The sequence below is a fragment of the Archocentrus centrarchus genome, unplaced genomic scaffold (genome assembly GCF_007364275.1).
Source record: "Archocentrus centrarchus isolate MPI-CPG fArcCen1 unplaced genomic scaffold, fArcCen1 scaffold_40_ctg1, whole genome shotgun sequence".
Lineage (NCBI taxonomy): Eukaryota > Metazoa > Chordata > Actinopteri > Cichliformes > Cichlidae > Archocentrus > Archocentrus centrarchus.
The window spans coordinates 779,427-919,096 of record NW_022060266.1 but is presented as its reverse complement, the minus strand read 5'-3'; the positions used below and the strand labels follow the sequence as shown (position 1 = coordinate 919,096).

The 139,670-nt window shown below is 43.5% G+C and overlaps 2 protein-coding genes across 2 annotated transcripts in view; one reads left to right on the top strand and one right to left on the bottom strand.

Annotated features, from left to right (window-relative positions):
- Positions 1–38,628: 38,628 nt before the first annotated feature.
- slc6a20 (solute carrier family 6 member 20) lies at positions 38,629–81,269 on the top strand. The gene is made up of 11 exons (XM_030724668.1): positions 38,629–38,752; positions 52,236–52,376; positions 53,503–53,594; positions 53,692–53,919; positions 57,076–57,186; positions 57,308–57,549; positions 66,336–66,504; positions 71,658–71,859; positions 75,346–75,505; positions 75,679–75,844; positions 80,861–81,269. Exons 1-11 carry the CDS (start codon positions 38,629–38,631, stop codon positions 81,029–81,031), a joined length of 1,806 nt encoding a protein of 601 aa, XP_030580528.1. The 3' UTR covers positions 81,032–81,269.
- A 55,691-nt stretch (positions 81,270–136,960) lies between these two features.
- The window catches only part of sacm1lb (SAC1 like phosphatidylinositide phosphatase b), a 32,871-nt gene continuing 30,161 nt past the window's right edge, over positions 136,961–139,670 (bottom strand). The window contains exons 18-22 of the mRNA XM_030724692.1: positions 139,573–139,636; positions 139,437–139,442; positions 138,008–138,134; positions 137,864–137,921; positions 136,961–137,733 (exon numbers count right to left, since the gene is read on the bottom strand). Of these exons, the coding sequence (XP_030580552.1) occupies positions 137,597–137,733; positions 137,864–137,921; positions 138,008–138,134; positions 139,437–139,442; positions 139,573–139,636 (392 nt within the window). The 3' untranslated portion in view covers positions 136,961–137,596. The remainder of the gene's footprint in view (positions 137,734–137,863; positions 137,922–138,007; positions 138,135–139,436; positions 139,443–139,572; positions 139,637–139,670) is intronic.

Below are 139,670 nucleotides of genomic sequence, written 5' to 3'. Positions count from 1 at the left end.
CGCATTCAAAAGAGAAGAGACGTAAGGTGGACAGCAAAAATAGAAAATTTAACGACAACTGGACCGATAAGTATGCACAAGAGTAAGTGTCCCGAGAAATGTGTGGGCCACTGGCAAATATCCTCATGACAATTTGGCCCATAGAAAAATGTAGTTGAATTGGACTCTAACAAAGACTCACCTACAGAAGGACTCAAGAGGAAAAGACGGCAGCACAATCCGAAAACTGCGGTAAGACTTGATCATTTCTAAAACAAAAATACTAAGAGTGGAGGAATGGTCACAGTAAGCTGACAGACGTGTTGGATTGTATTGTTGGTCTGCTGTATTTGTGTAGTTAGCTTGTAAATGCAGTTTTATTTTTGAGAAATATTACTTATTGTTTTTTTTTACTTTATATAAAATCTGGCTTCTTTTGAACAACCCAAAATGTCTATAAAAAGGTGATTCAGTGAAGGTGAAAATAATTAACACTGAATGTTCATAGTTTTAGCAGCTGTAACATTTTGGGACCTAAAGATAAAAAGTGTATAATCAGTTTAAAGGTGCCTCAAGGGTTAATGACCAAAATCACTGAAGTACTTTTATCAATGTTACATTTTTTCAAAGTACTTGTTTGTAACCCACATAAAATGGGGATGCCTCTTTAAGAAGCAGGGGTTAGGGAAGCTAGGTAGTCTACCTGGCCAATAAAAAGTTTAGTTCCGGTGTGTATCAACCAATCAGAATGCAGACCGCCGCTGTAGGTCCCGCCCTCCTTCCCCGTGTCGGTAGCATTGTTTTTGTGAGCGTGAAGATCCGCCATGAGGAGGAGACTGCTAAGCTGTGCAGCGTGAGAGTCTGTGTGTTAAGACGATTATAGTACTGGATACGAACTTGAGACGAGCTCTTTTGCAATTGCAATTGCTGTTTGCCATCTGACTTCTAAGCTGGAAGTCGTGAAGTGAGTAAATAGATTGAGCTTCAGTTTTCTGCCGAGCACTGTTAGAGCTACCTCGTTAGCCTTGTTAGCTCTTATTGGCTACTGGTTTCCTTGAAGTTCATCTCGTTCTCCGTTCAGCTGAAGTGCCCCACGTGTCCGGACTGAGAGCCACCATATCGTTGTCCCAAACGTGTCGCATTGAGATCGGTGAGCATATTATGTGCCTTTCATTCAGGTTTTTTGTTCTGTTTATCACATTGTTGTTAAATAATAGCCTTTATCTGAACTGTTTAATTATTCAAATGTAAACCTTTACTGATTTTGGGTAAAATGTGATATTTTAATGTTGTATTTGAAAAATGCTTGTGTAATCTACAACAAAGTGGGCTGATAATGCAGTGAAATACTGCACTGAAGTGAGAGAGAGTTGTCTTATTGCAAATGTGAGCGCTTTGATGACGGGTTGATGTCAACTATGATGTCTATAGAGATATGATTTAAGGATTAAAGCTAGAACAGCTTAATAAAAACTCTATTATTTTGCTGGTCCTGTCTGTCGACAGGTCAGGTTTTTTTCCCATGCTGGATTGTTCCTGAGGTGGATTCCTCCTGTGACTGTGATGGCGAGCCTTCCCACCTGAACTTAGAGAAAGAACTGGATCCCTTCTTTTCCATTTGGAGTCTTGCTGCACCCTGCGGTGTGGTAGGCCTGTATCACTCATACCTTCACACACAGTTGGTTATGCGCGAGACCACTGACTGACATTTTTTGCTTATTGTTTCATCCTGGAATTTTGGACATTACCCTTCGGACAAGTTTATTTCGGACATTATAACAACCTGCTGTGTAGGAAATCCTCCTCATGTGAATGGTGTTGAGTTGAACCTGAATTGGAACTGAAATTGATTAATCTGTTGTTCTGTTGTCCATTACAATTTAGAATTCAGATTACCAGGGTGCACCCAACAGATTTGATATTGAGAATTAGCACTTGGCCAAGTAGTATTATTATTTTATGTATTTTATTGTGTGTAATTTCATTTTCATAATTGTGAGCCTTGTACAACTGTTCGTCAATTTTATGGTTTATGTCACTAAAGCTAGTTGTCCTTTAAAATTATCCAGCTGCCTTTGTGTGTCACTTAAACACCTCATTGTGCTCCCATAGCCGAACCTATTGGCCCATTCATCTAGAATATATAATACCTTTCTCTACTGTGTTACAGAGAAGCTTTGGCGAGCCAGCCAGGAGCATGAGTGTGTGTGTTTAAGTGTCAGACCTCTTACACATATTGTTAGGACGTGCCAAGTAGTCTTTCAAAAAAAAAAAGGGAAAAATGGATGTAGTGCTCAGGGAGTCCATCAAAATTCCCCTCTCTGTGGTTGTTAGTGGTTTAACAGGGTCTGAAGCAGATGAGGAAGTGTCCACCTTTCTCCAGAAGTATGGTTCCATTAACCGTTACATTCGCTTAGATGATCCTAAATCGTATTACCATAAAAACATGATTATTGAGTTTGCACATGAAACTGGCATGCAGACATTAGAACCATTTCTGCCTCTTCAGCTTCCAAGCACGACTCAAGCAGGCATTGTGTATGAGTTGAAGGCTTTAGGAAGTGTCTACACTGTAGATGCCAGAAGCAAAGCTACTAAGATGTACATGGAACAGCTCTCTGAAATTGCCAGGCTGAGTGGAAATTCATTAGGGGAAATGTTGAAGGAGGAACTTAAAAGTCTGGTTGCATCTGCAGAAGGTGCTTTTGCCCAACCACCTCAGACTGATTTAGAATCCTCAGCTTCACAGAGTCCAACCCCACAAAAAGACTCAACCAGCCAAAGAGATGTCACATCTGAAAACCCTCAACCAGTGACGCTTACAGAATCCACGACTTTGACACCAGCAACTGATCCAAGTAAGTCTCTCACCCCTGCCATTTTCAGTGAAAACCTGATTGATCTCAACCCCCCACAGACTCTTTCAGTCTCCTCTGAATTCACTACTACGCCCCTAATCGATGTCAACCCACCTGCAGTTCAGCGGGTGGTGGTTGAGCATGTGGTGCGCAGCAAGGATAACTCACCCCAGTTTGCTTCACCCGGTAGACTCAGAGCCTTTTCAGGCAAGAGTCCACGTCCAAGCCACGAAGCAGATTACGATACATGGCGTGCAAGTGTTGAAATTCTTATCAGAGATCCATCTGTGTCAGACTTGCATTGCACACATCGTATATTGGACAGTCTTCTTCCTCCTGCTTCTGAAATGATCAAGCATTTGAGCCCACAGTCTAGTCCCTCAACTTACCTTAAGTTGCTTGACTCCACTTACGGGACAGTTGAAGATGGCGACGAGTTTATGCTAGGTTCACGAGCACATTCCAGAATGATGGAGAGTTACCTTCTGTCTTTCTGCAGAGACTGCACACTGCTTTAAGCAAAGCAATGAGACGAGGTGGTGTGTCCACCCATGAGTTTGACCAACAGCTTTTGAAGCAGTTCTGTAGAGGCTGTTGGGAAAATGCTTTAATAGTCGATCTTCAGTTAGAAAAAAGAAAAGAGAAACCACCTGCCTTTGCAGAGTTGTTGCTCCTTTTTAGGACAGAAGAGGATAAACAGGCTGCAAAGATGACTCGCATGCGGCAGCATTTTGGCCATGCCACGTCTGGCCATAACTCCAGTAAGCAGCGTGTCATGTCACAAGTGCATCTCGCACATGACACTAATGATTCGATAAATAAGACTGATCTTGAGATGCTCAAGCAACAAATTGCTGATCTCAGCATTCAGGTGAAGAGCATTGTGTCAGAGGGCCAAAACCCAAAACGACCTAAGCAGCAAAAAGCAAGGTCTGTTCCTCTATGTGTCACACATGAAGCCCATGTTGTGAAACTAAAAACAGCCCGTCAGCATCCCTCCACGTTCAAAGCAGATGGCAGACCGCGTCCCTGGTACTGTTTCCAGTGTGGAGAGGATGGCCATGTTGTTTCAGTCTGTGATAAAGCACCAAATCCTTCCCTTGTAGCAGCTAAGAAAAAACAGCTGAAAGAAAGGCAGGCTGCTTGAGAAGCTTCTAATGTTTCTCAAAGTGAGACACATTTAAACCAACATCTGCTCCCATAGAGGGACATATGGGAGCGAAGTTACAAAACGCCAGTCCCAAAACCATGAAACCTGTTGTCAAGAGTGTTGGGGTAGAAGGGTCAAAATTACCACATGGCCTTGTGGGAACTAAAACCACAGCCCAAGTATCCATTGCAGGGAAAGACATAAACACAGGTTCACAGGTCACAACTGTGCCCCAGTCCTTTTATGAAGAGCACCTTTCTGATCTGACCATCCACTCTTTGAATGACTTGCTTGAAGTGGAGAGTGCTAATGGCCAGTTTGTTCCCTATTTAGGATATGTCGAGCTTACCATCACCTTTCCTAAAGAGTTTGTTGGCTCTGATATTGAAATAAACACACTGGCCTTGGTCATCCCTCACCTCCGCTCTGCAGCCCATGAACAGGTGCTTATAGGCACAAACACACTTGACGTTCTTTATACTGACTATCAGAAACTTTCACCCTTTCAGCCTTTGATGAGTGGCTATCAGGCTGTTCTCAAAATACTTGAGATACGACAAAGAGAGTCTAACCGCAGCAGCCTTGGTTGTGCAAAACTAATAGGCAATTTGGCTAAAGTTGTCCCTGCAAGACAGACCACTGTTGTTGAAGCCTTTGTTCATGTGGATCGTCTGAACATTCAAAGAGACGTCATTCTTGAGCAACCATCAGCTTCTTCTCTACCAAATGGCTTACTGGTTTTAGCGATTGCAGTAACTTTACCAAGCAAACGTTCATGTCATCTTCCTGTCGTACTAAGAAATGACACCAATCATGACATTGTCATTCCCCCCAAAACTATTGTGGCAGATGTTAGTGCTATAGTGCAAGTGCTACACAAAGAACATACTGTCAGAGAACCAGATTGTTCTCAGTCTCCAGCAAAGTCTTCCCAAGAGCTAAGCTTTGATTTTGGAGATTCACCTCTATCCACTGCATGGAAGGAGCGAATAACAAACATGCTAAACAGTATGCCAAACATCTTCTCTCAGAACGACCTGGATTTTGGCCATACTGATAAAGTTAAACACAGAATCAAGCTCAGTGATGAGATGCCTTTTAAGCAAAGGGCCCGTCCGATACACCCCAACGATGTGGATGCTGTGAGACAGCATCTACAGGAGCTCCTAGATTCTGGAGTCATACGGGAATCTGAGTCCCCATTTGCTTCCCCGATCGTTGTGGTTTGCAAAAAGAATGGCTCTGTTCGTCTGTGCGTGGATTACAGAAAGCTGAATATGCAGACCATTAAGGACGCCTACGCTCTTCCAAAATTGGAAGATGCTTTCACTGCACTTGCTGGTTCTAAGTGGTTCTCCGTCCTAGACCTCAAGTCCAGTTACTATCAAGTTGAAATGGAAGAAACAGACAAGCATAAGACCGCATTTGTGTGTCCAGTTGGATTCTGGGAATTTAACAGGATGCCCCAAGGAGTAACAAACGCACCTTCAACCTTCCAAAGACTGATGGAAAAGTGTGTTGGTGATCTGAATCTAAAAGAAGTTTTAGTGTTCATTGATGACCTCATCATTTTCTCATCATCCTTGGAAGAGCATGAACAGCGCTTGCAGCGTGTCCTTGAACGACTGATGACATACGGTTTGAAACTGGCACCGGAGAAGTGCAAATTCTTTCAAACGTCAGTAAAATACCTTGGTCACATTGTTTCTGAGAGAGGTGTTGAAACCGACCCCGAGAAAGTTGAGGCCTTAAAGACCTGGCCGATCCCCACAAACCTTAAAGAGCTTCAATCCTTTTTGGGATTTGCTGGATATTACCGACGGTTCATTCAGGGGTACTCTGCTATTGTAAAACCACTTAATGAACTAACTTCCGGTTATCCACCACTCAGAAAGCTGAACAAGAGACAGAAGGTAAATCCAAGCTCAGAATATCGCAACCCAAAGGAGTCCTTTGGTCAGCGGTGGACATCCCAATGTCAGAAAGCTTTTGATGACATAATAAAGAAGCTAACATCAGCTCCAGTCTTGGGATTTGCAGACCCCCAACTTCCATATGTCCTGCATACAGATGCCAGCACTGTTGTCCTTGGGGCTGCATTGTATCAGGTTCAAGATGGTCAATCTCGAGTCATAGCTTTTGCAAGTCGAGGACTTTCCAAGAGCGAGAGGAAGTACCTGGCTCATAAGCTTGAATTCTTGGCCCTTAAATGGGCAGTCACAGAAAAATTCTCTGGTTACCTATACGGTACAGATTTCACAGTGGTGACTGACAGCAACCCACGTACATATATTTTAACGTCCGCAAAGCTTGATGCGACAGGGTACAGGTGGTTGTCCAGTCTTTCTACCTACTCATTCAGTCTTCAGTACAGAGCAGGAAAGCAAAATCTAGATGCTGATGCACTTTCTCACCGACCTAACAACCCACCAAAGGATGATTATGCATCCAAGAAAGAAAGTGAGAGAATCCGGCAGTTCACACTGTACCATCTGAGCAATCCTAACAGTCCAGAAACTGTTCCCCAGGAGGTGATTAAGGCTATTTGTGAACGTCATATGGTCACTTCACCTGTAGCTGATGTTCAAGCCGCCAATCCTGGGTTGACATTAGTTGAATCCCTCACTCACCAGTCCACAGCCATCCCCGACTGCTTCCAGCAGGAGGAAGTGGATGGGTCCCCTCTTGTCCATTCATTTTCAGAAGAAGAGTTGAGGCAAAAACAAACATCAGATCCTGCTATCAATGCAGTCATTGTACTCTTGGAGACTGGTGAAACTCCATGTCCCAGCCTCAGGTTGGAGTTACCAGAACTACCCTTGTTGCTCAGAGAGTTGGCTAGGTTGGAGATGCAGAATGGAGTGCTCTATCGTAAGCGACAAGATGGTCCAAACATCTCATATCAGCTTGTGCTTCCTGAGGAGCTAAGAGCTACAGCACTTAGGAGTCTTCATCATGATATGGGCCACCTTGGAGTCGAACGAACAGTAGATTTGGCAAGAACCAGATTTTACTGGCCGAAAATGCGCATGACCATTGAAAAAATGGTTAAAGCCTGTGAGAGATGTATTCGCCGAAAAACACATCCAGAAAAAGCTGCTCCACTCATGAACATTAAAACCTGCCGACCGCTTGAACTGGTGTGCATTGACTTTTTGTCAATAGAGCCAGATCGCTCAAATACGAAAGACGTTCTAGTAATAACTGATCATTTCACAAAATATGCAGTGGCTATACCAACTCCAAACCAGCGAGCACAGACCTTAGCGAAGTGCCTCTGGGAAAACTTCATTGTCCATTATGCTCTTCCTGAAAAGCTCCTTAGCGATCAGGGTGCTGATTTTGAACCGAGGACCATAAAGGAACTTTGTGAACTTGTTGGCATGAGGAAAGTGCGCACGACTCCTTACCACCCCAGGGGAAACCCGGTTGAAAGATTTAACCGCACTCTTCTTCAAATGCTTGGAACACTTGATAAGTCAGACAAACTCCGCTGGAAAGATTTTGTCAAACCTCTGGTACATGCTTATAACTGTACAAAGAGTGATGTAACTGGATTCTCCCCCTACGAATTAATGTTCGGGAGACAACCCAGACTACCCATTGACTTGATGTTCAGATTGCCCACCAATGCTAGCAAGCAGACTCATTCCCAGTATGTTGGCAATTTAAAATCTCGGTTGGAAGAAGTTATCGTATTGCTACTAGTAACGCAGGAAAGAATGCAAGTTGCAACAAAGCCAGATTTGATCGGCGAGTGATTGAATCAATCTTGCAGAAAGGAGACAGAGTTCTTGTACAAAATGTGAAGCTGCGTGGAAAACATAAGTTGGCAGACAAGTGGGAGGAGGATGTTTATATTGCTGGAGACATGCCAGTTTACACAGTTAAACCGGAAAGTAAAGACGGACCAGTGCGGACTCTGCACAGAGACCTGCTTCTGCCATGTGGATTCCTGTCAGCAGCTGCAGAACCTGAGAGAGTTAAATCTCGTACAAACAAGAGACCCAGAACGAGACAATGTCCAGTTGTTGAGAGTGAAGAGGAGATAATCTCAGACTCGGATGATGTTCCTGATTGGACGTTTTTTCCTCGTATTACACCTGATGCATTTGTCATAGTGCCTGAAACTCACAAGTCGAGTGAGCCTGCTTGTGCAGTCCGGCACTCAGCAGAAACAGAGGAGTCTGTAGTTTCCCTTTCACCCGATGCTCCAGCGACTCAGTCCGTTGTAGGAAATGGAAATACTGGAGACATTCAAGGTGCATCAAATGTCAACTCACCTGAAAATGACAACCTACCTGAGCATGACAACCTACCTGAACAAGACAGATTATCTGAAGCAAACGTCTTACCTTATCTGAACTCAGTTGACAGATCCCCCCAGTGTTTGGATTTGCAGCAATCTGAGGAAATTCCTCCAGATAATGAGATGAGTTCAGATGCAGTACATGATGATGGGTGTTGTGATGCTAATGCACCTGTTACTGTCCAGCCTGAACCCTTAAAGTTTCAGACTGATGGACTTCAGGATGCTGAAACATCCCTTCGTCGCTCTCAAAGAGTGCACACAAAGCCTAAGAGATTGGATTATGTGAAACTAGGCAATCCTCTGATAATGGTGGTGAATTCTCTTTTCCAGGGTCTTAGTGAAGCACTGACTAGCTCCCTGAATGGTTTTGAGAATGCATCTCATGATTCCGTCAGGCATGTGTAAGCCGTGTGACTCAGTGTCACATTGCAGATGCCCAGGGACGGGCATACCCTTCAGAGGGGAGGGTGTAACCCACATAAAATGGGGATGCCTCTTTAAGAAGCAGGGGTTAGGGAAGCTAGGTAGTCTACCTGGCCAATAAAAAGTTTAGTTCCGGTGTGTATCAACCAATCAGAATGCAGACCGCCGCTGTAGGTCCCGCCCTCCTTCCCCGTGTCGGTAGCATTGTTTTTGTGAGCGTGAAGATCCGCCATGAGGAGGAGACTGCTAAGCTGTGTAGCGTGAGAGTCTGTGTGTTAAGACGATTATAGTACTGGATACGAACTTGAGACGAGCTCTTTTGCAATTGCAATTGCTGTTTGCCATCTGACTTCTAAGCTGGAAGTCGTGACGTGAGTAAATAGATTGAGCTTCAGTTTTCTGCCGAGCACTGTTAGAGCTACCTCGTTAGCCGTTAGAAGTTCATCTCGTTCTCCGTTCAGTGTCCGGACTGAGAGCCACCATATCGTTGTCCCAAACGTGTCGCATTGAGATCGGTGAGCATATTATGTGCCTTTCATTCAGGTTTTTTGTTCTGTTTATCACATTGTTGTTAAATAATAGCCTTTATCTGAACTGTTTAATTATTCAAATGTAAACCTTTACTGATTTTGGGTAAAATGTGATATTTTAATGTTGTATTTGAAAAATGCTTGTGTAATCTACAACAAAGTGGGCTGATAATGCAGTGAAATACTGCACTGAAGTGAGAGAGAGTTGTCTTATTGCAAATGTGAGCGCTTTGATGACGGGTTGATGTCAACTATGATGTCTATAGAGATATGATTTAAGGATTAAAGCTAGAACAGCTTAATAAAAACTCTATTATTTTGCTGGTCCTGTCTGTCGACAGGTCAGGTTTTTTTCCCATGCTGGATTGTTCCTGAGGTGGATTCCTCCTGTGACTGTGATGGCGAGCCTTCCCACCTGAACTTAGAGAAAGAACTGGATCCCTTCTTTTCCATTTGGAGTCTTGCTGCACCCTGCGGTGTGGTAGGCCTGTATCACTCATACCTTCACACACAGTTGGTTATGCGCGAGACCACTGACTGACATTTTTTGCTTATTGTTTCATCCTGGAATTTTGGACATTACCCTTCGGACAAGTTTATTTCGGACATTATAACAACCTGCTGTGTAGGAAATCCTCCTCATGTGAATGGTGTTGAGTTGAACCTGAATTGGAACTGAAATTGATTAATCTGTTGTTCTGTTGTCCATTACAATTTAGAATTCAGATTACCAGGGTGCACCCAACAGATTTGATATTGAGAATTAGCACTTGGCCAAGTAGTATTATTATTTTATGTATTTTATTGTGTGTAATTTCATTTTCATAATTGTGAGCCTTGTACAACTGTTCGTCAATTTTATGGTTTATGCCACTAAAGCTAGTTGTCCTTTAAAATTATCCAGCTGCCTTTGTGTGTCACTTAAACACCTCATTGTGCTCCCATAGCCGAACCTATTGGCCCATTCATCTAGAATATATAATACCTTTCTCTACTGTGTTACATGTTCATTTGTCTTTTATTCACAGGATGCAGGAGTTGGTACTTTGTCACATAACCATTGTTTTTGATGACAAAGATGGGCTGATTAAATTTTTGTGTTTGTTTTTTTGCATTCAGGGTCTTATCTGCTATGTGTGCATTCAGAGTCAAGAGAGTCATACTTTCAGTGTAGTTTCCTGATTTTTCACAATATTTCATACAGTTTCATAATGACTTAATGTGTGCTCTGTGTCAACAGCTGCTGGAGGCGAGGGTGAGTGACCTGGCAGTGAAAGAGGTTGCCTTCTGGGATGGTGTCACCACTGACCTCATGTTGGATGAGGAGGATGGCGTCTCAGAGGGCGTATCGGGCTGGATTCAGACCCCCAAGCTTCCCCAGCCAGGAGCTCAGTGACCTCTGAGCCAAACTGCAAGACAGACTAGAAGCTCACCCTAAATACAACGCCGTGCACCATAAGTGTTTGTATGCTGGACCATGCTCTGAGAGAAAGCCACCACCACATGGCCCAGAAGTAGCAAAGTATTATATGTCATAAGTTTTTTGTTTTCTTTATATATATATATATATATATATATATATATATATATATATATATATATATATCCATCCATCCATCCATTCACTTCCACACATCCTGTTAAGGGTCGCGGGGGGGCTGGAGCCTATCCCAGCTGTCATAGGGCGAGAGGCAGGGTACACCCTGAACAGGTCGCCAGCCTGTTGCAGGGCCAACACAGAGGGACAGACGACCTTTCACACTCACATTCATGCTCTCATTCACACCTATGGGCAATTTAGATTAGCCAATATATATATATTAGCCAATACATATATATTGTCTAATCTAATCCACTCTGCATTTAATCATTAATTGATATTAATCTCTGGCTCTCTTCCACAGCATGTCTTTCTCTCCCCTCAGCCCAACCGGTCGCAGCAGATGACTGCCCCTCCCTGAGCCTGGTTCTGCTGGAGGTTTCTTCCTGTTAAAGGGAGTTTTTTCTTTCCACTGTCGCCAAGTGCTGCTCATAGGGGGTCGTTTTGACTGTTGGGTTTTCTCTGTATTATTGTAGGGTCTTTACCCACAATACAAAGCGCCTTGAGGCGACAGTTTGTTGTGATTTGGCGCTATATAAATAAAATTGAATTGAATTGAATATATATATATATATATATATATATATATATATATATATATATATATATGGATTATATGATATGTGTGTGTGTGTATGTATGTGCATATTGCTTTATATATAATAAAAAGAAATTCAAACTTGTGCCTCACAATTTGTTTCTCTTAATTGAATTCCTTTTAGTTGAGGTTATTAGCATGGCATGAATACAACATAACATACAAGGTATATCACAAAAAAAAAATTAAAAATATTTTTTATTACTGGGTTATTATTTATTAGGGAGGGGCTTACCCAGGCCTGTCTTTATAAAGGCCAATGGGGGACAGATCTACCAACCAATCACATGTGAGTAATGAATTATGATGTCATTTTTTTCATCCAATGACTGAGAAGCCACGTTGGTCTGTTGCCACTGCTTCGGCTTGCAGCGCTGCTATTCATAGTGGAGTCGTTAACACCTCCTGCCTGCCAGCTCCCCCGTACCTCTACCCCCCGCTGCTTCTGGTGGTACATAAACGACCATATCCGTCTCAGGCGAACCCGTAAGCTGTCAAAAGCTGTCGTCTACTAGCGGCGCCCGCGTCAGTATATGGGGACGAAAATCCCTCTTTTCATGCAGTGACATTTGGTCACCCTCAGAGCAATTCTGACATACTGTCAGGCAACTCAGGAGGGAAAAGCAGTGCTCTACTCACACAGTTTATAGTGAGGGAGGGGCGCTGCGGACCTCAACTGAGGATATAGTCAGGCAATGGGAGGAATACTTAAAGGATCTCCCAGATCCCACTGACATGCCTTCCGTAGAGGATGCAGAGTCTGGGGATGAGGGGTACAACTCGCCCATCGCTGGGGTGTGGTCAATGAGGTAGTTAAATAACTCCTTAGTGGCAGGGCCCCTGGGGTGGATGAGATTTACCCTGAGTTCCTGAAGGCCCTGAATGTTGTAGGGCCATACCTCTATAACCTTACATGGAGATCTGGGGAATTGGCTTGGGATTGGCAGACTGGGGTGATGGTTCCTTTGTTTAAGAAGGAGTACCAGAGGGTGTGCTCCAATTATATGAGGATCACATCACTCGGCCTCCTTGGAAAAGTCTAAACAAGGGTACAGGCTGATAGGAGGCCCGTACCACCAGCAGATAGAAGGAGTGGCTGATATTGAAAAATCCTACCAATGGCTGGACAAAGCTGGACTGACAGACAGCACAGAGGCACTAATCATGACAGCACAGGAACAAGCTCTGAGCACAAGATCGATAGAGGCTGGAGTCTACCACACCAGGCAGGACCCCAGGTGCAGGCTGTGCAGAGATGCCCCTAAAACAATCCAGCACATAACAGCAGGGTGCAAGATGCTAGCAGGCAGGGCATACATTGCCAACGACAGCAGTCTGAGAGCGAAGTGCTCTGTTGGGGTGAAATGGGACTATGAGGTCTTTGAGATAAGATGGGACCTGATTATTCAAGACCTTGTAGGTGAGGAGAAGGATTTTAAATTCTATTCTAGATTTAACAGGGAGCCAATGAAGAGAAGCCAATATGGGAGAAATCTACTCTCTCTTTCTAGTCCCTGTCAGTACTCTAGCTGCAGCATTTTGGATCAGCTGAAGGCTTTTCAGGGAGCTTTTAGGACAGCCTGATAATAATGAATTACAATAGTCCAGCCTAGAAGTTATAAATGCATGAATTAGCTTTTCAGCATCAGTCTGAGAAAGGACGTTTCTAATTTTAGAAATATTGTGCAAATGCAAAAATGCGGTCCTACTTAATATGTGCATTGAAGGACATATCCTGGTCAAAAATGACTCCAAGATTTCTCACAGTGTTACTGGAGGCCAAAGTAATGCCATCCAGAGTAAGTATCTGGTTAGACACCATGTTTCTAAGATTTGTGGGGCCGAGAACAAGAATTGAATGAATGAAGTTTATTGCCATGTGGGTGAACAAGTTCACACATTGGAAATTGCAGTTAAAGAACACCATCCAAATACACAAACACAACACACATAGGGGGATATGTGTCCTCGGGTCATGCAGCCGTTTACTTGCGGCGCTACCTTTGGCAGGAGGAGAAAACAACACATCATGGGGAAGTTAGGTTAAAAAAAAGTCATCTGGTACAGTGCACTCAAAAGAGCACTGTACCAGGGTCCAAAAAAAACCACCTTAGCAAAGCATTTGCACATGTAAAGCAAGGACAGCAGCGGTAGGTGAGGTCAGGTCAGGAGGGGATGCAGACGGAGACGAGAGGTGGGGGCATTGTGGAGCCAGATGCCAGGATCCAGCCAAAACAGTTCGCTGATAGTGGTGGAATTTCATCAGCGGCCGTGATACACCAGACCCAGCTTCACAAATCACAACGCGGAGTGGGGGAGAGAGCAGCCGCACACAGAGCCCTGGAGAGAGATATGGTTGCCAACCCAAGGCCGGCAGGGGAGCCGAATTCCTGATAACAAATGTTGTTTTGGAACAGGCTGCTTGTTTTTCCAACAGCCTTCAGTCTTACTGGGAAACCATTCGAAAATTCAATATTCCAAATTCGTTGATTGCCGTCCTCACTGTGCAGAACCGAACAATATCTCCTGATCTAACCCCTCTCGCCTGCGAGCTCGCTAATCTTGCGGCTCAGGTCCACCAGGCTTTGAGTCTGAGTTTGTACGGCTCTGCTCAGCCCCTCCACCTGGGTTGGCAGCCTCTGCAGATGTCGAACCGCCATCCAGATTTTCTTAATTTGCCAGTAAAGCAGGTATCCACCGAGCCCAAACAGAGAAGATACCGCTACCAAAAAGCCGAATATGTAGGCGTCTTCCACGTCTTCCACTCCAAGGGCCGAGAAGCACACAGGTCTCCACGAGCTCCAAGAGTCGATGACGTATCCAACCGGGTCTGTTCCACTCGGACACGCAGGCTCCCCTGTCCCGGATCTCATAGTGGAAAAAATTCGATCAATGATGGAGAATGCCCAGTTTGCCAGATCCATGTTTCAATCTTGTTCTTATTCGGACAGTGTGTAAAAGACGCTCTCACAGCAAGCAGCAAGCGGAGAGATGGGGAGGGCAGGGAGAGAGAGATAGTGCGACCGTCTCCGACAAGAGCAGGAAGAGAATTTCAGTTTGATCTGAATTTAGAAGCAGGAAATTAGAGGTCATCCAGGCCTTAATGTCTTTAAGACATTCCTGCAGTTTAACTAATTGATGTGTGTCATGTGACTTCAAGGATCTCTGTAATAAAATGTTATGGTTTTCTAGCACCTTGTTGAATCTGTGCCATGAAGAATTAATGTCAGGATGCAGGGGTTTTGTTGTGGTGGTTTGTTCTCTCTCTCTCTCTTCCCTTCCAGGGGGCAGGTCTGGCTGTGTTTTGCTATGTTGAGGCGGAGCCTGAGGTCGGAGCTGGATAATCCTGCACACCTGTTGTGCAGTGATTAGCCCTGTATTTAAGGTCCAGGTGTTACTCTCGGTCTCCGCCAGATGGTCATTCTACCACAGTGGTAACGACCTCCAGCCAAATCACAAGGTTCATAGTGTTTACTGCCCGTCAGGTGTTCATGTCTCTGTGTGTCTCTAGGAAGCTTCGATTCGACATACCGGCCACCTTCCACACACACTCCTAATTGCCTGCCCTCCCCACGGACCATCCAAACCCCTGCTGCCCTTACATGCCACCCTGGCAGGGCTTCTCAAATCCCGGAATCAAGTAAGACAGTCTCTTTTGTTTGGAACTTTCAATTCACTTCCCGTTTTCAAAGAATTCACACTCAGTTGTCTCCTCTGCCTAGAGAGAATTCCCTTTTCCCCTGGTGTTCTGTGAAAGCCGCCAGCCACCTGTCACCACACCGGATTCATCTGCAAGCCCCCAGTGCTAAACATATCTCTAACGCTGTTTCCAATAAATCATTTGTAAAGCACTCACGCCACCTCGTCCGCCTCTGTTCTTGGGTCCACTTAGTAATTCAGACCGCTAGTTGTGACAATTAACCCCTTAACTGGCAGCAAAAAAATCACCTGACAAAAACTACATAACGCCTTCTGGTTATTATTGGCTCTGAAAAACCCATTTCATAGCCTATTAATCGGCTGCGTCTGGTCCGCGGGCCGAATGAAGTGCATTTATATGGCAGGCTAGACCCGCCCATTTTGACTGACACCTCATTCGGCCAATAATGTTAAGAAATGGGTTTCCCAGAGCCAATAATACTCAGAGGGCGTCACGTAGCTTTGTCAGGTGATTTGGTGCAGCCAGTTACATGATTGGCCGAATGACGTGTCACTAAAAATGGGAGGGTCTAGCCTGCCATATAAAAGGGACTACAAACGGCCCGTCACCGGGCCCTTGCCAGTTAAGGGGTTAAGACAGTTCTGAAGGGAAATTTGGATCTAATGAGGTTTATCTAATAAACTGGTGAGTGAGTATATTGTAGAATGTAATTGAGTGTTTCTGATGTCTGTTGGTGTTTTGTGGGGTTTCCTCGGTGTGCTTGTCTCCCAATGTCAATGTTTCTGTTTCCCTGTTTACACACTTCCTGTCTTATTTTGATAGTGTCTTGTTTCCTTTGTATTGTGTTCAGTTTTGCTTCCTGTGTGGTTCTCTTCCAGCTGTTTCCATTTGTCTCATTACCTGGTGTGTGTATATATCACCTGGTGTGTTTGTCTGCGTGAAGATTCTGAGTTTTTGGATTATCTGGCCAAGTTCTGTGGAAGATTCTGTTTGAAGCCTGTGAATAGTGATGGTGAGACGAAGCTTCATGGAGCACTGGAGCTTTCCATCCAATTATTGAACTCATGGACCAAAGCTTCATGGTGCTTCATTTGCTCCACTGTGCAAGTGGACAAAAAATGTAGAAGAGAATTACAATCACGCTGTGGCTTTGGTTTGTGGAGCTTTGAACAGAATGAATCAATAAACGATTATGTATGATACCAAAACATAAATTCTGAACTTATTAATATGGTGTCTGTCTTTATGAGCCAATGGTGGGGTCAAAAGGGAAAGTGGAAACAAATTGAGGAGAGGGTTGTGATGTGAATGTGTTACTTAATTATTACTCAATTTGTTACGATGTGCACAACTTATTATGAGAGATCTATAAGGCTCTTCCTCTTTTTTGCTTTTTTTTTGGGGGGGGGGGGTCTACTGGGTTTTACTGCCCCTTATATTGCTGACTCATCCAGATCATACTATTAAATATCACAAATAAAATTATTATTGTTGGCATTTATTACAAAATATGAGAAAATTATTATGATGACTTCTTGACAGATTGTATCTATTCTCCATCTCTATTATTACTACCATCCCTCTCATGGATGGCACTGATTTAGGTAAAGCCATTGTAGGAGAATGAGAATTACATGTGCAGAGGATGCAAAGGAAGGAAGGGCTCCGGATTGTTTCCCTGAGTTTTGGTAATGGGAATACTATCTAAGCACAGCCATGTGGAAAAAAGTGGCTGATACATGAATTTTGTATTACATTTCTGTTGTTGTGGTAGAGAGGATATAAAGGACACTATGACAAAGGTTATTCTGTTATTATCCTAACAAAGGCATTTAGTCCTCTGTCCACAATATTTCATATCATATTTTCAAAAAAAAGTCAAGATAAGATAATAAGATAAGATAAGATAAAACTTTAATGATCCCACGACGGGGAAATTTGCGCATTACAGCAGCCCAATACAGAAAACTAAAAATAGAATAGAATAAAATAAAATAGAAAAACACTATACACATATACATAAACACTATATACAGAAAAATATATAGTCAATACACACATGTACATATACACACATATACACACACATCAAAACACTATATACAGATATCAAAATATTATATACATTTGTAGCCGGTAAGGTACACAGCATACACGGTATGCATTATATGGGTGAGTGTAATAAATAAAATGTATCTGACTGTAAGGATAAAGTGATGGCAGAGGAGGTAAAGTGTCCAAGTGACTCGAGACATTATGAAGTGTTGTACAGTCTAACTGCTGTTGGGATGAATGACCTGCGAAAGCGCTCCAAGTCAACATTTTATTGAAAGTCATCTTTTTCTAGCTGAGAACCTTAACCTTTGTGGCAGACCTGAGTTTTATGTGAGCAGCTTGGTCGAGCATTTCTACTTCTAACAGGTTTGGCTGCATAAATGTTGGAGTTGACCCTGCTGGGCACAGCAAAGTATGACAATGACTTAACCTAGCATTTCATTTTCCCTGGGGTGGCTGTCTATGCCTAAACAGATCTTGGCTACTGACACTTCACCAGTCTATCAAAGGGCTGACAGAGAGAGTTACATGTGTGAAAGGCCCATGAGAGGCAGCATGGTGGCATGGTGGTTAGCACTGTTGCCTTACAGCTAGAAGGTCCACTTTGACCTGGGCCTTTCTGTGTGGAGTTTGCATGTCTGTGTGGGTTTCCTCCCACAGTCCAAAGACATGCAGTTAGTGGGCTTAGGTTAACTGGTGGTTCTAAATTGCCCATAGGTGTGAATAGAGAGTGTGACTTTGGGTCAAAAGAAGGATAGACAGCCGCACGACAGGTTTTTCGCCTCAACCTCATTCAGGGTAGTATGTGCTATGTTCATGATAAACAGGGAGGAAATGTTTAACTGTTTTTCTATGTATCACAATGTGTTCATCATAAACATGCACATGACCATCAGATTGTAAGCACAAAACATACACTCACCCGGACCCTCCAGGTGAGGAAAGCAGGTAACGCCTGTTTCCTGACGTCACACACACATACACACACCCCCACACACCCACGTGACACTAAAATAAAAGAGCCGGCAGGAAGAAGGAGGTCAGACTCTCTTTCGGTCCCACACACGAGTGTTGGCTGACTGAGGCTCTCCCTGCAGGTTAAAAGATCAACTACGGGTTTCTGTGTCTTTCTTTATTCAACGGTGGTCCGAACCTAACAATAGGTATTAAAGGTACTGCACTGCAGTGGTTTGAATCATATTTATCTAATAGACTCCAATTTGTTCATGTAAATGGGGAGTCTTCTTCACACAGTAAGGTTAATTATGGAGTTCCACAGGGTTCTGTGCTAGGACCAATTCTATTTACATTATACATGCTTCCCTTAGGCAGTATTATTAGAAAGTATTGCATCAATTTTCATTGTTATGCAGATGATACTCAGCTTTACCTATCAATGAAGCCAGATGACACACATCAATTAGTTAAACTGCAGGAATGTCTTAAAGACATTAAGGCCTGGATGACCTCTAATTTCCTGCTTCTAAATTCAGATCAAATTGAAGTTCTTGTACTCGGCCCCACAAATCTTAGAAACATGGTGTCTAACCAGATACTTACTCTGGATGGCATTACTTTGGCCTCCAGTAACACTGTGAGAATCTTGGAGTCATTTTTGACCAGGATATGTCCTTCAATGCACATATTAAACAAATATGTAGGACTGCTTTTCTGCATTTGTGCAACATTTCTATCAGGTTGTCCTAAAAGTTCCCTGACAAGCCACTGGTATGGTTCCATAATTATGTTCAGTAATGTTGTCAAGGTGAGGGGGGTGGGGTTGTGAACAATAAAACAATAACTGTGGAAACACTTTGTGTCTCGACAACTATAAAATCAAGGTTGTTCAAAGTACTGTGGTCATTACTCTGATATAAAACATAGTAGTTAACATCACATAGCTAATCAAACCTGATAAAGCTGTCCTGAAATAGACTTCCAGCAATAAATGTGAGTTAATGGAAGACAAAAGCAGACATTTTCCAGCATTCACAAAGTAAATGGACTAGCTCTTATATAGCGCTTTTCTACTCAGTCAGAGCACTCAAAGCGCTTACACAACATGTTTACATTTACCCATGCACTCACATTCATACAAGCACTTCCATGTTTATACTAAGCTAAGTGCTTTTAACACTAGAACTACCAGACTCCTGCCAAATGGCAGTTATACCTTTAAATCCCAAGGTGCTGCCAAATGGCAGCTGTGAATTGTGTCATGCAAATGAGGCCAGCACAACTAGACACTAGACGACCCCCTTTCATTTGTAAATGCAGCCATTACCTGCCAGACCTGGAGGTTCAAGCACAGACCTTAGGGGGAGGGGTATGCTTGAGCAGAGCCTAGAAGTCTGAAATGCCTGAGACATCTCTCCTGAGTAGGGACTAGAAGGGGCTTTCAAAATGCACTGTATTGCTTCACTCATCACATTTACTGTATCATATAAACTTTTGACCATTTCATACATTTTTACATGCCCTTTATTCAGCATTGGTCAACAAGACAAAGTAGGCTTCCTATTGCCATGTACTGTAAGGAAATTCTAACTGTAAATATCTGTAAAACTATTATAAATCATTTGTGTTCCGTAGCCCATACATAAATGCCCTTGTGTAAAGCTGCCATTAACTTTAGAGTGTAAGTTTTTATTTGATAGTGTTTTGGCTTATTTTCAAATAATATTAATTTATTTTTTTATTTTGAAGTGTTGAACTGCCATACTTAGAACTCCATATATGTATATATAAGTTCTATGTGATTGTTGTTATGTTATGTTTTTTAGGAATACTTTATCTCAGTATTGATGGACAGTTGTATACGACTATAAAAGGACTGAAGACGGCCAAAATATTTATCCAGCACATTTTTATTGGTATATTTGTTACAGATTGTCTGAACACATCTGGCACTGCCACAACATCTCCTTTCTGCATTTTCCACATGTCAACTTGTTGCAATAAACACAACGCTTACTGGCATGGTTATTCTTGCAGCAACCCTTCACCTGGCACAATGCCCTTTTCCCTGTGTCAGGTGAGAGTGGTTGCTGCTGAAGGTTTTCCTTATGCACCTCCTTGGCTGCCATATGAGACTGTGCAAGCTCTCTTGCAAGCTTCACCAAGAAGTCCGTCCGTCTCTCTTTGACCCCAGTGCATGCTTGGTAAAGCACATGTGCATTCAGTGCTGCAATGTCAATCAAGTTGTAAAACACAGCGACTGGCCAACGCCGTGTTCCTGAACGCACAGTGTACTTTCGCACCATCTGGTCCATGACATCCACACCACATTTCAGGCTGTTGTAGTCGGTGACTGTGTTTGGTTTTTTTTTCCGGGTATCCCCAGTCTCCACCACACTGTGCATGCTACTGAGGATGCAGACAGTCTTTCTCCGTTTGGGCGCGTAAATGGTCAGTGTGGCACCAGAGGTTGAAAACACCTGTGTGCTGAATTCCTCACGGGCCAAAGTCTTTTTGGCGGAGTCTGGAAGCTCACGGCGAACCTTGTTTACTGTGCCAAGGAGTGTGGTCTTCCGGCTGAGCAGTCGTTGTGCTAGTGACAATGATGTAAAAAAATTGTCTGTGGTAACGGTTCTTCCTTTGTCCATAAATGGTTCCATAAGCTTCATCACCACATTTTCTGATAGTTTTTCCCCCGTGGGACGACTGGGGTCTTTGCCAAGATATGGGATGATGTTGCATACATACTTGGATTTCAGGTCACATGCCACCCAGAACTTTATGCCACACTTGTCAGGATTTGTAGCACTGTACTGCAGGAAACAGCAACGGGTCTTAGCTGGAAAAAGTTGCTCATCTATGGTGATGTGCCTTCCTGGGTTGTAAGAGGTAATGCAATTGGTAACAAAGGACCCCCAAATGTCAGAGACTGCAGCAAACCGATCATTTGCAACTCGTTCATTGCGTGTGTCCTTGTCATCGTAGCGCATGATGTCCTGGAAGCGGTTTCGGGCCATAATCTTGCTGATTGCGGGCACTCCTAGTGTTGCTGACCATACATCATGCACCGCTGGAAGGCGGACAATCCCTCGCAGGATGAGGATTGCAATGAACGCCTTTAGTTCAGGGAGGGCCATGAACCAGTTTCCCTGCTGTGTCTGCCGTGCATGCTGGACAGTCCACTCCTGAATGGTCCGAAGCATTTCCAGAGTGATGAAACAGAGGAAACTCTGTAAGCGACTCGACACCTTTCTTCTGGCCAAAGCAGTTGGCTCTCCATCTGTGGCATAACAATCAATTGGGCTGTGATGCAGAGGACTTCTGATCTGTTCCTCACGCCACAGTGTGCCGTCTTTTGCCATCTCTGTCAGCCACTCATGTGTCTCCATGCGACCTCTCTTTTCTGGAGGTGGCGAAGTTTCCTCATCTACAGGGTGACCATGTTTGAGATTTGATTAGTGAAATGTTGAAATAATGTGCAATCACAAAGATATTCGTCTCTTCCTAAAACACAACAAACGGCAAACGAAAATAGGAAATTTAGGAAATCTTACCAGAAGAATTTTCAGAGTCGGAATTTAGCACAAGGGTTATTTCATCTCCATCGGAGTCACAGGGGTTGACATGGTTGAGGATCATGTCCAAAGCTTGCTGTGTGCCGTAAACCTTTGGCATCTTTGCTAGCATTCACACACATTCATACTCCGACGGGACGGTCGGAGAGCAACTTGGAGTTAAGTATCTTGCCCAAGGATACATTGGCATGTAGCCTGGAGTAGCCAGGAATCGAACCGCTGACCTTCCGATCAGTAGGTGACCTGCTCTACCTACTGAGCTACAGCCACCCCACAAAGGTGAAGAAATACACTATACTGCCAAAAGTATTCACTGATCTGCCTTCACGCACACATGAACCTGAGTAACTTTCCATTCCTAATCCATAGGGTTTAAAATGATGTCGGCCCACCCTTTGCGGCTGTAACAGCTTCAACTTTTCTGGGAAGGCTTTCCGCATGTTTGGGAATTTCTGACCATTCTTCCAGAAGCACATCTGTGAGGTCAGACACTGATGTTGATCTTGGCACAATGCAGTCAGAGCAGCACTTGGCGAGGAGCAGCACTTGGTGACAGTGGGAAGGAAAAACTCCCTTTTAACAGGAAGAAATCTCCAGCAGAACCAGGCTCAGGGAGGGGGCGGTCATCTGCTGTGACCGGTTGGGTTGAGGGGAGAGAAAAGACATGCTGTGGAAGAGAGCCAGAGATTAATAACAATTAATGATTAAATGCAGAGTGGAGTATAAACAGAGTAAATAAGGTGAATGAAAAGAAACAGTGCATTATGGGAACCCCCCAGCAGCCTAGGCCTATAACAGCATAACAAAGGGCTGGTTCAGGGTCACCTGGAAGTGCTTGTATGAATGGGTGTGCATGGGTAAATGTAAAACATGTTGTATAAGCGCTTTGAGTGCTCAGACTGAGTAGAAAAGCGCCATATAAGAACTAGTCCATTAACCATTTAATATTAAAGCATCAATAATTGGAAAGACTTCTTTGAACAGTCTAGTAGGAATGGGATCTAATAAACATGTTGCTGGTTTGGAGGAAGTAACTATTGAAGTTAACTCTGAAAGATCAACTGGAGCAAAAGAGTCTAAACAAATACCAGCAGTGCTGAAAGCAGCCGAACATGAAGATAAGTCTTTGAGATGGTTATGAATAATTTTTTGTCTAATATCTAAAATTTTATTTGTAAAGAAATCCATGAAGTCACTACTAGTTAAGGTGAAAGGAATACTCGGCTCTACAGAGCTCTGACTCTTTGTCAGCCTGGCTACAGTGCTGAAAACAAACCTGGGGTTGTTCTTATTTTCTTCAATTAATGATGAATAGTAAGATGTCCTAGCTTTACGGAGGGCTTTTTTATAGAGCAACAAACTCTTTTTCCAGGCTAAATGAGCATCTTCTAATTTAGTGAGACGCCATTCCCTCTCCAGCTTTCGGGTTATCTGCTTTAAGCTGTGCGTTTGTGAATTATACCACGGAGTCAGGCACTTCTGATTTGAAGCTTTCCTTTTCAGAGGAGCCACAGTATCCAAAGTTATACGCAGTGAGGATGTAAAACTATTGACGAGATAATCGACCTCACTGGGAGCAGAGTTTAGGTAGCTGCTCTGTACTGTGTTGGCACATGGCACTGAAGAGCATAACAATGAAGGAATTAGATCCTTAAACTTAGTTACAGCACTTTCAGAAAGACTTCTACTGTAATAAAACTTATTCCCCACTGCTGTGTAATCCATTAAAGTAAATGTAAATGTTACTAAGAAATGATCAGACAGGAGGGGGCTTTCAGGGAATACTGTTAAGTCTTCAGTTTCTATGCCATATGTTAGGACAAGATCCAGAGTATGATTAAAGTGGTGGGTGGGCTCCTTTACATTTTGAGAGAAGCCAATTGAATCTAACAATAGATTAAATGCAGTGTTGAGGCTGTCATTCTCAGCATCTACATGGATGTTAAAATCACCCACTATAATTATTTTATCTGAACTGAGCACTAAATCAGATAAAAAGTCTGAGAAATCAGACAGAAACTCTGAGTAAGGACCAGGTGGACGATAGATAATAACAAATAAAACAGGTTTTTGATTTTCCCAATTAGGATGGACAAGACTAAGAGTCAGGCTTTCAAAAGAATGAAAACTTTGTCTGGGTCTTTGATTAATTAATAAGCTGGAATTGAAGATTGCAGCTAATCCTCCTCCTCGACCTGTGCTTCGAGCATTCTGACAGTTACTGTGACTCGGGGGTGTTGATTCATTTAAACTAACATATTCATCCTGCTGTAACCAGGTTTCTGTAAGGCAGCATAAATCAATACGTTGATCAATTATTAAATCATTTACTAATAGGGACTTGGAAGAGAGAGACCTAATGTTTAACAATCCACATTTAATTGTTTTATTGTTTGGTGCAGTTGATGAAGCTGTATTATTTATTGTTTTTGAATTTTTATGCTTAAATAGCTTTTTGCTGATTTTAGCTTTGGTTTTTGGTGGTCTGGGAGCAGCACCGACTCTATGGGGATGGGGTTTTGGGGGGATGGCAGGAGGAGAGAAGCTGCAGAGCAGCGTGTAAGACTGCAACTCTGCTTCCTGGTCTCAACCCTGGGTAGTCAGGTTTTAGGAGGGTTAATAAATTTGGCCAGATTTCTAGAAATGAGAGCTGCTCCATCCAAAGTGGGATGGATGCCGTCTCTCCTAACAAGACCAGGTTTTCCCCCCTGGGAAAATGCGTGTGCATGGGGTAAATGTGAACGTGTTGTGTAAGCGCTTTGAGTGCTCATATCTGAGTAGAAAAGCGCTATATAAGAACTAGTCCATTTACCATTTACCCACAAACTTTGCCAATTATCTATGAAGCCCACGTCGTTTTTTGGACACCACTCAGACAGCCAGCGATTCAAGGAGAACATGCGGCTAAACATGTCGCTCCTGGTCTGATTGGGGAGGGGCCCAGAGAAAACTACAGAGTCCGACATTGTTTTTGCAAAGTTACACACCGAGTCAATATTAATTTTAGTGACCTCCGATTGGCGTAACCGGGTGTCATTACTGCTGACGTGAATAACGATCTTACCAAATCTACGATTAGCCTTAGCCAGCAGTTTCAAATTTCCATGAATGTCGCCTGCTCTGGCCCCTGGAAGACATTTGACTATGGTCGCCGGTGTCTCTAGCTTCACGTTTCTCAAAACAGAGTCGCCAATAACCAGAGTTTGTTCCTCGGTGGGTTAGAGACGTGAACAGGTTGGTGGTGTACCCGGGGCTTCTGCTTAGGACTCCTCACCGTCACCCAGCCGGCCTCTTTTCCCTGCTGCTCGGGATCTGCTGGGGGGGAGCTAACGGCGGCTAAGCTACCATGGTCCGCACCCGCTACAGGGGCCTGGCTGGATACAGGATTTTCCAGGGTGCGGAGCTGAGTCTCCAGTTCAGAAAGCCTGGCCTCCAGAGCTACAAACAGACTACATTTATTACAAGTACCGTTACTGCTAAAGGAGGCCGAGGAGTAACTAAACATGTGACACCCAGAGCAGGAAAGTGCAGGAGAGACAGGAGAAGAAGCCATGCTGGTAGTGAGTCGGCTAAGGGCTAAGCTACTAGCTGAGCTAAGCTAGCGAATTTCTAAAAACAAATAAAGTGAATAATGTGAATACAGGCGATTCAGCAACGAGTGTGCTCTAGATAAAGTAGGTGAAGATTACACTAAAATATGTTGTTATCCAGATAGATCGAGCTATATAGATTTAACAGCTAACAGACAGCAAAACACGACTGTGCTCATAAACAGGAACAGGAAGTGATACAATACCGCAGTGAGAGCCAACACCAAGTGACAGTGCCAGATAACTGGGTCTCCCTATCTTTTGGTTTGAGAACTGAAGAAGCCTTTCAGATGAGAGGTGAAACGTCTTCAAGAAACAAAAAAGAAGTCCAGTCGCCTTTTTTCAAGCTCCAGAGACTACTATGACCTGGATGACTGAAAACCTACACAGACATATGACCTAAACCACTGCAGAGCCATCCAAGATATACCAAACCAGTGCTGCAGTCATTTTATCAAAATGTTATAGTCTTCTGTGTCAACACACAAGCCAAATGGTGTTAGACATTGACAGAGTCTGCCATCTGAGAAGGGTAGGGCCAGTTTCACCCATGATTAGCTCTAGCACAACAACAAGCATTTGGTTGAGGGAATGGTTGAACAGCAATTCCTATGGTATCCAAACAGGAAGTCTGCCTGGATCCTCAGGACAACTCTGGGCAAAGGTCCAACACCAAGCTGCTCAAGCCAGGCAGCTTCACAAGCACACAGTTCAGTGAACCATCTTTGGCAATGCACCAGAAGCAAAACACTGTAGGCTCAAAATAATTCAGTTTCAAAATTTTTTTTTTCGAACAAACTTTATGGCCCCAATTTAGCTCCATAGTAGGCTACCAATGTAAGTGAAACACTATAGGTGAAACAATGAAGGCAAACCACAGGAAATCCTTTGCAGGCAAGGCAGCAGCTCTTTTTGGAGAACATGTTAGAATTTCAGGTGGCTAGCACTTGAAATTTCCTTGTGATGGTTCAGGGTAAGAGCTTGTGAAACAAATTGTCAGTTAATGTCTTCACAAAGCTAGCTAAAACAAATATACCTGTGTTTGTGTATATGTGAGTGCTTGTGTGTTTACATGTGTGTGTGTGTGTGTGTGCGCCCATCCCTTACACACAGGGCAAAGTTGGCAGTGCACTTCCTCAAGTCTCCAGCAATACATCTACTGAGGACTAGATCAACAGACACACAAATTTATTTTGGACCATGGTTGGTCCGAATGAGGCTATAGTCTAATGATACTATACAGTGTAACATCAGTTAAATACAGTGCCTTGCGAAAGTATTCGGCCCCCTTGAACTTTTCAACCTTTTGCCACATTTCAGGCTTCAAACATAAAGATATAAAATTGTAATTTTTTGTGAAGAATCAACAACAAGTGGGACACAATCGTGAAGTGGAATGAAATTTATTGGATGTGTCAAACTTTTTTAACAAATAAAAAACTGAAAAGTGGGGCGTGCAATATTATTCGGCCCCCTTGCGTTAATACTTTGTAGCACCACCTTTTGCTGCAATTACAGCTGCAAGTCTCTTGGGGTATGTCTCTATCAGTTTTGCACATAGAGAGGTTGAACTTCTTGCCCATTCTTCCTTGCAAAACAGCTGGAGCTCAGTGAGGTTGGATGGAGAGCGTTTGTGAACAGCAGTCTTCAGCTCTTTCCACAGATTCTCGATTGGATTCAGGTCTGGACTTTGACTTGGCCGTTCCAACACCTGGATACGGTTATTTGTGAATCATTCCATTGTAGATTTGGCTTTATGTTTTGGATCATTGTCTTGTTGGAAGATAAATCTCCGTCCCAGTCTCAGGTCTCTTGCAGACTCCAACAGGTTTTCTTCCAGAATGGTCCTGTATTTGGCCCCATCCATCTTCCCATCAATTCTGACCATCTTTCCTGTCCCTGCTGACGAAAAGCAGGCCCAAACCATGATGCTGCCACCACCATGTTTGACAGTGGGGACGGTGTGTTCAGGGTGATGAGCTTTGTTGCTTTTACGCCAAACATATCGTTTTGCATTGTGGCCAAACAGTTGGATTTTGGTTTCATCTGACCAGAGCATCTTCTTCCACATGTTTGGTGTGTCTCCCAGGTGGCTTGTGGCAAACTTTAAACGAGACTTTTTATGGATATCTTTGAGAAATGGCTTTCTTCTTGCCACTCTTCCATAAAGGCCAGATTTGTGCAGTGTACGACTGATTGTTGTCCTATGGACAGACTCTCCCACCTCAGCTGTAGATCTCTGCAGTTCATCCAGAGTGATCATGGGCCTCTTGGCTGCATCTCTGATCAGTCTTCTCCTTGTTTGAGATGAAAGTTTAGAGGGACGGCCGGGTCTTGGTAGATTTGCAATGGTCTGATACTCCTTCCATTTCAATGTGATTGCTTGCACAGTGCTCCTTGAGATGTTTAAAGCTTGGGAAATCTTTTTGTATCCAAATCCGGCTTTGAACTTCTCCACAACAGTATCTCGGACCTGCCTGGTGTGTTCCTTGGTCTTCATGATGCTCTCTGCGCTTTGAACAGAACCCTGAGACTATCACAGAGCAGGTGCATTTATACGGAGACTTGATTACACACAGGTGGATTCTATTGATCATCATCAGTCATTTGGGACAACATTGGATCATTCAGAGATCCTCACTGAACTTCTGGAGTGAGTTTGCTGCACTGAAAGTAAAGAGGCTGAATAATATTGCACGCCCCACTTTTCAGTTTTTTATTTGTTAAAAAAGTTTGACACATCCAATAAATTTCATTCCACTTCACGATTGTGTCCCACTTGTTGTTGATTCTTCACAAAAAATTAAAATTTTATATCTTTATGTTTGAAGCCTGAAATGTGGCAAAAGGTTGAAAAGTTCAAGGGGGCCAAATACTTTCGCAAGGCACTGTATATTACAATTATAATTGTGAAAAAACTAAATGACTCAGTGACTTAAATGAGAATTTATTAAGGTTCTTGCTTTTATCTTTATTGATGAGTATTTTTAAAGCCTGGTATTAGTGCTTTTACATATAATTTGAATATGGTCTCTCCCCGTGCTTTAAACTCAAAAGCAGTGTGTCTTCTGTGAACTTCTCTCTACTAAAGACACTGTCCCAAAGAAAACAGTGAGTCTCTTCCTTGGAGGCCACCATGACTCTCACATGGTGATGCAGCTGGTTGTGTAATGGCCCACGTGTGGTTTCTCACTGTGTCCCACTTAACTGTTGTTGAGGCCACCCCGCATGCATATCAGTCAGGGACTGTGGGGGTGACAGTGGACTCAACATTTAGGACAGTGGACTGTGACACAACAGGATACCTATTAAAGTGATGAAACCAACTGAATGAACAAGCACAATATGTTCTATACAGTATGAAAAACACTGTTCTTACATAATTTATGAAAAGGAAATCAGGTTGGAGGGGTTAAAGGGCCCTGCAGCCCTGAGACTCCACCAGTGAGTAAGACCATGAGGAGGCAGCTCTGAAACGGTTCAGTCCAGGTTTCAGTACCAACAGCTGACAGACTTTGCTGTGTTCCTCAGGACAAACATGTCAGCCAGATAAAACTATAGATTTGACATTTTACAGACAAACACCAACAGGGCTGCAAATGTAAAGGGCTGTGTGGACTGATAATAGTAATGTGATTATATGTATTCACACAACATTTAACTCCATTTGTGGGATTTTTGAGAGGCAGTATTAACTGAGTTTAAGTTTAATTGGAAAATTGTAAAAACCAAAGGTGGATGAATTAACGGAGCTAAATCAACCACGTTTATTTAAGTCATTCAACATTATGTTTTATATTTTTTTGTCTTTATGTATTTTGATATATCCTGTCAGTTCTACCAAATGCATTGTTGCAATGGTCTTCAATGAGCAGCAGCAGTTTTTTATCTGGGTTTGTCTCAGGATTATTATAAAATACTATAAATAAAATGAAATGTAAACGTTAACACTCAGGAAACTTGGAACTTAATTTTTGCCTGCAGCACACTGGGCTTTGTTTTGTGGCACTGTAAAATATGAAGTCCAACTATAATTTCTAGATTGTTTAAAAGTATGCATTTCAGTTCCAGTGGATGACCTAAAATATTTGTACTTTTTCAGTGACTAATAATTTTACAGTTTTCCTTCACACGTGCAGGGGAAGTGAGTGGAACCTTGAAGGTTCAATGGAAATAATGCCTACAGGTGCCCCAGCTTTTCTTAATGGCATCCAAACCCTCTGTATGAGGACCATTTTGGAACAAATGCCTGTACTACAGCCTCTGAATATTTAAGATAATAATATGATACTGCAGGAAGTCGCTGTCAGACAATACGCTGTGGTTTGAGTTTTCATTGTGGCCCAAGCATTCCTCTTTTGCCCTCCACACTGACACTGTTTACCTGCATGCTGTGAAACCCTGCATGGCGTGTTAATACAAATGGACTACAAACTGAAGCTAGAGTGATTCTAGTACCAAATATCCTGTCCCAAGGCCCCACAGATTCTGCATGTTCATATCAAGAAATCCTTTTAAAGACATGAAGGCAGGAACAAAGCAGGGAATGACCTGATTATTATTTGAAATGTATTTATTTTGAAATAACTGGGCATGACAAGGTTCCCTGAGCCTCTCTGCTCAGACTGCTGGATGGATGATGGTTCCTATAGTTATGAAAAATTCTCAAGAAATACAAAATTAAAATAATGAATAAAGGTCTTAAATTACACAATACCTGTGGGTTTTATTTTAGTGTGTGTGTGTGTGTCATGTCGCGCTGTGCAGCAGGAGCAGGAAGACCCAAAAATGCAGGACTCACAGTCAGAACTGAACTAAAAAGGTGTTTATCGAGGAAAAACACAAGATCAGGACGACACTGGGATGGCCGGGCGCCAGAACTAAATGCATGAAAACACACACACACACACACACACACACACACACACACACACACACACACACACACACACACAGAACAGCGGGAGTCATGGACAACAACACAGAAGAAAACTGAGGGCTTAAATACACATCAGGTAATCAGGGAAAGAGGAAAGAGTGGGTGAAACAAATGAAGTTAATAACAGGGGAAGCAAAACTAAACACAAAGCACAGGGAGCACAAGACTGTCAAAATAAAACAGGAAGTGACTAAACACGGTATACACAGACTAGACACGGGGAACTGGCACACAGACACGGGACAGAGATGCAGACTAGTCACAACACTGGGAATAAAGCTCAACACAGGAGGTCAGGGTCACGACAAAAGGACAAAATAGACACAAGAACACAGATGTGTGTGTGTGTGTGTGTGGGGGGGGGGGGGGGGGGGGACAAAGGAAACAAGGACACCGAAACAAACTGGGAAATAAAACTTCAGGGAAAACAAAACTAAACACAAAACGCTGGGCAGACGGCCCAGGACCATGACACTGTGTGTGTGTGTGTGTGTGTGTGTGTGTGTGTGTGTGTGTGTGTGTGTGTGTGTGTGTGTGTGTGTGTGTTTCTTTTCATTCATCCAGCACCTGTCACAACATCATGTCAGTGCTCAGCTGATATAGGACTGAACAATACAGCCTGCAGTCAATCTAATTTCTCCTGCATGGTATAAATAAATTGCAGTGATCCCTCACCTATCACGGGGGTTACGTTCCAGAGACCCCCGCGATGGGTGAAAATCCACGAAGTAGTGGCGTTATATTTATTATATATTTATTTTATTATTTATATATATTTCAAGGCTTTACAAACCCTTCCCACAGTCTAACCCTTCATACTCTCTATTACTACAACTTGAATATTTTGTGTACATTTCAGAGCCTGTACTTTACTTTTACTGCAGTAAAGAAGTTGAACGAGTACTTCAACTTTTTAACACAAGTACTTGTACTTCTACTTAAGTACAGAATGTCAATACTTTTGCCACCTCTGCACTTCAGCAAGCAACTTGGTGTTCAGTATCTGATACTTTGAAATGCAGACTGAGCAGCAAAGTTTCGAACCACCAACCTGACCTGCTCTGTCTCCTGAGCTACAGCCACCCATACAGCTGTGCTTAAAAATGTTTGTTTGTGTAGCTACAGTTTACACATGACCCCATCCCAACATCACAAGTATGCAATCAGTTGATATAAAGGTTAGCAGATGCACAGAAATAGCATTACTGTTTTGAAAAGAGGACAGCTACTCTGTACTGCCCAATGTACTCACTCACCATCCAAACCACTGAATCCAGGTGTTCCAGTCTCTTCCACAGGTGTATAAACCAGCAGCTAGGCATGCAGACTGCTTCTACAAACATCAGTGAAAGAATGGGTCGCTCTCAGGAGCTCAGTGAGTTCCAGAGTGGATTCCACCTATTTAATAAGTCCAGTTGTGGAATTTCCTCAATATTAAATATTCCAGAGTCAGCTGTTAGTGTGATTATGCTGATGAACACCTGAATCATTCACAGTGTCACAGACAAATACTTGTACCTGCAACTGAATCAAAGCATGCTGTATATTAATGTATGTTGTACATAACTACTGTCAAGTCCTCATGTATATACTGTATAGATAATAACCAGGTATGTGTACATTAATAACCAGTAGACAGAGAGAAAACTTTATTGATCCTGGAGAGGGAATGGCGTCTCACTAAATTAGAAGATGCTCATTTAGCCTGGAAAAAGAGTTTGTTGCTCTATAAAAAAGCCCTCCGTAAAGCTAGGACATCTTACTACTCATCATTAATTGAAGAAAATAAGAACAACCCCAGGTTTGTTTTCAGCACTGTAGCCAGGCTGACAAAGAGTCAGAGCTCTGTAGAGCCGAGTATTCCTTTCACTTTAACTAGTAGTGACTTCATGGATTTCTTTACAAATAAAATTTTAGACATTAGAGAAAAAATTATTACAAACTAAATAATTATAACCATCTCAAAGATTTATCTTCATGTTCTCACTCTCTCTGATTGATCTTTCTGAGTTAACTTCAATTGTTACTTCCTCAAAACCATCAAAATGTCTATTAGACCCATTCCTACTAGACTGCTCCAAGAAGACCTTCCATTAATTAATGCTTTGATCTTAAATATGATCAATATATCTCTTTTAATTGCCTACATACCACATGCCATTAAATTGGCAGGAATTAACCTGTTAATTATATTTAAATGTAGAATGGGAGGCAGAGCCTTCAGCTTTCAGGCCCCTCTTTCAGCTCCCAGTTTGGATTCGGGAGATGGACACCCTCCCTCTCACGGGGGGGCGGGGGGGGGGGGGGGGGGGGCTGTGTGGCAGGCGAGGATGGACCCAGACTGCAGGACTTGTGAGGCAAAAACTTAAACATGGTTCATTAGAAGTAAGACAAGAAATAATAAACACAACTAAACTGGGGACAGGTGCCAGAACTAAACATGAAACTATGGAACATGGTGACACAGAGTTAGGTACACACCGATGACAACACAACAAAGGACCAGGGAAAAACACAGGGCTTAAATCCAAACACAGGATAACGAGAGGATCGGGAACAGGTGGAGACACAGCTGGGAATAATTAAACAGGAAGAAAAACTAAACACAAGGCAGACGAGGCAAAAACTGACAAAGTAAAACAGGAAACAAGTCAGGAAACACAGGAAATAAATAAACACTAGGAAATAAACACACGAAACAAGGGGAATGACACAGAGGGCCTAAACAGACCCTGGAGCTCAGAGATGCAGGGGAGACAGAGGAAACAGGAATACTTACAGTAACTATAACTGAGAACAGAATATAGAAAACTATACAAGCTAAGAATCCAAACAAAAAGCAAACACATCCATGAGCTGTAACTTTGACTGTATAGTTCAGACCAAGCTCAAAATAAAAATCACTGGTCCTCCATCACCTCCATCACCACCCATCAAATCAGAGACATGTTTTAGAAAGGAGTTCCAAAACACAGCTTTCTCATTGAGTGTTTAAAGGAACCATTTAGCATTTCAAAACTCAAACACCCAGACCAACATATTTTTTGGCATCAGGTAAAATATCTTTTTTTACATAATGGCTTTTATTTCTTCATATAAAATCAAATAAAATTGTGTCTGACTCTTTAGATGTGTCTTTGGGCATTTCTAATGATAAAGAAACATAAACTGAGATTCCTTCAGCCGTCCACAATAACACTCTTCCATCTCTCATCAACCACATGTTACATTTTTTGCTTATTTGTTCAATCACAGGAGCAAAATTGGAAGTTATGTAATTTTTTATTCTTTGAATGATCATTCCCAAATATGTTACTTTATTTTTAAGGGGTATTCCAATAATTCCTGACAGACCAGAATCTCTGAGAGGGAAGCAGACAGATTTATTGAGATTCACTTTCAGGCCTTAAAACTGAGTTAAAATCCTGGATAAAAGCAGCAGCCTGACTCACATCATGTCGGTGAGAGATGAAAATTGCAGTGTCCTCAGCCAGTTGTGATAGTTTGAATTCTCTTTCTAGGTCTACGATCCCCTGAAATTGACCTTTTTTAATATGCACTGCCATAGTTTGTGTGACAAGAAGAAACAGGAATGAGCCTAAAGGACAACTCCCAAAACATTTGTGGGATCTCACAAACTTGCATCTTTTTTTTCCTCCCATGTCCTTTGCAGGGTTCTGTAGTCCATCCATCCTCTTCCACTTATGCTGTTCAGGGTCGTGGGAAGGTGGGGGGGGGGGGGGGCTGCAGCCTATCCCAGCTGTCATGGGGTAAGAGGCAGGGTACACCTGTACACAGGGCCAACACAGAGAGATGGACAATCATTCACACCTGTGGGCAATTTCGAGTGACCTATTAACCTAACCCAGTAACTGCATGTCTTTGGACTGTGGGAGGAAACCCACGCAGACATGGGGAGGACATGCAAACTCCACACAGAGAGGCCCGGGCCAAGGTGGGTTCGAACCCAGACCTTCTAGATGTCATTCTAACTGTGAGGCAGCAGTGCTGACCACCACACCACCGTGCTGTAGCCTCTGCAGTATTTACCTCAATTTAACGAGCTGCACAGTGCTGTGTCTTGTTTGTGTTTATTGTCGAGTGAACGGGCATCTAGTGTTGAGCAGGCTACCCTCTGCGGTGGGGGCGGTGGGGGCGGTCTCAGGTGCTGCGGTGCTCTGTGATGCTGTCACCGCGGCCCCAGGCCCACCTCCCCCTGCCCTGTGCTGAGATGTGGGAGGTCAGGGTGCCCACTGAGCCAGTGGACAGCTGACTCTCGCCTTCCAGGTTGCCCTTTTTCCTCCTGGTCATATGTATGTTAAAAATAACTCGAATAAATAAAGTTAAGGGTCAAATATTAACAATAGGGGCCTGCAGAGAACCGATGGAGCTCATCTTGAAAGAGCAGATATGTTTGGCACAACAGTGCATCCAGATCACAGCTCTGCTTGTAAGATCTGCCAGACATGACAGGCTTTAAAAAACCACAGATGTGCACACTGCAGTTTTTCAAGTACTTAGAACAACTCCATTATTAATGGACCAATTCATAATTTTTATAATAGGAGGAATTTGTGTCTCCTCATGAGTTTTAACTAACTAATCTAACTGTATCCATCCCATATACGTCCTTTGTCCTTGAACACTTAAGAGAACATTTACTCTATGAACTTTGGGATTAGTCACTTCTCTGAGAGTCAGAATGGGAGCAGCAGTATTTAGAGCAACAACAGAATAATTTGAGCCTAAAACATTTGAAAACTAACAGAATCAATAAAATAATTATAAAATGTTGTTGTCATTATACTTGTATTGGGAATCATATTTCCCCCTATAGTTTGTTCTGCCATTGGATTTATTACACTGATTTCCCTTTTCATTTCTTTAAATTCTGCCATCTTTCTTCAGCATTTCCCTTTGCTTTGCTAATAATGTAAAAAACAAAAAAACTTTATTTTTCAGTGTAATAAACAAATGTCTGTCATGATGAGCTTTATTCTGGAGCATCACCTTGACAGGATGGTCCCTTTGTTAATGTATGTTTCAGGTTAAGGTACACAGTTTCTTTGGTCTGTCTTCCTTTTCTATGATGCACAGTTCTCTGAAGTACAGTCATGAAAGTATTACAGTTTTTATTCATGCTTTCGCTTAAAAAACAAACCTCATTTCAGTTTATTTCACTGATTGTGTTTTCCAAATTAATTAACTCACTATTAGGAATTTTGAACTGTTCCACTTTCTTATTAGCTGAAACACTAAATCTCTTTTAGTAAATTTTCTTAAAATCATGATCATATAGTGGTCAGATATTCCTGTAACTAAATCAGAAGACGTCTTTATTCTTTCTGGTATATTAGTAAAAGTCAATGAGACTTTCTGAGGAGCTCATTATCCTCGGTGGTCCTTCCTTCAGTGACCTGCTGAAAATCAAAACTCTGTACTTTTTATTTTATCATTCTATCTGTATTAAAATCTAATTAAATGATTACATCACTGGTACTGCACTCTTTAATAAGAGTACACAGCTTAACATGAAACTTTTTTCAAATGTTGTCTATATATTTCAGTTATACTGAATGACATTTGAGCTGACAGCATTAATTTGAGACCTATACGTGACACACTGTAATGCATGTGATTTAATTTTGTAGTATTGTGTAAATTTTCTTTATAATTTTGTTAAATTAAGGTCTTAAATTTCTGATCTTTGTTTAGTGTAGTGCTATCCTAAGTTATGCCACAAGGGGGCACCTTCTGCCTAGTGAGATGGCTTAGTGTGGCATCCTGTCTTCAGTCATGCCAGAAGCAGGAGAGGGAAACACACTGCTGTCTACATTATCTGCCACTGGTAAAGCTGGTGGTGCTATGCTCACTGCTGGAGGGTGTTGTGTGAGACACGCTGTGACAAATCAAGCTGTACCTGAGAGTCATCTGCTGCAAAAGACTGTGGAGGACGTCGGCATAGCAGACCACAAGAGGAAGACCCTGCTCTTGCTTTTTTGCATTTGTGCAATATTTCTAAAATTAGAAACATCCTTTCTCAGAGTGATGCTGAAAAGCTAATTCATGCATTTATTACTTCTAGGGTGGACTATTGTAATTCATTATTATCAGGCTGTCCTAAAAGCTCCCTGAAAAGCCTTCAGCTGATCCAAAATGCTGCAGCTAGAGTACTGACAGGGACTAGAAAGAGAGAGCAGATTTCTCCCATATTGGCTTCTCTTCATTGGCTCCCTGTTAAATCTAGAATAGAATTTAAAATCCTTCTCCTCACATACAAGGTCTTGAATAATCAGGCACCATCTTATCTCAAAGACCTCATAGTCCTATATCACCCCAACAGAGCACTTCGCTCTCAGACTGCTGGCTTACTTGTGGTTCCTAGGATACTTAAGAGTAGAATGGGAGGCAGAGCCTTCAGCTTTCAGGCCCCTCTTCTGTGGAACCAGCTCCCAGCTTGGATTCAGGAGACAGACACCCTCTCTATTTTTAAGATTAGGCTTAAAACTTTCCTTTATGATCAAGCTTATAGTTAGGGCTGGATCAGGTGACCCTGAACCCTCCCTTAGTTATGCTGCTATAGGCCTAGTCTGCTGGGGGGTTCACATAATGCACTGTTTCTCATTCACCTTATTTACTTTGTTTATACTCCACTCTGCATTTAATCATTAATTGATATTAATCTCTGGCTCTCTTCCACAGCATGTCTTTCTCTCCCCTCAGCCCAACCGGTCGCGGCAGATGACCCCCCCTCCCTGAGCCTGGTTCTGCTGGAGGTTTCTTCCTGTTAAAGGGAGTTTTTCCTTTCCACTGTCACCAAGTGCTGCTCATAGGGGGTCGTTTTGACTGTTGGGTTTTCTCTGTATTATTGTAGGGTCTTTACCCACAATACAAAGCACCTTGAGGTGACTGTTTGTTGTGATTTGGTGCTATATAAATAAAGTTGAAATGAATTACTCTGAGCACTCAAAGCGCTTACCCATTCACACAAGCACTTCCATGAGTAACTAAGCTAAGTGCTTTTATTATCTAACATTCACACACTTTCACACTCCAACAGTTGCCTCGGACAGCAACTTGGGGTTGAGTATCTTGTCCAAGGATACATTAGCATGCAGCCTGGAGTAGCCAGGAATCAAGCCGTCGACCTTCCGATCAGTGGGTGACCTGCTCTACCTACTGAGCTACAGCCACCCCCTATCACAGTGCAGTGATATAAAGAGTCTGATGCTCTTGGAACAAATGACTTCTTAAATCTGTCTGTTGAGCAGTTCTGTGAGAGCAGCCTTCCACTGAACACACTCCTCTGTTTACTGGTGTGTAATGGCTGACTGTCACTGTCCATGATAGAGAGCAGTTTGTCCAGTGTCCTTCTCTCTGCCAGTGTAGTCAGAGTCCAGCTCCACTCTGACCTCTGACCCCGCCTGCCTGACCAACTTATCCAGCCCCCGCGCGTCTCTCTTCGTGACGCTGCCTCCTCAGCACACCACTGTATTGTTGTGATTTGGCACTATATAAATGAATCTGAACTGAATGACAGTGAGAGCCTTGATCAAACAGCACCAGTTGTTGGACTAAATTTACAAATGTTTTCAGGAACAATGGAAAGCTCTGAGCTTGGCTGACAAAGCAGCCGGTCCAAGATTAGAGACAAAGGCTGTTGTACAACTTCTGTGACAACATCTGTGTACAAACGGAGGCAAGATTCAGCAGCCAGAAAGAGTCTGATTATTTTCCTGCAGAAACAAACAAACAAAACTGAGGTATAAGTCTACTTTGATGATGCAAAATTGCATAGTCTGGCTAAATAATGAGTTTGGCAGTCTAATGCTGACCCCATGAAACAGTATACTTCACAAATTTCCAGAGGCAACACAATTGCTGACATTGGCTCTGACCGTTTCAGGCACCGCAGCATCAGTGAAAAGGTCTTTTTCTGCCTTGAAGCTATGAAGACCCAGGCCAGTGACAGGATGGTGCAAAGAAGACTTTCATGGCTGGCTCTGATGTCAGCTATCAGAGATTCATCAAAGGGTGGCTGTGGCTCAGGCTAGAGCGGGTCATTTACTACTCAGATTGGTGGTTTGGTCCCTGGCCGCTATGTGATAGACTTTTTTTTTTTCAATGTCCCTTCTCGTGTACATAGAATGAGGAAAGAAGCGCTCATTGTTGATTCTCTGTTGCCCTCTCTCTGCCACCCCTCATATATCAAATCAATGAAACATTCAGCTGGGTTATTTTCCACGTTCCGCCCACTTCACTGTTAGAGTAACAGCAGCTTGTCGGACTCAGTGACCACGCTGCAGTCGCGGAGAGCTCGGGGAGAGCTCAGCTTCATACGCGCTGTAATTGTCCTGCAGGTTCGCTCAGAATAAGCTGAGAACATACACAGGACGCAGTCATGGGAAAAGATGCGAGAGCCAGCTGGGACAACCCCAGGCAATTTGTGCTGGCATGTGTATCATATGCAGTCGGACTGGGAAACGTATGGCGGTTTCCATACCTATGTCAACTGCACGGTGGGGGTAAGTCACTGTGAACCTCTTACACCGAATAACGAGCAGCCTTTTCTGCGTGCCTCTAAATAGCATGGTTAAGTAGATTATTCGTGGTCCACACAGTGTGTTTTGTTTTAAATGAAGAATAACCTATTAATAAAATTGACTAGTTCAAGCAGCGTTGATTCGGATGTACATAACGGTTTTTATTCACTTTTTCACACTAGAAATCATCTTTTTACAGTCCTTTAAACATCTGCTATGTGAACATTTTCTCAATATGGAAACTTGTTTAATAAACTTATGTATTTGGTATAAACAGTTATTCGCAGAGGATCATTGTATGTGCGCTCGGAGTCCAGGTGGCGGGGCGTTCTGGTGGTAAATCTGGAATCTGTGGTAGTGATGAGTCGGTCGCGAACGATCCGGCTCTTTGAAGTGAACAACGGGATATTGAGCCGTTTCTTTTTTTTTTTTTTTTTGGAAGCCGCACGTGATTGGTTAAGGTGAATGGTAGCATATGATCTTCTACACCAGGGGTCTCAAACTCGCGGGCCGCATCCGGACACGCCCCCTACTTAGGGTCCAAGATTTGATGTCAAAAACATGACAATTTCGCCCTTTAAGTTACTTTTTTGACATTTCGCTTTCCCCTCCAATTAAGAGGCCAAATGCGGCCCGCGGATCGCGAGTTTGAGACCCCTGGTCTACACTGAGCGGGAGGGGAGGGTCCACGGACACACTGCGCAGTGAGTAAACAAACACCAGAGAGGGAGGGGCTCCTGCAAAATTCACTCGGAGACAGGAAAGAGCTAAAGGAAGTTGCGCATTACATAGAGGCTACACGTGGAACAATGAGGAAAATGAGTGACAGAAAACGTAGCAAAAACTGGACACATTTTAACCTTATACCTCCAAACATGTCGAAGGAGACACAGGTACTTCAAAAGTGCCGGCGTTTGCGGACTTCTGTCACAAATACTGTAATACCACTACATGAGTGTGAAGTGTAATTTCTGAGCTTTCACGAACCGTTTGAATTTTTTCGATAGCATTAATGGTCGCAGAGTTTTCGGTGAAAAGCCATCTGATCAAGGTCCTTGGACCAGCTGACTCTGTGGTGAGACGCTATGTCTTAATCAGCTGTTGACGGCTTGTAAAGTCAGGAAACCCGCGATTCAGCAGCGATCGACTGGCGTTAAAGAATGTGATAGACAGAGTGTAGACTGCAAATTTAAAATTTAATATTGAGCAGGCTGCACAAACAACCTACATAGGTATACAGTATACGAATAGTTCATCCCTCAGTATAATTAGAAGAACAAAACAGGGAAGGTCATCAGGCAGGAGAAACAGGATCAACTCCTCAAAGGCCCTTGTTTTTTCTGATTTCCAATCTTTTGTTTTATAATTTGTATTTGGAGCACTCTATTATATGTTGAGTATATAAAGAAACATTTGATATAGGCCTAATGTATTAATTTTACACTTTTTTAAAATTAAAATCTAAGGAGCCAATTGGGAGCCGAAAGAGCCGGCTCTCTGAAAAGAGCCGAAATTCCCATCACTAATCTGTGGCCACTCAAGCAGCAAGTTCGTACTTGTTCACGTGCTAATTCGTACTTGGAAAGTTTATCTGACTCAACGAGCTGTTGTTAGTTGTTAGCTGAACACGACAATAAAGGCACTGACCAGTTGGAGCGAAAAGCAAATCAGAAGAGACTTAGAACTTGGATATACGCACTCCTAATCGCTGTTGTACCACCAGTTAAGTGATAAGATGTGCGCAATTTAAAGAACTACACTTTAAAACCTAACAGTGTATCTGAATGAAAGAAGTAAGTTCATTTAACTTAATCTGATGAAAAACTTCCACTAATTCCCATAAATTAAATAGAATTGAAAATGAATGGTTGAAGTTCTAACACAGCTGTTTTGAGTAAATTTGTTGAGTATTTTAAGCTGTGGTAATATATTTCCAGTTAGCTCCACTGACTCATTTTATTGGAGTTTACCTTATATCAGTACAAAAAAATAAACGCCCCTTCATCTTTCATCTTTCAGTTGTTTCTATTTCAGTAAAGTGTAAAGATTTGATGTTGGTCATATCAAAAAGACAGAATAATTAATTAAATCAGTAACTGTTAAATAAGTTGATTCAAAGAAAATTCACTATTTTAACACATGGCAGTGCCGATGGCACAGGTTCACATCCCGTCCTGCGGGACCTTGTCTCTCTTCACTGCTGACTGTCACCCCCCCACCCCCACCCACACACACACACACACACACACACACACACACACACAAACACAAGAAAAACATGAGATGTTATTTTTCTTTTAATCAGAGCATTTTTGGCTTTATTCATCCAAGCTGCTTTAACACAAAATATCTGAGTTACTTTTATTCATAATGAATAATTTTTTGTTTGAGCTAATGAACTTAAATGATTCAAGGCAATCGGTGTCCTCAAATAATTTGAGGTGAACTGACTCATCGGGTTTTACAGTGTTCAAACAAAGGCAATGCAGACATAAAGAGTTAAAAAAAACAAAAAAACAATTAAAAATAAAATGACACAAAAGAATCATTTTTAGTCTCTTCCCTTGAAATGTCTTGCAATATATTCCACTTCATACTGATGGAGTTGTTGTTGTACAGTAGGCAAGTTGACTTTAAGAGTCAGCCGACATTTACTGCATGGATGTGGAATTTTTCAGTGTACTTATAATCCCCTATGACAGAACTGTGCTAGTTGGCAGTATAATTAGGAAGACCACCTGATTTTAAGATTAGGCTTCAAACTTTCCCTTATGAAAATGCTTACTGTTACAGTAGGGCTGACCTTGAACCCTCCCTAAAATAGGCCTAGGATGGGGGGGCATGATGCACTGACTGTTTCTTCTTCGTTCACCTCTTTTCACTCTATTTATACTCCACTCTGTATTTAATCATTAGTTATTACTAATCTCTGGCTCTCTTCCACAGTGTGTCTTTTGCCCTGTCTCTCTCCCCTCAGCCCCAACCGGTCATGGCATGGCAGTGTTGGGTTTTCTCTGTAATTATTGTAGGGTCTTTACCTTACAATACAAAGCACCTTGAGGAGACTTTTGTTGTCATTTGGTGCTATATAAATAAAACTGAATTGAATTGAATCCAGTGAACTTTTCCAAATTGTTTCTACTGTTGGCCCTGTTTCAGGATGCTGGAGAGCTTTCCAGAGGAGATGCAGAAGGGTGCTTTGAGTACATCCACGCCATCCAAAAAAACTTTACCCTAATTTTTTTTTTAACTTGATTTTTTTATTATGTTAAATAAAAACATAATAATAACATAATAAACATAATATGTTAAGAATAAAGAATAAAGCAATCTGAGGCAAATCTGATGCTTTTTGAATTTTTAAAATCAGTCAAGGGATTACAAAGTTATGGACAAAAAAATAATCAAACAATCAAAGCATAATATCTGGTGTTTTTGCAAAATATAAACAAGTGCCAGGTGTTCAGACAAGTCTAAAAATGAGTTACTGATGATGTAGTTCAACCAATAAAACATACTGAAATTATATATATATATATATAACTCTCTTATCATCATAGTAAGATTATTATGTGAACAATTTGAAACATTTAAAATTGTCTGTAGGACTCAAATGAAGACAAAAATGTAAGAAATGTAGAAATGTAAGAAAAAGACAGAGGACAGCCACTACCTTACATTATGCTTCAGGCATACTAACAGAAGATTGATCATTAGATGAGATCTGTTGAACATGTCTGTGAAGTCTGGCCCCACCAACCTCCTTGGCACGAGTACCAACATGGCTTTAATCATCAACACAAGACCTTCAGTAATCATTTGTGGACGTTAACTACACTGCTCAAAAAATAAAGGGAACACTTAAACAACACAATATAACTCGAAATAACAATAAAGGAGTGGTTCTGCAGGTGGGGATCACAGACCACTTCTCAGTACCTATGCTTTCTGGCTGATGTTTTGGTCACTTTTGAATGTTGGTGGTGCTTTCACACTCGTGGCAGCATGAGATGGACTCTACAACCCACACAAGTGGCTCAGGTAGTGCAGCTCATCCAGGATGGCACATCAATGCGAGCTGTGGCAAGAAGGTTTGCTGTGTCTGTCAGCGTAGTGTCCAGAGGCTGGAGGTGCTACCAGGAGACAGGCCAGTACACCAGGAGACGTGGAGGAGGCCATAGGAGGGCAACAACCCAACAGCAGGACCGCTACCTCCGCCTTTGTGCAAGGAGGAACAGGAGGAGCACTGCCAGAGCCCTGCAAAATGACCTCCAGCAGGCCACAAATGTGCATGTGTCTGCACAAACAGTTAGAAACCAACTCCATGAGGATGGTATGAGGGCCCGACGTCCACAGATGGGGGTTGTGCTCACAGCCCAACACCGTGCAGGACACTTGGCATTTGCCAGAGAACACCAGGATTGGCAAATTCACCACTGGCGCCCTGTGCTCTTCGGTTTGGCAGTGGGTCAGTAGTGGTGTGGGGTGGCATTTCTTTGGAGGGCTGCAAAGCCCTCCATGTGCTCGCCAGAGGTAGCATGACTGCCATTAGGTACTGAGATGAGATCCTCAGACCCCTTGTGAGACCATATGCTGGTGCGGTCTGCCCTGGGTTCCTCCTAATGCAGGACAATGCTAGACCTCATGTGGCTGGAGTGTGTCAGCAGTTCCTGCAAGATGAAGGCATTGAAGCTATGGACTGGCCCGCCCGTTCCCCAGACCTGAATCCGATTGAGCACATCTGGGACATCATGTCTCGCTCCATCCACCAACATCATGTTGCACCACAGAGTGTCCAGGAGTTGGTGGATGCTTTAGTCCAGGTCTGGGAGGAGATCCCTCAGGAGACCATCCGCCACCTCATCAGGAGCATGCCCAGGTGTTGTAGGGAGGTCATACAGGCACGTGGAGGCCACACACAATACTGAGCCTCATTTTGACTTGTTTTAAGGACATTACATCAAAGTTGGATCAGCCTGTAGTGTGTTTTTACACTTTAATTCTGTGTGTGACTCCAAATCCAGGCCTCCATTGGTTAATAAATTTGATTTCCATTGATGAAATAAATAACACATCTAGGATGTGTTATTTGAGTGTTCCCTTTATTTTTTTGAGTAGTGTATATCTGTTTTTTAGCTGAGATCTAAATCCCTGCAAGAGGATTGTTTTCAACTTGACACTAATCATTTAAGACCTCCCAGGATAAAAAAATGTAAAAATCCCAGCTCGCCCTGTGGGCAGTCTTTTTATTTATTTTTTTTGTCCTTCAAGCTCGGGTCCTCTACCTGAGGCCTGGGAGCTTGATGGTCCTGCACAGTATCTTAGCTGTTCCCAGTATTGCGCTCTTCTGGACAGAGATCTCGGATGTTGTTCCAGGAATCCGCTGGAGCCACTCTCCCAGTTTGGGGGTCACTGCCCTGAGTGTTCTGATTACCAGGAGCATCTCTGCACAGCCTGCACCTGGGGTCCTGCCTGGTGTGGTACACCCCCAGCCTCTATTGATCTTGTACTCAGAGCTTGTTTTTGTGCTGTCATGATTAGTGCCTCTGTGCTGTTTGTCAGCCATTGGTAGGATTTGTCAATATAAGCCACTTCTTCTATCTGCCGGTGGTACATGCCATGCAGAGGCCTGTCCTTCCATGATGGTTTCTGTTCTTCCTTTTTTCTCTGGTTTCTGCTGCCTGAGGTACTCACTAAGCACATGATCCTTTGTGGCCATCTTCCTGATGTATTCATCGATCTTTGTTGTTTCACTCTCGGGGTGCTGGATTTGGGGTGAAACCCTCCATGAATGGTAAGGAGATTTCTTCTTCCTTTGGCGAGCTTATTAATCCAGCAGGGTAGCTGCCAGGGCGTAGGTGTTGATTGCCCAGATCTTGTTTTTCCCATTCAGCTGACTCTTCATGGCTTGCCTTACTCTTACTTACTTACTTGGCAGTTGAAGTTTTCCTAGGTTCCCATTTGCCTATAGGATTGCATGGTACTTGCAGCTGTTCTCAGTGTCATCAGTGTTGTCTTCTGATAGTACAATCCCCTCAGTTCTGACTACCTTCACTCTCTTTGTTACCATCCGACCACACTTACCCATTCATATGAATGGGAGAGTGTGCAGGAAGTACATCCTCTGCTGGGCCTTTTTGATGATTATGTCTATTTTGGATGGCCAGTTCAGATCCTGGAAAATTGTGGAACCCACTTGAAGGTTTCCACACCAGACATAGTGCTGTTGAGCAAGGTAAGGTGGACAATGGAGAGGGCTTCTCCTGAAGTCCACTGTCATATCTGCAGTTTTCATCATAGTCAATTCTAGGTTGTTTTGACTGCACCACAGGGCCAGTTGTTCAGCCCCATGTCTGCGTGCAGACTCATCACTGCCTTTGATGAATCCGATGACAGTCACGCCATCTGTAAACTTCAAGATTTTAACAGACTTTTGAGGTGCAGTCATTTGTACAGTGGTATGCGGAAGTTTGGGCACCCCTAATAATTTTCATGATTTTCCTTTATATCAGCAATTTCAGTTAAATAGATCATATAGCAGACGAACACAGTGATATTTGAGAAGTGAAATGAAGTTTATAGGATTTACAGAAAGTGTGCAATAATTTTTTAAACAAAATTAGAGAGGATACATTCCTGGGGGATGCCAGTGCTGATTTTCCCGGTGCGGGATGTGATTCTCCCCAGTCTCACTTGCTGCTTCCAGTTTGTCAGAAAGTAAGAGATGCACTGACAGATGGAGGCTGAAACAGTGAGCTGGGTGAATTTGGAGTGGAGGACTTCAGGGATGATGGTGTTGAATGCCAAACTAAAATTCACAAACAGGACCCTAGCATATGTCCCAGGGCAGTCGAGGTGTTGCAGGATGTAGTGCAGTCCTATGTTGCCATTATGGTTTGCTGATCTGTTTGACCTTTAAGCAAACTGCAGGGGGTCAAGCGGGGGGTTTGTAATGTCCTGCAGGTAGGTCAATGTCAGTCTCTCAAAGGATTTCATGAGTACACATGTCAGAGCGACAGGCATGTAGTCGTTTAACCCAGTGATAGAGGCTTCTTGTTACGCAGGATCATTAGCTCATTGTACATCCTGTATAATGACAATAAAGGCATTCTATTCTATTCTATCTAAAAACCTGTTTTTCAGTTTTTCAGTGTAGCACCTCTTTGCTATTGTGATCTCTTGTCAGTGTGTTTCTGGCCTGGTTGTACAAGATTCTGTCCCTGCTCCTGTAGGCCTCGACCTCAGTCTGTGAAGCTGCCTGAGTTTTCTGTAAACCAGATTTTGTTAGTATTGTATGTGTGGAAGGTTTTAGTTGAAACACTCGTCCTCACAAAAATTGATGTAGGATGTCAGTGAGATCGTCCAGGTCTGTAGCTGCAGCCTCAAAGACACTTCAGTCAATACAGTCAAAGCAGGTCTGCAGTTCGAGCTTTCCCGCATTTGTCCGTCTCCTCACTGTTTTGACCACTGGCTTTGCACATCTTACAGTTTGCCTGTAAGTCGGGACATGAACGAGGCAGTTATCAGAGAGTCTCATAGCATCACAGGGGAAAACCAATAGGCATCTTTTAATGTTGTTTCTCTATTGTCCTGTTTCTGTGTGTGTGTGTGTGTGTGTGTGTGTGTGTGTGTGTGTGTGTGTGTGTGTGTGTGTGTGTGTGTGTGTGTGTCCTTACTCTTTTGTGTCAACAGATGTCCTCACAAAGACAGCCATACATCCATGCATGTGTGTGTATCCCCTGTCCTCACAAACACGCAGAAAGAAAAATTAGTTTAAGCAAAAAAGGAGAATTGGAATAGCAGCACACTGACTCATGTCCTTAGCAGTGCACAAACCGGGTTTACCACAAACAGGGGTTCCTGTCTTGATCTTATGACAGGTCCATCCTTTCCCAAGTTTCCTATAAATAATAGCTCCTAAGAGCTATTCAGTTAATCTAAGAGAAAACAGGTGTAAACTTAAATTCATATCCATCCTTTCATTTTCTGTGTATTCTGTCATTAAAATGTATATTTTTTTAAATAAGTAAAAAATAATTCGCATGGAGTTGATTTGGTTTATGTACACTGAACTAAAATACATTAAATACATTTATTTCAGAATTTATTACTGTCTTTGGTGCGCATATTTGACTATATTAAGTGTAGTGTAATGTAAATTTCAAGCTTGCCGACTTGTTTTGGGAGCTCTTACATGGCTTATTATTCTCAGATATAAGGTTAAAATGATAGTTAAAAAATAGTAAATCATCAAGTCAGTTAAACCTCTGGGATATTGATCTGATCAGGTAAGTATCAGAGGGGGTCGTTAATCAGTTTTAGCTGCTTTGGTGTTCATGAAATTAACAATAGGTGCAACTAGAGGGGCAACAATGAGACACCCCCCAAACAGGAATGGTTACAGGTGGAGGACACTCACATTTGTGTAAGGAGGAACAGGACGAGCACTGCAGAGCATGAGAGGGTGGCCTGAGAGGGCCCAATGTTCTCTAGTGGGTGCTGTGCTCATGGCCCAGCAGTGAAATTCACTTTGAATTTCAGGATGGCTTTGAATTCAGCCCTCTGTACGTTGATAATTTTCCATCCGTCTAGCCGTCCATCCATATTCATCTGCTTATCCCTGAAATACTTAAAACTTCTCCACTTGGGGCAGCACCTCGTTCCTAAGCTAGAATGGGCACTACACCTTTTTCCAACTGAGGACCATGGCCTCAGACTTAGAGGTTCTAATTCTCATACCTGCCCCATCACACTCGGCTGCAAACCACTCTTGACCACATGATTTCGGAAAGTAGGCAACATATCAGCTTCTTAGGTTCTTCTGTTCAATCAAGCCTCAGAAATGTAGGTGTCATTTTTTGACAGTTCAATGTCCCTTGAGCATCACTCCAAACAGATGGTTCGGAATTGTTTTTATCATTTAAGAATATCTCAAATCTCAGATTACTGGTGTCAAAGGCTGAGCTTGAGATGGTTAATCATGCTTTTATCTCTTCTCGTTTGGATTATTGTAATGGTCTTTTTACTTGTTTCAACAAATCAGCTTTGGATCATCTTCAAACTGTGCAGAACGCTGCCGCAAGACTTTTAACTGGCACCAATAGAAGATCTCATAACACTCCAGTTTTGGCTTCTCTTCACTGGTTGCCAGTAAATTTTAGATTTCATTTAAAAATTTTTGTTTTAACTTTTAGGGTCTTACATTACCAAGCTCCCCAGTATATCTCTGACCTGCTGAAACCATATTCTTCATCCCGAGCTCTTAGATCACCTGTCATGGTAGGCTGTGTGACTGGAGCGGGTAGACCCCAAAATGCAGGACTCAGGAGGGGGTGAACTTAAAGTGGTTTATTAAGATATAAACAGAAGACAAAAACAAACCTACACTGGGAAGAACGCTAAAACGGAAACCGGGGAGGAGCAGGGAGACACATAGCGAGGGGACACAGTAGGCAGTAACATCAACGACGCGACAACAGGCAGAGAAAACGCAGGACTTAAATACACAGAAGGGCTGATGAGGGAAGAGGAAACAGGTGGGAACACAGGTGACACTGATAACTAAGACGACACCAGAGGGAAGCAAAACTGAATACAACAGACAGGGGCTAGATGGATATCAAAATAAAACAGGAAGTATGACAAGGGAACAGAGACGCTAACCTGACACAGAATACAGAGAGACACAAGGAACTAGAAATAACTGAAGGCAACTATAACAGATAACAAAACAACCTGAGAAAACGGAAACCATATCAAGAAAACATAAAACACTGGGCCACCGGCCCAGGACATGACAGCCCCCCCCCCCCCCCCTCAAAGGCCGGCTCCCGACGGCCAAGACAAGAAACAAAAACCAGACCAGGGCGGGAGGCGGGGGACCAGGAAGGAGGGCCCAAAACAAAAACAAAACCCAGGCAGGGAGCAGCAAGGAAGAAGGCCCAGGAACAAAACCAAAACACTGGGGAAAAAACAAAAACAAAACCGAGCAGGGGGCAACAAAGTCTGGGAACAAACCCAAAACACAAGGAAGCACAGGGGCAAGATCAGAACACGAGGGCAAGACACTGGAGGCCGACCGCGCTCCCAGCGGCGGCGGCGACGACGAGGAGAAGACACTGGAGGCCGACCGCGCTCCCAGCGGCGGCGGCGACGACGAGGAGAAGACACTGGAGGCCGACTGCGCTCCCAGCGGCGGCGGCGACGACGAGGAGAAGACACTGGAGGCCGACTGCGCTCCCAGCGGCAGCGACGAGGAGAAGACACTGGAGGCCGACCGCGCTCCCAGCGGCGGCGGCGACGACGAGGAGAAGACACTGGAGGCCGACTGCGCTCCCAGCAGCAGCGATGAGGAGAAGACACTGGAGGCCGACTGCGCTCCCAGCGGCAGCGACGAGGAGAAGACACTGGAGGCCGACTGCGCTCCCAGCGGCAGCGACGAGGAGAAGACACTGGAGGCCAACCGCGCTCCCAGCGGCGACGGATGACCTCGGGCGGAGTTGGTTGCTCGGGCTGTGGCGCAGGACCCTCGGGCTCTGGCTCGGGGCGCTCAGACTGAGCGGGATCCTCTGGCTCCGGCACGGGACCCTCTGGCTCTGAACGCTCAGACTGAGCGGGAACCCCTGACGGCTCGGACTGAGCGGGACCCTCTAGCTCCGGCGCGGGACCCTCTGTCTCAGGGCGCTCGGACTGAGCGGGAACCCCCGACGGCTCGGACTGAGCGGGACCCTCTGGCTCAGGGCGCTCGGACTGAGCGGGAACCCCCGACGGCTCGGACTGAGCGGGACCCTCTAGCTCCGGCGCGGGACCCTCTGGCTCAGGGCGCTCGGACTGAGCGGGAACCCCCGACGGCTCGGACTGAGCGGGACCCTCTAGCTCCGGCGCGGGACCCTCTGGCTCAGGGCGCTCGGACTGAGCGGGAACCCCCGACAGCTCGGACTGAGCGGGACCCTCTAGCTCCGGCGCGGGACCCTCTGGCTCAGGGCGCTCGGACTGAGCGGGAACCCCCGACGGCTCAGACTGAGCGGGACCCTCTAGCTCCGGCGCAGGACCCTCTGGCTCAGGGCGCTTGGACTGAGCGGGAACCCCCGACACCTCGGACTGAGGTTCAGGTCTCCCCGGCTGCAGTGCAGGGCGCACAGCCGTCTCCTCCGACAACTGGGGCTGACTGTGAGGAGGAAACGTAGTCCTAAACATATATATATATATATATATATATATATATATATATATCACACACACACACAACTTATTCAGCTCCCCCCCACTTACTGGTTTGTACCGGAGTCCAGCTTTGGTTGTTTGGGTGCTGGGGGGCTCCTGCATTAGCCGCAGCTCTGCTTCGCTCCACCTGTTGCGACTCGCTCTGTAAGTTTGACTGCGCCGTGACTCCAGATGTTTCCTCATATTTGACGTAGTGTTTTTGAAGCTAGATAGCACTTTGTCATCAGCACAGAGCGCACAACTAACCTTGATGTTGTCATCTTTAGCTGACACAGACTCCACAATAGTGTCTGTATTTCAGCTAGAAAACGCGCATCTCTCTCCTCCCTCCATTGTTTACGTTTGTGTCGCTGTGTTGTTATTGTGTAAAACATTTACAAATTCTATTTTTATTTTGCAAAAAAGAGCTATAAGAATTATTGCCAACAAACATTATAATCACCCATCAAATATATTATTTGATCAATTGGGATTATTGAAGTTTTATGAGTTGGTTGATTATAGGATTTTGATGATTATGTATAGGGCACACAAAAATGTATTACCTTTGAATATTCAATCTAATTTTATTAAGAGAGAAAGTATTTATAATCTAAAGGGATTTGAAATGTTTGTAAAACCTAAAATCTGAACAAGTTTGAAAGAGAGATGTACCACTGTTAAGGTTGTGGAACAATTTGGCTAGTGACAACAAAAATGCTGATTCGATTAAATTATTTGGTAGAATGTTAAAAGTTAATCTGTTGAAGAGATATAAAACTATATAACATGTATTTATACATGCTATTATCTGAGTGGTTGAAGGTTTTTTTTGTTTGGTTATTAATAAGGGTGTGAAATTTGTATATGTGTGTATGCATATATTTTTTGTTAAATAGGGGCAGAGATTATAAGATTTTATCTTCTATCTGCTTCCTTTCATTTTATGAGATTTGTTTTTTTTCTTTTGTTGTATAGAAATTTGATTTGCTTTTCACTAAAATGAATAAATGATTAACATATAACATATTGTCCTCATGATGAAAACAGGACTTAACTGTCGCATCTGCCAGATGTCACTCCCCGAGACGCAAGAAGAAAGCAAAAATACATCTTTGTACTGAGGAAAATGACAACAATAGTAACGCACAGTGACTTGGATAAGTAACTTTAATCTGATTACTGGACTGCAAATAGTAACGTGTTAGATTACTCGTTACCGAGGAAAAGTAGTCAGATTAGAGTAACGCGTTACTAAGTAGCGCGTTATTGACATCACTGGCAGAGGAAACATAGACGACGAAGCGTCAAGGAACAGTCACAGACTGAGCACTTAAATACACACACTAGGTAATCAGGGAACAAAAACAAAACATGAACGTCCAGACAGGGGCCAAAACCAAACAGAAAGTGGCAGCACAAGGCTCAGAATAAGTCCAAAGAAAAACAGTGACCAGAACAAAAAGTGATGGCACCAGGCCGGAAAAACAGTCCAAACAGGTCGGGAGGCCATCCACGGGGCCAAACCTAAGGGCTGCGGGACAGCATGAAACTGACTCTAGTGCCAGTGGAGGCTATGAGGCTGATTGGGGGGCCGACTGTGCTCCCAGCGGTGGCGGCAAGACGAGACGGGAGGCCCTGATGCTCGGGCTGAGCGGGACCCTCGGGCAGGACCTTCAGCCCCAGCTGTCCATGTCCCCATGGACAGCTGGGGCTGCTCTGGGGATTGCTTGGGTGTGTATGGGGGTGGTGAGGACAAGGACAAGGGCAAGGAAGCTGCTGCAGCTGACAGGGGCTTTGACCCAGGCTCTGACTCAAGCTTGGACCGGGGAACTGTGACCTCTGACTGGGGCTGCGGGGAAGCTGCTGAGGCTGACTAAGAGGGCTCTGACGAGAGGAATATCTCGGACTATCTCGGAGAGGACACAGGACTATCAAAGTAAAACAGGAAACACACAGACACAAGACAGATGTAGGGGAGACAGACAGGAAACTAGGATGAAAAATCAAAACCAAAGCAAACTAGGATATAACAAAACTCATTGAAAACAGAACTAAACACAAAAGGCTGGGCACACGGTCCAGGACCAGGACACTTTTTACCACTTGATCACTGAATATTTTCTCTCCCTTGCCCTTCAGAGCTTCTGTACTAACTAAGCATATAAACACTTAATGATGATTTTGGTGATGTTTTTAATGTTGATATAGCAGATTTGATGATTATATATAATCTGTGTATTTTCACCCTTTTTACTTTCAGGGGGGTTCTTAATTCCATATCTCATTATGTTGTTTTTGGAGGGTTTGCCCTTGTTCTACATGGAGCTTGCCATTGGTCAGAAGATGCGTTTAGGTAGCATCGGGGCATGGACTGCGATCAGCCCTTATTTGGGAGGACTGGGTAAGTGCCGACTTAATTGATTGTAATGAGGTCACAGTGCGTTTACTGTATAGCTATAGCTACATTTTTAGACAACTACATGTATTAAGATAGAGTACCAAGGAGTGCAGTTGCTTTGCTGGTGACAAAACAGTTTAAATGTTGCATTTAAGGAGACTGACAAAGAGTGTGTGCTTTCTGCAATAAGCCCACAAAGGAGATGCAGACAGAACGTAAAAGTGTGACAAGTGCTACAGCACCATCAATGGAACGCTCCAATACTTAGTTAGGTTGGGGTTTCTCTCTAAAAATAACATTTTGATCTTTCAAATTAACACAGTTTAACTTTATGCAGACTTCCAAGTTTAAAATCAAATCAGGATCAACCTCATCACAGAAGCAGGAAATGCCAGAGGTGTACTAGTGTGGATGATGGAGACCTCTGTGGGGTCATTAGGTTGATCCAGTGTTTCTAAGTGGATTCGTGTGATTCCTGACCCCAAAACTTCACAGTTTTCCAGATATTTTGAAGAAATTCTTCTGAGTGAAATCTAAAAAAAAATTTTTATTTGGCTGATAACTTTATGACATTTGTTTCTTTTTGGAGCTGAACTCTGTGACGACAGGCCACTGAATTAGCAAACTGGCAAAAATCACCAAAATTGCTTCAAAGACAGCTAGTATAACTAGACTCTGCCAGTAAATCAGTTATACCAGTTGCCCAACCATAATTCAGACACAGAGGACTTTACAGGAAAAATTTGAATCACATAGCAATATATAATTATGTGCACAAGCTTACATGTTTGTTTTTCTTTGTTTGGTTGATGATCACATGATCATGATTAGATGTGGGCGTGTATATACAGTACCAGTCAAAAGTTTGGACACACTCACTTTGACTGGTACTATATAGCTTGTTTCCTGTAATGTCCTCCATGTCTGAAGAAGGGCAACATCACATTGTGGTAATTGTATTAAAAATCATTCAGGAGCATTCTGTGGTGTGCAGACTCTACTTTTCTTTTTCAACCACAGTTTTGACCCACATGGATAAAGAGATAACAGGTGTATATGCAGTAAGGACAATGGTGAGTGAAATGTGAGATTGTTGATTTTTATTTTTTTATATTATTTTCTGCTTCAGGTCTTGCTAGTGTTGTGACATCCATGTATCTCTGTCTCTATTACAACATCATCAATGCATGGAGTTTCTGGTACATCTTTCATTCATTTCAAGTAAGCTGCTAATTATCAAACTGCTGCAGTTTTTTTCAAAGGCAGATTCTGCTACAGTAAAACACCTGTGCCACTCTTGTGCTTATCTCAATCCCAGTCAGTCCTGCCCTGGGCAGTATGCCCCATAAATTCCAACCAAACGGGACCTACAGAGGAGTGTGAAAGAGCTACACCCACCCAGTACTTCTTCTACAGGGAAACACTGAACATCTCTTCTTCTATTGAAGAGAACGGAGGCATTCATAAAGGACAGGCACTATGTCTTGTGCTTGCCTGGGCAATAACCTACCTGTTCATTGTTCGAGGAGTAAAGTCAACTGGAAAGGTAAGAAGGCTTCAGAGGCTCTTTCAAAAACAACAGTTTGTGCGATCCATACAAAAAGTGAAAACATCCGCAGTGTTGTATTCAAAAATCACAGTCCATCTGACAGTAGACTCACAGTAATTAGGCTTGTATTTTGCTCCTTAATGGTCAGTGCAAAGCACCTCATACATGTTGATGCCAAGTCAGATCAAAGGCTATTGATCAGCGGTTTGTCCAGTAACATTTTCCTGTTGCTGTGACAGATGCTCCATCATGCACACTTACAAACAAGTGTCAGTGCATCATTTATATGTTTCCACTCAGTCACACTGATCAAATGTGACTGAGTGGAAACAATTTATTTTTATGTGAGATTTATTATGATGAACCTGCCTTTGTTAGGAGTCATAATGAGTGAAATCAGTGAAAGAACAATCACTGGCTACATTACCAGTCAACAAATTACACATCCATTTGTGCACATGTGTAGCAGCAATCGCTATTTTGAAGGTCGTTACACAAGAAGGTAATATATTACACATTACTCATGACTTTTTTAAGTAATTCAATATGCTACTTAATTACTCCCCAGAGAAAGTAATTTGTTACACTACTTGTTATGCATTGTAATTACCAGTTATCAATATAAATCTTTGGATGCAGCCCCACACGCTAACACAAATTCTGATCCTAATGAGGGCATACACACATACATACACACATACATACATACATACATACATACAATGTTTTTTAGGTATCAACAGAAAACAACATTGAAAACCAAAGAGGCTTCAGAGCAATCACCACTGCAATTTTACTATAGAAACCTGCACAGTTAGAAATGGAGGCTGCACTGTTACAAGCCTGACTGCTCATCACTCCCTTTGTTAGGCTGGGCTTGGGTCTTGGATACACTATGACAGCATCTCACTATACATGAAACTGTATAGCTGGTAAACTGTACATAAAGTATCAAAAGTACTTATTCTGCAGAAAATGTTCTCCATCAGTGTTGAATAGATCAGTATTAATTTTAATATCAGCCAAAAATAACGTGAGTAAATACAAAGTGCAGCTTTTAAATTATGGTTTAATTTATTAGGGGGAAAAAGCTATCCAATCCTAATGGCGCAGTGTGAAAAAAAATCATGAATTAACTGTGATTAACCACATTTTATGGAAAGTTCACTAGCCACACCCACAGCTACCAGAGCTGCTGAATCTGAATCTGAATTTCTTAAAAAGAACCTGTCTGACAAAAAGCAACACATTATGCCATGATCTAAGGAAAGTCAAGGACAGATGAGAAATGAAGTCACTGATGTCTTTCTGGAAAGGGTCAGGCTGTGGGACTGCAGCGACCCACGATGAGAGCTATTATCCACAAATGAAGAAAACCTGGAACAGCAGTGAACCTTCCCAGGAGTGTCGGACCTACCAAAATTACTGCAAGAGCGCAAAAAAGTGGTCCTACAGCGCGGTCTGCAAAAGTATTGAGCCCCCCTGAGTCAATACTTTGTGGAACCACCTTTTGCTGCAGTTACAGCTGCAGGTCTTTTAGGGTATGTCTCCACCAGCTTTGAACATCTAGTGACTGAAATGTTGGCCCATTCTTCTTTGCAAAACAGCTCAAGCTCAGTCAGATTAGATGGAGAGCGTTTGTGAACAGCAGATTGGGTTTAGGTCTGGACTTTGACTGGGCCGTTCTAACACATGAATATGTTTGGTTAGAAACCGTTCCATTGTAGCCCTGCTTTATGTTTAGGGTCGTTGTCCTGCTGGAAGGTGAACCTCCGCCCCAGTCTCAAGTCTTTTGCAGACTCCAACAGGTTTTCCTCCAAGATTGTCCTGTATTTGGCTCCATCCATCTTCCCATCAACTCTGACCACCTTCCCTGTCCCTGCTGAAGAGAAGCAGCCCCAGAGCATGATGCTGCCACCACCATATTTGACAGTGGGGATGGTGTGTTCAGAGTGATGTACAGTGTTAATTCTACGCCACACACAGCGTTTTGCATTTTGGCCAAAATGTTCCATTTTGGTCTCCTCTGACCAAAGCACCTTGTTCCACATGTTTGCTGTGTCTCCAACATGGCTTCTGACAAACTGCAGACGGGACTTTTTATGGTTTTCTTTTAACAATGGCTTTCTTCTTGCCACTCTTCCATAAAGACCACATTTGTGCAGTGCACGACTAATGGTTGTCCTGTGGACAGATTCCCCCACCTGAGCTGTGGATCTCTGCATTTGGTCCAGAGTCACTGTGGGCCTCTTGGCTGCATCTCTGATCAGTGCTCTCCTTGTTGGGCCTGTAAGTTTAGGTGGACGGCCTTGTCTTGGTAGGTTTACAGTTGTGCCGTACTCTTTCCATTTCTGGATAATGGATTGAACAGTGCAAGAAACTGAGTCTACAAATTTTTACTCATCAAAACTAGTTGAGAGAAGGTTGGAAACATTTTGCCTGATTGGATCAGTAATGATTTCTGTCTTGATTTAACTGTTTGAATGGTTGGGTCAAAATTTGGCATAAACAGCATGAAAGTATGGATTAATCCTGCCTTGTTCAGGCTGGTGGTGTTGATATAATGGTACAGGATATTTTCTTGGCACATTTTGCGGCCCTTAGTTCCAGTTGAATTATAAACATTTAAATGCCATGGCCTATGTCAATACTGTTGATGATCATTTCCATCCCTTTATGACCACAGTGTACCCATTATCTCATGGCTGCTTCCAGTAGGATAGCGTATCATTTCACAAAGCTCAAACTGGTTTCTTGAACATAACAGTGAGTTAACTGTGCTCAGATGTCCTCCACAATCACTAAATGCCAATCCAGTGCAGGCTCATTAAGGTGTGGTTGAACCAGAAATGGTGGAATCATAAGTTATCATGTCAGTATGTACCAAAGTCTCTGAGGAACCTTTCCAGCACTTTGTTGAATTTATGCCTCGAAGAATTAAGGCAGTTCTGAAAGCAAACGGGTGTATAACCAATTACTAGCAATGTGTAGCTAAAGGGTTCAATGAATGTAATTTACACATTTTTAAACCAGCAGACCAAATGCCTAACTGGAAATGTTCATTAAAATCGTGTAGCACAAAGTTATGAAGTTATAAAATTAATTCATATTCCATTTTCACATTTCTATAATTGTGCTGTTTGGCTTATACAGGTGGTGTACTTCACAGCCACATTTCCTTATCTGGTCCTCTTTATCTACTTGATTCGGGGTATCACTCTTCATGGTGCCATTAATGGTATCAAATACATGGTTACACCCAAGGTAAAATCTTCTGTGAAGTGTGCCAGTTGACACATAGCCATGGTTCTTCAGGTTTTATGGTTGTGTGGTGTATCTGAACAGTGACTCATTTTTATGTGCATGTATGTTTGTCTGCTTTTAGATGGCTGCACTTGCCAATCCTACAACATGGATCAATGCAGCCACTCAGATATTCTTCTCTCTCGGTTTGGGTTTTGGCTCACTAATAGCATTTGCTAGCTACAACCAGTACAACAACAACTTTCAACAGCAGGCCATCGTTATCGCCCTTATCAACAGTGGAACCTCCATCTTTGCCAGCATTGTCACCTTTGCCATCTATGGGTTCAAGGCTACAGTCAACTATGAAAACTGCCTGAACAGGTATGTCTGTCTTATGCTAATACTGGGTGCCCTTACACATGCATGATAGCCTGTAAACAGGTGTGTCCCTCAGTCGGGAATATACCCTTCAACAATTTTTACCCTTCCCAAATTTTTTTTCAATTTCCAGTGCAGAATATCACACATACTTTCTACCATACCTTTATACCACTGTGCCTTTTTAAAAATAAATGTATTTACATTAATATGTGCAACAATGTATGCACTGTCACATCTCAGGTCTTAATAACAGCCATTGCCCAGTTTAAAGCTCTTTTTTAAAGAGGCTCTTTCAGTGTCTGTGGCTTTAAATCCAACTGAGTGGGAGAAAAGTGAAGCACAAGGTGCAAGATGTCATTTTACATGTAAAAAAAATAACCTAAATCAAAGCAGAGGGCAGATGATGTTAGTTATAAAATAGGGATTTTAACAGTACAGAGCAGTGGCATGGAAAAATGACTTGTACAGTAAATGACTTTCAGTTAACAATACAGGCTGCAGCAGGCAACATTTGAGTCAATGTGAGGATATTATTGGCCTTGATTGGCATCACAATGTCTTAAATGAATCTTTTATCAATCTTGGAAAAAAAATAAGAAATGGGGATTTAATTTTTTTCTGACATAATTTAGAATCTCAAAGTAACTGATGACAGCTGTTATTTTTAAAACATTCATCAATCTACTACAATATCAATATTGTCCACATCAGCATAGTACAGTCAGCAACACTCATATTTTGAGCAGGAAAAGGTTAAATATCAGGACAATTCAATAATGGTGGAATACACTGCTGGAATATAGCACAAGTTTTCAGACCATGAAACTGCCCGCGTATGTGCACGGAGGTCAGACGAGGCGGTCTACACCAGCTTTTTGGGCTCTTACATCAGCTTGTTGCAGATTACATCAAGGATTACGTTGTTTTAAGGTTATGAAAATCAAAACAGTGGGTGCCCCTAACTCCAAATAATGGATGGTTTTGGTTTTTTCTTGTTTTTTTTTTTTTAGTTATTGTAAAGTTGGTGTTACATGACATTCAGAATGGTATTAAATAAGTCAAAAGATATAAGAAACCTGCATCAGCTTTATGTAGTTCTATTAAAAAAAACAGTATAAGTGAGCATAGAGAGATTTAAATTCAATGCGTGAACCACACACTACCTTTTAAATGCAGCTCTGGCCTGTGGGCATATACCATACCATACCATCTTTATTTATAAAGCACTTTAAAACAACCACAGCTGACACAAAGTGCTGTACATTAAAACACAAATAAATAACCATTTAATAACTCTTTCAGGTTAAAAAAAAAAAAAAAAAAAACAGTTTAAAACTAGATCCCGCTGGAGTTAAAAGCCAAGGAAAAAAGATGGGTTTTAAGACGAACTTTAAAAGTGGACAGTGAAGGGGCCGCTCTAACCTGCAAAGGCAAGTCATTCCATAACTTAGGACCAACAACAGAGAAAGCCCTGTCCCCTCTGAGCTTCCTTCTTGATCTTGGTACCTCCAAGAGCAGCTGGTCTGCTGACCTGAGAGACCGGCAAGGTATGTAGGGGTGAAGAAGCTCAGAGAGGTAAGGCGGGGCAAGATTGTGCAAAGATTTAAAAACAAACATAAGAATCTTAAAATGAATCCTAAAATGTACAGGCAACCAGTGAAGTGAGGCCAGGACAGAGGTCATGTGCTCTCTCTTTTGAGTTCCCATCAAAAGTCGTGCAGCAGCATTTTGAACCAGCTGCAGACGTGAGAGTAGCGACTGACTGACTCCAAAATAAAGTGAATTACAGTAATCCAGTCGAGATAAAATAAAAGCATGGATCACTGTTTCAAAATGCTGCCTAGATAGAAATGCTTTTACTGATACCAATTGCTTCAAATGATAAAAACTGGACTTAACCACAGCTCTGATTTGGCTGTCCAATTTAAAATCACTGTCCACCTTAAAACCAAGATCAGTAATAATGGGTTTAAAATATACCTCCAAGGGTCCCAGGTCAACAGAGGAGGACTCACAGGAGCCACTGGGTCCAAACACCATTACCTCTGTTTTCTTTTCATTAAAATTTAAAAAGTTCAAGGCCAACCAAGCTTTAATATCACCTAGACATGCCAGGAGATGTTTTATGGAATGGATATCCTTCTTCTTCAAGGGCAAATAAATTTGACAATCGTCAGCATAACAATGAAATGAGATTCCATGTTTTCTGAGGATAGAACCCAGAGGCAGTAAATACAGTGAGAAAAGCAGTGGGCCCAGAATTGAGCCCTGCGGTACACCACATGGCAGAGAAGCAGCAGATGATTCAGCATCAAGAATGCTCACAGAAAAAGTTCTCTCTGCCAGGTAAGAACTGAACCATTTAAGAACAGTGCCACCAATGCCTACTAAGTGGTGTAAACGAGATATTAAAATGTTGTGATCTACTGTATCAAAGGCAGCAGTTAGGTCAAGTAAAACCAGAACAACATGGTTCCCAGAATCACATGCAAGAAGGATGTCGTTAAAAACCCTTAATAAAGCAGATTCTGTGCTATGAAGGGTTTTAAAACCTGACTGAAAAACCTCCAGGGTGCTATTCTCATCTAAAAACTGTTTCAGCTGACAGTACACAATTTTTTCTAAAACCTTAGAAAGAAAAGGCAGCTTGGAAATAGGCCGATAATTAGCCAGCACAGCAGGATCAAGACCAGGTTTCTTAAGCAGTGGCTGGACTACTGCATGTTTAAAAATAGCAGGGACCACACCTGAGGACAGACTGCTATTTATAATGGTAAGAACAGGCTGCCCTATACTAGATAAAATTTCTTTAAAAAATCGTGGAGGGACAGGATCACGGGGGGAACCTGATGGCTTAATATGGCCGACCACATCCTCTAAAAGTGAGAGAGTCACAGACTCAAACTGAGTGAAAACAGCAGAGCAAGGGACTGAAACAGAGGGGTCAGAACCAGGAGCTGTGATGAGAGCCCTGGTACTAGCAACCTTTTCAATAAAAAAACGCAGAAAATTATTGCACGTATCAGGAGAAGCTTCCAAACAGGCATTCTGGGGAGCATTAAGCACAGAGTTAATAGTGTTAAACAAAAGACGTGGGTTATGGCTGTTGGAGGAAATAATTTTTGCAAAGTATTCCCTTTTTGCCTCTTTAACCGTGCTCTGGTAGTGACGCCAGCAGTCTTTTAAAATTTGAAGAGTCACCTGCAGTTTATCTTTTTTCCACCTTCGTTCAGCTCGGCGACATTCCCTCCTCACAGCACGAGTTCTGTCATTAAACCACGGCTCAGGTTTAGTCTTTGGCTGCCTGGTTTTTAATGGAGCCACCGAGTCCAGGATGGTTTGACAGGAAGAGTAGAACCAAGAAATAAGCTCTTCTGTATCAGAGGAGAGAAAGTCAAACGAACCACAGAGGTGAAAAAAAGCAGTAGAAAACTGAGCGGCAGTGGACGGGTTAATAACCCGACAGCGCCGAACAGGAGCACGAGTTTTAACTGCAGTACGCGTCAAACTAGCAGTGAATAACACAGGCAGATGATCCGAGAATACAGAGTCACAGATTTCCAGGTTAGTCACAGGCAGACCGCAGGAAAGAACCAGGTCCAGTGTGTGTCCGTGCTCATGTGTAGGGCCGGGTACGGCCTGTACCAGGTTAAAAGAGTCAAGAAGGCTTAAAAAGTCCTTATCCTTATCAGGACAACACACATGTATATTAAAATCTCCAACAATAAGAACATATTCATAATTAGGTATAATCCCTGCTAGAAAATCAGAGAAGTCATTTATGAAGTTTTTGTTGTATTTGGGGGGCCGGTAAACCACAGCGCAGAAAACCGGGTTAATGTGCCTCATCTCAAACGAGGTAAACTCAAAGCTGGAGAATGACGACTGTAGAAAGCACTGCTTACATTTGTAGTCCTGTTTGTGAACAGTCGCTGTGCCTCCGCCTCTCCCTGTAGCCCGCGGTGAGTTAAAATAACAACAATCCTCTGGTAAAAGCTCAGACAGAGCACTGGACTCGCCAACACTCAGCCACGTCTCAGTCACAAACAGAAGATCCAGGTTACGGGAACTAAAAAAGTCCCGAAGAATAAAAGTTTTATTCGCCAGCGACCTGGCATTTACCAGGCCAATCCTGACAGGAACTGGAGCATGGGCTCCAACAAGTCGGGAAACCCGGCACAGCGGTCTCAGGTTTCGGAGACATTGTCGGCGCATGTTGAGCCGGAGAGGGTATGGGCGGCGGGGCCGAAGGGCTTCAAAGCCGACAATGGGCACCAAACAGGCATCAACGGGATCCAGGAAACGCCGAGGCACACGAGATCCTAGAAACGATCCATGCACCGATCGGGTAGAAGCAGAAGAGTGCGTCAGGTAAAATTTCAGCTTCACCAGCCGGCCGCTTCTTCTTCCGCGACGACGATGACGTCTCCGCCGGGAAGGCAGCGCAGGAACCCGCCACAGATGACTCGGAATCTCCGACAGAAACGGGGGCAAGGATTGCTGTCCACCAACACCAAATATCACCATGTCCTGGACCGAAGGTTGGAGGTCCAGTAGTGTTCGGCGATCATACACCAGCAGAGACTCAGTTCCATAAATGACATAGGTTAAAAACAATATAAACACAAACAAACATGAGAATGACAGACGAGCAGCCACACACACCGGCGCCATCTTACGTATCATATAATCAATGCTAATGGTAACATTAACTAACACTATACAATTCAGTTTAATTCAATTCAGTTTTATTTATATAGCACCAAATCACAACAAACAGTCGCCTCAAGGTGCTTTGTATTGTGGGTAAAGACCCTACAATAATACAGAAAAAACCCAACAGTCTAAACGACCCCCTATGAGCAAGCACTTGGCGACAGTGGAAAGGAAAAACTCCCTTTAACAGGAAGAAACCTCCAGCAGAACCAGGCTCAGGGAGGGGGGGTCATCTGCTGTGAGGGGCTGAGGGGAGAGAAAGACATGCTGTGGAAGAGAGCCAGAGATTAATATCAATTAATGATTAAATGCAGAGTGGAGTATAAACAAAGTAAATAAGGTGAATGAAAAGAAACAGTCTATTGTGGGAACCCCCCAGCAGACTAGGCCTATAGCAGCATAACTAAGGGAGGGTTCAGGGTCACCTGATCCAGCCCTAACTATAAGCTTGATCATAAAGGAAAGTTTTAAGCCTAATCCTAAAAATAGAGAGGGTGTCTGTCTCCTGAATCCAAGCTGGAAGCTGGTTCCACAGAAGAGGGGCCTGAAAGCTGAAGGCTCTGCCTCCCATTCTACTCTTAAGTATCCGAGGAACCACAAGTAAGCCAGCAGTCTGAGAGTGAAGTGCTCTGTTGGGGTGATATGGTACTATGAGGTCTTTGAGATAAGATGGTGCCTGATTATTCAAGACCTTGTAGGTGAGGAGAAGTATTTTAAATTCTCTTCTAGATTTAACAGGGAGCCAATGAAGAGAAGCCAATATGGGAGAAATCTGCTCTCTCTTTCTAGTCCCTGTCAGTACTCTAGCTGCAGCATTTTGGATCAGCTGAAGGCTTTTCAGGGAGTGCATGAAGACGTCTGTGTTTGCGCTCGCAGCCAACAACAGAACATTTGGTGAGTTTTATTTGTCGCTGAGACATTTTAGTGTTAGTTAGCTGTAGGGTCTCTAGCAAGAAGTTAACAGTAGCAGACTGTGACGGAGCTGCTCAGAGTTGGAGAGTGGGTCCTGGTAGGCCAATGCTAGCGGCATAGCTGAGGTCAGTGGCTGTATAGCTGTGACATCACAAGCTTTCAGATGTTTTTTAAAGTCTAACAAGTCCTCCAAATAAACATTACTAGCACCAGAAAATGTTCACGAAAGCGCCTCTGAAATTATATGTATGAGTGGTTCTACATTAAAATATTTTTAAAAGTCTGCGTTGGGACTTAGTAGGATGGCGCAACACATCCATTGTTCAACAAGGCGTTTGAGGATGATCTGGACCAGGTGTCTGGGACCATTTGTTAAGCTGTGGTTTATTTTTACTCATTGTTTGATTAGAATAGACTAGACTAGACTAGAATAGAATAGAATAGAATAGAATAGAATAGAATAGAATGCCTAGTCATTATACAGAATGTACAATGAGATTGGAGGGCCACTCTTGTTCAGGGCCATGTAGTAGAAAGTCACGCTTTCTAAAATTATAAAATTAAACTTCTAAGAAATATACAGAAAATAAAACAGAATTTATAAAATATATACATTGTAAAAAATAAAACAAGAGATATATATAATGCTTAATAATGAAGATGGTGAGTATTGCAGTAGTGAATGAATACTGGATATTACACAATAGAGGAATGTTAGATACTGTTCAGTATGAATAATATAATATTGCACAGAGATGTGGGTGTTGCACAGTTACGGTGGGTGAGTGTGTGAGTTCAGGGTGGTGATTGCTCTGGTGAAGAAACTGTTCTGGAGTCTGTCTGTTCTGGCTTTGATGCTCCTGTAGCTCCTGCCAGAGGGCAGGAGGTCAAACAGGTCAAAGCCAGGGTGTGAGCTGTCCTTGATGATGTTCCTGCTCTGCTGATGCAGCGGGAGGTATAGATGTCCATCAGGGAGGGGAGAGGGCAGCCAATGATTCTCTGTGCTGTCTTGACTACCCTCTGAAGCCTGACCCTGTCTGCCTCAGTGCAGCTGCCGTACCATACTGTGATACAGTACGTCAGCAGGCTCTCAATGGATGAGTGGTAGAAGGTCAGCAGCAGGTTTGAGTCCAAGTTTCATCGGACTCATCTGAGACGGGGACGAGTCAGCCTACAGGATGGACGTCAAACGTCTGGTGTCCTGGTGCAGCCACAATAACCTGGTACTGAACGCCCAGAAGACAGTGGAGATTATAGTCGACTTTAGGAAGCACACAGCCCCTCTACCCTCCATCATCCTGACTGACACCCCCATCACCACAGTGGACTCTTCTCGCTTCCTGGGAACTACCATCACCCAGGACCTCAAGTGGGAGCCCACCATCACCTCTGTCATCAAAAAGGCCCAGCAGAGGATGTACTTCCTGCGGCAGTTGAAGAAATTCAACTTGCCAGCAAGGACCATGGTGCAGTTCTATACTGCCATCATTGAGTCCATCCTTACCTCCTCCATCACTGTGTGGTACGCTGGAGCCACCACTAGGGACAAACAGAGACTACAGCGCGTTGTGCACTCTGCTGAGAAGGTGATTGGCTGTAACCTCCCATCTCTCCAGGACCTGTACACCTCCAGGACACTGGGGCGTGCAGGTCGGATCACAGCCGACCACTCTCACCCTGGGCACAGACTTTTTGACCCTCTCCCCTCAGGCAGGAGGCTACGGTCCATACGGACCAGAACCTCCCGCCATAAGAACAGTTTCTTCCCCTCTGCTGTTGGACTCATGAACAATTACCCTAAGACTGTTACCACCACCCTCCACAAACGCTGATGACCCTATGTCTATGCACCTGTCTGACTGCACTGATGTACATATTAGTGGAATATTAGTCTCTGCACTGTATATTTTGTAATTTTGTAATATTGTGTTATAGTTATAGCTCTAATATCTCTGTATATTTGCAATTTGTATACTTGTATATTGTCTTATAGTTTTTATACTTATTTGTTTTTTTTCTGTAAGCACGAAGTACCGCAGCAATTTCCTAATGCTGTGAACCTGTTCACCCATATGGCAATAAAAACCTTCTGATTCTGATTCTGATTCTGAAGTTGTTCTTCCTGAGGACCCTCAGGAAGTGAAGTCGCTGCTGAGCCTTCTTGATAACAGCTGTGATGTTATCTGACCAAGAGAGATCAGCAGAGATGAGGACACCAAGAAACCTGAAGGTGTGGACCCTCTCCACACGCTCACCGTTGATGTAGAGGGGAGCTGTGTCAGTCCTGTGTTTCCTGAAGTCGATGATGATCTCTTTGGATTTCATGGTGTTCAGTGCAGGTTGTTCTCTGAACACCAGGCTGTCAGCTTCAGGACCTCCTCTCTGTAGGCTGCCTCATCTCCCCTTGAGATGAGTCTGACCACTGTGGTGTCGTCAGCAAATTTGATGATGAGGTTGTTATTGTGGGCCGGACTGCAGTCAGGAGGGGGCTCAGCACACAGCCCTGTGGGGAACCAGTGCACAGTGTGCGGGTGGATGAGAGATGGGGGTTAAGTTAACAGTTAACAAGTTTAGATTTAGGGATTAGCACTAGGCCTGTAGAACAAAAAATACCTGATCAGGGTCAGGAAAACATATGGTTTCAGTTCAATTACCTTTTTTCTTTGTTACAGACACATCACAAAGTACAATACAAAGTTCCAGCTCATCTAAACTTGACAACACTAGTGCACATTTTGTGGGGTGATTGGGTAAGTGGTGGAGGTCAAAGTAGCATTCACATGAATGTTAAGACCCAAGGTTTCCTAGCATTGTATTCCATTGACATGATAACTGTCATTCACTAAACCTGCCAGTGGTTTCAATGTTGTGGCTTATCGGGGTCATGGAATAGCAAACAATAAAGTGACAGAGATGCAATAATATTACAAAAAAGTAATACAGAAAAAGGAAGAACAAAGTGGCAGTTTTGCAGTTGAAACAAACGAGGAAAAACTGTCCAGAAAAAGGAAGAGGACTTTGAGTTCAGACTTATTTGGCAGTGTTTACTTTTGTTAGGTTGGAAAGTGATGTGACACTGAACCAAATTCAGCAGGCAATTATTGCAATTGTTGTTAAAGGTCAGGATTAATTTGTGTGCCTTTTTCTTCCTTTTCCAGAATGCGCATTCTGCTGCTAAACACCTTTGATCTAGCAGAAGATACCATTAGCATGGACAATATCCTTGAGTCGATTGAGAAGCTGAACACAACATATCCAGTGCAGTTTGCCCAAATTGCTGACAAAGTAAGAGAGGGAGAGTGTAACCTGGTAAAGGAGCTAGACACAGTAAGTTGCACTCATCTTACAGTGATCCACACAGCAAACCCTTTTTAAAAAATAATGGAAATCAAGTTATTTAACATGGAAACAGAAAAAAGATAAAGTTTTGACATCTTTCACCCAGAGTTTGAATATACATTTAGGTCCAAAGGTTTTTGGATCATGATACAAGTTTTGTAATTTTGTCTCTGTACACCACCACAGTAGATTTTAAATGCAACAGTCAAGATGTGATCAAAGTGCGGACTTTCCACTTTAATTCAAGTCGTGTAACAAAAGTATTGCATCCATCCGTCCATCCATCCATCCATCCATCCATCTTCTTCCGCTGGGTCACAGGGGCAGAAGCCCAAGCAGAAAAACTCAGACCTCTCTCTCCCCAGCTGCCTTCTCCAGCTCATCCAGGGGGACACTGAGGCGTTTCCAGGCCAACTGAAATATATAATCTCTCCAGCATGTCCTGGGTCTTCCCCAGGGCCTCGTCCCGGCAGGACATGCCCGGAATACCTCACCCAAGAGGCACCCAGGACGCATCCTAGTCAGATGCCCGAACCACCTCAACTGGCTCCTTTTGATGTGGAGGAGTAGCAGCTCTACTCTGAGCCCCTCCCGAATGACTGCGCTTCTCACCCTATCTCTAAGGGAGAGGTCAGCCACCCTTCAGAGGAAGCTCATTTCCACCGCTTGTATCCGTGTCCCTGAGTCAGAGTGGGCATCCACCCTTTTCTGGCTGAGGACCATTCTCATTCCAGCCACTTGCACTTGCAAGCTGGAGGCAACCACCTGATAAAGCCAACAGGACCGCATCATCTGCAAAAAGCAGAAATGAGATTCTGAGGCCACCAATTTCTATACCTAGAAATTCTGTCCATAAAAATTATGAACAGAATCGGTGACAACGGGCAGCCCTAGCAGAGTCGAACACCCACAGGGAACAGTTTACCCAACTTATTGCTAGCAATGTGGACCAAGTTCTTGCTGTGGTTGTACAGGGACTGTACACAGCATACTCCTGGAGCACCCCCCCACAGGATACTCCAAGGGACGTGGTCAAATGTCTTCTCCAAGTCCAGAAAACACATGTAGACTGGATGGGCAAACTCCCACGCACACTAGAATATCCTTGAGAGGAAAAAGAGCTGGTCCAGCGTTCCTTGACCGGGATGAAAACCGCATTGTTCCTTTTAGATCTGAGGCTTGACTAATGGATGGACCTTTCTTTCCAGCACATTGGCTCAGACCTTTCCAGGAAGGCTGAGGAGTGTGATTCCCCCAATAGTTGGAGCACACCCTCTAGTCCCCCTTCTTAAAGATGGGGACCACCACCCCAGTTTGGGGTGGCTGTAGCTCAGTAGGTAGAGCAGGTCACCTACTGATCGGAAGGTCAGCGGTTCGAATCCTGGCTACTCCAGGCTACATGCCAATGTATCCTTGGGCAAGATACTTAACCCCAAGTTGCTCTCCGACCGTTCTGTCGGAGTAAGAATGCATGTGAATGTTAGTTAATTAAAGCACTTAGCTTAGTAAAAAATGGAAGTGCTTGTATGAATGGGAGTGCATGGGTGAATGCACAGGTTGTATAAGCGCTTTGAGTGCTCATACTGAGTAGAAAAGCGCTATATAAGAACTAGTCCATTTACCAGTCTGCCAATCCAGTGGCACACCCCAGATCTCCATCCAATGTTGCAGAGACATGTCAACCAAGACAGTCCTACAACATCTAGAGCCTTCAGGAACTTGGGAAAAATTTCCTCCACCCCAGGTTGCCCTGCCACCAAGGAGTTGTTTAACTGCCTCAGTGACCTCTTTGTCCCCAGACTCTTGTTCCACTATAGAAGGCATGTCAGTGGAATTAAGGAGGCCTTGAACTATTCCTTCCACCACCAGACTTTAGCTTCAGTTGAAGTCAGCAGCGCCCCGCCCGCACAATACTCTATGTGAGTAGAGCACCACTTTCCCCTCCTGAGTCACCTGACAGTTCGCCAGAATCACTTCGAGGCTATCCGAATGTATTTTTCCATGGCCACACCAAACTCCTCCCACACCTGAGTTTTTCCTCAATTGCCACAGGCTAACAAGGCTCGGTAGGACTTGTTCTTCAGCTTGATGGCTCTCTTTGCCTCCGGTTACCACCATCTGCTTTAGGGATTACCACCACCACAGGTACCAACCCCCTTGCAACCACAGCTCTGACCAGCATCCTCAATAATGGAGGTGTGAAACATGGTCCGTTTGGACTTCTTGTCCTCAGCCTCCCTCAGAATGCTGTTGAAGTTCTGAGGTGGAAGTTGAAGATCTTGTGGACTGGGGCCTCTACCAAGTGTTCCCTGCATACCCTCACTATACATTTAGGCATGCCAGGTCTGTCCAGCATCCTTCCTCACCACCTGATCCAACTCATCACCAAGTGGTGATCAGTTGACGGCTCAGCTCCTCTCTTCACCCGAGTGTTCAGAACATACAGCCACAGATCTGATCATATGATTACAAAATCAATCATCAACCTGCAACCCAGGGCATCCTGGTACCACATGCACCTATGGACATCCTTATGTTCTACCATGATGTTCATTATGGACAAACTGTGGTTTGCACAAAAGTCCAATAACAAAACACGACTTGGATTCAGATCCTCCCAATCCCAATCACACCCCTCCTGGTTTCACTGTCAATTCAAACATGAGTGTTGAAGTCTCTCAGTAGGACAATTGACTCACTGGATGGAGCACCCTCAAGCACCCCACCCAGCGACTCCATGAAGGGTGGGCACTCTATAAACTGTCATTTGGCGCATAATCCCAGACAACAGTCAGGACCCATTCCCCAGCCTGGAGGCTCAGGGAAGCAACCCTCTTGTCCATTAGTAAAAACTCCAACATACAGACAGTAAGCCAAGAAGATACAAGGATACCCACCCAGCTCACCAACTCCAGCCCCTCTCCAGGAGAGTGGTTCCAGAGCCCAGGCAGTGCGTTGAGGTGAGCCAGACTATATCTAGCTGGTATCTCTCAACCTCATGCACTAGCCCATGCTCCTTCCCCACCAGAGAGGTGACTTTCATGTCCCAATAGAAAGTCTCGATAGCCAGGGATCGATCTGCCAGTGTCATCTTACATAGGGGTTGTCTATTGCATTTACTCTTTAGGAATTACAAACATTTTTATACATAATATCTGAGTTTCTGAACCTATGGGTATTACCATATTAGAAATTTACAGAAACTATTTAAGCCCGTTTGAGGAGGCTTGCCTAACTCTACTGCCTACTAATCCCAGATACTGACCCTGCTATCCTTTGCAGTTGCAACCAACTAGCAACCCCAATAGTTAAGTGCAATCAACAGTCATGTCTGTTACTGGAAGTCCTCCTCTAATGGTGTGGTGCACTTGGCATGACAGCTAGGTAATACTTTACTGACCGGGAAAATAGGTCCAAGGGATCAATTGCTTTTAATAACTAGAACAACCTATAAGAACCATTAAGAGACCTAATTTTATACCTTTGCTATTCTACAAAGAGTTAAAAAGGGAATGTATGCAATTTAGACTTTAAATGCAACTAGAATACTTTATTAATTAATTTAACAGGAGCAAGCAAGCAGCTCAAATAAATTAGTAAAAAATATCAGATCACATATTTCTTAGTATAACTAACTAATCAATCCTAAGCTAAATGATGATTTCTAAATGCTGATTTTGAAATATTGTTCTGAAATGAGAGAGCAGAGAGGTTACGCCTTGGCCCGCAGCGTAGTTCCCTTCTAGCCGCATCCAAAATAGGGAAGCCACGATCCAGTATGAGATCCTTCAACTCCTTTCAGATTAAATCCAACATGGCAAAAATGAGTAGAGAAAAAGACAAAAATCTTAAACCCACTTCACAAGTTCAGTTTTTTGTCAATGCTTATTCCTCTTGCATTTCTTGCAATGAACCATAAAATCCAATTTTCCTCTACACATTTGCAACATCTAGAGAAAATAACCACTTGGTTCTCTTCACATTGCATTTTTATATTGTCTTTTAGAGCATTCACCTCCTCTCCCAAATTTCTCTCTCTGGTGCAAGAATAGACTGCTAGTGATGGGAATTCCGGCTCTTTTCAGAAAGCCGGCTCTTTAGGTTCAGCTCCCAAAGAAGAGCCGGCTCTTTCAGCTCCCAAGTGGCTCCTCAGATTTTACTTATAAAAAAATGTGTAAAACGAATCACTAATGTAAAAATATACATTCTTTATATGCTCAACATAGAATAAAGTGCTCCAAATACAAATTATAAAACAAAAGATTGACACTCAGAAAAACCCAGGGCCTTTGAAGGACTGATCCTGTTTCTCCTGACTTGATATGACCTACCCTGTTTTGTTCTTTGTTCTAATTGCACTGATGGATGAACAGTTCATATATGTCTGTGCAGGTTGTTTGTGTAGCCTGCTTGATATGAAATGTTAACTTTGCAGTCTACATTCTGCCTGTCTATCACATTAAAATGTGTCCAATATTTACTATGTTTTCTGTCACTCATTTTCCTCACCAAAGCTAAACTTCCTCTGGCTTTTTCCTGTCTCCAAGTGAAATTTGAAAGAACCCCTCCCTCTCTGGTGTTTCTGAAATCACTGTGCGGTGTGTCCGTGGCCCCTCCCCTCCCGCTCAGTGTATACACACAGATGCTGCCACCCATCTTAACCAATCACCTGCAGCTTCCACAAAAAAGAAATGGCTCATAATGAGGAGCCGGCTCCCGTTGTTCACTTCAAAGAGCCGGCTCTTCCTTCCCCCACTTGTACACATCAGGTCAAGAAACCCAGCATTTTCAGAGTTTTCAAGGTCCTAGTTTACAAGCTTTGTCCTTCAATCTTCAACCTGAACCTGAATCTGGAGACACTACAAATTCCATTGAAAACCTCATTGAAACCCACCCTCAGGAGTTTGACTAGAGCAGGTTAAATATCTGGTGAAAACAGGAGAATCTAGTTTTACATCGAGGTACAAAAGTATGTTGATGCCTTTTTATTGCTGCTCTTAGATAGTGAGAGAGAGATGGGGCACGTCTGCTTTCCTAGAGTTTAAAGGTGACATTGTTTGACAAATGTAATATGAATGCAGGAAAACCAAAGCCAAATTCAATTTCTGTTCTAACTTTGAACTCGCTTTCATCTTTTTCAGGCAGTAGAGGGGTCAGGCCTGGCCTTCATAGTGTACAGTGAGGCCATTAAAAACATGCCATTGCCACAGCTGTGGTCAGTACTGTACTTCTTCATGCTCCTGCTGTTAGGAATGGGCAGCATGCTGGGCAACGTCACAGCCATCATCACCCCACTACGTGATTTCAAGATTATATCCTGCATGAGGACCGAGCTGTTCAATGGTAAGATCCAAGCTAATGTTGATGGAAAAGATGTTTAAGGCATTTGTTGACATTATTCTGTGCTGGTAGTTTATATTCTCACTATTGCCTTACTTTTTCTATTTGGCTGGTTGTGTTAGAAACACAGTTACTGTAGTAAAGATCAGCATTAATCATTTTTGCAGCTTATAGAACTACTTTTCATCTGAGTGCATAAAAAATATGGATCCTGGTACTCTGTTCACTCTTGCCGACATATTGAGAATGTTTTTTGTAAGCTCATATTTTACAGTATTTCACAATCGCTAAAACACCAAACCCCGTTCCCTAAATCAAATCCACAGAAGCCGAAATGAACTTCTCGAATCACACACTCTTCTGGCCAAACCGCGAACACCGTTCAGGCACTCAGACACATCAGTTCAATCGCTCTCTTTCCTGTAACAGCAAACACATTCTCAGTCATAAACACACTTCACACGTGTGTTGCTGAACCTCAAACACAGTCACTGAAAACATTGTTGCAAAACCATAAACACTGTCAGCAGAATGTGAACACAACTCCAACACCGCTCTCAGCTGTTACACACAACAATTCACCTGTGTTAATTTTGACAGCAAATTTTGATTTAGTTTTAGTCTTTTGACAAAAATGTAATTTAGTTTTAGTCATAATTTAGTCATCTGAATAGTTTTAGTTTTAGTCGAGGAATTATGGTAAGAATATAGTCGACTAAATCTACAGTCGATTCAGTCGACTAAAATATAAAGGGTGTAAAATGTAAATGCTTTTTCTTCACTTCCCTTGAATTAGTCATTATACACACTTACGAGAAATTAAACATTTATTAAAAGTTATGGAATATTATTAGTAATATTAACATTAGCGTTTCACCTGCTTCCCACACGCCTGATCATTAACACCACCTTACTGAGATAATCGGAGCGTTTTACAGCAGGACGCTCTGAAAGGTACAGGGCAGTGTTCAGGACTAAGATTATAAAGGCTAATCCACCGCGGTGTGGAGATTTTCTCTAAACACAAACTGGGAAAAACACTTTACCCTGCATGACATTAAAATGCTGACCTTTGCATGGAGATCTGGGTGACTGGTTTGCAGATGTCGTTTAAGATTTGTCGTGTTTTTACCCAAGATAGTCGCCCCACATGGTTTACACATCGTTTTGTTTGTCACAGCGTCAAAGGACAAATGTGTCCATACATTGGCTCTTCTCTTTCTCCCTGCTGACATTGTTTACATCACTTAGTTCTATCGGAAGGAACGACCAATCACAGGCTAGTTCAGGGGTGGGCAACTCCAGGCCTCGAGGGCCGGTATCCTGCAGGTTTTAGTTGTGTCCCTGATCCAACACACCTGAATTACATATAGAAATCATTAGCAGGACTCTGGAGAACTTGACTGCATACTGAGGAGGTAATTCAGCCATTTGAGTCAGGTGTGTTGGATCAGGGACACATCTAAAACCTGCAGGACACGGCCCTCAAGGCCTGGAGTTGCCCACCCCTGGTCTAGTTTGTCCTTCCCGGGTTTAGAGCAAATTTGCGCAATTTTGCGTTTGATTGGATGCTTTCCTAACTTGTCCCGTCCTGTCACAAAATCAAATCAGTTCTGATTGGATGTTGTCCCCGCCAACCATTTTCGTCTCGTTTTCATTCATTGAGAAAGTGTCAATTTAGTCATCGTTTTTATCCTTTTAGGTAGTTTTTATTTAGTTATCATCTCGTTATTGTAATGAAAAAAAGGGTCGTTGACGAAAACTATGACGAAAATATTTCATCAACGAAATTAACACAGCAACTCACAATTGGACACACACGTGTCTAATGATGTGAGCAGACCAACTGGGCAGGATGAAAGTCAGATCAGTGTGCAGGTGGCATGTGTATCTACAATGGACAGACACATACAGAGAGGCACAGGAGGAAGAGGACGAGGAGGACCGAGAAAACAAATCATGTCCTCGTCTGCGGGATGACCATGAGGGAAGCAGGACGAAGGGTCCAACCCAATCTGAGCAGATTCTCTGTGGCAGCATCATCAGGACATTCACTGTTCCATGCTGTACAGCATCTAACACACAGTATGCCACACTGCAAGTACTGTGATGTTCATTACAGTGTAATGTCCACTGGAAATATACATTCATAAGTGTACTCCCCCTTTCCCATGATTGAACAATGACCACATGCGGGTGGCAGGAGTGCCCTTTTCATGCAACATGTGGGAGTCCCTGGCCAGCGGGGTGGCATTGTCACCCACTGTGCAGCCATTGGTAACTGGGGGTCCTCCACCATCATGCTAACCTGGGGCCATATAACACTGGACATCTGTGTGAAGTGTGTTTAGTGACTGAGACTGTGTCTGTCTTCTGTCCTGTCTCTCTCCCCTCAGCAGATGACCCCCCCTCCCTGAGCCTGGTTCTGCTGGAGGTTTCTTCCTGTTAAAGGGAGTTTTTCCTTTCCACTGTCACCAAGTGCTGCTCATAGGGGGTCTTTTGACTGTTGGGTTTTCTCTGTATTATTGTAGGGTCTTTACCCACAATACAAAGCCCCTTGAGGCGACTGTTTGTTGTGATTTGGTGCTATATAAATAAAATTGAATTGAATTGAATTGTTTGTGGTTGCACAAAAGCGAGTGATTGAGTTGATGTGTCTGAACTGTGTTTGCAGTTTGGCCAGAAGAGTGTGTGATTCGAGAAGTTCATTTAGGCTTCTGTGGATCTGGTTTAGGGAATGTGGTTTAGTGTTTTAGTGATTCAGAAATACTGTAACAGAGCACAGCTCAAACTGCACCGAGTGCAATGACACTGAGTTTATAGGAAGCAAAGGTCTACCACTATAGTCGATTCTGAACACATAAAAAGTATTAAGCAACGTTAAGTCCTCTAGATTCTTATTGTAGGGTCTTTACCTTACAACATGGTAAATGGTAAATGGACTAGTTCTTATATAGCGCTTTTCTACTCAGTATGAGCACTCAAAGCGCTTATACAACACGTTTTACATTCACCCATGCACTCCCATTCATACAAGCACTTCCATGTTTACTAAGCTAAGTGCTTTTTAATTAGCTAACATTCACACACATTCATACTCCGACAGGACGGTCGGAGAGCAACTTGGGGTTAAGTATCTTGCCCAAGGATACATTGGCATGTAGCCTGGAGTAGCCAGGAATCGAACCACTGACCTTCCAATCAGTAGGTGACCTGCTCTACCTACTGAGCTACAGCCACCCCACGACATAAAACACCTTGAGGTGACTTCTTGTTGCAATTTAGTGCTATGTAAATAAAACTGAATTGAATCTTTTTTTGGTTTACTCATTAATTTTCTCACAATTCAAGCCATTTTGATATTTGTTTGTATGTATAGAATATCCATTTACAGTATGCATGTCAGCTGCTTACTGCAGTATAGTATTGTTAAAAGTCATAATTTAAAGTAAAGGATAGCAGTGACTAAGGTTTGAGGTTTTCTTGCAGGTTTAGTGTGTTTGTTCTGTCTGCTGCTGGGCCTGGGATTCACCACCACATCGGGGAATTACTGGTTTACCATATTCAATGACTATGCAGCCACTTTCTCTCTGCTGTTCATCGTCCTCATCGAGGTCATAGCTGTTAGTTACATCTATGGAATTAAAAGGTTTGTGTAGTCATCTGTGGTAGTGTCCACATTTGTTAATGTAGATCTCCTGTTACTACAAAAATGTTTGTTTTGCCTGCAAATAGTGACCACTGCTGCATCATTAGAAATGCTTTAAACTACTACTGCAAAAGTGAATAATATTAGACATGAATATTCTCTCCTCTCTTTAGGTTTGAAAAAGACATAGAAGACATGCTCGGTCATCGTCCCAACTGGTACTGGAAAATCATGTGGGCACTAACCAGTCCCCTGCTCCTTATTGCCCTCTTTATATTCTACATCATTAACTACATCCAGGGAGGGACACCCACCTACCAAGCATGGAACAAAGAGCTGGTGAGTTTTGGTTTAGTTAATCCCCATGTGTCTCCATTTATGTCCCACGCCAGGTCCAGGCATTTTGTTAAAGCCATGTTCAAAGTGGTCAGTCCTTCAATTACTCTTGTATTTATTCCTGTGGCATTCTAAATGCTCCTCTACAAACAGTGTGGACTGAAACCATTGAAGACAGGATATGTTTAAGTCAGTCTCAGGTAATACCATGCACCCCAAAGAAATGTGACTGCCAGAAATCTGGATAGGTCACCTGATCCAGCCCTAACTATAAGCTTTATCAATAAGGAAAGTTTTAAGCCTAATCTTAAAAATAGAGAGGGTGTCTGTCTCCTGAATCCAAGCTGGGAGCTGGTTCCACAGAAGAGGGGCCTGAAAGCTGAAGGCTCTGCCTCCCATTCTACTCTTAAGTATCCTAGGAGAGATAATTCCCCCACAACTGATTAGATTAGATTAGATTAGATTAGATAAAACTTTATTAATCCCTTTAGGAAGATTCCATCAGGGAAATTAAAGTTCCAGTAGCAGCTTTTACAGGTAACATAGGTACACAAACACAGCAGAAATCACAATAAACAAACAAGTATTTCTTTAAGTTGTGTTTGGTCGTGCTGAGCAAGTAGAGCCTGCTCTGTCACTTCCTGTACAGATGTTCTGTGTTGTATGTCCAGTCCAGCTGTCTAACCACAGTTCAAGGTACTTGTAAGCATCTACAGTCTCTACCTCAACTCCCTCAATAAGAACTGGTTGTAACCTCTGTCTGGACTTCCTAATGTCAATGACCAGCTCCTTGGTCTTTGAGGTGTTGAGCTGTAGGTGGTTCCTGTGGCACCAGACAGCAAAGTGCCTGACCAGGCTCCTGTATTCCTCCTCTCTGGCTGCATTCCCACCACGTTTCTGTGAACTGCTCCTTTACGTATGAGTGTGGGCGGGGCCTCGTCTGGACACGGAAGCCGAAGCGCACAAACGTGGGAGAACACGCTCTCCTTTCTCGTGCTGCAAATACGTTTTAGGGTCCAAACCAAACTACTGCAGCATCTGTGTGCAGCACAGAGGGAAACACAGACAGCGATTAGAGCAAGACGACAAGTACGCACTTTGTGTCCTTTTATCTGTGATATGAACTGATACAAAGCAGCAAGTTCAGCTTTAGAGCCCAACCTAATTCACAGCCGTGAAAATCACTTCCCTTTTCTCCTGTAATACACACCATGCAGTGAAAGAGTGGTAGAAAACTTTACGTTGAGATGGCAGAGTCACACCCTTCTGCCGCTTTTGTCACCAGCTAGCTTGGGGGGCCCAAGTTGAACCAGTTTTTCAGCTGAGCACCGAGTGCGTTCGCAGTGGAAAAACCACTGAATGGTTCAAATACTGGCACCGGCACCCTGTCGGTGGAAAAAGGGCCTCTGTCATCCCTGATACACCCCACAACGACTGTGTCATCAGCAAACATCTGAATGTGACACAGCTCAGAGTTGTATCAGAAGTCTGCAGTGTACAGGGTGAAAAGAAGAGGGGAAGCACCATCCCCTGAGGTGCTCCGGTGTTGCTGATCACAGTATCAGACATGGTGTCCTTCAGCCTGACATACTGCGGCCTGTTGGTGAGATAACTGGAGATCCAGGTGACCAGGCAGGGGTCCACTCTCATCCTGTTCAGTTTATCCTGAAGTATAAGGGGCTGGATGGTGTTAAAGGCAGTTGAGAAATCCAGGAAGAGGATCCTCGCCATGCCACTTCCCTTATCCAGATGAGAGTGTGCTTGGTTGCAGCAGGTAGAGGATGGCGTCCTCCACACCAACACCTGCCTGGTATGCAAACTGCAGATGGTCGTGGGGATGTTGCACCTGGGGTCTGAGGAGACTGAGGAAAAGCCGCTCCAACAACTTCATTAAATGTGAGGTGAGTGCCACCGGTCAGAAGTCATTCAGCTCACTCGGCCGGTCCTTTTTCTGTACTGGAATGATGCAGGATGTCTTCCAGAGAGTAGGCACTCTCCCCAGCTGCAGCCTGAGGTTGAAGATGCGTTGAAGTGGTTCACCCAGTTCACCAGCACAGGTCTTCAGCAGTCAGGGGCACACATTTTCCAGGCCCGCTGCTTTCCTGGGATGAAGCTTCCTCAGTTGACCCCTGACCTGGTCCGCCGTGATGCTTGGAGACGTCTGTGTTGTAGTGGTGGTGGTGGTAGAGGAGGAGGGGAGGGGTGCTGTGTTGACTGGAGGGAGGTGTTTTGAGGGAAGAAGGAGAGATGGCTGCAGTGAGGGGGAGTGTGGGGGGGACAGGGGCTGATTGAACACACACACACAGCTCTGGTCTTTGTTTGGTGGCCTGTGATGGTTTTCACACCTCCCTCATGTTGTTCTCCTTCAGCTTCTGCTCCACCTTCCTCCTGTAACTGTCCTTTGCTTCCCTCACATATTGTTTTACCTCCTGCTGTGCTGCTTTCATCACCTCTCTGTCCCTGCTCCTGAAGGCGGCGTTCTTCCTGTTGAGGACGGCTTTGACTTCCTGTGTTACCCGTGGTTTTTTATTATTTTTAGGATAACACCGTACAGTCACCATACAGAACATGTCTGCACAGAAGTTGAGATAATCTGTCAGACAGTGTGTTATTCCCTCTATGTCCTCACAATGTGGGCTCAGCAGCACATCCCCGTCTGTGGTGTTATAACAATCTCTGAGGGCACTTTCCATTTCAGGGGACCACCTCCTGATGGAGCACATTGTTGCAGCCTGCCTTTGAACCATGGGGGTGTACTGTGCTGTAGGTAAACCAGGTTGTGGTCAGACTTCCCTAATGGGGGTGGTGACTCTGTATGCATCCCTCGCATTAGCGTACAACAAGTCCAGTCCACAACCTGGTAGAAAGCAGCCAAAGCAGAGTCCAAAGTAGCAAATCCCCAGAGATGATCATAAATGCCTCAGGATGCTGTGTCTGCAGCCTTGCTGTGACAGAGTGAATCCTGTCACATGCAGTGGCTGTGTCTGCCATTGGGGGGATGTAAACACAGGCCCTATGACACTGTTTCAGAATGAAAGCAGCATTTCAGCCTCCCGTTTACATGAGAATGGAGTGAAAACAATACTTTTTGGAAACGGGGGCTCTCGCACATGCGCACTATGGTTGCGGCTCCTATATCCACACCACCAATTTGTGGCCTGGCTATAGGAACTGCAGCATTTTCAGTGTTTTGCGTTTCCGTGTAAAGGGAGATCGTTTCTGAAATGTCTCTGTTTCCACTGGAAACGTTGTCGTGTAAATGGGGCCCCAGACGTCTCCGTAAAGATAAAAAAGCTGCACTCACAGTAAATCCACTGGTTGTTCAGTGTGGACAGCTCATCAGTCTTGGTTGGCATTATGCTTCATTTTCACTAAAAAATTAGTGGTTAGCATAATTGACAAGCATGTGTTACCTACAGGTAACATGAGTGTAATAAAAAAGATTTGTCAGTGTATTTTGCAGATTGGGAACTTGTGCCACACTAGAAGCAGCTGTGAAAAACCATAGTGACCTTTCTTAACATTCGGACAAAAGCTCAGTTATGAGAGCTATAATATGAAATAACAAGGTAAACCGGTGCAGAAAGGATTACTTCACACAGAGTTACTTTTAGGCTATATTAGATTATCTAAATATTTTCCATAGTTTGAGCATCCCCACAGTGGCCTCACTGTGAAATGGAAGAAATTTTTAAAATTTGAGATTTTGTATATTTTTGCATAAAAACATTATGACATTCTCATTACTATAACAATACATATAAAAAAATAAAAGAAAATGGTCAAGTTGGTATTTTCTTTATTGAGGAAGATAATGAGGGCAGCACTGTGGTGTGGTGGTTAGCACTGCTGCCTCACAGCTAGAAGAACAGCTAGAAGGTCTGGGATCAATCTCGTCTTGGCCCGGGCCTCTCTGTGGCGTTTGCATTTTCTCCCCGTGTCTGTGTGGGTTTCCTCCCACAGTCCAAAGACACACAGTTACTGGGGTTAGGTTAGGTGGTGATTCTAAATTGCCCATAGGTGTGAATGGTTGTCTGTCTCTCTGTGTTGGCCCTGCGAGAGGCTAGTGACCTGTACAGGTGTACCCTGCCTCAGCTGGGATAGCCCCCCCAACCCTAAACAGGATAAGTGGAAGAGAATGGATGGATGGAGGAAAATTATCCAATATGCATATGTTTCAAGTGTGAATCTCAAAGATTAACAGTAAATTTAAAGAACAGTTATTCAGTCAAAGGCATCCCAAGATTCAGTTGGGAATGGATGCCCTGTTTTCAAACGCAGAACAAGGATTTGTTGAAGTAAATGGTAAACGGACTGGTTCTTATATAGTGCTTTTCTACTCTACTTGAGCACTCAAAGCACTTTATACAACATGCTTCAATTACACACATTCACACAAGCTCTTTTTTCTACACCTAAGTGCTTTCTATCTAACATTCACACACATTCACACCCCCATGAACACACCAGAGCGCAGCTTGGGGTTCAGTATCTTGCCCAAGGATACTTTGGCATGCAGACTGGAGCAGCCAGGGATCAAACCACCAACCTTCCAATTAGACGGTGACTTGCACCTATTGTAATTGGCCAGTTTAGCATTGTTTCCTCCTGTGCCTTTCTGGCTACTTTTTCAACACACGTTTGAATTTATCAGTGAGAGAATATCCATCATCTCCTCAATATGAGACATAATATTCATAGCATCAAAATAGGACTCACAAATATTAGCAAATTCCTGGAGGGCGATTGCTGAAACTATGGGAATGAATGTGAGGGAAGGGCACTCTTACCGGCCATATCCATGGAAAATTTAACCAGAGATTATGTGTAGTTATTTATGTGTCCTTATTGACCTAAGGATATGGTACATCTGCATTTGTATAGCATGACAGGATATGAAGCCATTATAATCAGAGATTCAAATTAAACAGAAAGTAAATAATGCAAGTTAATAACAAAGTTGCTCCTGGTCATCTGAGTTGTCCTGCTAATGGTTAACTGCCCCTGCTGTTTCTGCAGGGTGAATCAGTGGTGATGGAGTACCCTGTCTTTGGTCAAGTTTTCATTGGACTGCTGCTGGTGTCGTCAGTCTGCTGTGTTCCCCTCACAGCTCTGTATGCCTTCTGCAGGAAGAGAAAAGCTGGAGCCTGTGAAAAGTGTCCATCTTCTGTGAGTACAGTATCAGTTTAGGTACCAGACCTCCAGACATCTCCTGCTTCCTGGACCTCTTTATATCTCCCCTGCAGCTGAACAGCAGGAGTACAGCATTTCTCACCTGATACACAGTAGTACGTGATGAGGAGTCATTTGAGGTTTCCATCATCACATCATTACAGTTCACATTAGTGAATGCACTTTTGAGCTGTTCTATCTGCAAGAGGATGCCCCTAAAGTCTTTCTGGTGTAACAGTGTTGGAAACATGAGGACAGATAAAAACCAGGCATCAAACATAGGTGTTCTTTTTTTTTCTTTGAATCTATTATTGGATTATATCTCTCAAAATTAAAGTCAGACTTCAGATTCAAGTCAATGCATAATTCAAGTTTATAACACCTTACATACAGAATAAGAATATCCTGCTCAGTTTCAGCTAGTAGTGTCCAAATCTTAACTGTGGAACATATTATTGGTTAATAGATGTAGGTTGTCTGATTGACAGACATTTATAGCAAATACACTGGTCAACAACAAGAAACCGTTTTTGTCTGCTACCTGAGGAAAAACAACTGATTGTTACTAATGTGGGTATGCTGACTCCAAATATGCTGACTCCAAATATGCAAACAGAATTTCTCGAGCACGTCAGGATCTTGAGTTACGTAACTACACCAATAAATGCCAATCGCCAAACTCGACGTCAATGATTTTATTAGAATAGTGCAAACACACAACTGGTGAAAAAAAGACACAGACGGTGTGCCAGGATAGCTCAGGGCATGAGCAGGTGACCATGTATGCCGCTTGGCTGTGCGGCTGGCGCAGGTTCGAGTCCCAGCCCATTGCCATTTGCTGCATGCCTTCCCCTGTTTTTCCTCCCAGCTTTCCTGTCCATCTCCACTGGAAAACTCTCAAATTAAGCTGAAAAGGCCAAAAAAACAAAAAGACACAGATCCCAGAATCAATCATATGAGGAATCTCAAAATAATATAGTCCAGTCAGTCTGCCTAAACAGTGTGACAACGTGCTCTTGTGCTTCAATTCAATTTCAATTCAATTCAATTTTATTTATATAGCGCCAAATCACAACAAACAGTCGCCTCAAGGTGCTTTGTATTGTGGGTAAAGACCCTACAATAATACAGAGAAAACAAAACAGTCAAAACGACCCCCTATGAGCAGCACTTGGTGACAGTGGGAAGGAAAAACTCCCTTTTAACAGGAAGAAACCTCCAGCAGAACCAGGCTCAGGGAGGGGGGGTCATCTGCTGAGGGGGGGCTGAGGGGAGAGAAAAGACATGCTGTGGAAGAGAGACAGAGATTAATATCAATTAATGATTAAATGCAGAGTGGAGTATAAACAAAGTAAATAAGGTGAATGAGAAACAGTGCATTATGGGAACCCCCCAGCAGACTAGGCCTATAGCAGCATAACTAAGGGATGGTTCAGGGTCACCTGATCCAGCCCTAACTATAAGCTTGATCAAAAAGTAAAGTTTTAAGCCTAATCTTAAAAATAGAGAGGGTGTCTGTCTCCTGAATCCAAGCTGGAAGCTGGTTCCACAGAAGAGGGGCCTGAAAGCTGAAGGCTCTGCCTCCCATTCTACTCTTAAGTATCCGAGGAACCACAAGTAAGCCAGCAGTCTGAGAGAGAAGTGCTCTATTGGGGTGATATGGGACTGTAAGAGCCACTTTATAAGAAGTTTGATATAAGGTTTAGTCAAAGTTTATTACTCACTTCTAGTTCCTGAATAATTAAAACATGATGCATAAAGATTTGTAAATGTGCAATTGACTGTTGTTAATGTTGCTCCTTTTAATTTAATGAGTGACGTCAGATGGGGAAGGTTTGGAGGGCTGCATTAGGGACGGGAGCAAAACAGTTTTTCTACCATGTGACTATGGTGTGATAATTACAAAATAAATGTTTGAAAACTAAAACAAAGTCCACTGTCATACACGTCAGGATCAAGTTTCTGTGCTAGCAGCCCAGAGGCGGCATGGATAAGACAGAAGAAACGCCGCTACAGGTACTATGAGGTCTTCAAGATAAGATGGGGCCTGATTATTCAAGACCTTGTAGGTGAGGAGAAGGATTTTAAATTCTATTCTAGATTTAACAGGGAGCCAATGAAGAGAAGCCAATATGGGAGAAATCTGCTCTCTCTTTCTAGTCCCTGTCAGTACTCTAGCTGCAGCATTTTGGATCAGCTGAAGGCTTTTCAGGGAGCTTTTAGGACAGCCTGATAATAATGAATTACAATAGTTTAGTACATAGTAGTACAATAGCTTCATGAAGTTTGACGCTGTAGAAACCAGCAGTAGTCACCATCATGTCTGCATTATAGTGCCCCTGGTACCTGATCTCCATCTCAGAGATATCCTGGTGGAACCTTTCTCCATGCTCATCGCTCACATCACCCAAACTGGGAGGAAAGAAGTCAAGATGAGAGTGAAGGAAGTGAATCTTAGGTGATGTTCTGCAGCCCATGTTTGAATGAGACGAGCATGTCGGCAACCAGTTCTTCATAGTTTGTGGTTGTCCAAGAAATTCTGTCCCACCTGAACTAATGATTCCTGTGCTCTTAGTTCAAGGGTCTGAGCTTAGAGAGAAAGTCTTTGTCTCTAATAAGCTCACAGACTTGGGGTCCATCAGAGATCCAGCTTTAAGCTTAGCATCACTTTGGACCACCCCAGAAATTCTATTCATCACTGGATGTAGCACTAACACTTTGTTTTTATCTACTGATAGATCAATGCAGTCACTGTAAGAAACTGAAAGTTTCTGTCATCATTGATCCTCAATATTGGCAGTTAAACTTTAGCTGATTGAATTTCAATGAACATATTTGGATTCAGCCCCAGAATCACCCAAATTATTAATAAATTCTGTTCAGTTTCACAATTAGAAAAATCTTAGCACTCTATATTTGTGTGAGAAGCACCAGAACAGCAATACATGAGCTAAATATTGACATGTGTAAACTCAAGAACCTGACGTGCTAGAGAAATTCTGATTATAGATTTGGAATCAGCACATCTGAAATACCTTAAATCAGGTATTTTTCTCCAGGTAGCAAAATCATCATTGACCAGTGTTATACTTGTAATCTGGTATTTTATTTGACATTAGTTTCCTAAAGGGTTTTATGGTATTATGATGAATTTGTACACATATGTAACTTACTCAGTAAGTTATAAGCTGTATTGTTTGAGTAATTTTTTTCCCACTATCTTAAATGCTGTAAACATGTTTTAAAGCAGCAGTGCACAGAAGTGTGCACTAAAAATATAAAATGAAGTCAGTGCTGACTTCTGGCAGAGTTCAAACCCCACTTTCCCAAATGGAATTCCTATCCTTTAGCTGTCCCACCATAACATCATACTTCAGTGGACTTTGTGCTTTCTAAATTAATTCTTCTCAACTATTTGTGTCTAGAAAGAACTGTGATTGGCCAAAGTCTCAATCACAGGTTAGAGCCTGTGACAACCAAATCTTAGAGGTGCAGGGGTGTGGTTTCCCCGATCACTGAATGCTGAACACTTTTTTTTTTGTCTTATAATTACCCTTAAAAATGAACTTGTCTTCACATTGAGGTGAGTCCAATCAGGGTCAAACCATGTTTGTTAGCAGAAATGCAAAATACCACAGTGGGATTTTAGTCTAGTAATAGGATTATAGAGGTTCTAGTTTCTGAAACTAGGTTTTGCAGTTGCTCTTGTTGTGCATCAGTATTTCTGAATCATGATCAAAGGGCGGTTTTGTATCACTACTACCAAAAATTACACTTGATTCTTGAAGATTCAAGCTGGAACTGTTGTAATGTACTACCAAATGCTGGTAAGACACATCACACCATTATTTAAAGTAAATATCATGGACATCAGTCATTAGGTATTCCTGTCATCTAATTATAGCTTGTATTGATGTGTCTTTGTAACATGGTATGCAAATTATCTACATACTGAGTATTGTTGATAATTATTTTTGATAACTAATTTTTCTTATCCACGTTAAAAGGGCTGGAATCTAGTATCATATCTTCATTGTGACCATGAAAACATAAACATAAAATACCTGTATGAGCCAATATGCAAATAAACATGATTGTGATACAGACATATTTGCTTTGTAGATTCCCAAATATGTATATACAGTATATATCTGATGACCTAATAATTGGACTACTCAAAAAATGTGATTTTTGCTTTGTTGTGCCATTGTTGGTAATCACTGTACTCAATGAACTGTCAGTAAAAGCTAGTTTGATGTCAGTTTTCTTGAACAGAAAGCATCCTGTAAGTTGCCATTTTGTTGTCTTTCAGCTTCATGTGGATCAGTTTTGGTTTTTTAATTAAAGAAGTATGATGTTCATGTTGTGTGTGGCATGTGTAATTCTTTTAAGACATAAGAAGACAGAGAGATCTCTTTTTTTCTTTATGGGTTGTTTCCCAGCAGCCTTGTAAACACTTTCCAGTGTTTTTTAGTAACATGGACACCTTTTTGACATAGTGTGGCCTGCAATCAAACTGAATGCAAAAGTAAATTCTGTAATCAACTCATGGCTGGCACCACATAAAAAACATATAAATCAGACCTGCTTTAGACTTCTGTGTGGAATCTTTGTAGAGCCTACAGCATACCCTACATAAGTAACTGACATCATTGCTGGCATTTGTACTTGTGCTTTTTCATATTTCTCTCTCTAGTTTTTCCGTTTCTTTGTACAGTCCGTTCCGACAGTTTCAGCAATCTCCCTCCAGGAATTTGCTGACATTTGTGAGACCTTATATTGAGATGATGATTGCTATTCTCTCACTAATAAATTCAAAAACTGCTGTGAAAACATGGCTGGAAATGAACACAAGGAGTCGACAGTACTGAACAGGCCAATCACAATAGTTGTGGGCTGCTTCAATGCGATGTGTAGTTACATTTCTAGCGAGGTGTACATCAGGTTATGCCATAAGTTGTAGCATAGGCTTCAGAGAGGTTTGCTGTTACAAAATAGCTACAGCATACATTTCCCACTCAGGCTCAGCTCTTCTACCAATTGGAAGGTTGATTCTTTGCTGCCTGACTACTCCAGTCTGCACATTGAAGTATCCTTCCACAAGACACAGAACCCTGAGTTGCCCCCAATGCATGGGCTAGTTCTTATATAGTGCTCTTCTTCTCCTAGTTGAGCACTCAAAGCATTTTGTACAACATCCATTCACACAAACACTTTTTTCTACACCTATCTAGCATTCCAGGGTTTGAACCACTAACCTTTTGATGAGTAGTGGACCTGCGCTACTCCCTGAGCTACAGCAACCCCTATCAGAGTCTGAGAGTGTGCCAATGTTAGACAAGATGCTTAGTGATAGAAAAAAGCATGTGTATACCTTCAGTACTCCTCGTCATTTACTTGGGGTGGCTGTAGCTCAGTAGGTAGAGTGGATCACCTACTGATCGGTTTAATTCCTGGCTACTCCAGGCTACATGCCAATGTATCCTTGGGCAAGATACTTAACCACAAGTTGCTCTCCGACGCAACCGTCGGAGTATGTATGTGTGCGAATGATAGATAATAAAAGCACTTAGCTTAATAATCATGGAAGTGCTTGTATGAATGGGTGTGCATGGGTAAATGCAAATGTGTTGTATAAGCGCTTTGAGTGCTCAGACTGAGTAGAAAAGCGCTATATAAGAGCTAGTCCATTTACCATTCTTTTTCTCCAATTACATTAAACGACTTAACTATTATAATGGATACTACTAATGGATATAATGGTACTCAGCTAGAGTAGTAAAGTGCTACATAAGTACCTGACCATTTGACTTCATAACATGCCTTGCAATATTACAGAATCACTGGACTGTCATACCAACAACATACCATGATAGTATTAACATGAGTTTACTCCTACACTGTAGGAGATCTGATAAAGGTAAGCTGTACAAAGTGTAAATGTGGTCTGGGTCATTTGATTGAATCCTTTTCCCAATGTGTTCTGTCTTGGATTCCACTTCTAAGCATGTTAGATTTCAAATTAAAAATTCAAATATGAAAGAGGGATACATTTTTATTTTCTGCACTATTTTTAGTCTATTGAAACTATTTACCAGCTACCACTAGGCAGCCAGTTTCCCCACAGTGAAAAAGAATTTAAGAATCTGTTCCTGCTGGAAGCACTGCTTTATTAAGCAGAATGTAGGTACTTGGTGTTTTTGCAGGTTTGACCTGTAGGAGGTCACTCAGCATGTTTTCCACTGAGATTAATCTGATTTGGCATTTTAAGCTTCTTGTTTCCTCATCAACTGATCCCCGTCACAGCAAATTAATCTTTAAGTGCACTGAGGCAAATGTTGTTGTAAAATGGCTCTATATAAATAAAACGTAATTTAATTGAAACTAATTAAAACATTATGGTATTGCCATAAACACTAAAATTCCTTGGGTGCAAGAATTAACTCTTTGGTTAATTAATATTACACTTGCACACAGAACCTTTCATAAATACCATTATTCCAGATCAAATATGGCAAAATTTGTTGCAAGGGTTGATTCAATGTTATTCATGTATTGGATCAAATTAGTAATGGGCAAAATACTGATGCAGTACATGATGAACCCCTTGACATCACATTTTAAAGCATTCTGTGTCAGATGATTCAACTCATTGTCATTGTGCGCACAAGGCACACAACGAAATGAGTGTTCTAGATCACTCATCCAGAGACGAGCATCTGCGGTCATGCAGCTAGAGACCGGCGTTACCGTTAGGCAATGTGGTTTAAGTGTCTTGCCCAAGGACACAATGCAGCGTAGGGACAAGGGCTCGAACCAGCAACCCTCCGGCTGCAAGGCGAATGCCTACCCACTGCACCACTGCCACTGTCATTTGTAGCGTCTCAGCTGAGGGAGTCTGCATGAGGGCAAAGGTGGGATGAGATAAGCCACAGGACCTCCACCCAAAGGGTGTTAGTTTGTGTCCTGTCTATGGCCACTGCTGTTTGACTTTGTTTTACTTTTATTTTCATTTTCTGTTTGATTCTGTTTAGGCAATCAAACTTATTGGTTTAGTTCAGGAAAGCTAGTCGTTTGAGTTAAAATATGCCAGGAAACATTTAGCTCCAGCTCAGGTAGTCTGACATACTACAGAAGTCAACTGATGCAATAAAATGTGACACCAAAGCATGTAATGTAATGCAATGAACTTGCATTTATGTAGCGCTTTTCAAGTCTTACTGACCACTCAATGTACTTTAGAATACAAGTCACATTTTATCCAAGCCAAACCATAACATGCTGTATGTCATGTACTGTATTGCATAGAGGAAACCAGTCTGCTTTAATCTATCCTTTAAGCCAGCACTTGGCAACCATGGGAAGGAAAAACTAACTTATAGCAAACAGAGCACAAGGACCAGAGTAAGAGTGAACAAAACATCTGCTGTGACTGGTTGGGGTGAGAGAGCTGAAGCACAGGTACAAAGCAGGAACATACACTCAGTATAACACACAGGACTATTTGTAGACAGGGAACTAACCAACGAAGGATACAGAAGGGTAACAAGAAAGACGTGCTCACAGTCAAGACAACAGGGAGGAGGCAAAGCTCAAAGAAAGAGACTAAAGAACAGTAGAAAAAACTCCACCCTGTTCTGCCTGGGGACCTCAGACTTAGACGTTTCTCATACCCACTGCTTCACACTCAGCTGCAAAGTGAGTGGCTTTTTGCCATCTTGTGACTGTCCTGTGAGGCTTGGTGGTGCTGTCACTTGGTGTTGGCGCTCATTGTGGTATTGTATCACTTCCTGTTTCAGAGCACAGTCGTGTTTTGCTGTCTGTTAGCTGTTAAATCTGTATAGCTCGATCTATCTGGATAACAACATATTTTAGTGTAATCTTCACCTCCTTTATCTAGAGCACACTCTTTGCTGAATCACCTGTATTCACATTATTCACATTATTTATTTTTAGAAATTCGCTAGCTTAGCGCAGCTAGTAGCTTAGCTCTTAGCCGACTCACTAGCAGCATGGCTTCTTCTCCTGTCTCTCCTGCACTTTCCTGCTCTGGGTGTCACATGTTTAGTTACTCCTCGGCCTCCTTTAGCAGTAACGGTACTTGTAATAAATGTAGTCTGTTTGTAGCTCTGGAGGCCAGGCTTTCTGAATTGGAGACTCGGCTCCGCACCCTGGAAAATCCTGTATCTTGCCAGGCCCCCAGCAGATCTCGAGCAGCAGGGAAAACAGGCCGGCTGGGTGACTGTGAGGAGGAAGCATAGTCCTAAGCAGAAGCCCTGGGTACACCACCAACCTGTTCACATCTCTAACCGTTTTTCTCCACTCGGCGACACACCCGCCGAGGAACAAACTCTGGTTATTGGCGACTCTGTTATCAGAAACGTGAAGCTAGAGACACCGGCGACCATAGTCAAATGTCTTCCAGGGGCCAGAGCAGGCGACATTCATGGAAATTTGAAACTGCTGGCTAAGGCTAATCGTAGATTTGTTAAGATCATTATTCACGTCGGCAGTAATGACACCAGGTTACGCCAATCGGAGGTCACTAAAATTAATATTGACTCGGTGTGTAACTTTGCAAAAACAATGTCGGACTCTGTAGTTTTCTCTGGGCCCCTCCCCAATCAGACCAGGAGCGACATGTTTAGCCGCATGTTCTCCTTGAATCGCTGGCTGTCTGAGTGGTGTCCAAAAAATGACGTGGGCTTCATAGATAATTGGCAAAGTTTCTGGGGAAAACCTGGTCTTGTTAGGAGAGACGGCATCCATCCCACTTTGGATGGAGCAGCTCTCATTTCTAGAAATCTGGCCAAATTTATTAACCCTCCTAAAAACTGACTACCCAGGGTTGAGACCAGGAAGCAGAGTTGCAGTCTTACACGCCTCTCTGCAGCTTCTCTCCTCCTGCCATCCCCCCAAAACCCCAGCCCCACAGAGTCGGTGCCTGCTCCCAGACCACCAAAAAACAAAGCTAAAATCAGCAAAAAGCTATTTAAGCATAAAAATTCAAAAACAATAAATAATACAGCTTCATCAACTGCACCAAAAAATAAAACAATTAAATGTGGATTATTAAACATTAGGTCTCTCTCTTCCAAGTCCCTATTAGTAAATGATTTAATAATTGATCAACATATTGATTTATTCTGCCTTACAGAAACCTGGTTACTACAGGATGAATATGTTAGTTTAAATGAATCAACACGTCCGAATCACAGTAACTGTCAGACTGCTCGAAGCACAGGTTGAGGAGGAGGAGTAGCAGCAATCTTGAATTCCAGCTTATTAATTCATCAAAGACCCAGACAAAGTTTTCATTCTTTTGAAAGCCTGACTCTTAGTCTTGTCCATCCTAAATGGGAAATTCAAAAACCTGTTTTATTTGTTATTATCTATCGTCCACCTGGTCCTTACTCAGAGTTTCTGTCTGATTTCCAGGGCTGGACTGGGGCAAAATATCGGCCTCTTCATGGTTCCCATTTGCCTGTGGGATTCCAAGGTACTTGTAGCTGTCCTCAATGTCTGCAATGTTGCCTTCTGGTAGTGTAATCCCTTCAGTTCTGACTACTTTTCCTCTCTTAGTTACCATCCGACTACACTTCTCCAGTCCGAATGGCATGCCGATATCATTGCTGTAGATCCTGGTGGTGTGGATCAGCGAATCAATATCTCTTTCACTCTTAGCATACAGCTTGATGTCATCCATGTACAGGAGGTGGCTGATGTTTGCTCCATTCCGTAGTCGGTATCCGTAGCCAGTCTTGTTGATGATCTGGCTGAGGGGATTCAGGCCTATGCAGAAAAGCAGTGGGGACAAAGCATCTCCTTGGTAAATCCCACACTTGATGTTGACTTGTGCAATGGGCTTGAAGTTGGCCTCTAGTGTTGTTCTCCACATACCCATTGAGTTCTTGATGAAGGCTCTTGGTTCCTGTTGATCTTATACAGTTCTAGGCATTCCAGGATCCATATCTGCAGCATCGAGTCATAGGCTTTCTTGTAGTCAATCCAGGCAGTGCACATGTTGGTCAGCCGGGTCTTACAGTCTCGAGTGACTGCGCTATCTACCAGTAGCTGGTGTTTTGCTCCCCTAGTCTCTCTGCCTATCCCTTTCTGGGCCTCGCTCATGTATTGAGCCACATGCCTACTCATCTTAGTTGCTATGATGCCTGACAGGAGTTTCCACGTTGTACTAACGCAGGTTATGGGCCGGTAGCTGGATGGGACTGGTCCCTTCTGTCAGCCATTCTGGGTGTGTCTTAGCCGCTAGCAGCTGGTTCATTTGTGCTGCCAGGCACTTGTGGAGTGCAGTTAGCTTCTTTAGCCAGTAGTTGTGTATCATGTCAGGGCCTGGTGCTGTCCAGCTCTTCATGTGTGGGACTCTTTCCTGGATGTCTGCCGCTGTGATGTTACTCGAGCCCGTTCAGAGAGGTTGCTGTGGTCTGCTCATAGATCCACTAGCCACTGAGCATTGGTGTTGTGTGTTGTACCCCTCTCCCATATGCTCTTCCAGTATTGTTCCATCTCCAGTCTTAGTGGGGGTGCTGTTCCCCTATTGTTCCACTGCCACTGAGAGTACACCTTGGATGGTTCAGTGGAGAACAGCCAGTTTACTCTCCTGGCTTCTATTTGTCTGGTATACCTCTTCAGGTGGTTAGCCAATGCTGTGAGTCTTTGCTTGGCAGTCTCTAAGGCCTCAGGTATGGACAGTTTGTTGTACTTAGGCACCCCTTTCTTCATCACACCTGTCTGGAACTCTGATAATTGGCTAGCTTCAATCCGTGCCGCTTTGATATTAGCCTCTACCCGCCTTTTCCATGGAGGGTATTGCTCTTTGTGGCTTTTCATCTTATAGCCAAGCATCTCAAGGATCACTGTTGCCGTGGTATACATCAACTGATTGGTTTCAGTGATAGTCGTGGTAGGGATTGACTGTAGTGCTGCAGTCGCATCTTCTAGTAGACTTCTGGGGTACTTAGCGTAGTCTTGGTAGTCGGTGTCGAGGGGTCCCGTTTTCCTTCTTAACATGAGCTTATCTTTCAGATCAGCTGATTTGGTATTCAGCATACTAGTTGTTATTATTGGGGCTTGGTACCCAATCTTGGAGTATGACAGAGCCAGCAGTGGCCCCCAGGTCATTTGAGTTTGAGACTCATGTAGGCTCCTTCGCTCCAGTTGATCTTTCAGAGTTAACTTCAATAGTTACTTCGTTTCTTCTGATACTGTTGACCAGAACATTTTATTACAGAGATTAGAGCATACTATAGGTATTAAAGGTATTGCACTGCAGTGGTTTGAATCATATTTATCTAATAGACTCCAATTTGTTCATGTAAATGGGGAGTCTTCTTCACACACTAAGGTTAATTATGGAGTTCCACAGGGTTCTGTGCTAGGACAAATTCTATTTACATTATACATGCTTCCCTTAGGCAGTATTATTAGAAAGCATTGCATCAATTTTCATTGTTATGCAGATGATACTCAGCTTTACCTATCAATGAAGCCAGATGACACACATCAATTAGTTAAACTGCAGGAATGTCTTAAAAACATTAAGGCCTGGATGACCTCTAATTTACTGCTTCTAAATTCAGATCAAATTGAAGTTCTTGTACTCGGCCCCACAAATCTTAGAAACATGGTGTCTAACCAGATACTTACTCTGGATGGCATTACTTTGGCCTCCAGTAACACTGTGAGAAATCTTGGAGTCATTTTTGACCAGGATATGTCCTTCAATGCACATATTAAACAAATATGTTGCACTGCTTTTCTGCATTTGCGCAATATTTCTATCAGGTTGTCCTAAAAGTTCCCTGACAAGCCACTGGTATGGTTCCATGATTATGTTCAGTAATGTTGTCAAGGTGAGGGGGGTGGGGTTGTGAACAATAAAACAATAACTGTGGAAACACTTTGTGTCTCGACAACTATAAAATCAAGGTTGTTCAAAGTACTGTGGTCATTACTCTGATATAAAACATAGTAGTTAACATCACATAGCTAATCAAACCTGATAAAGCTGTCCTGAAATAGACTTCCAGCAATAAATGTGAGTTAATGGAAGACAAAAGCAGACATTTTCCAGCATTCACAAAGGTGAAGAAATACACTATACTGCCAAAAGTATTCACTCATCTGCCTTCACGCACACATGAACCTGAGTAACTTTCCATTCCTAATCCATAGGGTTTAAAATGATGTCGGCCCACCCTTTGCAGCTGTAACAGCTTCAACTTTTCTGGGAAGGCTTTCCACATGTTTGGGAATTTCTGACCATTCTTCCAGAAGCACATGTGTGAGGTCTATATCTATCATGGGGAGAGTTGCCACAGTAAAAATGATGATTTTGCCTAAAATCAATTATTTGTTTTCACTGATCCCTAATAAACCTTCTGTTGCCTGGTTTAAATCTCTGGACTCAAACATTTCAAAATTTTTGTGGAAAAATAAAACCTCAAGAATAAGTTTAAAAACTTTACAAAAGCTAAAATGCAGTGGTGGTCTAGAACTCCCAAACTTTTATCACTATTTCTTAGCCAATAGATTACAGTATATTTCAAGATGGATCAAATCAAGCCCTTTAGACAGCCCATGGCTGGATTTAGAACAAACACTCTGTGGAAAAGTGAAAATCTCTGATTTACCTTTCATTAGCGTCAGTATTAAACATCATAGCGGTTTTAAAAGTCTTAACATAAACACCTCTCTGACAGCCTGGTGGGAATTCTTAAAGATAACAAAGTCTTCACTTATCCCATGTGAACTGACACCCATTTGGAACAATCCAGATATATGTCAGAAAAAGACAGTACTGAACTTCTCAACATGGCAAGAGAAAGGAATAAAGAATTTAGAACATGTTATTCACGATGGGACCTTTATTTCATTTGAAGAACTTATTTCCAAATATGAAATTAGCAATAGCAAATTTCTCGAATACCAGCAGTTGAGGTCTATCATACAGGCAAGGTTTAATTTAAATAATTTAAAATTAGAAACCCCTGTACTGGTAACAGAATTTCTAAATCTTTATACCCCTAAATTATTATCAAAAATATATAAGTTATTATTAAAAATTAATGATTCAATATCCCTCCCAACTACAAAATGGGAGCGAGATCTTTCCATTAACCCAGAGGAAAACTTCTGGACACAGATATGTTTAAACACTTTCAAAATGACTAAAAGTCCGAATTTACAACTTATACAATACAAAATTCTCCATAGAATACATTATACAGGACACAGGATGTTCCAAATGGGCCTCAGAGACACAAATATATGCACCCACTGTTCAGGCAACCATACTGAAAACTATATGCATGCAGTTTGGTCTTGTACACCTGTTCAGAGGTTTTGGCAGAGGATATGTGAGGAATTATCCACATGTTTTAATTGCGATATCCCAACATCACCAAAACTGTGCATTCTAGGTGATTTAAGTGAATTAAACATGGAAACAAATATATCACACATAGTTCTTACTACCTTATGCATCGCTAAGAAAACTATCCTCATGAATTGGAAATCAAAAAATGATTCATGCGTTACTCACTATAAGAATCTACTTTTAGACCACATTAGTCTGGAAAGAATGTCTGCCACCTCTAAAAATCAACTGGCAAAATTTGAATCTCTCTGGTCCCCACTGATCAGCTCCATCGCATGATGGGGGTGACGAGCTGTGGTCTAGTTTCATGGCGCACCCGGTAGGTGGCTGGGGGTGGGCCGGGGGGGCCTGGGTGTCTGATGGCTCTGGCCTGGAGGCGGTGGCTACCGTTTTGTGGTTTCTGTGTCCGGGCCCTGGTTGTTGGTGGTGGGGACTTGGATGGTGCTCTTATGGTCGTGGGGTGTGGGGCTCGGGGTCCCGTGGTGGCGGTGCTGGCCCCGTCCGGGTGGCCGGCTTCCTCTGTGGGGGCCGGGGTGCGGGGGTCGGGGCCCTGGTGCCCGGGGTTGCCCGTTTCCTGGCTGGGCCCCTCCCTGCGCTGGAGGGGCCTGTGCCCCCTTGGGCGCGCCGCCGTGTGGGGTGGGTTGGCTGTGTCGGGGTGTCTGGCTGGCATTCCGGGATTCTGGGTGCCCTCCCCCATGGGGTGGTGGGGCGCTCAGGTGAGGGAGCAGCAGTTGCCCCACACGGGGCCGGTTGGTTCTGACTCAGGACCACTGTGTGCGTGTGTGTGTATGTGTGAGTATGTATGTGGGGGTGTGTGTCTGTGTGTGTGTGCGTGTGTGTACGTGCGTGTGTATGTGTGCGTACGTGCGTGTGTGTGTGTGTGCGATATTTGTTGTCCTTTGTATGCATGTGGGGTGTGTGTTGTGTCCTGTTTGCAGTGGGGGCAGTGGGTGCCGGCCTGGAGTACGGTGGCGTCCTGGGGGTGCGGTCACTTCAGGCCCTGGACCTGCCTTCCCTGGGCTGCGGGGGGGTGTAGGGAACTGGGGTGCCTAGTGAGCCAGTAGCTAGCTGGCTCTCTTCCTCCGGGGGGTAGTCCTCTGCCTCCCGGTCATATTTATCCTGGCCCCTCCCCTCCTCCCACTCAGTTTAACATCACATTATGCACACATAGGTTCTCGGGGGTGGGGGGCTCGTGCTGCAGTGAGTAGGGCCATCACCTCGGCTCTGCTCGCTGTGCTGCGTGATGTCCCACTCCACCTTTTTTAATTGCATTATACAGCTCACAACACATCATAGTACATATAGGGCCTTGGGGGGCAGGTGTGTCACACAGTGGTTAGTGGGTGGCACTGCTGAGGTGGCCCCACTTGTCTGTTCACTGCTGCCTGCACCTCAATTTTATTTACATTTTAGACATTGAGGGCCTTGGGGGGACAGTGTGGATGGGCGCTGTTATTCAGTGCTCATATTACATCTGTCCCTCCAATTTTAAAAGCACTGTAGTTTTCACACAGCCATACACATTCTTCTCAGTACATACATTCACATCACCCCCCCAACACGCTGAGTGGGAGGAGGGGGCGGGCGGGTCTTCTCACACCCCAGTTCCATGCACCCCGCCTGGGATGGGGACTGGCTCATTGTTCGGGGCTGGGTTGGCTGCTTCCCTGGGTTGCCGCTGGCTTGGTGCTGGTACCCGCTCTCCCACATTAGGTGTCCATGTATGTTACATGTGCGTATGCATGAGTGTGTGACTGGTGCATGCGAATGTGCGTGCGTGTGTATGTGCGTGTGTGTACATGAGGGAACGACTGGTACGTGTGTGTGTGTGTGTGTACGTGCGTGCTTGTGAGAGTGTGTGTGTGTGGACAGCTGGGCCTGGGTTGGTGGCTTGCCAAGCCTTGGCACCTGTGGGACACGGAGGGTGGGAGTTACCCCTCCCTACCGCTCCACGCTGCTCCCCACTGGTCGTCACTGCCGCCCCTGGGGTGTGGGTGCCCGTGGGTCCCGGGGTGTGTGGCCGGATGTCTCGGCATGGTTTTTGGCCTGCTCCCTTGGCGGCCTTGACCTGGGGGTGGCTTGGGCCTCTTTGGCGCGTGGGGGGCTCTGCCGGGTGTCGGGCTGCTCTCGGGCGCTTGGGGCCTCGGGGGCCGCATGCCTGGCTCGTGCTGGGGGTGCCGGCCTGCCGGGGGGGGTGGGCTGCCCGTCGTCTCTGGCTCTCTGGACTCTAGCCCCTGGATTGTGGGGGTTCCGTCTGTAGCCTCCCTCCTTCCTCTTCTGGGGAGTGTACGCGGTTGCCATCGGGATGTGTGGCCCCAAGTCTTCTGAGCTCCTGTGCTGTGGATGGCCTGGGTCCCCTGGGTCCTTCCCTATCTGCCTCTGGATCGCGGGGGGCATGGCTGCAGTTTCTCGCCCTCATTATCGAATACATTGCATGACAAAGGCGCATACACACACATTACTACAAACAATAAACTTGTGTGTGTGTGTGTGTGTGTGTGTGTGTGTATGTAGGTGCATATGGGTGTGTGTATGGATGTGTGTGTGTGTGTGTGTGTGTGTGTGAGTATATCAACCCCTTTTAATTTTTTTTTTTTTTTTTTTTTTTTCTATCTCCTTTCTTCCTTTTCTCCCCCCCCCCTTTTCTCCCCCCCACCTCTTGTTCTTGCCCCTTCCTTGTTGCCTGTCAGACTTGGCATGAATAACTAAATAAAAAGATAAATAAATAAAAATAAAATTGCAAACATTAACAAGAAGAGCCTATAGGAAACATATAGAGCTGTTCTTGTCAAAGCAAATATGTTTGGTACATCAGTGCATTCGGATCATCATTCCGATTGTGAAAGATGCCAGACATGACAGGCTAAAAAAAAAAAAAAAAAAAAAAAAAAAAAAAAAAAAAAAAAAACTTTTCTGGGAAGGCTTTCCACATGTTTGGGAATTTCTGACCATTCTTCCAGAAGCACATCTGTGAGGTCAGACACTGATGTTGTCTTGGTATACTGAAGCATTAAGAGTTCCTTTCACTGGAACTAAGGGGTCGAGCCCAACTCCTGAAAAACACCCCCACACCATAACCCCCCCCCACCAAACTTTACACTTGGCACAATGCAGTCAGAGCAGCACTTGGCGAGGAGCAGCACTTGGTGACAGTGGGAAGGAAAAACTCCCTTTTAACAGGAAGAAATCTCCAGCAGAACCAGGCTCAGGGAGGGGCAGTCATCTGCTGTGACCGGTTGGGTTGAGGGGAGAGAAAAGACATGCTTTGGAAGAGAGCCAGAGATTAATAACAATTAATGATTAAATGCAGAGTGGAGTATAAACAGAGTAAATAAGGTGAACGAAAAGAAACAGTGCATTATGGGAACCCCCCCAGCAGCCTAGGCCTATAGCAGCATAACTAAGGGAGGGTTCAGGGTCATCTGAAAGTGCTTGTATGAATGGGTGTGCATGGGTAAATGTAAAACATGTTGTATAAGCGCTTTGAGTGCTCAGACTGAGTAGAAAAGCACCATATAAGAACTAGTCCATTAACCATTTAATATTAAAGCATCAATAATTGGAAAGACTTCTTTGAACAGTCTAGTAGGAATGGGATCTAATAAACATGTTGCTGGTTTGGAGGAAGTAACTATTGAAGTTAACTCCGAAAGATCAGCTGGAGTGAAAGTGTCTAAACAAATACCAGCAGTGCTGAAAGCAGCCGAACATGAAGAATAATCTTTGAGATGGGTATGAATAATTTTTTCTCTAATATCTAAAATGTTATTTGTAAAGAAATCCATGAAGTCACTACTAGTTAGAGTGAAAGGAATACTCGGCTCTACAGAGCTCTGACTCTTTGTCAGCCTGGCTACAGTGCTGAAAACAAACCTGGGGTTGTTCTTATTTTCTTCAATTAATGATTCAATTCAATTCAATTCAATTTTATTTATATAGCACCAAATCACAACAAACTGTCGCCTCAAGGCGCTTTGTATTGCGGGTAAAGACCCTACAATAATACAGAGAAAACCCAACAGTCAAAACGACCCCCTATGAGCAGCACTTGGTGACAGTGGGAAGGAAAAACTCCCTTTAACAGGAAGAAACCTCCAGCAGAACCAGGCTCAGGGAGGGGGGGTCATCTGCCGCCACCGTTTGGGCTGAGGGGAGAGAAAGACATGCTGTGGAAGAGAGACAGAGATTAATATCAATTAATGATTAAATGCAGAGTGGAGTATAAACAAAGTAAATAAGGTGAATGAAAAGAAACAGTGCATTATGGGAACCCCCCTAGCAACCTAGGCCTATAGCAGCATAACTAAGGGATGGTTCAGGGTCACCTGATCCAGCCCTAACTATAAGCTTTATCATAAAGGAAAGTTTTAAGCCTAATCTTAAAAATAGAGAGGGTGTTTGTCTCCTGAATCCAAGCTGGAAGCTGGTTCCACAGAAGAGGGGCCTGAAAGCTGAAGGCTCTGCCTCCCATTCTACTCTTAAGTATCCTAGGAACCACAAGTAAGCCAGCACTCTGAGAGCGAAGTGCTCTGTTGGGGTGATATGGTACTATGAGGTCTTTGAGATAAGATGGGGCCTGATTATTCAAGACCTTGTAGGTGAGGAGAAGGATTTTAAATTCTCTTCTAGATTTAACAGGGAGCCAATGAAGAGAAGCCAATATGGGAGAAATCTGCTCTCTCTTTCTAGTCCCTGTCAGTACTCTAGCTGCAGCATTTTGGATCAGCTGAAGGCTTTTCAGGGAGCTTTTAGGTCAGACTGATAATAATGAATTACAATAGTCCAGCCTAGAAGTAATAAATGCATGAATTAGCTTTTCAGCATCACTCTGAGAAAGGATGTTTCTAATTTTAGAAATATTGCGCAAATGCAAAAAAGTGGTCCTACATATTTGTTTAATATGTGCATTGAAGGACATATCCTGGTCAAAAATGACTCCAAGATTTCTCACAGTGTTACTGGAGGCCAAAGTAATGCCATCCAGAGTAAGTATCTGGTTAGACACCATGTTTCTAAGATTTGTGGGGCCGAGAACAAGAATTTCAGTTTTATCTGAATTTAGAAGCAGGAAATTAGAGGTCATCCAGGCCTTAATATCTTTAAGACATTCCTGCAGTTTAACTAATTGATGTGCATCATCTGGCTTCATTGATAATGATGACTAGTAAGATGTCCTAGCTTTACGGAGGGCTTTTTTATAGAGCAACAAACTCTTTTTCCAGGCTAAATGAGCATCTTCTAATTTAGTGAGACACCATTCCCTCTCCAGCTTTCGGGTTATCTGCTTTAAGCTGTGCGTTTGTGAATTATACCACGGAGTCAGGCACTTCTGATTTGAAGCTTTCCTTTTCAGAGGAGCCACAGTATCCAAAGTCGTACACAGTGAGGATGTAAAACTATTGACGAGATAATCGACCTTACTGGGAGCAGAGTTTAGGTAGCTGCTCTGCACTGTGTTGGCACTGAAGAGCATAACAATGAAGGAATTAGATCCTTAAACTTAGTTACAGCACTTTCACATAGACTTCTGCTGCTACTCCTCCTCCTCGACCTGTGCTTCGAGCAGTCTGACAGTTACTGTGACTCGGGTGTGTTGATTCATTTAAACTAACATATTCATCCTGCTGTAACCAGGTTTCTGTGAGACAGAATGAATCAATATGTTTATCAATTATTAAATCATTTAGTAATAGGGACTTGGAAGAGAGATACCTAACGTTTAATAATTCAAATTTATTTGTTTTATCCTTTGGTGCAGTTGATGAAGCTATATATATATATATATTAGGGCTGGGACTTTAACGTGTTAATTTCGATTAATTAATTACGGGGAAATTAACGAATTAAAAATTTTAACGCATTTTAATCGCACTTTGCACCGTGGAACGTTTCTCAGTGCACGAGTTTCCGGCATACAAATTATATCGATGCACAATGTCCAAATTCAGGGGCCGCATCCTTCGAAGGACCCGGCCCACGTCCTTTGCAGCCCAGGAAGACCGCAAAGGGAGGAAGTGAGCGGCTAGCCTTCATATCAGCATCACCTGCTCTCACCTCTGCGTAGCTCATGTCGCCTACCAACCGTGAGTGTGAAGCAAAGCTGTGTAAAAGCAGCTGGTTAAACAGAGAACGAACTTTTTCTCCTTTTTGTGGTTTAATTTTAAGTCTTTATTCAAAATTAGCTGTTAAAACAAGCATAACAACATCAAGGAATACAGCTGAGCGAATGATTAATTTCCAACTATATTAAGTGAGACATTAATGTTGAATAAAACTATCCAGTTATGATGCTTAACTTTAATTTCAGGAGTTTGCTTATCACAGGAGCACTTCCACCTTTCGTTGGTCTGTGTAAAATTTTGAAGTTTAAGCTTATGTATATTGATTCATTCATCAACCAAACTTAAATTAATATTTATCGTGTTAAATATTTAAATGTGATTAAAATGCGATTAATATATATATATATATATATATATATATATATATATATATATATATATATATATATATATATATGCTTAAATAGCTTTTTGCTGATTTTAGCTTTGGTTTTTGGTGGTCTGGGAGCAGGCACCGACTCTATGGGGATGGGGTTTTGGGGGGATGGCAGGAGGAGAGAGGCTGCAGAGAGGCGTGTAAGACTGCAACTCTGCTTCCTGGTCTCAACCCTGGGTAGTCAGGTTTTAGGAGGGTTAATAAATTTGGCCAGATTTCTAGAAATGAGAGCTGCTCCATCCAAAGTGGGATGATGTCGTCTCTCCTAACAAGACCAGGTTTTCCCCACAAACTTTGCCAATTATCTATGAAGCCCACATCGTTTTTTGGACACCACACTGACAGCCAGCGATTCAAGGAGAACATGCGGCTAAACATGTGGCTCCTGGTCTGATTGGGGAGGGGCCCAGAGAAAACTACAGAGTCCGACATTGTTTTTGCAAAGTTACACACCGAGTCAATATTTACCAGGATCCATGTGTAGCATCAAGTCATAGGTTTTCTTGTAGTCAATCCAGGCAGTGCACAGGTTGGTCAGTTGGGTACCAGTAGCTGGTGTTTTGCTCCCCTGTTATCTCTGCCAATTCCTTTCTGGGCCTCGCTCATGTATTGAGCCACATGCCTACTCATCTTAGTTGCTATGATGCCTGACAGGAGTTTCCACGTTGTACTAACGCAGGTTATGGGCCGGTAGCTGGATGGGACTGGTCCCTTCTGTCAGCCATTCTGGGTGTGTCTTAGCCGCTAGCAGCTGGTTCATTTGTGCTGCCAGGCACTTGTGGAGTGCAGTTAGCTTCTTTTGCCAGTAGTTGTGTATCATGTCAGGGCCTGGTGCTGTCCAGCTCTTCATGTGTGGGACTCTTTCCTGGATGTCTGCCGCTGTGATGTTACTCGAGCCCGTTCAGAGAGGTTGCTGTGGTCTGCTCATAGATCCACTAGCCACTGAGCATTGGTGTTGTGTGTTGTACCCCTCTCCCATATGCTCTTCCAGTATTGTTCCATCTCCAGTCTTAGTGGGGGTGCTGTTCTCATATTGTTCCACTGCCACTGAGAGTATACCTTGGATGGTTCAGTGGAGAACAGCCAGTTTACTCTCCTGGCTTCTATTTGTCTGGTATACCTCTTCAGGTGGTTAGCCAATGCTGTGAGTCTTTGCTTGGCAGTCTCTAAGGCCTCAGGTATGGACAGTTTGTTGTACTTAGGCACCCCTTTCTTCATCACACCTGTCTGATAATTGGCTAGCTTCAATCCGTGCCGCTTTGATATTAGCCTCTACCCGCCTTTTCCATGGAGGGTATTGCTCTTTGTGGCTTTTCATCTTATAGCCAAGCATCTCAAGGATCACTGTTGCCGTGGTATACATCAACTGATTGGTTTCAGTGATAGTCATGGTAGGGATTGTCTGTAGTGCTGCAGTCGCATCTTCTAGTAGACTTCTGGGGTACTTCAGGTAGTCTTGGTAGTCGGTGTCGAGGGGTCCAGTTTTCCTTCTTAACCATGAGCTTATCTTTCAGGTCAGCTAATTTTGGTATTCAGCATACTAGTTGTTATTATTGGGGCTTGGTACCCAATCTTGGAGTATGACAGAGCCAGCAGTGGCCCCCAGGTCATTTGAGTTTGAGACTCATGTAGGCTCCTTCGCTCCAGTTGATCTTTCAGAGTTAACTTCAATAGTTACTTCGTTTCTTCTTCGTTTCTGTCTGTCTTGGTCCTTCTGTGTTTAGCTATCTTCCCATTGTTTTCTTGTACATGGTATTTAGGTTCCCTCCATGTTAAGTTTTCTTACGCATCATGTTTAGGTCACTTCCTGTTTTATTTTGACAATGTTGTGTCCTTGTGCCTTGTGTTTAGGTTTACTTCCCCTGGTCTTGTTAGTGTATTTCGTTCACCTGTGCTGTCACCTGTTTCCTTTTTCCCTTGTTATCCCTTTGTGTATTTAAGGTCTCTGTGTTGTTTAGTTCCTTGTCGCGTCGTCAGTCTTACATCAGTAGCTTGTTGGTTTTTTCTGCTGTGTGCTCCATGCCTCATCCATGTTAATGCCACGTTCAAGTCCATGTTAATGTTACGTTCAAGTCTCTGTTAATGCCACATTCAAGTCATTTGATTAAAGCCTTAAGTTCAAACCTCCTCGTCTGAGTCCTGCACTGGGGTCCTCTGCCGTGCCTGCACCAGCCAGAATCCTGACAGTACGACGCGACCACACAACGGACCCTGCGGACTATGATCTCCAGGAGCGCACAAGGGTAATTGAATATTACCATAATGAGAAGATGAGGTGGAAGCCTTGGCTCGCCCCGGAGCGTAGGTCTGAGTTTTATGGCACTCGCCTGGCCCTGGGCGGGCCAGCTGGCTGGCAAAGGTCCCAGCAACGTCGCGCTCCACCTCAGCATCAAGCCCAAGCCTCACCACGGCAGCTGATCGCTCCACCAGCTGCAACCCCTCCGCCCGTTCCGACGGCGATCACGTTGGGTGGCTATTTTTCTTCGCCGCCACCACGGATTATGCCGTCTCCGACAAGGGAATCGGCAGCCCTCGCCTGCCGAACATGTAAGCACTGCACAGCCCCAGCTTGGTTTCACTGCGCGGCCGGTGCAGCCTCTGGACAATACTGCTCACTCGCCCGTGTGTGGCGGTACTGGGCATTTTCCTAATGATAAAGACATTTTGTACACAGAGACTGATAATGTGGACAATGACATGAAGCAGGACATCACTGATTATGTGCTGGAGGTTTGTGAAAAATGGCTTAAACAGCCAAGTGCTAAGAATAAAGAGGCCGCTGCACGCAGTTTAAATGGACTAACTCGTAGTTTTCCCTGGGTTTTGGATTCCTTATCTGCTGTGATCAAAGACTTTGTTGCCGACCTAATGCAGTCAGTGGGTGCTCCTATTTCTTCTGGTGAAACTCGAGGCATAACGACTGTGGCTGACACTATTTCCAATGATCTTGCCAGTGAATTGACTGTGAGCAAGGTTCCTACGAGACTTTCTGCACCTGCACCAGTTTTGTTTCCGCGGGGGGAAGAGGCCATGGACAGCCCCGCTCCTGCACCCGTTCATGTTCCTCGGGTGGGGGCAGTTATGGGTCAGCAGCCACAGCCACCAGCCTCAGAGCCTCCACGTCAGCAGCCACAGCTACCAGCCTCTCGCCGCCAGCCTCCACGTCAGCCGCCTGCAGCAGCCCCTCGCCACCAGCCTCCACGTCAGCCTGCCTGCAGCAGCCCCTCGCCGCCAGCCTCCACAGCAGCCTGCAGCAGCCCCACGTCAGCACCCAGAGCCACTAGCTTCAGAGCCTCCTCTTCAGCCATCACAGCTGCTAGCTGCAGCAGCCCCCAAGCCACGACCACGCTCCATGGCGCCCACACCGCCTGCAGTAGCAGCCCCCAAGCCACAACCACACTCCATGAAGCCCACGCCAGCCTTAGCAGCTCCTGTTCCCCCAGCTCCAGTTCTCCCAGCTCCTTTAGTCTCTGCTCCCTTAGCTTTAGCTTCAGCACCCACAGGTCCTGCTCCCTCAGCCTGCCCTTTAGCCTCAGTCCCCGTTCAGGTCCATTTCACTCCCTTAGCTCCAGCTCCCCCTGCTCGCCCAGCTCCCCCTGCTCGCCCAGCTCCCTCAGCTCCAGCCCCTGTAGCTCTCCCTCGCTCTCCCATAGCTCCAGCCCCTGTGGCTCTCCCTCGCTCTCCCGTAGCTCCAGCCCCTGTAGCTCTTGGTTCCCTCTGTAGCTTCAGTCCCCTCAGTTTCAGGCCCCTCGGTTTTGCCGGTCCCCTCATCAGCTCCTTTGGTCCCTTATGCTCCCTCTTCTTTGGTCCCCTCAATTCCTCAGGTCCCCTCAATCCCTCAGGTCCCCTCCTCAGCTCCTTTGGTCCCCTCAATCCCTCAGGTTCCCTCCTCAGGTCCCTCGGCCCCCTCAGCTTCAGCTTCGGTCCCCGCAGTTTTAGTCCCTACACCTTCAGCTTTTGTTCCTCAGGTCCCCTCAGCCTTTTTAGTGCCTCAGGTCCCCTTAGCTCCCTCCTTAGCTCTGGTCCCCTTCGCTTTGGTCCCCTCTGTCCCTCAGGTCCCCTTAGCTCCCTCCTCAGCTCAGGTCCCCTCGCTTTTTCCGGTCCCCTCATCTGCTACTTTGGTCCCCTCAGTCCCTTTAGTTTCACTCCCGCCAGTCCCCTCTGGTCCCTCCTCAGCTCCTTTGGTCCCCTCAGATCCCTCCGCTTTGGTCACCTCTGTGTCTTCGGTCCCCCCAGGTCCCTCAGTCCCCTCAGCTTTAGTCCCTACACCTTTAGCTTTAGCCGCTCAGGTCCCCTTAGTCCCTCAGGCTCCCCCCGCTCAGGTCCCCTTAGTCCCTCAGGCTCCCCCTGCTCAGGTCCCCTTTATCCCTCAGGTCTCCTCTGCTCAGGTTCCCTCTGCTCAGGTTCCTTCAGCCCCTGTAGTACCTTCAATCTTCCCAGTCTCCCCAGTTCCTCTAATATTGGCCCCCTTGGCTAGTGCTGCAGCCCCTCTTGCCACGCCATATCCTCGTCACCGCCGCCGCTGGGAGCGCGGTCGGCCTCTAGCCACGCCACGTCTTCACCGCCGCCGCTGCTGGGAGCACGGTCGGCCTCAAGCCTCTTCACGTCCTCGTCTTCGCCGCCGGGAGTGCGGTTGGCCTCAAGTCTCGTCTCCACGTCCTCGTCGCCGCTGCCGCTGGGAGAGCGGTCAGCCTCAAGCCTCTCCACGTCCTCGTCTTCGCCGCCGCCGCTGGAAGCGCGGTCGGCCTCAAGTCTCGTCTCCACGTCTGCGCCGCCGCCGCAGCTGTAAGCGCAGCCGGCCTCCTGCTCTTCGTTTTCGTCGCCGCCGCCGCTGGAAGCGTGGTCGGCCTCAAGCCACGCCATGTCCTCGTCTTCGCCGCCGCCGCTGGAAGCACGGTCGGCCCCCAGAACTGAGTTGCCACTCTTGTGGTTTCCTTGGCAGTTTGCCTTTGTTTAGTTTTTCATGTTAGTCCTGGTCTTCCCTGTGCTGTCTGTCTTGGTCCTTCTGTGTTTAGTTATCTTCCCATTGTTTTCTTGTACATGGTATTTAGGTTCCCTCCATGTTAAGTTTTCTTACGCATCATGTTTAGGTCACTTCCTGTTTTATTTTGACAATGTTGTGTCCTTGTGCCTTGTGTTTAGGTTTACTTCCTCTGGTCTTGTTAGTGTATTTTGTTCACCTGTGTTGTCACCTGTTTCCTTTTTCCCTTGTTATCCCTTTGTGTATTTAAGGTCTCTGTGTTGTTTAGTTCCTTGTCGCGTCGTCAGTCTTACGTCAGTAGTTTGTTGGTTTTTTCTGCTGTGTGCTCCATGCCTCATCCATGTTAATGCTACATTCAAGTCTCTGTTAATGCCACGTTCAAGTCATTTGATTAAAGCCTTAATTTCAAACCTCCTCGTCTGAGTCCTGCACTGGGGTCCTCTGCCGTGCCTGCACCAGCCAGAATCCTGACAACATGCTTCCCTTAGGCAGTATTATTAGAAAGCATTGGATCAATTTTCATTGTTATGCAGATGATACTCAGCTTTATCTATCAATGAAGCCAGATGATGCACATCAATTAGTTAAACTGCAGGAATGTCTTAAAGATATTAAGGCCTGGATGACCTCTAATTTCCTGCTTCTAAATTCAGATAAAACTGAAGTTCTTGTTCTCGGCCCCACAAATCTAAGAAACATGGTGTCAAACCAGATACTTACTCTGGATGGCATTACTTTGGCCTCCAGTAACACTGTGAGAAATCTAGGAGTCATTTTTGACCAGGATATGTCCTTCAATGCACATAAGGGGAACTATGTGAGAGTGCTGTTTGTAGATTACAGCTCAGCATTCAACACCATAGTTCCCTCCAGGCTGGTCTCTAAGCTGCTGGACCTGGGCCTGGGCCCATCCCTGTGCAGGTGGGTTCACAGCTTCCTGACCAGCAGACCACAGGTTGTACGAGTGGGTCACCTCACCTCATCCTCCCTCACCCTCAACACTGGATCCCCCCAAGGCTGTGTGCTCAGCCCTCTGCTGTACTCACTGTACACCCATGACTGCGAGGCCACGTCAGAGTCCAACGTCATCATCAAGTTTGCTGACGACACTGCTGTTGTGGGACTAATCTCTCACAATGAGGAGACAGCCTACAGGAGAGAGGTCTCCCGCCTGGAGAACTGGTGCCAGGAGAACCACCTCCTGCTCAACGTCAGCAAAACAAAGGAACTGATCGTGGACTTCAGCAGGAAGCAGCAGAGGGACTACCATCCACTTGTCATCAGTGGTGCTGAGGTGGAAAGAGTGGACACTTTCAAATACCTGGGAGTGACCATCTCACAGGACCTGTCCTGGACTCATCACATAAACATCACTGTGAAGAAGGCCAGACAGCGTCTCTACCTCCTCAGGCGGCTGAGAGACTTCAAGCTCCCACTCAAGGTGCTCAGGAACTTTTACACCTGCACCATCGAGAGCATCATGCGTGGGAGCATCACCACCTGGATGGGAAACTGCACCAAGCAGGACTTCATGGCCCTAAAAAGGGTGGTCCGTTCAGCTGAACGGACCATCAGAACCACCCTCCCCAACCTGCAGGACATTTACACCAAGCAGTGCAGGCTGAGGGCCATGAAGATCCTAAAACAGCCCAGCCACCCCGGACACTCTCTCTTCTCCCTGCTCCCATCAGGCCGGCGTTACCGCTGCCTGAGGGCTAAGACTGAAAGGTTGAAGAAGAGTTTTTACCCACAAGCCATCCGTCTGCTCAACTCTGAGCCCTAACTGGACCATTATTGCACAATGTAAATATTATAATTTATAAAAGTGTGTATAGTGTATAGTGGTTAGCACTGCTGCCTCACAGATAGAATACCATCTGGAAGGCCTGGGTTCGATTCCACCTTGGCCCAGGCCTCTCCCTCTCTCTGTGTGGAGTTTGCATGTTCTCCCCGTGCTTGCGTGGGTTTCCTCCGGGTACTCCGGTTTCCTCCCACATTCCAAAGACATGCACTTACTGGGGTTAGGTTAATTGGCTACTCTAAATTGCCCATAGGTGTGAATGTGAGTGTGAAAGGTTGTTCGTCTTTCTGTGTTGGCCCTGTGACAGGCCGGCAACCTGTTCAGGGTGTACCCTGCCTCTCGCCCTATGACAGCTGGGATAGGCTCCAGCCCCCCCGCGACCCTGACCAGGATAAGCGGAAGCGAATGGATGGATGGATGGATGGATGGATAGTGTATAGTATATAGAGTATAGTGTATAGTGTGAATTACTTTTTTTTAATTTTTATTCTTCTTATTTATATGTGTGTGTATATATGGTTGCAGGTACAAAATACATTTCACTGTGCATTGTACTGTGTATAACTGTGCATGTGACAAATAAACACTATCTTAAATCTTAAATCTTAAATCTCTTAAATCTTAAACAAATATGTAGGACTGATTTTTTGCATTTGCGCAATATTTCTAAAATTAGAAACATCCTTTCTCAGAGTGATGCTGAAAAGCTAATTCATGCATTTATTACTTCTAGGGTGGACTATTGTAATTCATTATTATCAGGCTGTCCTAAAAGCTCCCTGACAAGCCACTGGTATGGTTCCATGATTATGTTCAGTCATATTGTCAAGGTGAGGGGGGTGGGGTTGTGAACAATAAAACAATAAAACAATAACTGTGGAAACACTTTATGTATCAACAACTATATAAGGTTGTTCAAAGTACTGTGGTCATTACTCTGATATAAAACATAGTAGTTAACATCACATAGCTAATCAAACCTGATAAAGCTGTCCTGAAATAGACTTCCAGCAATAAATGTGAGACAAAAGCAGACATTTTCCAGCATTCACAAAGGTGAAGAAATACACTATACTGCCAAAAGTATTCACTCATCTGCCTTCACGCACACATGAACCTGAGTAACTTTCCATTTCTAATCCATAGGGTTTAAAATGATGTCGGCCCACCCTTTGCAGCTGTAACAGCTTCAACTTTTCTGGGAAGGCTTTCCACATGTTTGGGAATTTCTGACCATTCTTCCAGAAGCACATGTGTGAGGTCAGACACTGATGTTGGAGAGAAGGCCTGGCTCACAGTCTCTGCTCTAATCCATCCCAAAGGTGTTCTGTCAGGCTGAGGTCAGGACTCTGTGCAGGCCAGTCAAGTTCTTCCACACCAAACTGGCTCATCCGTGTCTTTATGGAGCTGCTTTGTACACTGGTGTGCAGTCATGGTGGAACAGGAAGGAGCCATCCCCAAACTGTTCCCACAGAGTTGGAGCATCAAATTGTCCCAAATATCTTCGTCTGCTGAAGCATTAAGAGTTCCTTTCACTGGAACTAAGGGGCCGAGCCCAACTCCTGAAAAACACCCCCACACCATAACCCCCCCTCCACCAAACTTTACACTTGGCGCGATGCAGTCAGACAGGTACCGTTCCCCTGGAAACCACCAAACCCAGACTCGTCCCTCAGGTTGGCAGATGGAGAAGTGATTCATCCCTCCAGAGAACACGTCTCCACTGCTCTAGAGTCCAGTGGTGGCGTGCTTTACACCACTGCATCAACACTTTACACCACTGCATCAACACTTTACACCACTGCATCAACACTCTGCATTGAGCTTGGTGATGGAAGACTTGGATGCAGCTGCCATGGAAACCCATCCATGAAGCTCTCTACACACTGTTCTTGAGCTGATCTGAAGGTCACATGAAGGTTGGAGGTCTGTAGTGATGACTCTGCAGAAAGTTGGTGACCTCTGTGCACTATGACCCTCAGCATCCTCTGACCCCACTCCATGATTTTGTGTGGCCTCCCACTTCATGGCTGAGTTGCTGTTATTCCCAATCATTTGCACTTTTTTATAATTCAATTCAATTCAATTCAATTTTATTTATATAGCACCAAATCACAACAAACAGTCACCTCAAGGTGCTTTGTACTGTGGTTAAAGACCCTACAATAATACAGAGAACACCCAACAGTCAAAACGACCCCTTATGAGCAGCACTTGGTGACAGTGGGAAGGAAAAACTCCCTTTTAACAGGAAGAAACCTCCAGCAGAACCAGGCTCAGGGAGGGGGGGTCATCTGCTGAGAGGGGAGAGCCAGAGATTAATAACAATTAATGATTAAATGCAGAGTGGAGTATAAATGGAGTAAATAAGGTGAATGAAAAGAAACAGTGCAATATGGGAACCCCCCAGCAGCCTAGGCCTATAGCAGCATAACAAAGGGCTGGCTCAGGGTCACCTGATCCAGCCCGTTTTTACTGATTGGAAGGTCAGTGGTTTGATTCCTGGCTACTCCAGGCTGTATGCCATTGTATCCTTGGGCAAGATACTTAACCCCAAGTTGCTCTCTGATGCAAGCGTTGGAGTGTGAATGTTAGATAATAAAAAAGCACTTAGCTTAGTTAATCATGGAAGTGCTTGTGTGAATGGTGTAAATGTAAACATGTTGTATGAGTGCTAGGATAGAGTAGAACAGCGCTATATAAGAACTAATCCATTTACTTTAAATCTACAAATCTTTTGCACTTCATATTACATCAAACACGATATTCCGCAAACCAAATTCCAATCCGCTCTGAGATCCTACCCTTCATGAAAGCAGTACTTTAGTACTGTACTGGAATTCCTGACATTCAAATCAAATTGGTGTTCTTTTTCATATCTGAATAGACTTTTTCACTATGGTATTGAACATGATAACAAAGCACAAGAAAGAACCACTCTACAAGAATAATCATCTGCCTTCTTTATTACTGCAAGTCTACAGTAGATGTGAAGGAAGCAGTCTGGAGTTATTAGTAATAAAAACATCAGACAAGATGACAGTCACACCTATAATTACATAACTGATTCATACTTTCTCAGTTCAGCTTCATATTGACAATAAAGAGGAGATAAACAGTTAATGACTATATACAGTTATACAAACAGGCTACCATTAAACATTAGATTAGATTAGATTCAACTTTATTGTCATTACATATGTACAGTACAAGGGAACGAAATGTAGTTCAGCATTTAACCAGTAGTGCAATAAACAGTAGTTAAACAGTAATGGAATATAGTGAATATGCATGTGAGTATATTAATGTGAATATATTAGAGGTATTATAGACATAATGTACAGATAGAATTATTATGGGCATAATATACAGTTGAAATATAAAAAGATAAAGTGCTATAGCTATATGGAATAATTTACAATTTAAATCTCAATATGAGATAGATGTATTTATGTGTACATGTACATACAAAATGTGCTGAATGAGTAAAAACTATGATAATATACAATATACACTTATACAGTGATGTGCCATGTAACAAGTGATGTTAATGAATGTAGTGCAGTCAGGGATGTAAGTGAATGTTAATGGTGGACAGAGTTCAGTAGGGAGACAGCTCTGGGGAAAAAGCTGTTCCTCAGTCTGGTTGTCCTGGTCCGGAGGCTCCTAAAGCGCCTGCCAGAGGGCAGAGTGACAAAAAGTCTATGAGCAGGGTGATAGGGGTCTTTAAGAATACTGCGAGCACGCCGCAGACAACGCTTCGTCTGGATGTCCTCAACTGATGGAAGTGAAGTCTCTGTGATCTTCTGGGCCGTTTTCACTACTCGCTGTAGAGTCTTACGGTCTGCGACAGTGCAGTTTCCATACCAGACTGTAATACAGCTGGTCAGGATACTTTCTATCGCACAGCGATAAAAGTTCACAAGGATGGTCGAAGACAAGTGTTGTCTCCTTAGTGTCCTCAAGAAAAAGAAGCGCTGGTGAGCCTTCTTGACCAGGCTAGAAGTGTTCAGATCTTCTGTTATGTGTATTCTCAGGAACTTGAAACTGGCGACACGTTCAACAGCCATCCCCGTGATGTAGATGGGGTCAGGTTTGTCACTTTTCTCCTTCCTGAAATCTACAATGAGTTCCTTTGTTTTTCTGGTGTTAAGGAGCAGGTTATTGTCAGCACACCACATGGCCAGGTGCTCTACTTCCTCCCTGTAGGCTGTCTCATCGTTGTTTCTGATGAGGCCGATCACTGTGATGTCATCAGCAAACTTGATCATGGAGTTAGATTCATGAACAGTTTTGCAGTCGTGAGTAAAGAGGGAGTAGAAAAATGGATTCAATACACAGCCCTGTGGTACACCTGTGTTTAGTGAGATGGTGGTAGAATGGGTGTGGCCTGACCTAACATGCTGAGGCCTGTTGGTTAGAAAGTCCTTAATCCAAAGGCAGAGGGAGGGGTCAATGTCCAGATCTCCAAGTTTTGTGACTAACTTGGCAGGGATTATGGTATTAAATGCTGAGCTGAAATCAACAAATAGCATTCGTGCATATGTGTTATTGTTGTCCAAGTGTGAGAGCACAGAATGCAGCACAATGGAGACTCCATCCTCAGTGCTCCTATTGCTTCGGTAAGCAAACTGATGTGATTCTAGTGTGGATGGGAGGCAGTCCTTCAGTCGTGCCAGGACCAGTCACTCAAAGCACTTCATGATGATGGGTGTGAGTGCTATGGGATGATAGTCATTTAGACACATTGGGTTGGAGTGTTTCAGCACTGGTATGATCGATGTGGATTTGAAGCATGTTGGTACAGCTGACTGGGTGAGGGACAGGTTGAAGATGTCCGTAAAAACTTCAGTGAGCTGCTCCGCACATGCTCTCAGTACACGCCCAGGAATACCATCAGGGCCAGTAGCCTTGTGTGTGTTGATCCGGTTCAGTGCAGCATAGACGTCTGTAGACGTGAGTGTGAAGGGCTGAACATCTGCAGAAAGTCTGATGTTGATGGCTGCCTCCCTGCTGTCTTTGTCAAAGCGAGCGTGGAAGTCATTTAGCTCATTCAGGAAGGAGACATCTGCAGTAACCAGAGTGGAATTGCTGGGCTTATACTCACAGATGGCCTGAATGCCATGCCACATGCATCGGGGATGAGAGTTGGAGAAGTGATCTTCCACTTTAAGCTTGTAACGGAGCTTGGCCTTTTTGATGCCCCTCCTTAGTTTTGCCCTGGATATACTATAGGCCTGTGCATAACCTGATTTAAAGGTGATGTCGTGGTCCTTCAGCAGAAGACGTACTTCCTTGTCCATCTGTGGTTTCTGATTTGGGTATGTGATGATCTGTTTCTGTCAAGTGACACTGTCAGTGTCAATATAATCCAGCACAGAGGACGTGTATGTATTAATATCTATACTGTATGAGAGCCACAAGTAGCCTGCAAAGCAAACATACTCCAGTCAGTGTGATGAAACCTGTCCTGAAATACAGTCTGTCTCCTCTGGCCAGACCTTGATAGTTGTTACTGTTGGCTTCACCCGTTTGATTAATGGAGAGTACTTTGGAATGAGAAACAAAGAAAGGTGATCTGACTTTCCCAGGTGGGGGGGGGGGGGGGGGGGGGGGTCACAGTGTAGGCTCCGGAAATGTTTGTATAAACATGATCCAAGGTTTTGTTTCCTCTTGTGTTGCAGGAAACATGCTGGTAAAATTTTAGGAGTGCTGTCTTTAAGTTTGAGTGATTAAAATCTCCAGCAACTATAAATGCAGCCTTTGGATGGGCAGTCTGTTGTTTGCTAATGGCTGAATAAAGTTCGTTTACAGCCAGTTTGGCATTAGCATCCAGTGGCATGTAATTTCCCCATTGTGGGATCAATAAAGTATCATCATCATATAGACTGCAGTTATAATAGTGGAAGTGAACTCCCTTGGCAGATAAAAAGGTCTACACTTGATCATGAGAAATTCAAGATTAGCTGAACAGTGTCTTTCAACAATAGTAAAGTTTGTGCACCAGCCTTGTTGATATAAATACACAGTGCACCACCCCTGGTCTTACCGGAGTCGTCAGCTGTTCTAGCTCCCCGGAGTGTGTAGCATCCAGCAAGCTCGATAGCCTTGTCGGGTATGTTGCCATTTAACCATGTTTCTGTGAAGATCATGGCATTGCAGTTCATAAGTCTCTTACTGTAGGTGATGCGGAGTCGTATCTCGTCCATTTTATTCACCAGAGACTGCACATTAGCGAGAAAAATGCTGGGTAGTGGAAGCCGGTGCTGTGTTAGCTTTAGCCTAGCTTTCACTCCTCCCAACTTCTCTCGCCTTTGTTTATGGACTCAATGCCAAGTCCATAAGCAAAACTTCTGCCCAGCTGGGTAGAGTGTGTAGCCTCCAATATTCTGTGAAGCTCTGTAGGGACATGTTGAAGATTGGTGGTAATCCTGTCTGAGTAAAGTAGACCAATGTCCAAAAGTTCATGTCGGGTGTAGGATGTTAGAGCAAAGCTGTTTTGTACAAACAGACTTGACATGAGCAGGAAAGTACTGCAGAATTGCAAAAGCTGGTAGAGACACAAGGTCCCGCAAGATGGTAAGTCACACCTTACCATCTTGCTTGTAAGGTGTGACTTGATGAAAGGTTAAAATAAAAGCTGAAGAGGCAGTGAGTAAGGACATGAAGACCTGAAGTGTTTGCATTAAAAAACAGGCAGCTGCACAGTTTGATTTCAATGGTGCCTCACTGGAATCAAACTGATTCAGCTTTCTACATTTAAAGTCTAGTCTCCTGCACATCTAAATAATGTAGTATCAAAATTAACCAAACATTAAGGTGTTCATGATACTGTCTTTTTTTTTTATTATTATTAATTTTTAGCTATTATGGTGTTTACTGTCTTTGTTATGTTCTGCATTTACCATGTACAGCGCTTTGTGAGTACTATCTGTGAATAGCACTAAATAAATAAATTTTACTTATATACTTATCTGTCCCCTGAACTCAGATCCACATCTTGCAACTTGCATGACCAAGGTATTTGGTTTGCAGGGTCTGGATAAGCCATAGCAGGTGCAAATGGTTATTGGACAGGATTACAAATAGTGGAAGTTCATTTGGAAGTCCATTTAGACTGAAACAGGATTTCTGGCTCTCTATAGGAAAGGCCAGAGATCTCTTTCTCTACAGAGACTCTAATGTTTCAAAGATTTTAAATTCTAGTCTAGATTTATGTGGGGTGGCTGTAGCTCAGTAGGTAGAGCAGTTCACCTACTGATCGGAAGGTCAGGGGTTCAATTCCTGGCTACTCCAGGCTACATGCCAATGTATCCTTGGGCAAGATACTTAACCCCAAGTTGCTCTCCGACCGTTCCGTCGGAGTGTGAATGTGTGTGGATGGTATATAATTAAAAAGCACTTAGCTTAGTAAACATGGAAGTGCTTGTATGAATGGGTGTGCATGGGTAAATGTAAAAAACGTGTTGTATAAGCGCTTTGAGTGCTCTGACTGAGTAGAAAAGCACTATATAAGAACTAGTCCATTTACCATTTAACAGGGAGCCAATGAAGAGAAGCCAACATGGGAGAAATCTGCTCTCTCTTTCTAGTCCCTGCCAGTACTCTAGCTGCAGCTGAAGGCAAAAAAAAAAAAAAACAGGAGGAATTATATCCTTAAACTAAATTACAGCACTTTTACACAGACTTCTACTGTAATAAAACTTATTCCCCACAGCCGTGTAATCCATTAAAGTAAATGTAAATGTTACTAAGAAATAATCAGACAGGAGGGGGCTTTCAGGGAATACTGTTAAGTCTTCAGTTTCTATGCCATATGTCAGGACAAGAGCCAGAGTATGATTAAAGTGGTGGGTGGGCTCCTTTGCATTTCAAAAGAAGCCAATTGACTCCAATAATAGATTAAATGCAGTGTTGATGCTGTCATTTTCAGCATCTACATGGATGTTAAAATCATCCACTATAATTATTTTATATGAACTGAGCACTAAATCAGATAAAAAGTCTGAGAAATCAGACAGAAACTCTAAATAAATGTACTGCCAGTGTCAGTAATCAATGTGGATGATACACCAGCAGTGTCAAAAGGAACAACTTACTGTTCAGCCAACGCCAGATTAGCTGAAGCCAGCGTGGGCCCCGAGGCCAAATTAAGTGGGCAGCAGTGTTAATTTCGTTGATGAAATATTTTCGTCATCGTTTTTGTCAACGACCCTTTTTTTTCATGACGATAACGAGATGATAACTAAATAAAAACTACCTAAAAGGATAAAAACGATGACTAAATTGACACTTTCTCAATGAATAAAAACAAGACGAAAATGCTTGGTGGGGACAATATCCAATCAGAACTGATCTAATTTTGTGACAGGGCAGGACAAGTTAGGAAAACATCCAATCAAACGCACAGTTGCACAAATTTGCTCTAAACCTGGGAAGACCAAACTAGCCTGTGATTGGTCGTTACTTCCGATAGAACTAAGTGATGTAAACAATGTCAGCAGGGAGAAAGAGAAGAGCCGATGTATCGACACAATTGTCCTTTGACTGTGACAAACAAAATGATGTGTAAACCATGTGGGGCGACTATCTGGGGTAAAAACAGACAAATCTTAAACGACATCTGCAAACCAGTCACCCAGATCTCCATGCAAAGGTCAGCATTTTAATGTCATGCAGGGTAAAGTGTTTTTCCCAGTTTGTGTTTAGAGAAAATCTCCACACCGCGGTGGATTAGCCTTTATAATCTTAGTCCTGAACACTGCCCTGTACCTTTCAGAGCGTCCTGCTGTAAAACGCTCCGATTATCTCAGTAAGGTGTTAATGATCAGGTGTGTGGGAAGCAGGTGAAACACTAATGTTAATATTATTAATAATATTCCTTAACTTTTAATAAATGTTTAATTTCTTGTAAGTGTGTATAATGACTAATTCAAGGGAACTGAAGAAAAAGCATTTACATTTTACACCCTTTATATTTTAGTCGACTAACCTGGGGTGGCTGTAGCTTAGGAGGTAGAGCAGGTCACCTACTGATGGGAAGGTTCGATTCCTACTCCAGGCTGCATGTCAATGTATCCTTGGGCAAGATACTTAACCCCAAGTTGCTCTCTGACGCAACCGTTGGAGTGTGAATGTTAGATAATTATAGCAGATAATCATGGAAGTGCTTGTATTAATGAGTGTGCATGGGTAAATGTAAAACATGTTGTATAAGAGCTTTGAGTGCTCACACTGAGTAGAAAAGCGCTATATAAGAACTAGTCCATTTTAAATCGACTGTAGATTTAGTCGACTATATTCTTACAATAATTTTGTCGCCTAAAACTAAAACTATTCAGATGACTAAATTCTGACTAAAACTAAATTACATTTTCATCAAAAGACTATGACTAAAACTAAATCAAAATTTGCTGTCAAAATTAACACTGGTGGGTAGAACCTAGCAAATGTGCAGGGCAATGCCCAGGATCCTGCTGCACAGATTTTCCCTAGTGGAACACCTCTCCATGCCACCCATGATGTGGTCATACCCCTGACAGAATGACAACTAACATGTGGGGAGTTTTACTGTGTCAATAACCCAATGGAAAAGTGGCTGTTTAGACAGAGCTTTTCCTCTGTTCTTCCTATTATAACATATAAAGAGCTGCTCTGAGCATCTGAAGCTCTGTATTGTTTCAATGTACATACAGCAAATTAGCCTGCTCCTCCTGCTCTGATCAAAAGGGGGAGGGTAGTATGCCTGAAGTTTTATGGTCTCATTAATATGGCTGGGTGACAAGACCTTGGGTAGAAAGGCCATATTTGGCTACAGCATTAATCCCACTTCATCGGCCTACTACTGCAAACACATACAGCTGATAGAAAGTGCATAGAGCTCACTCATCCACTTGGCTACCAAAGGAAAAGCAGTTTCTCTCTCTTCCCACCATGGGCTCAAAGGGTGACCTGCCCAGGGCCTGCAAGACCAGTGGCAGGCCCCATGTGCAATCCATTTCACCCTGGCAGGCTCTAGCCTCCTGACACTGTGTAGTTTCTGCACAGTGTCAGGACTGGACTAACTGGACTGCCTTTGATATGGTCATATAGGTCAGTAAATAATGGCTGCCACAAGAGGTTCAACCTCCTCTCAAAGCGTCTCAAGTCCCTGTTCACCAGACTGAGTGTGGAGGACGAGATCCTTGACGGCCACCTGGGTGCCACCAAGAGGACACTATAGTCCAACTATTTCACACTGTTAAAGAAATCAGAGGCAAAGGGTAAAGGAGACCCTTGAGCCAGGTGTTGGTGAGAACATCCACCCTGATTGGGGAACTGGTCTCTGCCAAAGAAAACCATAGTGCTCTGTGTTCCATAAGGTCCACCTGGGCCACCCCATACTGACTCCAAATCATTTGCACCACCTGTGAGTACCTCCTCTCACCTGGGGCAGCTTCTGGTGCAAGAGACACTGCAACAGAATTAGCCCTGGGACATGTATTGCTTTCAGGGTGGTAAACTGAGAATAAGCACATGTTATGTTTCTATTGACCCAGTTTCTACAAAACTTCTCAAAGAACTCCTACCACTAATTAATACTTTGATCTTAAATACACTGCTCAAAAAAATAAAGGGAACACTCAAATAACACATCCTAGATCTGAATGAATGAAATATTTTCATTGAATACTTTGTTCTGTACAAAGTTGAATGTGCTGACAACAAAATCACACAAAAATCATCAATGGAAATCAAATTTATTAACCAATGGAGGCCTGGATTTGGAGTCACACACAAAATTAAAGTGGAAAAACACACTACAGGCTGATCCAACTTTGATGTAATGTCCTTAAAACAAGTCAAAATGAGGCTCAGTATTGTGTGTGGCCTCCACGTGCCTGTATGACCTCCCTACAACACCTGGGCATGCTCCTGATGAGGTGGTGGATGGTCTCCTGAGGGATCTCCTCCCAGACCTGGACTAAAGCATCCACCAACTCCTGGACACTCTGTGGTGCAACGTGACGTTGGTGGTTGGAGCGAGACATGATGTCCCAGATGTGCTCAATCAGATTCAGGTCTGGGGAACGGGCGGGCCAGTCCATAGCTTCAATGCCTTCATCTTGCAGGAACTGCTGACACACTCCAGCCACATGAGGTCTAGCATTGTCCTGCGTTAGGAGGAACCCAGGGCCAACCACACCAGCATATGGTCTCACAAGGGGTCTGAGGATCTCATCTCAGTACATAATGGCAGTCATGCTACCTCTGGTGAGCACATGGAGGGCTGTGCGGCCCTCCAAAGAAATGCCACCCCACACCATTACTGACCCACTGCCAAACCGGTCATGCTGAAGGATGTTGCAGGCAGCAGATCGCTCTCCACGGCGTCTCCAGACTCTGTCACGTCTGTCACATGTGCTCAGTGTGAACCTGCTTTCATCTGTGAAGAGCACAAGGCGCCAGTGGCGAATTTGCCAATCCTGGTGTTCTCTGGCAAATGCCAAGTGTCCTGCACGGTGTTGGGCTGTGAGCACAACCCCCATCTGTGGACGTCGGGCCCTCATACCATCCTCATGGAGTCGGTTTCTAACGGTTTGTGCAGACACATGCACATTTGTGGCCTGCTGGAGGTCATTTTGCAGGGCTCTGGCAGTGCTCCTCCTGTTCCTCCTTGCACAAAGGCGGAGGTAGCGGTCCTGCTGCTGGGTTGTTGCCCTCCTACGGCCTCCTCCACGTCTCCTGGTGTACTGGCTTGTCTCCTGGTAGCACCTCCAGCCTCTGGACACTACGCTGACAGACACAGCAAACCTTCTTGCCACAGCTCGCATTGATGTGCCATCCTGGATGAGCTGCACTACCTGAGCCACTTGTGTGGGTTGTAGAGTCCGTCTCATGCTGCCACGAGTGTGAAAGCACCACCAACATTCAAAAGTGACCAAAACATCAGCCAGAAAGCATAGGTACTGAGAAGTGGTCTGTGGTCCCCACCTGCAGAACCACTTTTATTGAGTGTGAGGGATGTGACAAAAAGCAGAGGAAACACTGGACCTAAATACACAAGAGGGTTGGTGAGGGGAGTGGAAACAGCTGGGAACACAGGTGAACCAAATTACGCAATGAGAGACCGAGACACCGACTGGACACTAAACACCGGGGAACACTGGGAAACTAGAAATCAAAACATAACCTAAAACCACAATCATGAACAGAAACAAAAGAAGTTCAAAGGAAAACTTGATTCAAAAACAAATCATAAACCAAAACGCTGGGTCAAAGGACCCAGGATCATGAGAAGAAGACAGTATATATTTTCATTTTTATGCAGATGATACCCAGCTTCATCTATCCATGAAGCCAAATGACACACATTAATTAGTTAAACTGCAGGAATATCTTAAAGACATAGAGGCCTGGATGACCTCTAATTCCCTGCTCCTGAAGTCAGATAAAACTGAAGTTATTGTACTTGTAAACCTTAGAAACATGGTGTCTAAACAGATTCTTACTCTAGATGGCCTTACCTTGTCTCTAGTAACACTGTGAGGAATCTTGGAGTAATTTTTGACCAGGATTTCTCCTTCAATGTACATATTAAGCAAATATGTAGGACTACTTTTTTGCATTTGCGCAATATCTCTAAAATTAGAAGCATCCTGTCTCAGACTGATGTTCCCTCTGAGGCAGAAGGGAAACAAAAGGAACACACACATATTAAGAAAGCCCTCAAAACATCATCAAATCAGCCAAGATGCAAAGGAATGAAGACCAAACACAAACTAGGGAGAATAAGAAGGACAAGAGGAACAACATTGTCATCCCTTATGTGGCAGGTTTGTCAGAGAAGAATTTTCTCCAAGCATGACATCCCAGCATACTTCAAACCAAGTCACACCATAAGGCACAAACTGGTTCATCCCAAGGACAACCCCCCCCAAACACAAGATCAGCAATGTAGTGTCTGCTGTCCAGTGCAGTGAAGAGTGCTTGTACCTCTACATTGGCTGTAGCTTAGGAGGTAGGAGGCAGGTCACCTACTGATCGGAAGGTCAGCGGTTCGATTCCTACTCCAGGCTGCATGCCAATGTATCCTTGGGCAAGATACTTAACCCCAAGTTGCTCTCTGACCCAACCGTTGGAGTGTGAATGTTAGATAATAAAAGCACTTAGCTTAGTTAATCATAGAAGTGCTCAGACAGAGTAGAAAAGTGCTATATAAGAACTAGTCCATTTACATTGGAGAAAACAAACAGCCTCTTCACAAGTGAACAACATAGAAGAGCCACCTCAACAGGACAAGACTCAGCTGTACATCTGCATCTGAAGGTCAAAGGTCACTCTTTGAGGATGCCAATGTTCACATTTTGGACCGGGAAGACAGATGGTTTGAAAGAGGAGCAAAAGAAGCATCCATGTCCACTGTGAACAACCATCATTGAACAGAGGAGGTGGATTACATCACCAACTTTCCCCCGCTTACAGTGCTGTCCTGAGCTCCCTCCACAGGCACCTCAACCCCCATTCACACCTTTGTTCAGGTGACCTCAATAGGTCACTTGATAGAATGGGGCGAAGTCCCAAATTGGTTTCACCTGAAACCACTGATTGTAATGACCCACGCTTCCTTTCACAGCTTGGCAAATGTGATTATACACATGATCAATAGAGGGTCATAACCACCTCCAGGGGACTACGCCCACTGGGGTTTAAATACCTGGGTCTCTCCACCTTTTGGTTTGAGAACTGAAGAAGCCTTTCAGATGAGAGGTGAAACATCTTTAAGAAAGTCCAAGATCAATTAGACTTTATTTGTCATTATATGTACATATAATTAAATTTGCATTCCAGAACACCCATCCAAGAGAAATACAAACAACAGAAACAAACAGGGGGGCAGGTGTCTGAGGTCATGCAGCCGTTTTACCGGTGCTACCTTTAGCAGGAAAACAGAAAGAGATACACTGGGATAGGTAGGTTCAAAAAAATCATCTGGTACTGTGTTCATTATGAACACCTTATGAGGTTCCAAAAACACCTCAGCAAAGCAGCAGCACATTTAAAGCCTGGAGAGCACTAGGGTGGGTAGGGGAGGGGCTGCCAGCGGAGACGAGCAGGATGCTGTGATGGCCACACAGCTTCCAGACCAGCAGTTCATGATGATGTTCATGATAAGATGGTACAGTCAGCCTCGGTTGCCAGGATACCAGTTCATACAGGTCACAACACGGGGTGGGGGGGCGGGGGTGAAGAGCATCTGTTTACAAACATCTCCAGGAGATGATTTAGACAGACAGCATCCAAGGCCGTCTGGGAGCCAAATTCCAAATAGTGCAATTGTTTTGGTTCAGGCCGTCATAACTATTTGCTGACAGACCTTACAGTTTTCTGGTTACCTCTCAGAAATCCAATCATCCAAATTTGGTTCTACTCCGCCATGCAGAACAGAGACTCCAACACTCCTCCAGATGTAATCCACTTCGATTCAGCTCTACTGAGTCTGATTGAGTTTGTACTGTTTCTGCATCCTTCATAGGCAGCCTTACTAGGGCCCAAACAGCTGCCCAGAAACCAGGTATCCCCAGGTCCAATTCAGGAAAAAATCCTGATATCAATGTATATGCCGCGTCCACACAGTGCAGCCAGGAGCGTTATCTTCCATCCCCACTGGAATCCATAACATAGCCAGCTGAGTATGTAGTCGGACCGGAGGAAAGAGGGTTCCCCTTCTCCCAATCTCCTCGTGATGAGAATTTGATCATCAATAGTGTTGAGAGACCAGCTGACCAGATCCATAATTTAAATTCCAGTTCGGGGATGTGTAAAGGGATGCTCTAAGCAGTGAAGCAGCAAAAAGCAGGGGTAGATAGGGAAGGCTGGGGAGAAGAGAAAAATGTGTCCGTCTCCACTGAGAGCAGGAAGAAAAAAATGTCACCCCGTTTTCAAGCTCCAGAGACTACTATGACCTGGATGACTGAGAACCTACACCCACATGTAGTTTTAGTCTTATAAACAGAATATTCTATGTTCAAATCTAGGAATAAAAAAAATGAAGGAATAAAGCCAACCAAACAAGATCAATGCTCCAACAAATTTTTTCAAATTTCAAATTTTATTTATTTGGGACAATGCACATTAATAAAACAATCAATACTTTGTACAGATTGTAAATGAGCCAGATTATAGCATATTTGCTAATTTGCATCTGTAGTCCCTAGGCAGAAGGACAAACAACAGAAGACGTCATGAGTTTACAATAACAGTGAAAAGACAACACATTGACAAACATTCAAACAATATACAAGTGAAAGTGCGAACATGTCTGGGAACTTTTAATAAACTGCTTAAGGTGCTTTTTAAAAGTACTGTAAGTGGAGCATTCTCTGATGTTAGTTGGTACAGTATTCCAGAAATGACCCCCTCTGACTGACAGAACCGTTTGTCCAAAGGTTGTTTTTCTACGGGGGATCTCAAGGTCTCCTCTGGAAGAGGCTCTGGTGCCAAAACCTCGGTCAGTTCTTAATTTAATGTATGTAGAAAGTGGAAGTGGAGCTAGTCCATGAAGAACTTTATAGATTAAGCAGCTATTTTTAAATTTAATAAAATTTTCAAAATTGAGCATGTTGTATTTTTCCAAAATATTACACTGATGATATGATAAGGGCTTTTGATCAAGGATTTTTATAGCCTTTTTAAATAATATTTCTATTGGTTTTAAGAACGTATCTCCAGTGAGTGACCAAGATGTAATGCAATAATCTATATGTGAAAATATCATTGAATGTAGAAAAATCTTAGCTGAATTAATTGTCATTGATGGTCTAATTTGTTTGAAGTTATTTAAATTAAATTTAATTATGCTTGCTGTAAGTTTTATATGTTTTTTAAAAGACAGTGTGGGATCCAGTGTGACCCCAAGGTACCTGAAATCCTGCACAAGATCAAGCTCTTCGCCCCCCAGGAACACACTAGACTGCTCCAGTTTTATAGGTTTTTTGTAAACATCATTGTAACTGTTTTTTTCTTATTCAGCAGTAAGGAGGACTGAAGGAGCCAGTGTTGTATATTCTCCAAGGCTAATGTGAGGACTGAAGATGCTTCCTGTGGACTTTTTGCAGGTGTAAAAATAACAGCATCATCAGCATACATTTGGAAGTGACACTTTGACACACATTTGGCAAATCATTTATATCCAAAGAAAACAGAACTGGTCCCAGAATAGAGCCCTGGGGAACCCCTGCTGGACAGTCAAGGTATGACGACATTGTGCCCCTGACAGACACAGACTGTCTCCTGTTGGATAAGTAAGATTGAAACCAAGCTAGTGCATCTTCGGCAAAGTTAAAATAAGTCAGTTTGGACAGAAGGACCTGATGATCTACTGTATCAAATGCCTTCTTTAAATCCAGAAAGACTGCACCAACACAGGTGGTTTTATCGAGCAGGGATTTCACTGTTTCTATAAAGACGCAATTTGCCGTCTCTGTGGAATGATACTGGCGAAACCCGAACTGCATGGGGTGCAGAAGAGAATGGTGGCTGAGATGTTTTTTTCAGCAACCTTAGATACAACAGGGAGGATGCTAATGGGACGATAGTTAGAAATATTTCATTTGTCTCCTGATTTAAAAATTGGTGAGACTATGGCAGCCTTCCAACTTGCTGGAACTGCTGCCATTCTAATGGATAGATTTATCAGATGTGTTATTGGACAGACCAGTGCATCTTTGTGTGTTTTTAAAAAGTGTGTGTCAAGCCCGTATGCATCTTTAGTTTTTGAAGCCTTCATTGATTGAATTATACTAGCGACTTCAATATCTGTAATTTGATCTAATCTAAAAAGAGGCTGTCCAGAGTCATTAGAATTGAAAGCTATCTCTGACTGACTAAACATTTGTCTTATTTCATCAATAGACTTAATGAAAAAATGATTGAACTCAGTTGCTATTTCTTTTGGATTAATCAACAGCTTATTATTAAGTTTTATTTCCAATCAATCATTGATCATTTTATGTTCCTTACCTATCAATTTATTTATATTTTGCCATATGATTTTGACATTTCCATTAGCACCTTTGATTATATCCAAAAAGAAATTTGCTTTGGCTTTATGTAGTGCATTAGTAGTTTTATTCCTCATGGAAGTAAATCTTTGCCTATCAACAGTAAACCAGTTTTCAAAGAGGTTTTGAGCAAAATGTCTCTTTCTTTCATAAGTTTTTTACAGTAGTTATTTAGCCATGTGAGTTGTTTTTCCTTATATTTTCTTTTCCTCTTTTAAGAAAAGGTTCCATAAGTTCTGTGATTTTTGAATTAAATATTTGAGAGTTGAGTTCAATATTATCTTCCAAAAACAATTTGGGACAATTTACTTCGTTTATAATATCTTTAAGATTTGAATGTGAATGTTTTGGAATAAATTTATGATGATTATTAAAATTAGCAGTATTGAATCGTTTTTTACTTAATTTGCGGGAGAAAAGTACAATATTATGATCAGAAAGACCTGTAATGAGATTATATGTTTTAAGAATCCTCTCAGCATGATTTGTAAATAAAAGGTCTATGAGAGTTTCAGAATGATTTGTTAATCTAGTCGGGTTTTCAAGCACTACTGCAGTGCCATTAACTGCAGCAACCACAGTGCAGCGATCACGATCCAAGAACGGGCTTAATTGTCACTTTCCTCACCCAAAGAAATTACACACATTTTTTTTTTCCAAATACAACTGAAACCTGTGCAGATAGAAAGAGTATGGTACAAGATCATTGTTGATACCTAAGCCAATCAATAGTCCAAAAAATAATGAAGTTACAGCCAATTTACCAGCACACAGCCAGCGATAACCCAGGGAAGCAGCCGACCCAGCCCCAAACCACGAGCCAGCCCCCACCCGAGGCAGGGTGCAGGAAACAGGGGTGTGGGAAGACCCGCCCACCCCGTCTTCCCACTCGACGTGTTGGGGTGATGCGTTGGGTGTATGTGTTGGTGTATGTGAGTGTATGTAATGGAAAGAATGTGTATGACTGTGTGAAAGCTACGGTGCTATTAAAATTGGAGGGACAGATGTAACATGAGCACTGATCAACAGCACTCATCCACACCACCCTCAATGCTCTCAGTGTCTAAGGCGTAAATAAAATTGAGGAGCAGGCAACAGCAAAGAGGCAAATGGGGCCACCTCAGCAGCTCCGCCCACTAACCATTGTGTGACACACCTGCCCCCTAAGGCCCTATGTGTATTGTGACGTGTCATGAACAGGGGTGAAAGTAAGCTGGTACAGTCCGGTACTGCGTACCACTAAAAGATTCTGCGCCGGTACGCAGTACCTGGAAGATGGGAGCGGCTGTCTGCTGTAAAGCCTCATTCAGAACCAGTCACGGCTGCGCTTTGTGTCAGAATAGATCTGCCAGCAATAAGCAGTCTAAAACACAACTTAATCAGTTAATAAATAGCTTTGTTTTTTCTCATTTCAAATTGTTTCTGAACTGTTTCTGAAATTGTTTCGCGTTATGTTGGAGCCTCACTTCTCTGTCTTCTCTCCCCTCGGAGTTCGAGGCTTTCGTCAGTGGCCAGCCTTTAAAACATTCACCGATACGTTTAATGTCGGTCTGCTCCTTACAAAATATCCCAGTTAAAAGCAAATCAACAAAGCAACAACACAGCACAGCTCAGAAACACTGCTTATGACCGGAGATTTCATTTACGCTACATGAGAGTGCATTTACCTCCAAAAGACAGTGGTTGCCAAGGGGATTGAGGTTTGCGAAAGTTTGGTGATTGCTTCTATCCAGAAGTTTTGTATTGGTGGACAGAGCCAGAATGTGTGGAGGTGGTCATCAGTTGTGTTAGTGTGCAGTGTGTGCAAATATCCCAGTTCCTTAACAATTGAAAAAAATATATTCCACATTGTCAAATGCTTCTAATTTCTGCCTTATACAGGTAGGCAACAGTAAAGTAAAACACACACACACACACACACACACACACACACACGGTTTAAGAATTTAACACTACTTTCACCCCTGGTCATGAGCCATAATGACTGTGATGTAATCAAAAAGAATGGGCAGGACACGATGCAGCACAGCAAGCAGAGCCAAGGGAATGGCCCAGCTCATTGCAGCATGAGTCCTCCCACAGCCCTGAGACCCTACATGTGTGAGTGATGTGTTGTTTAATTGAGTGGGAGGTGGGGAAGGGTCAGGATACATTTGACCAGGAGGTAGAAGACTACTCCTGTAGGCAGAAAGCCAGCTCGTTTACTGGCTCGGTAAGCACCTGCTGCTCCCTCATCTAACCTCATCTAAGGCTACAGCGCTTTAGAAATTCTGTTACCCATATAGGCATTTCTAAATTCAGTTGATTTAAATGAAATTTTGCCTTAATGATGGACCTCAATTGCTGATATTCAAGAAATTTACTGTTGCTGATTCCATATTTTGAAATAAGTTCTTGAAATGAAATGAAGATTCTATCTTTATTAACATGTTATAGATTTTTTATCCCTTTATGGTCAAGAAAACTTGATGAAACCAAGTGAGTTTTAAGTTCAAACATAAAAGTATACATCCACATATCTTACATTGGTGTCCAAATATGCAATCAGCAGTCAGCAACATTCAGTGTGCAGAAAAGCAAAAACGTGAGCTCGGACAACGTCGCTGGTGATTGTAACATACTCAATTCAATTTAGTTCAATTCAATTCAATTCAAATAGCACCAAATCACAACAAACAGTCGCCTCAAGGCGCTTTGTATTGTAGGTAAAGACCCTACAATAATACAGAGAAAACCCAACAGTCAGAATGACCCCCTATGACCCCCTTGGTGACAGTGGGAAGGAAAAACTCCCTTTAACAGGAAGAAACCTCCAGCAGAACCAGGCTCAGGGAGGGGGGGGTCATGTATCTCATTCAAAGCCACTGAGTACAATTTGCGAACCAGCTCCCAGCTTGGATTCAGGAGACAGACACCCTCTCTATTTTTAAGATTAGGCTTAAAACTTTCCTTTATGATCAAGCTTATAGTTAGGGCTGGATCAGGTGACCCTGAACCCTCCCTTAGTTATGCTGCTATAGGCCTAGGCTGCTGGGGGGTTCCCATAATGCACTGTTTCTTTTTATTCACCTCTTTTACTCTGTTTATACCCCACTTTGCATTCATTCATTAGTTATTATTAATCTCTGTCTCTCTCCCCCCTCAGCAAATGACCCCCCCTCCCTGAGCCTCAGGGGTGACTGTTTGTTGTGATTTGGCGCTATATAAATAAAATTGAATTGAAAATATGCTGTAGTTTCTGTCTAATATGCTTTACATAATTCAACAAATGCTGTATACAGCCTTGTGTTTAAATAAAAAATTTGACATGCTGTTTTTTCTTCATAGTTAAGGTGCCTCAAGTGGATTGTTAATGTCTGCAGAGCTGATCTGTCACTGAAAAATGTGCTGCGCAAGAACATCTGCTCAGTGCACTTTGAGCCCCATGAGTTAATGGGTGATTTTTTTTTCCAGCCAGCCAGCCTCTCTCTTTCTCTGTCTCAACATGCTGAAGTTTATAATAAAACATAATCATTTGTATATACTACTGTATGTAACAAACTCACATATCTTTTATTTACTGCCTTTACTTGCTGGAATTTATAAGAATTACATGTAAGTAAGTATTGTCCTTTGTATATAATAAATACTCAAATAAAATGCTTGACATTTCTCTTTTCTGGTCCTATCATATTTGCTGATTGAAAATCATGAAAATTTTCAGACATTTTCTTCCACTTATTCGTTTTCGGGGGAGCTGGAGCCTATCCCAGCTATCATAGGGCGAGAGGCAGGGTACACCTGTACAGGTCACCAGCCTGTCGCAGGGCCAACACAGAGAGACAGAAACCATTCGCACTCACATTCACACCTATGGACAATTTAGAATCACTTATTAACCTAACCCCAGTAACTGCATCTCTTTGGACTGTGGGAGGAAACCGGATTTCTCCGGATGTTAGAAACTCAACACAGATGTAATCTGTACATGTACATGTAAAAATGTAATCATAATCCATGTCATAACAGCATCCTCATTTTGTATTTGATTTGAGAAATAAGTTTAAGCCACTGAGGATTTGGTTTAGAGAATGGTAAATGGACTGGACTTATCTAGCGCTTTTCTACTCCATGTTGAGCACTCAAAGCACTTTACACAACATGCCTCATTCACATAAACACTTCTTTCTAAACTTAAGTGCTTTCAATCTAACATTCACACTCCAACGGTTGCATTGGAGACCAACTTGGGGTTCAGTATCTTGCCCAAGGATACCATGGCATGCAGACTGAAGCAGCCGGGATTTAACCACCAACCTTCCCATTAGTAGAGCTATAGCTACCCCAGTTTAGTGTTTTAGAAGTTCAGAAAAACTGTACGTTTATGTCTGTATCTTCCTTTGTTTAGTTATCACTCTTCCTGGTCTATTATCCTTGTGTGTTGCCTTGAGTTTTGCTTTTGTGTTTCTGTTCACCCGTGTCTCATCCTCCCCAGCTTTTTCCACTTCCCCTAATCACCCTCCTGTGTATATATTACCTCAGCCTCCCTTTGTTAGAGTGTTTGCTTATGTTCCTATTTATGTCCCTGTGGCCATCTGCCTTCCCAGTGTTCCCTAACTCCAGTATTTCTGTCATGTAATGCTGTGGCAGGCAGGATAGAGGACCCCAACACAGGATACACAAGGCAGAAAGCTTAATGTAAATTAAAGCTTTATTTGCTGAGTGCAGAAACTGACATCAACACTGACATAACACAGACAAGAATACTGATGAAACAACAATGAGGATGCAACAACAAGCAGAGGAAACACAGGACTTAAATACACAAGAGGGCTGATGAGGGGAGTGGAAGCAGCTGGGAACACAGATGAATCAAATAACACTAATGACAAGGGGGAAGCAAAACAGAACACAACACACAGGCACCAGAAGACTATCAAAATAATACGTGAAGTCAGATGAGGGAAAAAAGACACAGACTAGACACTGAAAACTGGGGAACACCAGGAACTAGAGATCAAAACATAACAAAAGAAACCCAGAAACAATAAATACAATACAAAACAAAGCATAAACAAAACACACTGAGTCAAAAGGACCCAGGACCATGACAGTACACCCTCACCCCCACCCCCCAAGGGACAGCCCCAGACGTCCCAAGCAAAACAAAAGAAACCAAAACAGACCAGGGTGGGCAAGAGTCCAAACAGAGGTCAAAAACAGTTCAGGGGGTCTGCCAGTGAAGTGACACAGACCAGGAGGCCATCAAGGCCAAAGAACAGAACAAAACAAAAACACTGGGCCCAAACAAAAATGGTAAATGGACTAGTTCTTATATAGTGCTTTTCTACACAGGTGCCGTTTACACGACACCGTTTTCATTTTGAAACAGTGTCGTTTTCATCTGTTTCGCCCTGCCGTTTACACGACAATGGAGTGAAAACCATGTGTTTCAGAAACGGGGTCCAGAGTGGAGCGTTTCAGAAACGCACCAGCTTGCGTTCTCGTGTAAACACTTGAAACCGGGGTGATTTGAAAACGGGTGACTCGCACATGCGCACTATGGTTTGCGACGGCCACAGTTTTTCGCGCATGCACAAATTGATAAACAGTACTCGCGGATTCACAAGTGCTTCTTATGCTTTTCTTGTGTTTTTACCATTTTGTAATTCCGCGTTGTGTGCACAGCGATCCAACCTCATCGTCAGTCCACACAAAACCTCTTACATTGGCCGTTTTGTAAGTAATGAACAACTTGCCGTGCTACCTACTGTGTCACTCCACGCATGCGCGTCTTGCGTAAACAAACTTTGCAAAGAGAAAACCAACGTCAACTTGTGGCCTGGCATGGGAACTACATCGTTTTCATCGTTTCACGTGTCATCGAGTAAACGCAGATCGTTTCTGAAACGCTATCGTGTAAACGGAAGGCTGAAACACATCAAAACGACACCGTTTCCAGTGGAAATGGCATCGTGTGAACGGGGCCTCAGTCTGAGCACTCAAAGTGCTTATACAGCATGTTTACATTTACCCATGCACACCCATTCATACAAGCACTTCCATGATTAACTAAGCAAAGTGCTTCATTTATCTAACATTCACACTCCAACGGTTGCATTGGAGACCAACTTGGGGTTAAGTATCTTGCCCAAGGATACATTGGCATGCAGCCTGGAGTAGCCAGGAATCAAACCGCTGACCTTCCGATCAGTAGGTGACCTGCTCTACCTCCTGAGCTACAACAATGCCACCAAGCCAGAAAAACAGTCCACAAAGTTCAGGGGGTCGCCCAGGCCAAGGGGCTAGACTTAAGGGCCAGGGAGCACCATGGAGGCTGATCAAGGGGCAGACCATAGTCCCATTGGCGGTGGCGAGACGAGACAGGAGGCTGACTGCAAACCCAGCGGCGAGATGAAACTGGAGGCCAACCGCGATCCCAGCGGTGGTATTAAGATAAGACAGGAAGTCAACCGCAATCCCAGCAGCGCCAGCGAGACGACACAAGACGGGGGGTCTGCCGCATGGCCAGCAGCGCAGACAGAGGATCTCTGGAGGATGGCTGTGATCCCAGCGGCGAAGATGGAGAATGTCTGGTTGTCTGCGCTGTTGGTGAAGACTCTTGGGCTGCATGGCTGGTAGCCAGCGTTGATGAAGACAACGGGACCCCTCGGGCAGCTTGGCAGGGAGCACCAGCGGCGAGATGAGATGAGATAGGAGGCCAACCGCGATCCCAGCAGCAGCGGGATCACAGAGATGCAGCTGACACTAACACTGACACTGGCAGAGGCTGCGGAGCTGCTGCAGGTGACGCTGAAGACTGTGCAGGAGACAGAAGAGACGCTGGGGCCACTCTGCAGGGCACACAGTTGTCTCCTTAGACGACCCGGGCTGCTTATGGGTCCTCTGCTTCACCTTGAGGCTGGACTGCCCCCACCTGAGAGACAGATACGGATGCAGGAGTGGGCCTGTCCTTGGCCACTCCCACCCAAGAAACAGGACGGGTGCAGAGGCAGGCAAGTCCATTGCATTATGGTATGAAATTGTTTCAAGGGTAACCATATGAGCCTCACTGACCACAGTTTTACTAAACTTAGTCTGTGATTTAATAGTTCCTTCAGAGGAAAAAGCTGTCATGGCTCAACCTGATAGACCCAAAACAAACAACCAGGATCAAATGCTCAAGGTTTATTTATACAAATCTGAAAACGGATGAATTTGCTAAGGGCGGAGGAAACTCAGTCTGAACAACGCTGGAAACAGGAGCAATGTCTGTAAAAAAGGGGAAAAAACGTCTGTGACTGCGGATCCAGGTGAAATAACAGAGATAGTGATGAAAACGTAGATCTTTACATTACGTGCAGATGAGTAACGTAGTGAGACAAGTCCAAATGCAGAGAGCAGATCCAGAATGCGCTGCTGGGTATAGGTGGAGAGTGGGCAGGCAGGAGACCGCAGCAGCAAAACAAGCAGGTTGGCCAATAAGTAAAGATGGTATCTCCCCAAACGGTGAGCCGGGCTCCTCTAACGAACTCCTGGAAGGGACAAAAAACTCATGTCAGAGACACAGAGAAGAGACGTGAGCACAGAATTAAACGAGCCCGTGCTTCACCGTGGAGGACGGAACGAACTGGCGGAGAATGACTGCCCCAGCTGGTCCTTAAATACCTTGCAGTTAATAAGCCGATCACCCCCAGGTGTGAACTCCAGCAACCTAGAAGGTGAACAGACTGATGAAACAAAACCCCTCCTACCAGCCCGGCACCATGACAAAAGCAGAATTCCCAGGGCTCATCCGCGATATTTAAACCCATTCGCAAGATTAAAGGTTGTGTCAGTGTTGATGGCTAACTTAACTTGTGGTTTGCTAAATGCTCAACTAAGTTTAATTGTTTTTGAGTATAACAAAAAGAAAAAATAGTTTTGATCAACATTTTAGGGAGTTCCACGCAAGTTGGTATTAAGCAAATTTTGAGTTACACTGTGATTAATGTTAGAAGACAGCAGCACTTAACATTAGTCTCAATTTTTGCTTGGCCTTTAAATCCATGTATCCAGGGTTTCACATGCCTTTTTGGGTGAGTATAGCCAGAAGTGTTTATGTGCGCATCCTTCTAATAGACTTAAGTGGTTGCTCTCAATAGTGTGCGAGAGAATGTCATTGAAGACAATGACTTGGGAACATTTTGCTGGTTTCCAGTAAGTTTCCAGTTTCTGGTTTCTTTTTAGTGCCAGTGGAATTGTTCAATAAATGCCCACAATATCAAGTATCTGTACGAGGACTAGGGTTTAGACGAGTTTGTAATGATTAACTGGGACTAGGGAGCATGGGCTCTGTGGCTAGTGCTTCGTCATTGTATTTATTTTATGGTTTTATGGCCTTACAGAACACACGGCTGGACTTCTCAAAAAAAAAAAAAAAAGGAAAAAGAAAAACCTGTTATAACTTTACAAAGACATAACTGGTAAATGTATGACGGGTAAGAACTGCAAAGAGTTTAACATGAATAGTGTTAAGCATTTACCTTGGTAGTTTGGTCTTGTAGCTTTGATGTAGACAACCGTGCTTTAAAATGGTTTGGTTTTTGTAGCTTGACTCCATCTTTGTTGGTATCTTGGACATTGTGCTGGACAGAGAATCATTTTTGGGAGGAACCTTTTAGTCTGTTGCTTTGGTTGGTGTTTAGTTTATTTAGTTGCTGGAATTTTGGCAAAGTAGTGTGGTCTTTGTTTGTAGCTGCAAGCTATGTGGTGTTGGACGCTGTTGGTCATTCAGGGAGGAACATTTTGACTTCTATTAGCTGTTTTGAGTGGAGCACACCTTTTGGTCCACTTTCTTAAAGATGGGAACCACTACCTCAGTCTGCCAAACCAGAGGTACTGTCGCTGATCTCCACGTAATGTTGCAGAGGCGTGTCAACCAAGACAGAGCCACAAAATCCAGAGCTTTGAGGGACTCTCATCAACTCCAGGGACCCTGCCACCAAGGAGTTGTTTAATTCAGTGACTTCACCCCCAGTGATGAGTGAGTAATACCCCTTGTTCCCAGACTCTACGTTCTGTATGGAAGGCATGTCAGTGGGATTGAGGAGATCCTCAAAGTATTCCTTCCACTGCACAACTATATCCTCAGTTGAAGACAGCAGAATCGCACTCCCATTGCACACAGTGTGAGTAGAGCCCCACTTTCCCCTCCTGACTCCCCTGGCAGTTTGCTGACCAAACATCTTATTTCATGGCCTTGCCAAATTCCACCCACACCTGAGTTCTAGCTTCAGGCACTCTGCTTGGCGTGACAGTACCTGTCAGCTGCCTCCTGAGTCCCACAGTATAATCAACCCAATATGATGGCTAAATGGTAAATGGACTGGTTCTTCCATAGTGCTTTTCTACTGTATATGGGCCCTCACAGCACATGTCTCAGTCACACACACACACACACACACACACAAGCAGTTTTTGCATCAAAGTGCTTTCTATCTAACATTCACATACACAGTCACACTCCAATGAACCACAATGATCGAACCACCAGCCTTTCTGATTAGTAGATGACCTGCTCTACCTCCTGAGCCACAGCCATCTCAATAACCAGTTCCCTTCACTGTCACCTCCGGTATCCACCATCTGGTTCAGGAATTGCTACCACAACAGACAAACCACCTTGCGACTGCAGGACCATACAACACCTCAAAATTGGAGGTGTGATCCAGGTACAGTGGTATGTAAATGTTTGGGCACCCCTGCTAATGTTCATGATTTTCCTTTATAAATCATTGGTTGTTCGGATCAGCAATTTCAGTTAAATATATCATATAGCAGACGAACACAGTGATATTTGAGAAGTGAAATGAAGTTTATAGGATTTACAGAAAGTGTGCAATAATTATTTAAACAAAATTAGGCAGGTGCCGCTCTTGAACAGAGACGGCGTCAGAAGCGTCTCGCCTGGACTAAAGACAAAAAGGACTGGACTGCTGCTGAGTGCTCCAAAGTTATGTTCTCTGATCAAAGTCAATGTTGCATTTCCTTTGGAAATCAAGGTCCCAGAGTCTGGAGGAAGAGAGGAGAGGCACAGAGTCCATGCTGGCTGAGGTCCAGTGTAAAGTTTCCACAGTCAGTGATGGTTTGGGGTGCCGTGTCATCTGCTGATGTTGGTCCACTGTGTTTTCTGAGGTCAAAGGTCAACGCGGCCATCTACCAGGAAGTTCATGCTTCCTGCTGCTGACCAACTTTATGGAGATGCAGATTTCATTTTCCAACAGGACTTGGCTCCTGCACACAGTGCCAAAGCTACCAGTACCTGCTTTAAGGACCATGGTATCCCTGTTCTTTATTGGCCAGCAAACTGGCCTGACCTTTAACCCCATAGAAAATCTATGGGCTATTGTGAAGAGGAAGATGTGATACGCCAGACCCAACGATTCAGAAGAGCTGAAGGCCACTATCAGAGCAACCTGGGCTCTCATAACACCTGAGCAGTGCCACAGACTGATGGACTCCATGCCACGCTGCATTACTGCAGTAATCCAGGCAAAAGGAGCCCAACTAAGTACTGAGTGCAGTACATGCTCATACTTTTCATGTTCATACTTTTCAGCTGGTAAACATTTATAAAAATCCTTTTTTTGTATTGGTCTTAATATTCTAATTTTCTGAGATACTGAATTTGGGGTTTTCATAGTTGTCAGTTATAATCATCAAAATTAAAAGAAACAAACATTTGAAATATTTCAGTCTGTGTGTAATGAATGAATATAATATACAAGTTTGACTTTTTGAATGGAAATACTGAAATAATTCAACTTTTTCATGACATTCTAATTTTATGACCAGCACCTGTATGCTATGCATCGGGGCGTCGCACGGGTCGGGTCGGGGGGGCAAAGTTATGTGGGAAAATTATTTCTCTAGTCGGCAATTTCTGTATTTAACAGCTGTGCATATATGATCAATAATAGAGGGATGGCACTGATTAGGCACCCCTGTGCTTGCTCACGGGGGACCATCTGATTGTTGGGCTAATATTGCTAATGCAGTGGGGTGGCTGGAGCTCGGGAGGTAGAGCAGGTTACCTACTAATTGGCAGGTTGGTGGTTGGGTAAGATACTGAACCCCAGTCGCTCTCTGATGCGCTCACTGGAGTGTGAATGTTAGAAAGTACTTAGAATGTATACATGAGGCATGTTGTATAAAGTGCTTTGAGGGTTTGTGTAGAAAAGTACTATACAAGTGCATTTACCATTTAAAGTGCCTTGAGACAAATGTTGTGAATTGGCACACTATAAATACATTTGAACTGTAATCTGCACACCTGACAGACCTCATGTAAGAACATTTTGATAATCTTCTGTTTAATTTGGAACAGAATACAATTAACGCTGCAGTCAGAGATCTTTACGCTAAGCTGCGGTGCCAAAATATGCCCCCAAAAAATATCAAATTCAATTAACTTCAGACTGTCACCCAAGATGACGTTCCTCTGACTAAAATAGTTTCGCATAAACTTTGTAGTTACCCTTTAGTACCATAGTAAAACAGATTTATTCAGATTAGGATTTCAAGTCAAATGAGTATTTTTTTCCCTGGTAAAGTGACAGGCAAACATATTTCACTCAATATAATTCATGAAAATTAGTGAATACCACAACTTAACTCACTATAACTGTTTCTTTCTCGAGGTTTGGAGTTTCCAGAAGAGGTGGCATAAATCCACTTCTTAAAAGATGTATTTGGGCGATCTTCATCAACAGAACATTTTTAACACCACCACAGGGCTGAAACAAAAAGGAGCCGGTGCTTATGTTCTAGCTGATGGTATTATGAAGGAATGAGCACACTTGGATATCTCTTTGCAAAAAACATCTGCTAGCCTCCCAGGTATGCAACACAAAAACCTTATAACTGCTTTGGTTGTTAGCAGGGTAGTTTTCATGGAAGACCCCCACATATTTGTGAGGGATTTCAGCCAGCAACCTCCAACAACCACTTGCCAATCGGTTGGGGACACACATTTCCCCTAGAGACCAAAGGCTCCCAGGAGGTCGCCGAGCTGACTGAGGCCTTAGTTATTTTAGTACCTAAAAGCAAAGCCTTCCTCACAGCTTACACAGAGCTGAGCAGCTGCTACAGCATTATTTTCAGTTTGGAAAGTTTTCTCTTTTTTCCATTTGTGACTGATGGCCTCATCACAAACACCTGCTGAATATAACATGAAGTGATAATGACCACACAAATGCACCATTTAACATGTTGTCAGTGGATATATAACAAAATAAAGGATTTCCAATGAAACACTAACCGAGTAAATCCAAGCAGCAAAGGCAACATTTCTTTGAACTGTCAACCTGGTTCTGATCTTAAAATGCAGACGGTGTAGCAGGCAGCGTTTAACCTAGGACACGCCTACTCTGCATTTACAATGTGGATAAACATGTATATCTGCAAAACTAAAAGCAGGAAAATGAAGAGTACAGTCATTTCTTTACAGCTGTGCTGTGACATTATACACAAGTCTGATCCCAGTGCTTCCATAAAGGGAATGAGGTGGGGAACAACATGAAATACAGTTACATAGGTCCACAGCATTCCATTTAAATCAGGAACAATGACATGCAGTCAGAACAAACTCCTGAGGTTCAGCGTTGAGTTCAACCTGCGGACAGACCGTCCCATCTGCTACAGTGTGGAGAGCAGCAGGCCTGTGCACTCGCAGTCTCTGTCCTGTTCTCGTACACAAAGCCAGCCTCGCTGCCCACCACCCTCCTCGCTCCAGCTTACATTAGTAAAGGCTCCAGGCCTTCTGATGCTGCGGATAAAGTGATGAAGAACTAGAGGATGGGGTGGTGAGTTCGCTAGGGCCTAGCTGCTTTCCACACACACACATTCAGTCCAGCTTCTCCTTCTGGATCAACGTAGGAGCGTCTACAAAGTCGCGTCCATTAAAGAGGATAAGACCGCCCGTTACTGCACTGGCTATTCCCCAAAACAGGACATAAGCCAGGGTCTCAGTCCATGTGTCACCTGATGGGAGACAACAGGTCACACTGCGTCAGTGGACAGAATTTATTTTGCATTTCTCTTTTGTCAAATAAACTTCTTGTTGTGGGTATAAGAACACATGTTATTGAGAGAATACTGCAGTTAGTCTTACCAGCCATCAGGAGGCAGATGATGCACATGGAAAATGCAACAACCATGATAATGGGCAACTAGAAGAGAAAAAGATGACCAGTGTCACATTAAGGACATCAGAAAAAGAACATATTATGAGTCTGGCTTCTTGAGCCCATCTTACTGTCAGAAACTTCCAGTCTTTGGGGTCACGCAGTGGGGTGGTCCAGTCAGCTTCATCCACAACATAGTTCCCCAGAAACAAATCAGTGGAATCCTGCAGGGGGAAAGGCCACCTCAGCTTCTCTGCACTGACATCTTTACAGCTGTGCTGCTCTATATGATTTACATTCCTGATACAAGACCAACTGTTGGATTATGTTTGATTGCAAAATGTTTTACACTGACTTTAAGGTATTATCATTTAAAGGTTAAATTTTTTACTGATGTCATTAGTTAAATCTGGAATGCAGCAGCACAGGAACAATACAGCCCTCACCGTTTGACACAGTTCAACATTTTTTGTCCTTCAGGCTCAGACTTTGCTTATACAAGAGCAGGTTTGCAATCAGTGGGAAAAGAAATGTGTGAGAGACAAACACACAGCCCCAAGTTAACCCCAAATTCACTAGTTATTCCACTGAAGTGACTGCATATTATAGCAAATCAGTGAAGTTTCTCATCACGAGGACACAACAGTGATGCTCACCTGCTGGTCATGGTACGGGACTGTGATTATCTCCCTACTAGGAGAGGAGCTGTGTTACATGGTAGCAGCTCTAAGGAAGCTTATTCACATACAGTCACACAGAACCAGGTAAAGTGAAACTAGATGTTTACAGACTGTTGTTAAAAGAAGGAATGCTCCACAGTGGTAAACACGGCCCTGTTGAGACGTGTTGCTGCCATAAAATTCAAAATGAGATTGTTTTTTTCTTAAAATTGTTCATTTCCTAAGTTTTCTTTGTTCTATTATGAATAAAATATAGGGTAGCACTTTCTATTACAGCTCAGCAATAATGTGGTAATCATGGGATAACAAGGTGGAAACAAAATATAATAATGTCGAAATTTACAAGTTATTACCATTCACTTAATAACAGCTAATATCCAAATAATATCATGGTGGCAACAGCGCTTACAACTGAGTAATATTCCACTGAAATTTATGTAATTGGACAATAAGGGCCCAAAAACAGAGTAATACTGTGGAAACAAAGATACGCCCATGAGGCTAAACCATTTAGTAATAGCAGTTTAATAATGTGGTAACAAGATGGTAACAAGATAGCAATAAGAAAGTAACGTCTGTGCATTTAACTTTTCACAATTTTTAATGAAGTGTAAAAACCACATAATTATAAAGTAATATTAGCTGATGTTGTAGCATAATAGGATAGTATTACCATATCCCATATTATGGTCTGCTTAACTCTCTGCCTCTCTTACTGCCTTAACATACAAACCTTCACACATTTCCACATAAAATCTCACACTGAACTAAGAACTGGTTATTCACTCAGCTCAAGTTCATGTGCTCATTCAATTTACAGTACCATTCATCAGCCTTAATACACTGCATACGTCACTTTACTGTATATCAATATCAGAACAAGTTTCTTTAAATGAATTTCACTAATTTTATACCATTTTCTTTGGTTGGATGGATCTGTTTTTGCTGTGTCCCAACTCTGCTCTGCTCCTTTCAAGCAGTGTAATAAGGTATTAAATGGCACAAAATGAAAATACTTTTTAAATGTTCTTATTACTCTTACCAAATTCTTGGGTAAAACAAACCATTTTGATTTTTTGTCTCTATTTTTATTATTTTATGTAACATTTTGTGC

Bases quoted from the DNA above. Each gene is read 5' to 3' on its own strand.
- slc6a20 (XM_030724668.1), top strand. From the start codon at position 38,629: ATGGGAAAAGATGCGAGAGCCAGCTGGGACAACCCCAGGCAATTTGTG. The intron at 57,550-66,335 runs GTATGTCTGTCT...TTCCTTTTCCAG, and splicing joins TATGAAAACTGCCTGAACAG to AATGCGCATTCTGCTGCTAA. The intron at 75,506-75,678 runs GTTTGTGTAGTC...TCCTCTCTTTAG, and splicing joins TACATCTATGGAATTAAAAG to GTTTGAAAAAGACATAGAAG.